The sequence below is a fragment of the Hypanus sabinus genome, chromosome 6 (assembly GCF_030144855.1).
Source record: "Hypanus sabinus isolate sHypSab1 chromosome 6, sHypSab1.hap1, whole genome shotgun sequence".
In the NCBI taxonomy this organism is placed as follows: Eukaryota; Metazoa; Chordata; class Chondrichthyes; order Myliobatiformes; family Dasyatidae; genus Hypanus; species Hypanus sabinus.
This window is the reverse complement of record NC_082711.1, coordinates 97,701,384-97,845,562: the sequence shown is the minus strand read 5'-3', so window position 1 is coordinate 97,845,562 and position 144,179 is coordinate 97,701,384. Positions and strand designations below refer to the sequence as shown.

At 40.3% G+C, this 144,179-nt stretch overlaps 2 protein-coding genes across 2 annotated transcripts; one reads left to right on the top strand and one right to left on the bottom strand.

The window, feature by feature from the left end:
- Positions 1-54,330: 54,330 nt before the first annotated feature.
- LOC132395040 (anterior gradient protein 3-like) lies at positions 54,331-60,424 on the top strand. Its single transcript, XM_059971356.1, has 8 exons — positions 54,331-54,455; positions 54,623-54,790; positions 54,901-54,964; positions 55,575-55,627; positions 55,791-55,867; positions 58,655-58,718; positions 58,813-58,896; positions 60,091-60,424. Exons 2-8 carry the CDS (start codon positions 54,652-54,654, stop codon positions 60,138-60,140), a joined length of 531 nt encoding a protein of 176 aa, XP_059827339.1. The 5' UTR covers positions 54,331-54,455; positions 54,623-54,651; the 3' UTR covers positions 60,141-60,424.
- Positions 60,425-72,161: 11,737 nt separating this feature from the next.
- tspan13a (tetraspanin 13a) lies at positions 72,162-122,185 on the bottom strand. The gene is made up of 6 exons (XM_059972661.1): positions 121,898-122,185; positions 91,981-92,148; positions 82,573-82,653; positions 80,158-80,271; positions 77,488-77,592; positions 72,162-73,534 (listed from the first exon to the last, which is right to left on the bottom strand). Exons 1-6 carry the CDS (start codon positions 121,958-121,960, stop codon positions 73,460-73,462), a joined length of 606 nt encoding a protein of 201 aa, XP_059828644.1. The 5' UTR covers positions 121,961-122,185; the 3' UTR covers positions 72,162-73,459.
- Between the last annotated feature and the right edge of the window lie 21,994 nt (positions 122,186-144,179).

The following is a 144,179-nucleotide window of genomic DNA, read 5'->3' as shown; positions in this document are numbered from 1 at the left end:
CGAAATCCTGTACAACCGGCTTTTGCTATTTAAAAATGGCATCCTGATTAACCCTCGCCTCTTTTCCGGTTAGTTCCCACATGGGGAGCTTGGGTACCCTGGCGAAATAGGCTCTCGCCCGCATCTTTCATAGGAGTTATTTCATCAACACCGTGTCCCAAACTTAGACCATCTTCTGAATTTCCACCCAATTCTTTAATTTTACACAGGTTGCTAGCCCTCTCTTCAGGACCCTTCAGGCTAGTAGTTCTCAGTTTGAACTCTTTGTTCAAGCAGCATTTCAAATTCTGCCTTTTTACACCACACTCTGGAATAACAATAGCACGGGAGGCCCCGTCATCTTCCAACTCAATCTGTAAGCGATCCACAGGCTTTAAATATTCGTCATTCGATTTGGGATCTACATATTTCCCGTTTCCTTCAATAATAATATTTATCTCCCCACTTTTGGTGTCTGCATTAACTTTTAACCCACCATCGAGCACAAACACCTGGGAACTCTCACTTTCCACTATTACCAAGGTTAACCCTTTCTTCTCTGAACCACGTCTATCTGACCCACAAGGATGGCCTCCCCGTTCAAAGAAATCAAATTCCTCAGACTTTTTCTGAGCTCCAGTACTAGGTTCAGTACCACGTGCATCCGCATCTTGGACACACTCAAACGGGACATTTGCCTCTTCCAGGCTTTCAATACCCATACCCGGTCCAAATGCTAAATTCCCCTGATTCTCCCAGCTACTCTCTGGGCAACTCCCTTCCGGAGTAAACTCAACCCTGCGGGCTGAAACAACCTCATCTGACAACCCAGCAGACCTCTTCAAGGTAAGGGCACACTTTTCATCTAGGACTGCCCTCATTTCATTATCGGGAACACCTCTAGCATTTTCAACTTCTTCAAACAGTTCTGCCAACCCAGACAGATCATCCAGGTCCAACCCTGGACCTTTTAACAGCTCTAGCTGTTTCTCATCTTTATCTCCTGCCTCTAGAACTTTTCTCCTCGCTAAGGGCAGGTCTACCTCCTCTCCCTTACCCTTTTTCACTTTACTACTCTTCGTTTTACCACCCTCTAAACCCTCGTGGTACGGGGTCAGTAAAAACATCTTGGTCAAATCGGAACTGGCCGGAATTAAACTGCTCCCTTTCTCGGCTGCCTCTCTCGACAGGCTGCGAGTGATCGCACATGCAGGATAGATCTTGGAATCTAGGGGCAGGGCCGCAACACTCACCAGCCGGCTTGTCAGCGTCATTGCTGCCCAAACCTTACCACCCGCTAAATCGTTACCAAGAAGTATGTCCGCGTCAGTTCTCGGGAATTCTGATCGCACCCCTATTTCAACTGGTCCAGATACCAGCTCACAGTCCATAATGACCTTATGTAAGGGCACCATTTCTGTCCCTTTGCCTATTCCCTTCACAGCTACCATTCTCGTCTTGCGACCAAAATCTAGTACCTTACTGCTGATCAACGACAGCTCAGCCCCCGTGTCTCTCTAGATCCGTACTGGAACTGGTGTGTCTCCCTCCCTCACAGACATGGTTCCATTTGACAGACAAATCTCAGACCCTTCTCGTACTCTGTCTACCCGGGGCTCTCTTGTCGATTTACTGATTACCACGGCACATCTGATAGGGGCTGCTGCTTTCCCTTTTCCTGTCTCTTTCCTCGGAGCAAAGCACCTAGATGCAATATGCCCCCCCTTTACACAATTAAAACAGGTCAAGCCCAGAACTCTCGGGCCATCTGGCCTTTCCCCCTCAACCTTACCACTAGCTCCCGGCGGGACCTCTGCTTCAGCCGGCGGACTTTCTCGATCGTTCCCACGGTCTCTCTGGGAACTTTTATTCAAGGAAAACTTTGTCTTGTGGGTTAGGGCATATTCATCTGCGAACCTAGCATATTCTAAGATGGACTTATTCGGCTTCTCATTCAAATACATCTGGATATCCTCCGAAACACAACCTTTAAATTCCTCAATCAGAATTAACTCCCTGAGATGCCGATAATCCTCCTCCACTATCTCTGCTGTGCACCAACGGTCCAAGAGCACACCCTTCTCATAGGCAAACTCGGTATATGTCTGATTCCCCCCTTTCTTTAAAGTTCTGAACTTTTGTCTATACGCTTCAGGTACTAGCTCATAACTCCGGAGAAAGGCCGCCTTTACTATGTCATAACTCTCCTCCTCTTCCTCCTCCATGGCCAACGCCGTATATGCCCTCTGTGCCTTCCCTTTTAACACACTTTGTAACAGCGCCAACCACTGATCTCTGGGCCACTTCTGATTCACTGCCACCTTTTCAAAAAGCAAGAAATAACTATCAACATCCGTCTCCTCGAACGGAGGTACTAAACTCAACTCTCGACTAACATTGAACCGTTCCTCTCAGTCTGACCCTTGATCGCTTCACCCTTGCCATACCTTCTCCATCTCCAAGTCATATTTCCTTTGTTTCTCTGCCTCCCCATACTCTCTCTCCTTCTCGGCTCTCTCTCTCTCTCTTTCTTAACCGAATTTCATGTTCTCTTTGTTTCTCGGCTCTTTCCCTCTCTTTCTCAGCTGCTTCCAGCTGTTATACCTTAATTGCATGTTCCAACCTTAATTTCTCCAACTCTAACTGAGCCGTCCCACTAGCTGGTACCTTTTCAGGAATATTTTCCAATACCTCAGCTGCAAACACATTCTTCCCAATATAATACTGACTTATTGCTCTTCGCACCTCCCACTTTTTCATTCACAACCTCACCTCTGCGAGGTTTAACCCCCTTCGCCAAATTTATCAAGTCTGATTTGGTGGCCGCCTTTAGCGCCTCCAGAGTCGGGTTTTCTATAAATTTACCCACGACCATCTTTGTTGGTTTCCCTTCTGGCTACCCACGTAACCAGATCCAAATTTGGACTTACAAGCCCGATTCACTGGCCCTCCAATTTGGTATCAAATTCTGAGACGAGAATCCCAAGTTGTTACGAACCCCGTAACTGGGTCACTTACCAGCAAAGATAGAGAGGTCCATTGAAGTCTGATGGTACTATTTTAACGGTATTTATTGATAAAAATACACAAAATAATATCAATGCAAACATACAGATAATTTACGTCGTCAATACTAAATCTAAACTCGCGGGTAAAATAATAATCGATAAGAAATAGCTCTATCGTTGTCTAGGGGATAATGTATTGTCCGATGGAAATATAAAAGTCACTGTTAGTTCATTCAAGCTGCAGCGTTTTGGTTTGAGAGAAAAGGCAGGATTAAAACCTGCCCAGGTCTTTTATGATGTCAATCCTTCGAGTCGTTGGGGGTTGGTTTCCCCGTTGTTAGCTAAAAGCCGTTTTTCCATGGTAAGGGCACCGGTTCCGGGGCAAATGGAACCGAACGCACGTGGCCTCCTCACTGGCTTCCGCTATTACGGGATCGCTAGCGTTTCTTCTGGTGCGTCTGAGGGGCTGTTCCCACAGACCCTCTTTTATCCTGACTCACAGGGTTTCAGATGTCAATCAGGTTGGGGGTGATGCAATCCCTCCCTCAACCAGCCCACTTTGCCTGAGGGCTTCCACGTAGCACAGTATTGTAAATCACAAGTTCGTCTCCAAGAGACAATGGCCGTGTCCCGTAGCTTTATATCGCCGGGGGAACAAGACATTCTGCACGTCTCTCTCTCATTTCCTGGGTCTCCTGACCCAAATCAATAGTGATCTTGCGATTCTCACAAAGGAAGGGGCTGCCCCACACCCTTCGGCCCCTCAGAGCTGTGGTACATTCATAACAGCTCTGATAGGCGACAGCCTCAGGCCAGGTCTTACACACTGTCCTCCAACTACCCATCGAGATGCTTTAATGATCACCTCCATCGCCATGGTGAAGGCTAGCAGGAAAATGGTACAACTGGCCATGATTTCCACTTTCAGATGTTGCACACTATGGTGTAGTCTGCTGTTGTCAAACATAGCTGCACATCCTGGAAGTAGGCCTTAATGAGGCTTGTGAGGGCCACTGGGACCCTGAAGAAGTTGAAAGCAGTCTAGAGGAGGTTATGAGGGACTGAGCCAAAGGTGTTGGCGAGGTCCAGGATCACCACGCAAAGATCTGTTCCCTCCTTGCTGATGACCTGGATCTGTTGCCAGATGGTGCAAGCGTGTTCCAGACAGCCAGAGAAGCCCAAGATCCCTGCTTTCTGGATTGATGTATCGATCATCTGGTTTCTCTGCAGATATCTTGACAGCCTATGAGCCACCACACTAAAGAAGATTTTGCCCTCGACGTTTAGGAGATTGATCTGGTGGAATTGGCCGAATTCTGATGAACCCTTTTCCTTTGGGGTTAGGATTCCTCCGGCTCTCTGCCCGGATGTTGGTATCTCCTGCTTACACCATACCACCTTCATGAGTCTCCAGAGGAACAGCAGGACACCTAGTGCATTTTTTAAAACTTTTTTTATTGTATTTCAAGTAGTTACAAAATAAAAGTAGAGAAAAAAAGTATATTACCCATCCCCCCTCCCCTTAACCCCTCCCCCCCAGCATCCCTATAGAAAAAAAGAGAGAAAGAAAGAAAGAAAAAAAAGAAAGAAAGAGTGCCTGGATATTGGAAGATCCCCACATGCTCCATGGAGTTCATAATAACTTTAGTATATATATTTATTTCTTTCCCCAAATAACCAATTATTTCATCTTCGGAGCATCTGTATATTTAATCCTGTCTTTTGTAAATAAGGGTGCCAAATTTTCAAAAATGTTTCATATTTATCTCTTAAATTATAAGTAATTTTTTCAAGTGGAATACAGCTATAAATTTCTTTCTTCCAACGATCTATACTTAAATATGTATCCAATTTCCAAGTAACTGCAATAGCCTTTTTGGCTACTGCCAATACAATTTTTATAAATTCTTTCTGATATTTATTCAATTTGGGTATCGGTTTTATCCCTTCAATATCACCTAATAAAAATAATATTGGATTATGTGGAAGTTGTATTCCAATAATTTGTTCCAATAAAACTCTTAAATTTGTCCAAAAAGATTGAATTTTAGAACAAGACCAAGCTGAATGTAAAAAAGTACCAATTTCTTGGTTACATCAGAAACATTGATCAGATACTTTTGGGTTTAATTTATTTATTTTTTGTGGTGTAATATATAATTGATGTAAAAAGTTATATTGCACTAATCTTAACCGGACATTTGTTGTATTTGTCATACTCTCAAGACATAGTCTTGACCAATTTTTTTCTTCAATTTTAATATTCAAGTCACTTTCCCATTTTTGTCTTGAATTATGGACTCCTTGTTTAATTGCCTGTTTTTGAATCAAATTATACGTACAAGAAATGAAGTTTTTAATCTTTCCTTTTTGAATTAAAGTTTCTATTTCATTAGATTTCGGCAATAACATTGTTTGACCTAATTTTTCTCTTAAATAAGCCCTTAGTTGAAAGTAACAAGAAAGAGTGTTGTTTGATACTTTATATTTATTCGTTAATTGGCCTGGTGCATTTTTGTGGAGCCTGTATGGCACTCCATTGGTACCTGGGGCTGATGCGGCCCTCGCTCGATGCACAATTTTCCCCACCTCACTCCATCTAGGCGGGCTGATGTCTCGTTGGTGTTCCGGTGGATGGATTGGTGGCATGTCAGGTGGGAGGGTGATCTCTTTGTGGCGTCGGTTGTCTGTGTAGAACTTTTCCAGGTCTTTTCCCAGTTCCACCTTTGACACTGAGAGACTTCCACTCTTCTCCCCTGTGAAGAGACCCTTCACAAACTTGAAGGCATCATTATAGAAGCTTGTTCTTGTCCGCTCCTTCTTCCTGTGCTTCCTTACCAGGAGCTTGTGCCCTGCTGCAGCAGCTGCAGCCTCAGGTATGCTGGTCATCCAACTCATTGTCTGTTCCATTCCTGTGTCAATTGCCAGGTTGTCTGCCGATGAGTCATGTTCCACCTCTGCTCTCGCTGACTCAGGGGTATCTTATTCTTACAAGTTTTCGTAGCCAAGGTGTGCTGTGCCGAACACGTACTTACTTTAGAAATTACCTAGGGTTGCCCATAACCCTCTATTTTTCTAAGCTCCATGAACCTGTCCAGGAGTCTCTTAAAAGACCCAATCGCATCCACCTCCACCACCGCCACCAGCAGCCCATTCCACGCACTCACCACTCTGCGTAAAAAACTTACCCCTGACATCTCCTCTGTACCTACTTCCAAGCACCTTAAAACAGTACCCTCTCATGCTAGTCATTTCAGCCCTGGGAAAAAGCCTCTGACTATCCACACAGTCAATGCCTGTCATCATCTTGTACACCTCTATCAGGTCACCTCTCATCCTCCGCTGCTCCAAGGAGAAAAGGCTGAGTTCATTCAACTTACTCTCATAAGGCTCAATTCAGGCAACATCCTTTTCTATGCTTCCTGTAGTGAGGTGACCTGAACTGAGCACAGTACTCCAGGTGGGGTCTGACCAGGGTCCCATATAGCTGTAACATTACCTCTCGGCTCTTAAACTCAGACCCACAGTTGAAGAAGGCCAATGCACTGTATGCCTTCTTAACTACAGAGTCAACCTGCTCAGAGTCACAGGCACATAATAGCTTATAAACAGCGTTCACAAGGAAATAAACATAAATTATACACAATTTTCAAGGAAAGAACATAGAACAGTTATTTAAGTGCTAAAAGTGATCAAAGTGGTCATAGTATTGTTGTACAGTTAGTGAGTAGGGTTCTGTAAGTTAGTTCAAGAACTGAATGATTGAAGGAAAGGAACTGGTGGTGTGAAACATCATGCTTCTGGATCTCCTGCCTTAAGATGAAAGGAAGAAGATGGCATGGCCTGAATGGTGGGAATCTTTGATGATGGATGTTGCTTTCTTGAAGCATCACCTCTTGTGGATACTACTGATGGTGGTCCTCCTGAATATTTTTCCATGTACCAACTTGCCTCTTCATTATTTGTCATTATTCATTGCAATCACAAAGCCAGTCTCTGGCACCTAAAACTTATTATCCATACCTAACAGCTTGATCTGAAATGGTGTCAGTTTGGTGTAAGGGAGATACCAGGTATTGGTCAATGTAACAGACAGACAGACATACTTTATTGATCCCGAGGGAAATTGGGTTTCATTACAGTCGCACCAACCAAGAATAGTGTGGAAATATAGCAATATAAAACCATAAATAATTAAATAATGATAAGTAAATTACTCCAAGTGGAAATAAGTCCAAGACCAGCCTATTGGCTCAGGGTGTCTGACACTCCGAGGGAGGAGTTGTAAAGTTGATGGCCACAGGCAGGAATGACTTCCTATGATGCTCAGTGCGTTATGGAGTGGATGGGAGACATTGTCCAAGATGGCATGCAACTTGGACAGCATCCTCTTTTCAGACACCACCATCAGAGAGTCCAGTTCCACCCCCACAACATCACTGGCCTTATGAATGAGTTTGTTGATTCTGTTGGTGTCTGCTACCCTCAGCCTGCCGCCCCAGCACACAACAGCAAACGGGATAGCATGATAAAAAAGGATCTGAAGTGGCATTTTTCGTTGTCATGTTTTTGTCTATTGTTATCTTGTTCACTCATCCATATCTGTCGGTCTAAAAATAGATAGGCTGCAATTACGTGGCCATGTTAGTGCCACCAAGGAGTTTGGCAAAATCTATGACCATGGTGTCATAGGACCAGTCAAGTAGTTCCAGTAAGCTGGTAATACCCAAAGATGGTCAATGACTAGGTGACTGCTACTCTGGCACAGACTATCTGATGCTTAAATCTGGGCACTTTTATCCTGTTCATGATGTAGAACCTACATGACTGAGAACGTTGTTCAAAATATTGTGTTCCAGTCAGAATTTTTTTTTAACATTTGATTCTGATGTATTTTTTAATGGATAGAAAATTAGTAATTACATAATGTACCCATTTTTATGCCTTTTAATTGGCTCCAGGGTTCACAGGATTTTTTTAAAAAAGTGTCAAGTACCACTCAAAATCTTCAGCTAGACACTTCTTTGTTTGGGTGGAAGGTGAAGACAGAAATGGGCCTGTGTTGCAGTGATTAACTGCCAAACCCCACTCCCTATAAAGAAACCACATAAGACTGTTGACTTAGAAGGGCTATTAAAGTGAGCCATAAAGAAGGGCAGCACAGTGACACACCTGGAATAGCATCTCCAGTAACCTGGATTCCATCTTGACTTTCAGTGCCGTCTGTGCAAAAACTGTATGTTCTCTTGATTGTTCTGCTTTTCTGCCTCATCCCAGCGATTTAGTTTAATGTGACGCCATAAATTGCCTCTAGAGCAGAGATTGGGAAGAGAATAAGGAATGTTGATGGATATTTGAGATGGAAGATGTTACAAGGAAATAAGTGGACAAATGGGTTTGCACTGAGTGCACCTAGATTTGATGGGCTAAATGGCCTCTTTTTATTATGCAACCAGTAATGAAATAAAATAAGCAGGATTAATACTGCACTCATCCATTTAGGTTTTCACCATTATTCGTAGAAAATTAATAAGCGAAGAATAGCACAAATGGATATTGCATCAAAACACATTCAGATTCAGATAAAAGGACATTTGCAACCTCTCACATTTGTGTGGTAAAGTACCGGGAAGTGCAAACTGAAAATGGCAATTACAATTCCCTTCACTGACTCCGTACCACAACAGTAACCTTTTGCAAAATGTCAAGTTTCTCTCCTCTACTTTATAATTATATAAGATCATTCAGCAACCAGTAATCTGACATTAGCAGAAACATGACTTAAAAGTACTACAACCTATTTTAAATAGTTAATTCAACTTAGCTAGAGTTGATATGAACTTCAACTTTTCCTTCTTTTGACACAGATCTTCACATCCTGGAGCAGAAACTGGAGATTCAGAAGGAAAAACAAAGCAGATCACCCAATCCCGCAAATAAAACCTTACACCAGAAATGTTAATAAAGATAATACCTTGTAGGCTTCAAGGCAAGCATCTGAGGTCAGGTTACAGGATTGCCAAATTCAAACTAGACGGACCTGTTTCTGATTTCCACCTTCATTTTGTATTCAACACCATGTTCATGTATATGTGGATTTTGATATCTATTGATTTCATTTTAGTAAGCAATAACCTTATGAATTATTGAATGAGATGGTTCAATTACCCTTTTTTTCAGTTATCCGATGTTCTGATTTGAAGTGTTTGACAAAAATACAGAGGAAAATCTCTTTGACCATGGTGTAAACTTCTCTGTACACAAGAGCAGAGGAAATAGAATAACTCTCAGCTTTCACATCGGAAGGGGTAGACACTTAAGTTAAAATTTTCAAAGTTCCAAGGATATTTATTACCAAAGTACACGTAAGTCACTGTACACAACCCTGAGATTAATTTTCTTGTGGGCATATTCAAAAAGTCTATAGAATAACAGAAACAATGAAAGACCTCACCAACTTTGGCATTCAACCAATGTGCGAAGGACAACAAACTGTGCAAATATAAAAAGAAATAAATAATAATAATACATAAATAAACAATAAATATTGGGAACATGACATGAAAGTGAGTTCATACGTTGTAGGAATATTTCAATGATGAGACAAGTGAAGTTGAGTGAAGTTACAATTTTGGTTCAAGAGCCTGATGGTTCAGGGTTAATAACTGGTCCTGAGGCTCCTGTATCTTCTTACTGTTGGAAGCAGCAGGCAGACAGTATGTCCTGTGAGGTGGAAGTCCCTGATAATAGATGCAGCTTTGCTACAAAAGCATTTCATGTAGATGTGCAATATGGTTGGGAGGGCTTTACCCATGACGGACTGGGCTGTATCCACTAACTACTTTTTGTGGATTTTCCATTCAAGGGCATTGATGTTTCCATACCAAGCTCTGATGCAGCCAAGTTAATATGCTCCCCACCACACATCTACAGAAGTTTGTCAAAGTTTTAGATGTCATGCTGAATCTCCGCAAACTCCAAAAGAAGTAGGAGCACTGAGTGCTTCCTTTCTTTTTGCACTTACGTGCTGGGCCCAGGACAGGTGGGCAGGTCTTCCAAAATAACGCTTGAGGAATTTAAGACTGCTGATCCTTTCCACTTCTGATCCCCTGATGAGGATTGGGCGATGGAACTCTTGCTTCCTGCTCCTGAAGTAAATGATGAGATCCTTGATCTTGCTAACATTGAGTAAGAGTAAACTGTAAATTCGGTAAACTCTGAATTTACCCTTACCAGCACAAAAGTCACTCTGCTTCTTGTAATTAGCAGTCTAGATCTGGAGACTCCAGTAAAACAATGTGACTTGAGTTCTGAAGAAACTTATCCATAATTACCTATACACCTTAACAAACTGGATTCCTATTTTCTGATGTTAGTTGCAGTCAGTTATCAATTCAAACTGAGCAATCATATTGAAGAATTCCCATGAACAGCAAATTGGGAAACAAAATGCACATCTTTCAATTAAATCTTTGAAAGTTTTCCCATGCATGACATAAAGATTAAAATGTACATAAGCTTATAGCACAAGCAGACATAATAATGAAACATTTTAGAAAATTAAAAGTAATTTTGTAATTTTAAAATAAATATTGATCTAACAGAATTACAATAAACAATGCTAAGAGTGAGATTTCTGACCAGCAGTAATCAAAACCTCACTTATACCTAAAGCAATAACACAAGAACTTTATCAACCTAAAACCATAACTCATTTTCTTGCTTCACTAAATACTGCCTGGCCTACTGATCATTTTCTGTTCTCATTCAAATTTCAAACTTCAAAGTATGTTTATTATCAAAATGAAATCTTTCACCATCCCTAAAGCATAGGGCCCAGAACCTGACATAATACTCCAGATTTGACTAAACCAGTGTTAAATAAAGGTTCATCACAACCCAAACTCTGATGCATTATTATGGCAAATTTCAAATGTGATTAACATCTCATTATTGAATTCAGAATCAGAATCAGAATCCGGTTTATTATCACCGGCACGTGATGTGAAATTTGTTAACGTAGCAGCAGCAGTTCAATGCAATACATAAGCTAGCAGATAAAAAATAAATAAAATAATAATAATAAATAAACAATTACAGTATATATATATGTATTGAATAGATTTTTAAAATGTGCAAAAACAGAAATACTCTACATTAAAAATGTGAGGTATTGTCCAAACAATAGTCTGTCTGTGACACATGCATATACATTTTTTTCTTTTTCCTTTGCTAATGCTTTAGTATATATCATGCATTCCTTAAAATTATGCTTCCTCAAAGTTAAAGGAGGAAGTATGATGGCTTGTTTGCCTTTGAAGTTGAAAGTGGTCCAGCTCTTTATTAAGCTGAGTTATTTATTGCTTTTGCAAATGTTTGCAAGGCGACTACAATCTGTTGGTTGTAGCTTCTATTATCATGGGCCAGCTATTGACTCAATCTCTAGTGCCTTAACAAATCCTGCTCTTCATTATTGTTGGCTATTTTTATGGCAACTCCAATGAGGTGTATGCACACTGAATATCTTTGAACATTTTGAAAACCTTTCACAAGCACGTTAATTCTAGGCATGATAGATTGATGCAAAGTCAAACTCAGGGTGTTACATTCCCAGGGCAAGGGCAAAGGTTAACATAGCTGGCAGGAGCATCAGTGGCATGAGACCCATAGTTAAGAACTTCAGGAAAGGAACAGATGTTGAAATGACCATTGAGATGATTGAAGATTCAGGGGTCTGGTTGGAGGCAAAAGAATCAGGGTTTTCAACTAGAACATCAAAAGTTTGGGGTATTGTGGGGAATTGAGGCTTAACTGTGACCAGGGCTTGAAGTAATCAGAGAATTAGAAGATTTCAGCCAATACTGCTTTGTGTCTATGTAGTCACCTGCCTAAATAGCAGAATCAATGCATCCCTTCAGAACCTACACTGTTTCAAGATGACAACCTTTTTACTTCCTCTAATAATCAGCTTGGTATTCAAATTTTAGATCCACAAAAATTGTAATTTAAAATATTTCTCTATCAGATTTAAAAGAATAATGAGACTTACTTAGTAGGAACATACTTTATCATTTCTTTCCTAATCTATTTTGGAATTCTCCATAAAGTTTACTTCTATGTTTTTCAGTTTGGTGAGGAAAGTGCATTATGCCTCATCAGATCACTGGTTTCCATAGAACCTACCCCACCTAGTTCAAATATTGAAACTGGTTCTGTAGCAGATATGATGAATATGCTGATTGTTTGTTTAGTGCATTGATTACACACTTAGATCATACTCCATCACAGACATAGAACAATAGCTCTATGGCTTTCCTAACACAGTTTTATAGAGGAAATTTTAAATGTCTCCACTCAAAATTGCACAGCCCGCAAGAGTGGAGAGATCGCTTACTTTTCTGTTAAAAAAAGGTTTCCAATGAATTAAGTCTCTGTAAGTGCTTCAGGATAAATCTTTGTAATTTTTGCCATCACTAATTTAGCTTTGAAAGATAAAATGGCCATTTTGCCAATTAAATCGGCAAATTGACATGACATCGTCTAGCTTACTTGTCACTCCAAATTGCTAAATAAAACTCAGTCATCATAGTCACTTAGGACCAATGAGGTGATTTGAGTAAATACAAAAGATTAGTGTTGTTAATCACATGTGGCACCTAACCCATGCACACCATAACAATGGGATAAAGGAAAAGTAAGAAAAGTATACCAGATATGCAAATTAGTTTAATGTATCTCTTGCATTTAAACGCATCTATTTGATAGAAGTTTGGCACATCTATGGATCCATCAAATTAACAATGGAGTCATAGAAGTAATACACAGATCATCAACTTAGCACACAAATCAATAAAATATAGCTATAACTTAATAGCAATCATCTTTAGAATGTCCCACGCCAGAAAAAGATCATTTGACCCATTCCATTTCTGTCTGTTTTTCACAAATTAAGAAACCTAATCCCTTTCTCCTTCTTTCAAATACTGTTCATTAGGTGCTTTTCAAACAACTATCTGAATTCCTAATTACAGTAGTTATTGCCTCTGCTATAAGAAAAGATGAAGAGTGTTCTATTAATCCTTCTGCAGATACATTTAAATGTGTACTTGTTGTACCATCCACTTATTTATTTTAATTTATTCTACTCTGCCTAAAATTGGAATGCTTTACAAAATGCTTAACAAAATAATAGGGTAGAAGTCAATTGTGTGTTTTAAGCAAAAGCTTAGCAAGATCAAAAAGGACATTATTGACCCCAATCACCCTCAGGCTCTTACTCATGTGCATTCATCCCAAACAGATACCAAATAATAAGAATGGTTTTAGAGCTATTAGATTATAAGGGAAATCTTCCAGGAGCTTAGTTTTGACAAACTTATTATGTTATTCCACAAGAAAGCACCGTGGTTCACCTTTGCAAAGAAGAAATAATTTGCAATTATATAGCCATTTACACAGCCTTCATATGTCAGGAAGGGATTGACAACCAGAAAACTGTGACAGGTTTCTATAGGTTTGGCATCCTCTGAGTGAGCAAATTTCTCTTCATTGTCTTCACTGGGCATCCCATCAACCCTCATTCTTGAAACACATCTCAACCCACTGAATCCCATCTGTTTAGTCCTGTAAGAACTATGTTTGTTTTTGAAGGATCCCTTCCCATTCTTTTGAGACAATACTGGCTACATTGAGTTTATAGGTTCTGGGCAAACTAATGAAGCCAATGTAGGAAGTACAGATAGCACAGATCCTTCCATAAATGGAGCAGGTGATGGCTGAAGGGGTGGCAGGTTATGTTGTGGTTTACTTAACCACTGCTTATGCAAAAGCCTTTGTGTGTTCCTGATGCATCCTCCAGTTTGATGCTCATGAGCCAGAGATTCTCAGAAGTCGGTAGAAATACCGTATTTCTTCAAGGAGGTCTGAGGATATCCTCCGTCCTTCTGATAATCTCTCTGCATAGTGGAGCTCACAGTGGAGTTCTTGTTTTGGGAATCTGAGCAGCAGTGGGGAAGTTTCTAAACAGGCAGTCAGGAAATGTGAAATTCCATGACTGTAACTACAAAGTTCGAAGTTCAAAGCAAATTTATTATTATCAAAGGACATGAATATCACCATATATAACCCTGAGATTAACTTCGTTGTGGGTCTGCCAATAAATCCAGAATAGATTAGTAACTATAATTGAGTCAATGAAACACTACACCAACTTGGGCATTCAACCAGTGTGCAAAAGGCATCAAACTGTGCAAATGCAAAAAGAAGAACATAACAACATAAAAATGATCAATAAATATCGAGAACATGAGATGAAGAGTCCTTGAGAGTCCATTTGGTGTGGGAACATTTCAATGACGGGGCAAGTGAAGTTGAGTGAAGTTGTCTCCTTTGATTCAAGAGCCTGATGGTTTGGAGATATTAACTGTGCTGTAGGTCCTGAGGCTACTGTACCTACTTTCTGATGGCAGCAGTGAGAAGAGAACATGTCCTGGGTAGTGGGGTCACTGATGATGGATGCTGCTTTCCTGTGACAAAGTTTCAGTTAGGTGTTCTCACTGGCAGGGAGGGCTTTATCTGTGATGGAATGAGCCGTATCCACTACTTTTTGCAGGATTTCCCTTTCAAGGGCATTGGTGCTTCCATACCAGGCTGTGATGGAGCCAGTCAATATATTCTTCACCACACATCTAGAGAAGTTTGTCAAAGCTTTAGGTGTCAGGCCAAATCTTCGCAAATGCTGAAGAAGTAGAGGTGCGGCCGTGCTTTCTTCATCATTGCACTTACATGCTGGCCTAGGACAGGTGCTCTGAAATAAACTTAAATTTGATGATTCTCTTCACCTCTGATCCTCCAATGAGGACTGGCTCATGGACTTCTGGTTTCCTCCTCCTGAAAACAATTTCTGCAACTGAATGCAAAAAATGTGAGATTTTGTTGTTAAGCACAAGGAAGTGACTAGGAAAACTATTTGGTCATATTACAAATTTGATTCATTATTTTTCTGCGGGGATAAAAGATGATCAGTCCTGATTACCTATTTCTGCTTCTGCACTACAATATTAAACCTTTTTTGCATTATCTATATTTTTTGTAATTTATAATAACTTTATATCTTTACACTGCACCGCTGCCATGAAAAAACAAATTTCATGTCATCTAACTCAGTGAAAATGAACCTGACTCTGATTTCTGAATCAGATTCTTATTCTGCCATCTCTTTTTATAAACCATGCCATGAATAATGTTACACCTGAAACTTTGATGCTACGTGAAGCTATGAAAATCCTGGAGCTTAGCCTGATGTTTTACTCCAACAAGGTATGACTCATTGCCCATCCCTTTTTCCCATCAAGATTTTCAGAATCAGAATCATGCTGTTGGTAGTCAGAATTTCTGCATTATAATTACACTACCACAGGTCACAGAGGTTTGAACAGCTTGCTCCTTTTTCCCTGCTTTCTGCTATTCCATAGTAATTTGAAGGTATTTGTGGATATATTCTTGTGTTATTTAGATAGGAAGAAGACAAATGTACTTTTCTATATCAAATGATGGCTTTAGAATGACTGTAAAAATGGCAGAAAATCAAAAAAACATATCAAATTGTTAAAATATTTTAGAAACAGAGAAGCATACAGCATCGAAATAAGCCCTACAATCTAACAAGTTTGAACCACTATCAAGCACCAAAATAAAGAGTTTAAGGATTCTTTTTCAATTTTGTCCCTGACACTTTTCCATAAAATAGTTCTACAGAACAAAACAGTCCCACCCCGCACTACCTACGCAATGGTTCACTTCAAGAACAAGATATCTTGGAGTTTAGAAGCAAGGGTACTTTTTGTTGTATTGAAATAAAGAATAAAATTTTAAAAGTGCCAATGTACTAACACTTACTTTAATATGTTACAACTGTACTCCTCTATTGAAATCAATAGAGGAATTTTACCTGCACTAGTTCCATGCTGGCAGAAGCTTTTGGGCAAATTCCTACAATGACTTCCCGGGGAATTGGATTAACTTTATACTCCACCACTGGACTCCATAAAGTGCAAGGAAATCTCTAACATGCTGGCATTTTGGTAAGAAAATGTTGTCAGGCATGCGCATAACTCTTGATATTTGCCTGCAATGCTTAGGTCAATATTTGATCGTGATCTTACTTGTGTTAGTAAGAACTAGATGTATGCAAAAAAAAATCAACTGTACTGTATCTACTGTATTATAATAGCAACTGAACTTCGGTGGCTGTAAGGTACTGAATGGAACATGGAAAGGTGCTATATAAATTAACTTCCATTCTTTAAATTTAAAGCATTTGGACATAAATTATTTTCAGTTGAAATAGATAGCAGACAAAACCTAAATACTGTTAGATGATAATCTGGAATTTCTCTTTCCAAGTTCTGTTACCAATTGTTTTAAACATACCAAGAGATGTGTCAGCTATATGTCACAGCAACATTAGATGATGACATAGATAAAATTGTTAAAGATTCCCTGATGTAGTCTACTTTTTCTTTCTTTCTAAAAAGAAAGTTTGTCTTTTCTTTAATATGGACAGTAAGAGGTATAACACCTTCAAACATTTGGATTTTTTTATGATTTCCTTATCAGTTACAGTTTTGCCAAATGGATGAACCGATTTATACTAGAAACAGGCAGCCAGTGGAATAAGCTAAGATTGGAGATGACTGTCTAAGCAGCTGCTAACATGTCATAAGTCTGTTGTGTGGGTCCTCCAGAAACTTCAATACTGATTTAAGAGCAGATAAAGCAAATCCAGAATGGTTAATTTTTGCACTGTCTTTTCCTGGCATTAGCATATATAAAAAGCTTTTATGACATTTATAATCATTTCTCTGCCTCATTTGGATTGTAGCCACGGACGTGCACTGTTGCACAGATAAATATGTTCTGCTCTTGTTGGGAAAAGAAATCATACCCAGAGTTCATTAGACCTTAGAATCTTGGTTTACAATCCCATATCTCACACATGAAAGCCTTCCCTTACGAGTAATCCTGTCTAGGCACACTTTCATTCCTTTCTGCCCCTTTAACATACTGCTGTTCATATTTAAGGAAATCCAACATCTGGTTGTGTACAAGCTCAAGAATTTGATACAAATGTGAACAATGTAGATACATCATTGTTATGAACTGTAACAATTTAGAAACGAACCAGCAGCAATAGTGTTCACACTTGGAGTCTGGTTTTGATGTTAAAACCACTGTCTTTATTAGTATCTACTTATAATATTGTAACTTAACCAAGATAAACAAAAGTTAGCAGTGTTATGTGTAAGTGTGTGTAAATATTACTCCCAAACTATTGAGCCTGGGGGAACAAGGCTGAGTCTTGAGATGATAAAGCATGAATGTTCAGTTCATCCATGGAATAAATGATGGGAGAGAGATATCTGTAATCCAAGGTAAAACATAGAGAGACGGCAATTACGTCGAATTCGACCCATTCCACGATGGTAATTAATAAATATCAGTTATCGAAGATCCTCCATGGAGCCGTTCCAAATCCACACGCGATTTACCACCCACGTGATCCGTCACAGGGATGTCATCTTCAAGGGGTGACCACATAACATACCCAGGCAAGGGTTAACTTCGAGTGGTCCCACAAGACATTCCTAACTCCACTCCTATGGATTATACGGAGTGACAGCCACACATTTGGTGCACGCTGGATCGATAATCAACCCACCCTTGTGGGTATAGAAGAGTTCCAAATTCCTAGCTTCGAAAAGCTGGAGCTGCTACCTTTTACCAGGTTCGTTCCTCTCTCTCTCTTTCTGACTTCTGACTGTGACTGTTCATGTCCTTGTTCTAAAGGTAAACAAGGTGTGTCAGTCAATGAACAACATCATAGTCTTGCCTCACTGAAGTGCTCTTTTAAACTGACAGTCCACAGTAAATGAAACCTGCAGGTTCGTAACACTTCTCCCCAAAAAAGAAAGTTTTGGCCGAGAAAAGCAAAATTTTAACTGCAAACTACAATATATGAACCAATACAGGTGAAATGACTACATAACGTATTGCAAAAACGTATTTAAAAAAAAAGTTTCTACTCCGTACATTGCAAGCTTAACATCTGGAAAGACAATCTGCAATTATATTGTCCTTACCTTTAATGTGAATGATCATAATATCATATTCTTGCAAAATCAGACTCCAGTTTAACAATCTTCTGTTTTTATCCTTCATCTACTCAAAAACACCAATGGATTTTGATCTGCAGAAGCCACAAGTGGTTTCTGAGCTGGGTGAACATAAACATCAAAATGCTGCAAAGCTAAGATACATGACAATAATTATTTCTCCATGGTAGAATAATTCCTTTGATGCTCATTGAATTTCCTTGAAAACTAAACTACAGGATGTTCAACCTCAACACAATCATCCCTTTGTAGTAACACCACTCCTGCAGCTTCATCACTGGCAACCACGGCTATAGCGAAGGGCTTTGTAAAATCAGGTGCTCTGAGCACAGGTTGATGACATAAAATGGCTTTCAATTGATCAAGTGCCTCCTGACGAAGTTCTGTCCAAACAAACTTTTCACCCTTCTTCAGGAGGTTAGTCAAAGGAAGTGCAATATCAGCAAAGTTCTTACAAAACTTACGATAATATCCAACCATTCCCAGAAACCTTCTAAGAGCCTTTTTACCCGTTGGAACGGGAACCTCAGAAACTGCCTGAACTTTTGCCCAAACAGGAGCTAATTCACCTTGACCCACCACATAACCAAGATAGGTCACAGTGGCATGGCTGAATTCACTCTTAGCTAAGTTAACTGTAGGGTTGGCCTTTGAAAATCTTTCAAACAACTTTTCTACTGCAGAGATATGTGCTTCCCAAATGTCACTTCCTGTGACTAAATCATCAGTACAGGCATCTGTATGTTGTAATCCTTGAATTACAGAATTAATCATTCTCTGGATTGTTCCTAGAGCATTTTTCATTCCAAATGGCAAAATATTGTACTCATATAATCCGGAAGGTGTCACAAACACAGAAATTTCTCTACCTCTATCTGCCAAAGGAACACACCAGTATCCTTTTAACAGATCGATCTTCGTAAGAAACTTAGCTTTTCCAGCCTTATCTATGGAATCATCCACTCTAGGAATGGGATAAGCATCTGTTTTTGTTACAGCATTCACCTTCCTATAATTAGTGCAAAATCTAATACTACCATCGGGTTTGGGTACTATAACACAAGGTGAGCTTCAATTTGATGTTGAAGGCCTGATAATATCATTTTTCAGCGTATATTCAATTTCTTGTTCAGCCAATTTACACTTTTCTATGTTCAGGTGATATGGGTGTTGTTTAATCAGTTTGGCTTGACCAAGGAGAGATTAAGAATGTTTCTAAACACAGCTGCCAGTTGTGCCGCGCAGACTCTGAGTACCCGCCCTGGGATGTCGTCCAGTGCAGTACAGTGAGAAAAGTTTTCAAGTAAGTCAGCACTTGCAGGAGCTTCACGATGCCAAAAAGTGAGTGAGTCAGAGGTCTGCGAACCTGCAGAGCCTAAGCAAACATTTATTCAGATTCGGAAGATTCAAAACTATTGTGAGATGTATCAGTCCCCAACATCTCTCCACAGTATGATACAGGAAATAATATGCGTGTGCATCAAACAACCCAAAATGCAACTGCATTGACATTTCATCTAACTTCCCCTCCATTACTCATGATCAGGAACACAAAAATAGAGTTTCACCCTCAAATTTAGAAGAATAGGCAGAATTTTGAAGTCAGAGGTATAAAGGCACTTTGTGCCATTTACCTCAATGGAATTTGCCCACTGAGACCTGGTGACCTCTATAACCCAAACATTGACTGCTGTCAGGAATCAGTTCCAAATCCATCAATTGTGATCTCATTAATGAACACTAAACATTTAATCAGATGAAAGAATTCTTACCGATGGACAGGAAATAAGGATCACAAGTTTTAACTAAAATTTTAAATATTTCACGGAATGTAGTGTAAATTAAAGATTAGAACATGCAAGTAGAATGAAGATAAAAGGGGAAATTTTAGAAATAAACTTTTAATCAAATATAAAGTTATTGAATTCTTGAGAAGTCACCCCATGTAAACAAAATTAATTTTTAAGGGTAGGGAAATTGTCAAGCAGTAACTCTGACTTGGTATGCCATGAAAAGTTTATCCACGTCTCTTGCATCAAAGCACGTTTTCAGGTTTTCTTTAAACTTTGAATAGTGAATTGCTTGCTCAATACTGAAATTCTTGTTATAATCATTGACCTCTCAAGGTTCCACAAGAGAAGGTTGCAAAATATTGCTCCTCGAGAGGAGGATCAATGACAGCAACTCCTGGATTTCTGCAAATAATTTACAGTAGATATTCCAGAAATTGTTTCCAGATCACCCTCATGACACCAGCGAGTGTTGAATCCTACCAATATTTCTCACCAAAATTCCTGAACCAGGGAATTAAAATTGAAATTCTGTTTTCCAAGGTCTTGCTTTACCATAATGCATTGTATCTGCATGCTGCAGGTCTTTCTGAAATGCAAACAAAATCTCTGTGGATACAGAAATAGAATCAATGAAAATTCAGATAAAATACCACATATACCTGCTAGTTGCTTTTCTGCTATAATAGGTTTGATGCAAAACACTATTTTCTCTTGTAGTCCTGTGTCTGACTACATCCTTGTCAGAGTCAAGAATGACCGTTTTTCCCGACGAAGGGTTTTGGCCTAAAACGTCAACTGTACTTCTTCCTATAGATGCTTCCTGGCCTGCTGCATTCCACCAGCATTTTGCGTGTGTTGCTTGAATTTCCAGCATCTGCAAATTTCCTCGTGTTTACCCTTTTCCATTATTGTTCTGCTCGCTTTGGGGTGGTCAATGAAGCCGCTATAGGACTCAGAGACTCTCCTCGCATAGGAAACATCCTCTCAACATCCACTCTATCAAGACCTTTCACCATTCGATAGGTTTCAATGAGGTCACTCCTCATTCTTCTGAATTCTACTGATAACAGACCCAGAGCTATCAGACACTCTTCATATAACAAGCCATTCAATTCAGGAACCATTTTTGTCAACCTCCTTTGACCTTCTCCAGTTTCAGCACATCCTTTCCAAGATAGGGGCCCAAAACTGATCACAATACTCCAGGTGAGACCTCACTAGTGCTTTATTAAGTCTCAACATGGGACCCGCACTTGGAGTTTCACGACTGACTGTTATTCAGCACGCCATGGGCGTGGCCTAAGAGCTTCGCACGCCTTCAGAGGTTCGAGATCTTGTGGCTCTGGAGATGGGGGGGATCGGAAGTCGGTGTCCAGGCAGGAGATCAGTGTGTCATGGGAGATGGAAGATCTACGGCTGTGTGCCCAGACACCTGAGATCTTTGGGCGCAGTGCTCGGTAAAAGTGATGCCACGGACTTTTAACATCATAAACCAGCAAGTTGTTTGTCATGTCTCCCCTCTCACTGTGAAACGGAGACACCTCTTTCTCCTTTATTAGAGAGAGAGAGAGAGAGAGCCTGTGGTATGTCAAATACCGGGTGAACGAGCAGTCTTTGGGGTACTGCAAGTCTGTGTCTTTGCTGTTGCTTTGCTTGAGTGCTCGGTGCCGATGCTTTTTATTTTGCCAGTGGGGGAAGGGGGGATTGCTGCTTGCTGTCATTTACACGTGGGAGGGAGGGGAGCTGAGGGGGGACTTTGGAATTCTGTCATTCATTCTTTGGGGGCACACCAATGTTTATCGTGGACAGTTGCGAAGAAAAAGCATTTCAGGAGATATACTGTATACATTTCTCTGACATTAAATGTACCTTTGAAACGAAACATTAAGTTCTTGTTTTTATATTCTAGTCCTCTTGAAATGAATGCTAACATCACATTTGCCTTCCTCACCAAAGACTCAACCTGTAAATTATCCTTCCTGCACAAGGACCCCAAAGTCCCTTTGAACCTCAGGTTGTTGCATTTTCTCTCATTTCTTCTACCAAAATGCATGACCATACACTACCCGGCACTGTATTCTATCTGCCATTTCCTTACCCATTTTTCTAATTTGTCAAAGTCCTTCTGTAGCTTCTTTACTTCCTTAAAACCACCTGCCCCGCCACCTATCATCAAATCTTCTGCAATCTTTGCAACAAGGTCATCAATTCTTTCATCTAACTCGTCGATAAGTAAACCAAAAAAAAAAGAATCAGTCTCAACACAGTCCCCTGTGGAACACCACTAGTCACTGGCAGCCAGTCAGAAAAGGCTCCTTTTATTTCTCTTTACCTCCTGCCAATGCTTTATATCCATGCTAGAATCTTTCCTGTAATACCATGGGCTCGTAGCTTGTTAAGCCACCTCATGTGCGGCACCTTGTTAAAGACCTTCTTGAAATCCAAATACAGAGCATCAACTGATTTTCCTTTATCCAATTGTGGAAGTTTGTGTCAGTAAGTCATGACCCCATGATAACTTAAGTCTTTTTATGTGTCCTGCATATCTTGCCCAGGTTTCATTTCTTGAGAGGAGAGTTCTGAGGACATATGGGATGGTAGGCTCAGAAATACAAAAAACTGCTTATTCTGACCAAAAGGTAAGTTCCTGGAAAGACTCAATGCGTCAAGCGGCATTTGCAGAGGAGAAAGGGATTTGTTGATTTTTTTCACTCAGACGGTAGGCTCAGAGTTTGCAATTCCCTATCAGATTGGTCCACATCTCTTGCTCAGCTTTGACATTATTTCCACAGCTTTTGTGATGCTTTTCATTTTAGTATCATTGCTGGAGTTCGTGGATTGTAGGAAAGTGACGCCGTCAGAAACCTAGAGCAGGACATTAATAGCGTTAACTATTGGTGATGTGGCAGTGACCTGGGTCTTGATATTCATTATCATTCTTTGTCAATGTTCAATCCAAATTCCTGACAGTCAATCAGCCACTGGAGATCAACACACGCAAAACGCTGGAAGGACTCAGCATGTCCAGCAGCATCAATGGAAATGAATGAACAGTTGACGTTTCAGGCCAAGACCCTTCTGAAAAGGAAGAGGGAAGATGCCAGAATAAAACGGTGGGGTGCAGAGGAAAGAGAGTAGCTAGAAGGAGATAGATGAGGCCATGTGGGCGGAACAGGTAAAGTGGTGGAGAGGAAGGAATCTGATAGGTGAGGAGAGTGGACTGTAGGAGAAAGAGAAGGAGGGAACACAGGGGGAAGTGATGAGCAGGTGCAAAGAGGTCAGAGTGGGGAATGGAAGAAGAGGGGTGAGGGAGGGATGGGTCAAAGGGACTTTTTCTGTGCTATACCTTTCTGTGACAAACCCTTCAGGTCAAAAAATGCTCAGTGAATGTCTATACATTGGTCAGGACGATATGGGCAAATTTGCCCATGACATTCAGCAGAGAAGTACCATGGTAATTCTTAAAGTCACCCTGTCTTAAAGGAGGCAATACTCATTTTTTGTACGCCATACTCTTCATTTATCTGTGATAAATTACGTATTTATAAGTCACAGTTACTGCTGTTTAATATCATTGCAGGGAATCACATATACATTTTAAAAGTGAGTTGTATTTCTTGGATTGAGACTTTTCACACTCTTACCTATACATAGTCAGAGAGTGATAGAAAAGTACAGCACAGAAACAGGCCCTTCTGCCCATCTAGTCCATGCCAAACCATTTCAGCTGCCTACTCCCAGCAATCTGCACCAGGACCATAGCCCTCCATTCCTCTACCATTCATGTACCTATTCAAACTTCTCTTAAGCTTTGAAATTGCCCTTGCATGTACTACTTTCACTGGCAGCTTATTCCACACCCTCATGACTCTCTGAGTGAAGAAGTTTCCCTTCATATTCCCCTTAAAATTTTCACCTTTCACCCAGTAACCTCTAGTTGCACTCCCACCTAACCTTAGTGGAAAAAGTCTGCTTGCATTTACCTTAAATATACCCCTCATAAGTTTATACACCTCTACCAAATCTCCCCTCAATCTTCTACATTCTAAGGAATAAAGTCCTAGCCTATTCAATCTCCTTGAAGTACAGGAGATCCCTGGGGATGTACCTCTTGTAAACCTCTTGGAAGCTGTCAGGACAGAAGATACTGCCAGTCTGAGAGGCGGACAGGTTTGTGAGCCGAAAATTGGTGCAGAAGCAGAGCCGTGGGACCTGATGGTCTGCATCTCAGGGTACTTAAGGAGGAGGCACTAGAAATCGTGGATGCATTGGTAATCATTTCCCAATGTTCTATAGATTCAGGAACAGTTCCTGCTGATTGGAGGGTGGCTAATGAAAGGAGGGAGAGAGAAAACAGGGAATTATAGACCAGTTAGCCTGAAGTCAGTGGTGGGAAAGATGCTGGAGACAATTATAAAAGAGGAAATTACAACACATTTGGATAGCAGTAGAAGGATCAGTCCAAGTCAGCATGGATTTATGAAGGGAAAATCATGCTTGACCAATCTTCTGGAGTTTTTTGAGGATGTAACTATGAAAATGGACAAGGGAGAACCAGGGGATGTAGTGTACCTGGAATTCCAGAAAGCTTTTGATAATGTCCCACATAGGAGATTAGTGGGCAAAATTAGGGCACATGGTATTGGGGACAGAGTACTGACATGGATTGAAAATTGGCTGGCTGACAGGAAACAAAGAGTAGCGATTAATGGGTTCCTTTCAGAATGGCAGGCTGTGACCAGTGGGGTACCGCAAGGTTCGGTGCTGGGACCGCAGCTGTTTACAATATACATTAATGATTTAGATGAAGGAATGAAAAGCAACATTAGCAAATTTGCTGATGACACAAAGCTGAGTGGCAGTGTGAAATGTCAGGAGGATGTTATGAGAATGCAGGGTGACTTGGACAGGTTAGGTGAGTGGGCAAATGTATGGCAGATCCAGTTTAATGTGGATAAATGTGAGGTTATCCACTTCAGTGGCAGGAACAGGAAGGCAGATTACTATCTAAATGGAGTCAAGTTAGGACAAGGGGAAAAACAACGAGATCTAGGTGTTCTTGTACATCAGTCAATGAAAGCAAGCATGCAGATACAGCAGGCAGTGAAGAAAGCTAATGGCATGCTGGCTTTTATAACAAGAGGAATTGAGCATAGGAGTAAAGAGGTCCTTCTGCAGCTGTACAGGGCCCTGGTGAGACCCCACCTGGAGTATTGTGTGCAGTTTTGGTCTCCAAATTTGAGGAAGGACATTCTTGTTATTGAGGGAGTGCAGCATAGGTTCACAAGGTTAATTCCCGGAATAGTGGGACCGTCATATGTTGAAAGATTGGAGCGACTGAGCTTGTATACACTGGAATTTAAAAGAATGAGAGGGGATCTGATTGAAACATATAAGATTATTAAGGAATTGGTCACGCTGGAGGCAGGAAGGTGAGTCCAGAACTAGAGGCCACAGTTTAAGAATAAGGGGTAGGCCATTTAGAACAGGGATGCGGAAAAACTTTTTCACCCAGAGAGTGGTGGATATGTGGAATGCTCTGCCCCAGAAGGCAGTGGAGGCCAAGTCTCTGGATGCATTCAAGAGAGAGTTAGATAGAGCTCTTACAGATGGCGGGGTCAAGGGATATGGGGAGAGGGCAGGAACGGGGTACTGATTGTGTATGATCAGCCATGATCACAGTGAATGGCAGTGCTGGCTAGAAGGGCTAAAGGGCCTACTCCTGCACCTACTGTCTATTGTCTATTGTCCTTATAACTCAGGTCCTCCCGACCTTTCAACATCCTTGTAAATTTCTCTGTACTCTTTCAACCTTATTTACATCTTTCCTGTAGGTCATCTCCCCCATAACAGTATTCAGTTGTTGAGGGGGATGGCCACAGGGGTACTCTGCACAGGTTGTTTAACCCTTTCTTGACTGTCACCCAGCCTGCTATATCCTGTGGCTTGGGTGTAACTAACTCTTTATATCTATCATCCCTTCAGCCTCCCCAGTGATTCAGAATTCATCCGGTTCCAGCTCCGGCTCCTTAATCGGATTGTTAGAAGCTGCAGGTGGGTGAACATCTCACAGGTGAAGTTGCCAGGGATACTGGAGGCCTCTCTGCTCTCCCACATCTCGCAAGACAAGCATTCAACTCTTGTGCCTGGCATCTCTACTGTTCAAACTGTGCAAATATAAAGAAGGAAACAATAAATAAACTGAAAAAGACATCTCCCTTCAGCTTCTTCACCTTCTCTCACACAAGCCTCTCCTTGCTGAAGCCTCAAAAAGCTAAAGCCTCAAATAACACGTAAACAGTTTTTCAACAAGTGAATTTAGCACATCTGCACTTTATTTTGCACACTTAAAATTGTTTCCTGAAACTCTCCAAATTATACTCCAATTTGTAAACTAATTTTTAACTTAATCTCTTTTGAATTTGTGCACTGGTATTTGAGTAATAGAATCATAAAGCACAGAAACAGGATCATCCATGCCAACTACAATACCTAACCAAGGTAGTCCCATTTGCCTGCATTTGCCCTATATTCCTTTAAATGTCTCCTGTCGTATAACTAGTCTACATGTATTTTAAAAGTTGTAATTGCACCCATTTGCACTGCTTCCTTCAGCAGCTTGCAGGCACAATTGGAGAGAGTGAAGGCATAACTGCAAAGCTGATTCAGTGTGCTACGTGCATGATATGGGAGTTCAGGGACACTGATGGTGCCCCCGGCTGCTACAGCTGTGGAAAATGTATCCAGATTCAGCTTCTGAAGGAACATGTTGCAGCACTGAAGAAAGAACTAGATGACCTCAGGTTTATCCACGAAAACAAGGGTTTTCTGGACAGGACCTACAGTGAGGTCATTACATCGAGGATACCGGAAGAGAGAAAGTGGTCGACGATGAGGAAGGAAAGGATGCTTGAAGTACAGGAGACCCAGGGTATGTACCTCTCGTAAACAGGTTCACCCACTTGGAAGCTGTCAGGACAGAAGATACTGCCAGTCTGAGAGGCGGACAGGTCTGCTAGCCGAAAATTGGAGCAGAAGCAGAGCCAAGGAGTCAGACATCAGGAAGAGCCGTGGTAGTAGGGGACTCCATAGTAAGAGATACGGAGAGGGGTTTCTGTGGCAACAGGCAAGATTTAAGGATGATGTGTTGCCTCCCTGGTGCTAGGATCCAGGACATCATGGACCGATTGCAGGGAATCCTCAAGGGTGAGGGTGAACAGCCAGAAGTGGTAGTGCATGTTGGCACAAATGACATCGGGAAGAAGAGGAAGGACATTCTGCAGTGGGACTTCAGAGAACTCAGAAGGAGGCTGAAAAGCAGGACTAACAGGGTGGTTATCTCTGGTTTGCTTCCAGTTCCTCGTGCTGGAGAGGACAGGAACAGGGAAATAATGGATCTGAATGTGTGGCTGAGGAACTGGTGCAGGAAGCAAGGATTTACATTCTTAGACCACTGGGATCTGTTTTGGGGTAGGGATGAATTGTACAAAAGGGATGGGTTGCACCTTAATAGGCGGGGGACAGCATTCTGGCAGACAGGTTTGCCACTACAACACGGATGTGTTTAAACTAAGTAGTGGGGGGGAGGGGATGAACTGGAAATATAAGGATGGAGTTAAAGGGAAAGTGAAAATAAGAAAAGTTAAAAAGGACAACAGAATCAATGGAGTAGAAAGCTCAGGAAGAGATCATACAGTATGGCCAAGTGAAATAGGACTTGATATGAAAGTAGAGGGGAGTACCGAATTAAAAGTATTATATATGAATGCACAAAGTACAAGGAATAAAGTCGATGAGCTTGAGGCTCAGTTGGAAATTGGCAAGTACGATGTTGTGGGAATAACAGAGACATGGCTTCAAGCGGACAGGGCCTGGGAAATGAATATTCAAGGATATACAACTTATTGAAGGGACAGACTGATGGGCAGAGGGGGCTGGGTTGGTGAGGAATGATATTCGGGGGGGACATAGAATCAGGGGATGTAGAGTCAGTATGGATAGAACTGAGAAATTCTAAGGGTAGTGTTACGCCTGCAGCCCCCTCCTTTGTGAGAATTGCAAGATCACTATTGATTTGGGTAAGGAGCCCCAGGAAATGAGAGAGAGACATGCGGAATGTCTCGTTCCCCCGGCGATATAAAGCTACGGGACACGGCCATTGTCTCTTGAAGACGAACTTGTGTATTGCCATACTGTGCTACGTGGAAGCCCTCAGGCAAAGTGGGCTGATTGAGGGAGGGATTGCATCACCCCCAACCTGATTGACATCTGCGACCTTGTGAGTCAGGATAAAAGAGGGTCTGTGGGAACAGCCCCTCAGACGCACCAGAAGAAACGCTAGCGATCCCGTGATAGTGGAAGCCGGTGGGAGGCCACATGCGATCGGTAACATTTTGCCCCAGAAACCAATGCCCGTACCATGGAAAAACGGCTTTTAGCTAACAACGGGGAAACCAACTCCCAAAAGACTCGAAGGATTGGCATCATCCAAGAACAGGGCAAGTTTAACCCGTCTCTCTGTCAAACCCAAAACGCTGCAGCTTGAACGAACTAACAGTGACTTTTATATTTCCATCGGACAATACATTATCCCCTAGACAACGATAGAGCTATTTCTTATTGATTATTATTATACCTGCACTTTTAGATTTAATATTGACGATGTATATTATCTGTATGTTTGCATTGATCTTATTTTGTGCCCCTTTATCAATAAATACTGTTAAAAATAGTACCATCAGACGTCAATGGACCTCTCTATCTTTGCTGGTAAGTGACCCAGTTACGGGGTACGTAACAAAATTGGGGGTCTCAAGATTTGACACCAAATTGGGAGGCCAGTGAATCGGGCTTGTAAGTCCAAAACTTGGATCTGGTTACACAGGTAGCCAGACGGGACACCAGCAAAGATGGACGTGGGTGAATTTATAGAAAACCCGACTCTGGAGGCACTAGAGGCGGCCACAAATCAGACTTGATAAATTTGGGGAAGGGGTTAAACCTCGCAGAGGTGAGGTTGTCAATGAAAAAGTGGGAGGTGCGAAGGGTAATGACTCAGTATTATATTGGGAAGAATGTGTTTGCAGCTGAGGTATTGGAAAATATCCCTGAAAAGGTACTAGCTAGTGGGACAACTCAGTTAGAGCTGGAGAAATTAAAGTTGGAACATACAGTTAAGTTAAAGCAGCTAGAGGCAGCTGAGAAGGAGAATGAAAGAGCCGAGAGAGAGAGGGAGCATGCGCTCCAGCTAAAGGAGTTAGAGGTGAAACTGGAGCAGGAAAGAGCTGAGAAACAAAGAGAGCATGAAATGCAGTTAAAACAGCTGGAAGCAGCTGAGAAAGAGAAAGAAAGAGCTGAGAAGGAGAGGGAGGCAGAGAAACAGAGGAAACATGACTTGGAGATGGAGAAGTTATGGCAAGAGCCACGAGTTCAGGGGTCAGACCGAGAGGAGCGGTTCAATGTTAGTCGAGAGTTGAGGTTAGTACCTCCGTTCGAGGAGACGGATGTTGATAGTTATTTCTTGTTTTTTGAAAAGGTGGCAGTGAATCAGAAGTGGCCCAGAGATCAGTGGTTGGCGCTGTTACAAAGTGTGTTAAAAGGGAAGGCACAGAGGGCATATACGGCGTTGGCCATGGAGGAGGAAGAGGAGGAGAGTTATGACATAGTAAAGGCGGCCATTCTCTGGAGTTATGAGCTAGTACCTGAAGCGTATAGACAAAAGTTCAGAACTTTAAAGAAAGGGTGGAATCAGATGTATACCGAGTTTGCCTATGAGAAGGGTGTGCTCTTGGACCGTTGGTGCACAGCGGAGATAGTGGGGGAGGATTATTGGCGTCTCAGGGAGTTAATTCTGATTGAGGAATTTAAAGGTTGTGTTTCGGAGGATATCCGGATGTATTTGAATGAGAAGCCAAATAAGTCCATCTCAGAATTTGCTAGGTTCACAGATGAATATGCCCTAACCCACAAGACAAAGTCTTCCTGGAATAAAAGTTCCCAGAGAGACCGTGGGAATGATCAAGAAAGTCCGCCGGCTGAAGCAGAGGTCCCGCCGGGAGCTAGTGGTAAGGTTGAGGGGGTAAGGCCAGATGGCCCGAGAGTTCTGGGCTTGACCTGTTTTAATTGTGGAAAGGGGGGGCATATTGCATCTAGGTGCTTTGCTCCGAGGAAAGAGACAGGAAAAGGGAAAGCAGCAGTCCCTATCGGATGTGCCGTGGTAATCAGTAAATCGACAAGAGAGCCCCGGGTAGACAGAGTACGAGAAGGGTCTGAGATTTGTCTGTCAAATGGAACCGTGTCTGTGAGGGAGGGAGACACACCAGTTCCAGTGCGGATCTAGAGAGACACGGGGGCTGAGGTGTCATTGATCAGCAGTAAGGTACTAGATTTTGGTCGCAAGACGAGAATGGTAGCTGTGAAGGGAATAGGCAAAGGGACAGAAATGGTGCCCTTACATAAGGTCATTATGGACTGTGAGCTGGTGTCTGGACCAGTTGAAATAGGGGTGCGATCAGAATTCCCGAGAACTGACGCGGACATCCTTCTCAGTAACGATTTAGCAGGTGGTAAGGTTTGGGCAGCAATGACGCTGACAAGCCGGCTGGTGAGTGTTGCGGCCCTGCCCCTAGATTCCAAGATCTATCCTGCATGCGCGATCACTCGCAGCCTGTCGAGAGAGGCAGCTGAGAAAGGGAGCAGTTTAAATCCGGCCGGTTTCGATTTGGCCGAGACGTTTTTACCGACCCTGTACCACGAGGGTTTAGAGGGTGGTAAAACGAAGTGTAGCAGAGTGAAAGAGGGTAAGGGAGAGGAGGTAGACCTGCCCTTAGCGAGGAGAAAAGTTCTAGAGGCAGGAGATAAAGATGAGAAACAGCTAGAGCTGTTAAAAGGTCCAGGGTTGGACCTGGATGATCTGTCTGGGTTGGCAGAACTGTTTGAAGAAGTTGAAAATGCTAGAGGTGTTCCCGATAATGAAATGAGGGCAGTCCTAGATGAAAAGGGTGCCCTTACCTTGAAGAGGTCTGCTGGGTTGTCAGATGAGGTTGTTTCAGCCCGCAGGGTTGAGTTTACTCCGGAAGGGAGTTGCCCAGAGAGTAGCTGGGAGGATCAGGGGAATTTAGAATTTGGACCGGGTACGGGTGTTGAAAGCCTGAAAGAGGCCAATGTCCCGTTTGAGTGTGTCCAAGATGCGGATGCACGTGGTACTGAAACTTGTAACGGAGCTCAGGAAAAGTCTGAGGTATTTGATTCAGTTGAGAGGGACGGCAGTCCTTGTGGGTCAGATAGACTTGGTTCAGTGAAGAAAGGGTTAACCTTGGTAATAGTGGGAAGTGAGAGTTCCCAGGTGTTTGTGCTCGAAGGTGTGTTAAAAGTTAATGCGGAGCTCAAAATTGGGGGAGATAAATATTATTATTGAAGGAAACAGGAAATATGTAGTTCCCAAATCAAATGAAGAAAATTTAAAACCTGCGGATCGCTTACAGATTAAGTCAGAAGATGACGGGGGCGGGGTTGGGGGGGGGTGACCTGTGCTATTGTTATTCCAGAGTGTGGTGTGAAAAGGCAGAATTTGAAATGCTGCTTGAACAAAGAGTTCGAACTGAAAGCTAATAGCCTGAAGGGTCCCGAAGAGAGGGCTAGCCACCTGTGTAAAATTAAATAATTGGGTGGAAATTCAGAAGATGGTCTAAGTTTGGGACACGGTGTTGGTAAAATAACTCCTATGAAAGAAGCGGGTGAGAGCTTATTTCGCCAGGGTACCCAAGCTCCCCATGTGGGAACTAACCGGAAAAGAGGCGACGGTTATTGGGGATGCCATTTTTAAATAGCAAAAGCCGGTTGTACGGGATTTCGACAAAGCATGTGAATAATAAAGACAACCCCATGGAAGCCTGCCTATTAAGTTTGAAAACAACAGAAAGATTAGAATTTGCATGAACTTTTGTAGATACACGTAAGCTAAGATCACAACTCCTTAGTTTTGTTTGCTGAAGGAAAGGAAAAAAAAGGTGGTAATTAAATTGAAGTCTGATGCTACAAGACTTTAGTAAGGTACAAGATGTTAAGATATTAAAGGAAGTGACACTGTAATCGTTAACTGTTTAGATGCTGAATTGAATGTATAATTGTATTACTCTGCAGTGAAAAGGAAAAGCTTTTGTATTGTGTTGGATTCTACAATCCTGTAAGACTCTGTACTACTTCGTTTTAACCGTTGGTGAAAACGTGTTGAAAAAAGGGGGTGTTACGCCTGTAGCCCCCTCCTTTGTGAGAATCGCAAGATCACTATTGATTTGGGTCTGGAGACCCAGGAAATGAGAGAGAGACGTGTGGAATGTCTCGTTCCCCCGGCGATATAAAGCTACGGGAAACGGCCATTGTCTCTTGGAGACGAACTTGTGTATTGCCATACTGTGCTACATGGAAGCCCTCAGGCAAAGTGGGCTGGTTGAGGGAGGGATTGCATCACCCCCAACCTGATTGTCATCTGTGACCTTGTGAGTCAGGATAAAAGAGGGTCTGTGGGATCAGCCCCCAGACGCACCAGAAGAAACGCTAGCGATCCCGTGATAGTGGAAGCCGGTGGGAGGCCACATGCGATCGGTAACATTTTGCCCCAGAAACCAGTGCCCGTACCATGGAAAAACGGCTTTTAGCTAACAACGGGGAAACCAACTCCCAAAAGACTCGAAGGATTGGCATCATCCAAGAACAGGGCAAGTTTAACCCGTCTCTCTGTCAAACCCAAAACGCTGCAGCTTGAACGAACTAACAGTGACTTTTATATTTCCATCGGACAATACATTATCCCCTAGACAACGATAGAGCTATTTCTTATTGATTATTATTATACCTGCACTTTTAGATTTAATATTGACTATGTATATTATCTGTATGTTTGCATTGATCTTATTTTGTGCCCCTTTATCAATAAATACTGTTAAAAATAGTACCATCAGACGTCAATGGACCTCTCTATCTTTGCTGGTAAGTGACCCAGTTACGGGGTACGTAACAAAATTGGGGGTCTCAAGATTTGACACCAAATTGGGAGGCCAGTGAATCGGGCTTGTAAGTCCAAAACTTGGATCTGGTTACACAGGTAGCCAGACGGGACACCAGCAAAGATGGACGTGGGTGAATTTATAGAAAACCCGACTCTGGAGGCACTAGAGGCGGCCACAAATCAGACTTGATAAATTTGGGGAAGGGGTTAAACCTCGCAGAGGTGAGGTTGTCAATGAAAAAGTGGGAGGTGCGAAGGGTAATGACTCAGTATTATATTGGGAAGAATGTGTTTGCAGCTGAGGTATTGGAAAATATCCCTGAAAAGGTACTAGCTAGTGGGACAACTCAGTTAGAGCTGGAGAAATTAAAGTTGGAACATACAGTTAAGTTAAAGCAGCTAGAGGCAGCTGAGAAGGAGAATGAAAGAGCCGAGAGAGAGAGGGAGCATGCGCTCCAGCTAAAGGAGTTAGAGGTGAAACTGGAGCAGGAAAGAGCTGAGAAACAAAGAGAGCATGAAATGCAGTTAAAACAGCTGGAAGCAGCTGAGAAAGAGAAAGAAAGAGCTGAGAAGGAGAGGGAGGCAGAGAAACAGAGGAAACATGACTTGGAGATGGAGAAGTTATGGCAAGAGCCACGAGTTCAGGGGTCAGACCGAGAGGAGCGGTTCAATGTTAGTCGAGAGTTGAGGTTAGTACCTCCGTTCGAGGAGACGGATGTTGATAGTTATTTCTTGTTTTTTGAAAAGGTGGCAGTGAATCAGAAGTGGCCCAGAGATCAGTGGTTGGCGCTGTTACAAAGTGTGTTAAAAGGGAAGGCACAGAGGGCATATACGGCGTTGGCCATGGAGGAGGAAGAGGAGGAGAGTTATGACATAGTAAAGGCGGCCATTCTCTGGAGTTATGAGCTAGTACCTGAAGCGTATAGACAAAAGTTCAGAACTTTAAAGAAAGGGTGGAATCAGATGTATACCGAGTTTGCCTATGAGAAGGGTGTGCTCTTGGACCGTTGGTGCACAGCGGAGATAGTGGGGGAGGATTATTGGCGTCTCAGGGAGTTAATTCTGATTGAGGAATTTAAAGGTTGTGTTTCGGAGGATATCCGGATGTATTTGAATGAGAAGCCAAATAAGTCCATCTCAGAATTTGCTAGGTTCACAGATGAATATGCCCTAACCCACAAGACAAAGTCTTCCTGGAATAAAAGTTCCCAGAGAGACCGTGGGAATGATCAAGAAGGTCCGCCGGCTGAAGCAGAGGTCCCGCCGGGAGCTAGTGGTAAGGTTGAGGGGGTAAGGCCAGATGGCCCGAGAGTTCTGGGCTTGACCTGTTTTAATTGTGGAAACGGGGGGCATATTGCATCTAGGTGCTTTGCTCCGAGGAAAGAGACAGGAAAAGGGAAAGCAGCAGTCCCTATCGGATGTGCCGTGGTAATCAGTAAATCGACAAGAGAGCCCCGGGTAGACAGAGTACGAGAAGGGTCTGAGATTTGTCTGTCAAATGGAACCGTGTCTGTGAGGGAGGGAGACACACCAGTTCCAGTGCGGATCTAGAGAGACACGGGGGCTGAGGTGTCATTGATCAGCAGTAAGGTACTAGATTTTGGTCGCAAGACGAGAATGGTAGCTGTGAAGGGAATAGGCAAAGGGACAGAAATGGTGCCCTTACATAAGGTCATTATGGACTGTGAGCTGGTGTCTGGACCAGTTGAAATAGGGGTGCGATCAGAATTCCCGAGAACTGACGCGGACATCCTTCTCAGTAACGATTTAGCGGGTGGTAAGGTTTGGGCAGCAATGACGCTGACAAGCCGGCTGGTGAGTGTTGCGGCCCTGCCCCTAGATTCCAAGATCTATCCTGCATGTGCGATCACTCGCAGCCTGTCGAGAGAGGCAGCTGAGAAAGGGAGCAGTTTAAATCCGGCCGGTTTCGATTTGGCCGAGACGTTTTTACCGACCCTGTACCACGAGGGTTTAGAGGGTGGTAAAACGAAGTGTAGCAGAGTGAAAGAGGGTAAGGGAGAGGAGGTAGACCTGCCCTTAGCGAGGAGAAAAGTTCTAGAGGCAGGAGATAAAGATGAGAAACAGCTAGAGCTGTTAAAAGGTCCAGGGTTGGACCTGGATGATCTGTCTGGGTTGACAGAACTGTTTGAAGAAGTTGAAAATGCTAGAGGTGTTCCCGATAATGAAATGAGGGCAGTCCTAGATGAAAAGGGTGCCCTTACCTTGAAGAGGTCTGCTGGGTTGTCAGATGAGGTTGTTTCAGCCCGCGGGGTTGAGTTTACTCCGGAAGGGAGTTGCCCAGAGAGTAGCTGGGAGGATCAGGGGAATTTAGAATTTGGACCGGGTACGGGTGTTGAAAGCCTGAAAGAGGCCAATGTCCCGTTTGAGTGTGTCCAAGATGCGGATGCACGTGGTACTGAAACTTGTAACGGAGCTCAGGAAAAGTCTGAGGTATTTGATTCAGTTGAGAGGGACGGCAGTCCTTGTGGGTCAGATAGACTTGGTTCAGTGAAGAAAGGGTTAACCTTGGTAATAGTGGGAAGTGAGAGTTCCCAGGTGTTTGTGCTCGAAGGTGTGTTAAAAGTTAATGCGGAGCTCAAAATTGGGGGAGATAAATATTATTATTGAAGGAAACAGGAAATATGTAGTTCCCAAATCAAATGAAGAAAATTTAAAACCTGCGGATCGCTTACAGATTAAGTCAGAAGATGACGGGGGCGGGGTGGGGGGGGTGACCTGTGCTATTGTTATTCCAGAGTGTGGTGTGAAAAGGCAGAATTTGAAATGCTGCTTGAACAAAGAGTTCGAACTGAAAGCTAATAGCCTGAAGGGTCCCGAAGAGAGGACTAGCCACCTGTGTAAAATTAAATAATTGGGTGGAAATTCAGAAGATGGTCTAAGTTTGGGACACGGTGTTGGTAAAATAACTCCTATGAAAGAAGCGGGTGAGAGCTTATTTCGCCAGGGTACCCAAGCTCCCCATGTGGGAACTAACCGGAAAAGAGGCGACGGTTATTGGGGATGCCATTTTTAAATAGCAAAAGCCGGTTGTACGGGATTTCGACAAAGCATGTGAATAATAAAGACAACCCCATGGAAGCCTGCCTATTAAGTTTGAAAACAACAGAAAGATTAGAATTTGCATGAACTTTTGTAGATACACGTAAGCTGAGATCACAACTCCTTAGTTTTGTTTGCTGAAGGAAAGAAAAAAAAGGTGGTAATTAAGTTGAAGTCTGATGCTACAAGACTTTAGTAAGGTACAAGATGTTAAGATATTAAAGGAAGTGACACTGTAATCGTTAACTGTTTAGATGCTGAATTGAAAGTATAATTGTATTACTCTGCAGTGAAAAGGAAAAGCTTTTGTATTGTGTTGGATTCTACAATCCTGTAAGACTCTGTACTACTTCGTTTTAACCGTTGGTGAAAACGTGTTGAAAAAAGGGGGTGTTACGCCTGTAGCCCCCTCCTTTGTGAGAATCGCAAGATCACTATTGATTTGGGTCTGGAGACCCAGGAAATGAGAGAGAGACGTGTGGAATGTCTCGTTCCCCCGGCGATATAAAGCTACGGGAAACAGCCATTGTCTCTTGGAGACGAACTTGTGTATTGCCATACTGTGCTACGTGGAAGCCCTCAGGCAAAGTGGGCTGGTTGAGGGAGGGATTGCATCACCCCCAACCTGATTGTCATCTGTGACCTTGTGAGTCAGGATAAAAGAGGGTCTGTGGGATCAGCCCCCAGACGCACCAGAAGAAACGCTAGCGATCCCGTGATAGTGGAAGCCGGTGGGAGGCCACATGCGATCGGTAACATTTTGCCCCAGAAACCAGTGCCCGTACCATGGAAAAACGGCTTTTAGCTAACAACGGGGAAACCAACTCCCAAAAGACTCGAAGGATTGGCATCATCCAAGAACAGGGCAAGTTTAACCCGTCTCTCTGTCAAACCCAAAACGCTGCAGCTTGAACGAACTAACAGTGACTTTTATATTTCCATCGGACAATACATTATCCCCTAGACAATGATAGAGCTATTTCTTATTGATTATTATTATACCTGCACTTTTAGATTTAATATTGACGATGTATATTATCTGTATGTTTGCATTGATCTTATTTTGTGCCCCTTTATCAATAAATACTGTTAAAAATAGTACCATCAGACGTCAATGGACCTCTCTATCTTTGCTGGTAAGTGACCCAGTTACGGGGTACGTAACAAAATTGGGGGTCTCAAGATTTGACACCAAATTAGGAGGCCAGTGAATCGGGCTTGTAAGTCCAAAACTTGGATCTGGTTACACAGGTAGCCAGACGGGACACCAGCAAAGATGGACGTGGGTGAATTTATAGAAAACCCGACTCTGGAGGCACTAGAGGCGGCCACAAATCAGACTTGATAAATTTGGGGAAGGGGTTAAACCTCGCAGAGGTGAGGTTGTCAATGAAAAAGTGGGAGGTGCGAAGGGTAATGACTCAGTATTATATTGGGAAGAATGTGTTTGCAGCTGAGGTATTGGAAAATATCCCTGAAAAGGTACTAGCTAGTGGGACAACTCAGTTAGAGCTGGAGAAATTAAAGTTGGAACATACAGTTAAGTTAAAGCAGCTAGAGGCAGCTGAGAAGGAGAATGAAAGAGCCGAGAGAGAGAGGGAGCATGCGCTCCAGCTAAAGGAGTTAGAGGTGAAACTGGAGCAGGAAAGAGCTGAGAAACAAAGAGAGCATGAAATGCAGTTAAAACAGCTTCAAGCAGCTGAGAAAGAGAAAGAAAGAGCTGAGAAGGAGAGGGAGGCAGAGAAACAGAGGAAACATGACTTGGAGATGGAGAAGTTATGGCAAGAGCCACGAGTTCAGGGGTCAGACCGAGAGGAGCGGTTCAATGTTAGTCGAGAGTTGAGGTTAGTACCTCCGTTCGAGGAGACGGATGTTGATAGTTATTTCTTGTTTTTTGAAAAGGTGGCAGTGAATCAGAAGTGGCCCAGAGATCAGTGGTTGGCGCTGTTACAAAGTGTGTTAAAAGGGAAGGCACAGAGGGCATATACGGCGTTGGCCATGGAGGAGGAAGAGGAGGAGAGTTATGACATAGTAAAGGCAGCCATTCTCTGGAGTTATGAGCTAGTACCTGAAGCGTATAGACAAAAGTTCAGAACTTTAAAGAAAGGGTGGAATCAGATGTATACCGAGTTTGCCTATGAGAAGGGTGTGCTCTTGGACCGTTGGTGCACAGCGGAGATAGTGGGGGAGGATTATTGGCGTCTCAGGGAGTTAATTCTGATTGAGGAATTTAAAGGTTGTGTTTCAGAGGATATCCGGATGTATTTGAATGAGAAGCCAAATAAGTCCATCTCAGAATTTGCTAGGTTCACAGATGAATATGCCCTAACCCACAAGACAAAGTCTTCCTGGAATAAAAGTTCCCAGAGAGACCGTGGGAATGATCAAGAAAGTCCGCCGGCTGAAGCAGAGGTCCCGCCGGGAGCTAGTGGTAAGGTTGAGGGGGTAAGGCCAGATGGCCCGAGAGTTCTGGGCTTGACCTGTTTTAATTGTGGAAAGGGGGGGCATATTGCATCTAGGTGCTTTGCTCCGAGGAAAGAGACAGGAAAAGGGAAAGCAGCAGTCCCTATCGGATGTGCCGTGGTAATCAGTAAATCGACAAGAGAGCCCCGGGTAGACAGAGTACGAGAAGGGTCTGAGATTTGTCTGTCAAATGGAACCGTGTCTGTGAGGGAGGGAGACACACCAGTTCCAGTGCGGATCTAGAGAGACACGGGGGCTGAGGTGTCATTGATCAGCAGTAAGGTACTAGATTTTGGTCGCAAGACGAGAATGGTAGCTGTGAAGGGAATAGGCAAAGGGACAGAAATGGTGCCCTTACATAAGGTCATTATGGACTGTGAGCTGGTGTCTGGACCAGTTGAAATAGGGGTGCGATCAGAATTCCCGAGAACTGACGCGGACATCCTTCTCAGTAACGATTTAGCAGGTGGTAAGGTTTGGGCAGCAATGACGCTGACAAGCCGGCTGGTGAGTGTTGCGGCCCTGCCCCTAGATTCCAAGATCTATCCTGCATGCGCAATCACTCGCAGCCTGTCGAGAGAGGCAGCTGAGAAAGGGAGCAGTTTAAATCCGGCCGGTTTCGATTTGGCCGAGACGTTTTTACCGACCCTGTACCACGAGGGTTTAGAGGGTGGTAAAACGAAGTGTAGCAGAGTGAAAGAGGGTAAGGGAGAGGAGGTAGACCTGCCCTTAGCGAGGAGAAAAGTTCTAGAGGCAGGAGATAAAGATGAGAAACAGCTAGAGCTGTTAAAAGGTCCAGGGTTGGACCTGGATGATCTGTCTGGGTTGGCAGAACTGTTTGAAGAAGTTGAAAATGCTAGAGGTGTTCCCGATAATGAAATGAGGGCAGTCCTAGATGAAAAGGGTGCCCTTACCTTGAAGAGGTCTGCTGGGTTGTCAGATGAGGTTGTTTCAGCCCGCGGGGTTGAGTTTACTCCGGAAGGGAGTTGCCCAGAGAGTAGCTGGGAGGATCAGGGGAATTTAGAATTTGGACCGGGTACGGGTGTTGAAAGCCTGAAAGAGGCCAATGTCCCGTTTGAGTGTGTCCAAGATGCGGATGCACGTGGTACTGAAACTTGTAACGGAGCTCAGGAAAAGTCTGAGGTATTTGATTCAGTTGAGAGGGACGGCAGTCCTTGTGGGTCAGATAGACTTGGTTCAGTGAAGAAAGGGTTAACCTTGGTAATAGTGGGAAGTGAGAGTTCCCAGGTGTTTGTGCTCGAAGGTGTGTTAAAAGTTAATGCGGAGCTCAAAATTGGGGGAGATAAATATTATTATTAAAGGAAACAGGAAATATGTAGTTCCCAAATTGAATGAAGAAAATTTAAAACCTGCAGATCGCTTACAGATTAAGTCAGAAGATGACGGGGGCGGGGTGGGGGGGTGACCTGTGCTATTGTTATTCCAGAGTGTGGTGTGAAAAGGCAGAATTTGAAATGCTGCTTGAACAAAGAGTTCGAACTGAAAGCTAATAGCCTGAAGGGTCCCGAAGAGAGGGCTAGCCACCTGTGTAAAATTAAATAATTGGGTGGAAATTCAGAAGATGGTCTAAGTTTGGGACATGGTGTTGGTAAAATAACTCCTATGAAAGAAGCGGGTGAGAGCCTATTTCGCCAGGGTACCCAAGCTCCCCACGTGGGAACTAACTGGAAAAGAGGCGATGGTTAATGGGGACGCCATTTTTAAATAGCAAAAGCCGGTTGTACGGGATTTCGACAAAGCATGTGAATAATAAAGACAACCCCATGGAAGCCTACCTGTTAAGTTTGAAAACAACAGAGAGATTAGAATTTGCATGAACTTTTGTAGATACACGTAAGCTAAGATCACAACTCCTTAGTTTTGTTTGCTGAAGGAAAGGAAAAAAAAGGTGGTAATTAAATTGAAGTCTGATGCTACAAGACTTTAGTAAGGTACAAGATGTTAAGATATTAAAGGAAGTGACACTGTAATCGTTAACTGTTTAGATGCTGAATTGAATGTATAACTGTATTACTCTGTAGTGAAAAGGAAAAGCTTTTGTATTGTGTTGGATTCTACAATCCTGTAAGACTCTGTACTACTTCGTTTTAACCGTTGGTGAAAACGTGTTGAAAAAAGGAGGTGTTACACCTGCAGCCCCCTCCTTTGTGAGAATCGCAAGATCACTATTGATTTGGGTCTGGAGACCCAGGAAATGAGAGAGAGACGTGTGGAATGTCTCGTTCCCCCGGCGATATAAAGCTACGGGACACGGCCATTGTCTCTTGGAGACGAACTTGTGTATTGCCATACTGTGCTACGTGGAAGCCCTCAGGCAAAGTGGGCTGGTTGAGGGAGGGATTGCATCACCCCCAACCTGATTGGCATCTGCGACCCTGTGAGTCAGGATAAAAGAGGGTCTGTGGGAACAGCCCCTCAGACGCACCAGAAGAAACGTTAGCAATCCCGTGATAGTGGAAGCCGGTGGGAGGCCACATGCGTTCGGTTCCATTTTGCCCCGGAAACCGGTGCCCTTGCCGCGGAAAAACGGCTTTTAGCTAACAACGGGGAAACCAACTCCCGAAAGACTCAAAGGATTGGCATCATCCAAGAACTGGGCAAGTTTAACCCTTCTCTCTGTCAAACCCAAAACGCTGCAGCTTGAACGAACTAACAGTGACTTTTATATTTCCATCGGACAATACATTATCCCCTAGACAACGATAGAGCTATTTCTTATTGATTATTATTTTACCCGCGCGTTTAGATTTAGTATTGACGACGTATATTATCTGTATGTTTGCATTGATATTATTTTGTGTATTTTTATCAATAAATACCATTAAAATAGTACCATCAGACTTCAATGGACCTCTCTATCTTTGCTGGTAAGTGACCCAGTTACAGGGTTTCGTAACAGTAGAAAGACCCTAATGGGAGTTATCTACAGGTCCCCAAACAGCAGTCTGGATGTAGGGTGTAAGTTCAATGAAGAGTTAAAATTGGCATGTCAGCAAGGTAATGATACAGTTGTCATGGGGGATTTCAACATGCAGGTAGACTGGGAGAATCAGAATGGTACTGGACCCCAAGAAAGGGAGTTTGTGGAGTGCCTCCGAGATGGATTCTTAGAACAGCTTGTGCTGGAGCCTACCAGGGAGAAGGCAATTCTAGATTTAGTGTTGTGCAACGAACCGGATTTGATCAGGGACCTCGAGGTAAAGGAACCATTAGAAAGTAGTGACCATAATATGATATGTTTTAACCTACAATTTGAGAAGGAGAAGGGAAAATCGGACGTGTCAGTATTACAGTTGAACAAAGGGAACTATGGACCAATGAGAGAGGAGCTGGCCAAAGTTCAATGGAACAATACCCTGGCAGGGAAGACAGTGGAACAAAAATGGCAGGTATTTCTGGGAATAATGCAGAAGGTGCAGGATCGGTTCATTCCAAAGAGGAAGAAAGATCCTAAGGGAAGTAAAGGGCAGTATAAAAATAAAAGAGAAGAAGTATAACGTAGCAAAGATGAATGGGAAACCGGAGGACTGGGAAGCTTTTAAAGAGCAACAGAAGATAACAAAAGAGGCAATACGCCAAGAAAAAATGAGGTACCAAAGTAAACTAGCCAAGAATATAAAGGAGGATAGTAAAAGCTTCTTTAGGTATGTGAATAGCCAAAAAATAGTTAAGACCAAAATTGGGCCATTGAAGACAGAAACAGATGAATTTATTATGGGGAACAAGGAAATGGCAGATGAGTTGAACAGGTACTTTGGATCTGTCTTCACTAGGGAAGACACAAACAATCTCCCAGATGTAATAGTGGCCAAAGGAACTAGGGTAAAGGATGAACTGAAGGTAATTTATATTAGGCAAGAAACAGTGTTGGATAGACTGTTAGTCTGAAGGCTGATAAGTCCCCGGGACCTGATGGTCTGCAACCCAGGGTACTTAAAGAGGGCTCTAGAAATCATGGATGCATTGGTAATCATTTTCCAATGTTCTATAGATTCAGGAACAGTTCCTGCTGATTGGAGGGTGGCTAATGTTGTCCCACTTTTCAAGAAAGGAGGGAGAGAGAAAACAGGGAATTATAGACCAGTTAGCCTGAAGTCAGTGGTGGGAAAGATGCTGGAGACAATTATAAAAGAGGAAATTTCAACACATTTGGATAGCAGTAGAAGGATCAGTCCAAGTCAGCATGGATTTATGAAGGGAAAATCATGCTTGACTAATCCTCTGGAGTTTTTTGAGGATGTAACTATGAAAATGGACAAGGGAGAACCAGTGGATGTAGTGTACCTGGAATTCCAGAAAGCTTTTGATAATGTCCCACATAGGAGATTAGTGGGCAAAATTAGGGCACATGGTATTGGGGGCAGAGTACTGACATGGATTGAAAATTGGCTGGCTGACAGGAAACAAAGTGTAGCGATTAACGGGTCCCTTTCGGAATGGCAGGCTGTGACCAGTGGGGTACCGCAAGGTTAGGTGCTAGGACCGCAGCTGTTTACAATATACATTAATGATTTAGATGAAGGAATTAAAAGTAACATTAGCAAATTTGCTGATGACACAAAGCTGGGTGGCAGTATGAAGTTTCAGGAGGATGTTATGAGAATGCAGGGTGACTTGGACAGGTTGGGTGAGTGGGCAAATGTATGGCAGATGCAGTTTAATGTGGATAAATGTGAGGTTATCCACTTCAGTGGCAGGAACAGGAAGGCAGATTACTATCTAAATGGAGTCAAGTTAGGAAAAGGGGAAGTACAACGAGATCTAGGTGTTCTAGTACATCAGTCAATGAAAGCAAGTATGCAGGTACAGCAGGCAGTGAAGAAAGCTAATGGCATGCTGGCTTTTATAACAAGAGGAATTGAGTATAGGAGTAAAGAGGTCCTTCTGCAGCTGTACAGGGCCCAGGTGAGACCCCACCTGGAGTATTGTGTGCAGTTTTGGTCTCCAAATTTGAGGAAGGACATTCTTGCTATTGAGGGAGTGCAGCGTAGGTTCACAAGATTAATTCCTGGAATGGCGGGCCTGTCATATGTTGAAAGATTGGAGCGACTGGGTTTGTATACACTGGAATTTAGAAGGCTGAGAGGGGATCTGATTGAAACATATAAGATTATTAAGGGATTGGATGCACTGGAGGCAGGAAGCATGTTCCTGCTGATGGGCGAGTCCAGAACTAGAGGCCACAGTTTAAGAATAAGGGGTAGGCCACTTAGAACAGAGATGTGGAAAAACTTTTTCACACAGAGAGTGGTGGATATGTGGAATGCTCTGTCCCAGAAGGCAGTGGAGGCCAAGTCTCTGGTTGCATTCAAGAGAGACTTAGATAGAGCTCTTATAGATAGCGTGGTCAAGGGATGTGGGGAGAGGGCAGGAACGAGGTACTGATTGTGTATGATCAGCCATGATCACAGTGAATGGCGGTGCTGGCTAGAAGGGCTGAATGGCCTACTCCTGCACCTACTGTCTATTGTCTATTGCTCCATATAACCACCATCCCCTGCATGAAAAAGTTTCCCTTGAGATTCATTTAAAATCTTTCTCCTGTATCTATGTCCTTTTGTTTTAGACTCACCTGCCCTGAGAAAAAGACTGCGGCCTTTCACCTTATCTATAGTACTCGAAAATCATGGAACATGGCTTTGAGCACTTGAATATGGAGTTGTATTTGTGGGCTAGAATTTGTTAAGAGATGCTAGCAATTCTGCACTGAAATTCATAAGGTTAAAAAGAACATCTGTTGCCCACTCCATGAAGTGTCAGCAAGTAGGGGACTGCACTGGTTCTGTATTTGCAGGCTGAGTTCTTTTTTGAGAGCTGTGACTGTGCTCCACTACTGGTATATACAGGTCAAACACAAACCTGTTGAATTCTCCAGCAGTTACATGTGTGGGGGCGGAAGTGGGGTTGTGTGTGGGGAGATTATTTGCTGAACTCCCAAGTTAAGTGTTACACAGGGGTCACGTGCCCATTAATTAGAATGAATAAAAATATCTGGGAGCAATATTCGGTTTATGCCATCCCTTGGATTTGCTTTCTCTTCACTTGGTTGTTCATGTGTCCTATGACTAACAGACAGCTTTACAGCAATACAATGGGAGTGAGTAGGCGGGTGGGTTTTGATGCAAGTGGTACCTCCTTCCATTATCATCGTTTGATACCAACATTCTAGTTTTTTATTACCTTATTGGATCTTTCTTCTTCAATTTGATCAATCGTAGGCCAGAATTCTCATTACTTTGTCAAGGTGTTACATTTTTCAGAAAGGCTTTCAGTACTTCCTGGAAGCTTTTTCTCTGCCCCCGCCAAATAACCCGTATCCTTGAAAAGAGCTCAGAGCAGGATGCCCATTTCCACAATCTTAAACAGAAGTTAACAATAATGACACTAATGAAAGTTTAGAAGAAGAAAAAGAAATATAGTTCAAGGAAATTTTAGGATTTTTCAGTCTGGTTCAGAGGGTTGTGAGAGTGTGGAATGAGCTGCCAGCACAAGCAGTGTATGCAAGTTCAATTTCAACATACTGTATAAGAGAAGTTTGGATAGGTGCATGGAGGGGTCTGAAGGGCTATGGTCATAGTGTAGGTCACTGGGAGAAGGCAGTTTCAATGGGTCGACAGGAACTAGATTGGCTAAAGGGCCTGTTTTCTGCTCTGTGCTTTTCTATGACTCTATGTCTTTAATCCGATGACACCTATGGACTCACTTTCGAGGACTCTTCATCTCACGTTCTTGATATTTATTGTTTACTTATGTATTGTTATAATTTCTTTCTTTTTGTATTTGCACAGATTACTGTCTTTTGCACACTGGCTGAACACCCACGTTGGTGTGGTATTTTATTGATTCTGTTACGGTTATTATTCAATTATGTATTTGCTGAGTATGTCCACAAGAAAATGAATCTCAGGGCTGTATATGGTGACACATACTGTATGTACTTTGATAATAAACCTACATTGAGCTTTGGTGGGTATGTACATTAGATATAATAACATGGAGCTTGATCAGTGTCACATGGGACCATGATCAATGGAATGCAGTTTCCAACCATTTGCAGTTTGCCACAGTCTTATCCCAGGAAGTGCACCCTACCCGTGCAGAGAACATCTGGAATTTCAATTTCCCCTAGGATGAAGGCATGTGATAGTCTATGAAAGAATATTCTAACATTCCAAAACCATCTGAACATGGAGTGAGTGGAAATCTTCCCTACTGAGGAAAATGATCCAGATTCCCTCCAGGTATACTGGTACATCACAGTTTCCAAGATCTTTTCTCTTCACTGAAATCAAAGTGGTTCAATTTTCTCTCTGTGACACCATTGCCTGCATTATCATTCTGAAGCAGAAATGAGCAAGTAATTATGGATATGGCAGGATCCACTGTGGCTGTGATGAAACAATTTAGATTCTATGTGACCTTCTGCTCAAGAGAAAGAGCCAAACAAGCAAGACTACTTTTTCCAAGGCGTACAAAAAAGCTGGATGAACTCAGCAGGTCGGGCAGCGTCCGTTGAAATGAGCAGTTAACGTTTTGGGTCGAGACTCTTCGTCAGGACTGAAGAAGGAGGGGGCAGGGGCCCCATAAAGAAGGTGGGGAGAGGGTGGAAAACCATTCAGAGGAAAGATTAAGAGGTGGGGGAGGGGAAGCAGGGAGCTGACTACTTTTTCCAGCTGCTCCTCCCATTGACAACTGTCTTTGATAACATGAGCTTGTTCATTTGAACAGTCCATGTAGGATATGAAGATTTTAAGGGGCAATTTGTGCCTTTGCCACCTTCCTTAAGGTCTCCAGCCCACCTTGCCTCCAGGTATAGAGTGCTGCCAGGAGGTCATAACTCAGGCCCTCAATGAGTATCTCAACAGCAAACCGATGGATTAAAGTTTCCACCTTTGCTTTGATACACATCATAGCTTTGGACAGGGCTTTGGGCTGCCCAGCTTCAGAGCTCCCTACCTTGTAAAGCGCCATGACTTTACAATCAAATTCAGTATTTTTATCAAGTTCCAATGGTGGTAATAGGTATTGAGCATTAGGTGCATGTCTGATTCTGGAAAGGAACTCAGACACATTGTTATGAATAGCAATTCTCAATGATTCAATTCTGTAGAAAGTGCCACTTCATTTGGAAATGATTGTTAGCATGATCTGCTCCAATTACTTAGCTCACATAGATTGTACTAGTGAGTACTTACACTGATCATTGTCCACTTTAGGCTAATTTTCTCTAATCTTTCAGCTTCTTAGCATTAAAATAGCTGGCAAAATACAAAATTATTTACACTGAGTTTGACTGTAACTTTTAAGAGTTGATGATTGTTGACAGAATTTCAGATGGTGGCAAGGAAGCATACAGATGTGAGGTAGAACAGCTGGTTGACTGGTGTTGCAACAACAACATTGGAGTCTATGTCAGTAAGTACAAGGAATCGATTGTGAACTTCAGGAAGGAGAAGTTGAGGGAGCACACGAGTCCTCATCAAGGGATCAACAGAGGAATAGCTGAGCGGTATCTCCTTCCTGGAGGTCCTGAAGATCTATCCTGGGTCTAACATACGAGGGGTGATTGATAAATTCATGGCCTGGGGTAGAAAGAGTCAATTTTAGAAAACCTAGCACATTTATCTTTCAACTTAGTCCCTTCCTACATTTGCACACTTAATCCAGTGGTTGCGGAGCATACAGATCTTGGACCTCCAGAAAGTGTCCACAGATGGGTGATCTCCTTTTACCTTAGGCCACAAACCTATCAATCACCCCGATGAGTTATTAACTTCAAACTTTCTGCACAATCACTCAGAGTTGAACTGCATGTGCATGTAACGAGAGCTGTATAACTCATCTCCTTCTACCTTAGGCCACAAACTTATCAATCACCCATCTGTGGACACTTTCTGGAGGTCCAAGATCCACATGCTCCACAACCACTGGACTAAATGTGTAAACGTAGGAGGGAACTATGTTGAAAAATAGATGTGCTTGGTTTTCTAAAATTGATGCCTTCTACCTTAGGCCACGAACTTATCAATCACCCCTGGTATTGGTGCAAGTACAAATAAGGCACATTTGCAGCAATATTTCATTAAGAGTTTGGAATGTCACTAAAGACTCTCGCAAATTGCTACAGATGTACTGTGGAGAGCATTTGCATCACTGTCTGGTATGAAGGGGGCAGGGCAATGCACAGGATCAGGAAAAGCTGCAGGAAGTTGTAAACTCACCAGCTCCATTATGGGGATTACCCTCTGCAGCACGGAGGACACCTTCAAAGGGGGATGCCTCAAATAGATAGTATCCATCATTAAGGACACTCATCACCCTGTGTATGTTCTTTTCTCATTGCTACCATCAATGAGGAAGTGCAGGAGCCAGAAGAAACACATCCAATATTTCAAGAGCAGCTTCTTCAAATTTCTGAATTGACAGTACATCACTTTTTTTTACATCTTCGCTCTCTTTTTGCACTACTTAATTAATTTAACTTGCTATATATATTTCTTATTGTAATTTATCTATAGATTTGTTTTATTATTATATATTGCAATGTACCTCTGCTGCAAAACAATACATTTTACAACATATGCCAGCAATACTAAACCTGATTCTGATTCTGCTGTTTGTAAGCAGTCAGTTAATGTAATCTCAGATTATTTAACAAGCAGAAGCGTGAGCCAGATTAGGAAACCTTTTGTCTGAGTATGGTGGCTAAGAAAATATCTTGCGACAGTGGTTCAATGGTTAACCTCAATGATTTCCTATAGATCCTCTTCAATGTTTATCAAAACATAAAATTTGATTAACATGAGATGTTTATCTGCGTGACTATAAAAGTTCATCTATGGATTTAGGCCAGATCAGACAAATTAAATAATCTCTCATAGTCTATTAATTGAAATTCAGACATTATTTTACCACAAGTAATAACTAAATATAATACATAGGCTAATGCTTTTGGTAAAAGCCAGACAAAGAATCATTGCACAGCATAACTTCATGTGTAATGCCTACTCCAAGATGGCACCTATGTTTTATCTAAAAAAGGCTTGAAACTATTGACATATTTTTAAACTTTATAATGCATGGCACAATTGATTTTTGAACAAAGCCTGTATTGTAAGGTGCAGTTAATATACCATGCAAGTATTGTGTGAGTTTTTGCTTATTTTTTCTTTTCATGTAGGGGGAGGATTGATGTCTTTCTTTCAACTGCTTCTATGGTTTTCTGTATTTTATGGCTATCTAGAGAAGACAAATCTCAGAGTTGTCTTTGATAATAAAATAAACCTTTGAACCTTTGTTGAATTAAGGTCTGCACGAGTCCAATTAAATAACGAACACTTAAAATTGGTAAGAATCTTAAAAACGTTTGAAATCTATTTGTTTTTAAATCTCATTGGATATATATACGTACTTAAAAAAGATTGTGTAATCTGAAATAAAGTTTACCAGTGGTGTTTGGGTATTGATACAGTACATTTCACCTAAAGAGAAAATTAAAACAACGAATCACCATTTTGAATAAAATTATATAAAAACATTTTTAACCAATAGCAAAAGGACAAGTTATCCTTCAAAGAAATTGCAAATGTTGTTTAATATGTACACTCCTTTGAAAGTCTGCCAAGATTCCAAATCATTTGACGTCTCTACTTCATACAGGGTGTGGTTAAATCTGTCAATGCTACCAACATTTCTTCTTTTCTCACAAGAACTGGGGTGTGGTATTTTAAGCAATTACCTCATGTAGCCCCATGTATTTGATTGGTTCATAAAATTCATTTTTTATTTCAAGAATAACCCCGTGGTAAAATGTATAACCACCCAAGTGAAAAAGTGTCACTGACTTTTCTTTTCTAACCTTTCTCTAGTCTTCTAGAAAATTCTTCGAGAAAGATCAGTGATTTAAAAACATTAACTGTCTTTCTCTCTTCACATGTCCTGCCTGATCTGTTGAGTACTCCCAGAATTTCCTGTTTTATTTTTATGCAAAATTCTCACATTGATTTGATTCAAATTATAATAAAAAGAAAAGCACGCTCTATTTAATTTTGTGTGTTCATGTTACCATGGAGAGGGAGACTAGGAGAAACAGTAAATGCCACATCTAAAAATCTTGTTTCTCATTATAATTCATTCATGTTAACTGTGTTGGTGAATTAAGTCAATAACTAAAGGCTGACAATGTATGAAGGGAGAACAGCTTGAGTTATACTCAGCAAATTTACCAAGTCTCTTCAAGTCCACTCTAACATCGGAATGGATTTGCTCTAAGGTGAAGAGGCAAGAAGCATGTTTCTGCTGATATGTGCTCTCAGAATTATATATTGTTTGCCCTCTTAATTATACAGAATATTATGTAAAACAAGGGGACATGTTGAAATGACATAGCTTTCTAAAATACCTATTTTTAATTTGCTGATCAAAGTGAGAAACAGATGAAATCACAATGGTTAATTAATAGCATATCTGAAAATATTTTAAAATATTACTGCCAGAATGACACATGCCATTCTCAGATGCTTCTGGCACCAGCTTTATTAATAAGGGTGTAATCATTGCTGATGGAAATGAGATACCTACAGGCTTTGTTCAATACTTCAGGGTTCATTTCTTAAAGTACACGTTGACTAGTGACTCTTCTAGTTTTTACCAGCCGGAGATCTTCAATGTGTATTGTGTATTTGTATTCAACAAATACACAATGATTCATTCACATCACAATTGATTCAAAGAAGAATATCCTTCAGCATGCTTCCACCATAAATTGCCTGTAAAGGTATTACAAAATAATTATAAACTAAACCAAGATCCAAACACAGAAAGAGAAAAAAAAATGCAAGGAATCTGAAATAAAAATGAAAAATGCTGGAAATACTCAGCAGAGAAATATAATTAATATTTCAGACCCATAACCTTCTGTCAAAACTAATGAACCAGGTTTCAAATATACTGAATACATAGTTTGCACTAGGTTTGTGAAGAAACTGAGATTCTGTCCATTTCAAACGTGATGACCATCAAGAGATGGGGATGTAGCACCTTGTGTCAGAGACATTCACTTTAAACACGTGTATCTTCCACCTTGGTACTTATAACCACATCATGGATGTATCTTTCTGAGTAAACAAATCCCATATGATCTGTGATTGGCTGTTATCCAATTAAGGCAAAAATTTAAAAAAATACACCTTCTTGCATTTTTAAATAAAACATTGTTTACTACAGTTTCTTCCCAAGAAACCATATTCCACTCTTATGTCCACCTACAGTACCTATTATTGATAAACTCTCTGAAATCTTCACAATAATGAGGCCATTGATCATTGACTGTCAAATGGTGGAACCTGAATGCTACCAGGATCAACAGTGGATGGTTCTCACTCAATAATTATTTCAAATTGCACCCATCCATGGATTTCAGGATCAGTTTGTGTCATAACTTTAGATGGTGTGAAACATGAGAGACTGCAAAGACTATAATCTGGAGTAAAAAGAATAACTGGAGAAAATTGAATATTTTTGGGTCAGACAGCATCAACGAAGGCAGGGGAGTTTCCAATTTCCAGTTGAGATCTTGCATCAGGGCATAGGGAGCGATATCTGCTACAGTCACCATCTCCTATGAAGATGTTCAGCTGTTCAGCAAATATACACTCAGAACTTGATCCAACATTGTTTTACATCCTTTAGGTAAAGGTGATGTGCATCTACATAAGTTAAGTATATGGGTGCTGGTCCTTCCTAACATTTCTAATTGATGTAAATTACTGTACAAGCATAATATGGATCCTTGGTGCTCATACACATCTCATGAGTTGTCCAGATCTTTCTAAAGTTAATGGACCCAATGTTTTACATCTATCTAATTAAAATATTTAAGACCTTTTATTGTAAGCCTCTTTTTAACCTTTTCCAATATCTTTAAGGCACTCAATATGTTAGGCAAAAAGGACACATTATATTAAATGCGAGTCAGCTAAATTTTATTGCAGGTCAGAATGTGTGCATCATTTAAAATGAGACATTTTAACTATAATATAACTAAAATACATATACTACAGACCTCTTAGGACACTGAGGAATGGATATGCAGGTATATTGTGCTAGTGTATGGGTGACTTTAATAAAGAGTGGGAAATCTTTAATGCAAGAGATTTAGATAGGGTGTAATTTGTTAGGTGCAACCAGGAGAGTTTCTTATTGATTTTACAACAGGACGAGGGGCAATACAGGACCTGATGTTGGGTAGTGAGCCTAGCCAGGTGACTGACATTTAATTGAGAGAACAATTAGAGAATAGCGATCCTTAATTGTTTTAAGATAACAATGGATAAGGATATGTATTGGGTGGCGGGGTGGAGATATGTCTCTACCAAAGGAGGTGTAAGGAGGACCTTCCCTCTCCTCGCCATAGGTCACCCTTGGGCAAAGTGTAACACTTGTTTAGCCCCCCGATCAGGATCACATGAAGCCATTGGAGCAAGTAGTCATGTGAGCAGCTGGAGTACATCACTAGTCCTGGTTAGTATTGATAATGGCTGGGGTCACCAGTCTTGTAAAGTCACTGCCCAGAAAAAAGCAATGGCAAACCACTTCTGAAGAAAAAATTGCCAAGAACAATCATGGCCATGTGACCATGACCGCCTACGTCATAAGACAGGCCAAATAATGATGATGATAATGCATAAGGATAAGTGTGGAACATGCAGGTGATATTAAATTGGAGCAGTACAAATTATGTGAGTATTATTCAAGAACTAGGGAGGGTTGATTTCTGGCAAGTCCACATCTGACATGTGAAAGGTGGTTGAGACCAACTGCAAAGAATCAGGAGAGATATCTTCCAGTAAGATGGAAGGACAAGGATGTCTATGTAACACGACATTGGATGTCTGGAGATAATGAATTCAGTTAAGAAGAAAAGGAAGTGTATGTAAGATTGAGGAAGCTAATATCAAACAGAGGCCTTCAGGATTATAAAGAAGCTAAAAAAGTAACAACTCTCAAAGGCAATTTGGAGAACCAAGAGAGGGTAAGAAAAGTCTTTGGCAACAGAATCCCAAGGCATTCTATACCTACAGTACCTCAACAGCAAGGGGAAAACTAGTGAGGTGGCAACATGCCCAGATGTAGGGAAGTCATGTGTTATTAACTTGATTGAGATTTTTGAGGGGATGATGAATGAATAAATTAATTAATTAATATAGAGCTGCAGATTTTGTATGTATGGATTTTAGTAAGGCAGTCTCTCAGAGGGAATACAATGGCAGGCAAGGAAATAATTGTTCACTGAACACTTGAAAGGTGAAAGAAGCAGCAACCTGAAGAAGAGACTTGGCCTGAAATGTCGACTGTTTACTCTTTTCCATCAATGCTGTCTGGCCTGGTGAGTTCCTTCAAGATTTTGTGCATGTTCATTTGGAAGGTGAAGAATACCTTCAATCACATGCTGATGAGAAAACTAAGAATGTGTCTAATTGATGTATATTTACTGAAAATTGAAACTCAAAAGAGGCCCATCAAATATCCTTTATCTACAGATACTACTGAAGGAGGTTACTGAGGAAGTAGTAGTGGTACAAAAATATTTTTCAAAATTTATCACAAACAGTTCTACTGAAGGACAGGCATGTGTGAAGGTGGGATAGCTCGGATATTCAATTATAAAATATTCATCCCTTGATAAAAGAGATAAAGTAAAAGGATATTTCTTAAAGTGATCACAAAGTTATGAAGGCTACATTTTGTTTAACAAATATAATTAAATGTAACCATGGAGATACCTTTTGGACTTTCAGATCTATTGCTATGGTGTTGCATGAGATATTAATTGGAAAAAGAATAAAACAAATGCAAGTACTGTGTCTGCCATTGCTACCATCAAGAAGGAGGTATGGAAGCCTGAAAGCATGCTCTAAACAATTCAGGAATAGCTTCTTGCCCTCAGCCATCTGATTTCTCAATGAACTTTGAACCCATGAACACTACCTCGCAACTTTTTAACTTTTATTTTTGCACTACTTATTTACCTTAACGTATACCTACTGTAATTCACATTTTCCATTATTATGTATTGCATTGTACTGCTACCACAAAGATAAGTTTCCTGACACATGCCAGTGATATTAAATCTGATTCTCATTCTGAAAAAAAGTACTGAAATCAGATAGGAATTGAAGCAATGATTATTGGAGACCCTGGGAGCATTGCGTGGATTACTTCTGATTTTTGTTTATAAGCACAAAGACAAAGGTGAAGGAATGTAGTTGACTGAAGCAAAAAATGACCAGAAACTTTGTAAAATTGCTAATGCTCCAAGGCACTAAAATCAAGACTGAAGAAAATCTTATTGTTGAACTTATTGGAACCAATAAATGAAAACAGAGATCTCTTTCAAAGTCTTTTGTTTTAAGGATATTGTTGTTTTATATAAATCCATTTTGTGTGTCCAACATAAAACATGCTTTTGCAGATATATTAGAATCATTCGTCCTAACAAAAGGCTTACAAGTTGTGAATCAGCTCTCGATTCAAATTAGAATACAATTAAAACTATTACCAAGTTGTCAGTAAAACTTTCAGCCAATAATAGACAGACCCGTCACCTTTCAGAATTTTCAAGAGACTAATTTGAATTACCCAATCTTTCGGAAAAAGTGTCAAACTTCCTAAATAATCCATCATTTTTGCCCAGACCCCTGCAAAGTCACCTCTAAAATGCAGTACTTTGAGAATTCTGAACTCAAGATTTTCAAAATTTTCATTATGTACAGAAATGATTTATTTTCTCGGGAAAGCCCATTCTTCCTGTATTTTGAAATTGGGGAGGGCGATGAAAGGATGGCGGCCAATGGGATGGCTAACTTCGAGTATATATTTGGAGCCAATACACACCTGGCTTACCGTAAGGTCTAAACAGCTCTCATTTCTGATTCACTGATAACCCACCGCGGTAAGTAGGAGATAAGCCTTAGTTTTTGAAAATCATAGAAGCAAAACACTTGTCTCAATCTCAGCTTTGTTTTAGTCTTCTTGCTTGGGAATTAATTACAGGCGAATGTACTTTTGCAGAACTGTCAGAACACATTACATTGCTGATTTTACGTTCTGTCTCTCCAGGAATCTGCGTGAAATTGAATTCGTCCGCAATGTCTGAATTTTCTTTTTTCCTGCTGGTGCTGCTGGCTGCTGTTACGGGCTCTCTGGCGAGAGGCCCCGTTGGACAAACGAAGAAGCCCGAGAAAGAACCCGCAAAAGAGAAGAAATGTCCTCCCTCTCTATCTAGAGGTAAATAATTTATAACTTCCCTTACTTCTGACCGTATTCCATCGCGACTCTTTTCGCTTTCCTTGTGATAGTGTCTGCAGGGTTACATATGCATATTTTACTTTTCATAGGATGGGCCGATGACGTTAATTGGGTTCAGACCTACAAAGAAGGACTGTACAAAGCCAGAAAAAGGTAACGATCACTTTTTGGCTGAAAGCGCTCTCTGGTGTCTGTTGGAACTCGGTGCGCGGTACCTGTCCTTTCGATCCCCCCTATACATGTACATCAAAGTTAGCAAGTAGATGCTATAATAGTTAAGCAAACACAGAGATGAAACGGCTGACTAAAATATTTGCAGGGATTGACTAAGACTAGGTGAACTTTGAGGGGAAGCGTCTAAAGTTACTAGTTGGAGTATAACCATAGCAACTAGGTAGGAAAAGAACTTTGAGGGAAAACGTCTAAAGTTTTACTAGTCAGAGTGTAACAACAGCAACTAGGTAGGAAAAGTTACAAGATATTGAAGGGAACCACTTGGGAACTTACCACAGATAAAAGAAATTCCATAGGTTTTACAGGGTGAAAGAAGCATTCAAAGTAGCAAGTGGTGAGTTGGAAAAAGTGGAATTAAGAGTTATTTTCCTGGTTTTCAGCCCCAATCGCTCTAAAAATTAAAAAAAAAAGTGGATAGGAGTTAACAAATTTTGTATATTTTAAGTTATTTACAACAGTCTTTATTGATTTGTGGGCTAGCTTATCAGAATTGCGGTTGTTTTACATTGAATATTATTTTGCATTTCAGCAACCGACCTTTAATGGTGATCCATCACTTGGAAGATTGCCAGTTCTCTCAAAGTGAGTGATTTCTTTGGCAAGCATTTCATCCTATGCGTTCACTGATATAGCAGTAGAGTAGCTTTGTGCTAGTATGAAAGACCAGCAGCACTTCATCCAGATTCTAGAAGAACTTGCTGCACTGCACTACTTTTTCATACTTTATTGTGACTTTCTACTTTAGAATTGAAGAAGGCATTTGCTGAGAATAAAGAAGTTCAGAAAATGGCAAAAGAAGACTTTGTTATGCTTAATCTTGTGGTAAGTGAGATGTTACTTTAAAAAGACCCCAAAATATCAGCTGCAGACATGGGACTAAAGTCACATAAATTTACATTGTATGCAGATATTGGTCTAATTTTCTTATCAAACCCTGCTATATCAGTGCACCACCTTGTACAATGCATTAATTCATTTAGTGCCTTATCAGGTTATAAAATCAACTTTACTAAATTAGAAGCTATGCCTCTGGGGAATCTGCAGCAGATACCTGTCACTCAATGTGTTTTCCTCTTTAAATGGTCGCAGAATGGTTTTGTTTACTTAGGCATATTTATCACACCTATGTTTGATCAATTGTTCAAAGCTAACTTTCACAGTTATTTGACAAAATCAAACAGGATCTTGAGTGATGGAGCACTCTTCCCATTTCTTAGCTTGGCTGAATATCCTTGCTCAAAATGAACATTCTTCCTCACCTTCTCTACCAGTCATTTTTACCATCAAAATTTCAGTTTGTAATAGAACTGAAGTATTGCACCTCAAAATTCTGCACAAAACCCAGCTGACTCCAGATCATCTCTAAAATTTAAGACGGGGGTTTTTGCAATGTGTTCTAAATGTAAAGTAAATACTGGAACTTCCACCCACCGTTTTTGGATTTGTCCCAAACTTCAGGCATACTGGAGTGATATTTTGGGTGACATGGAAAAGATTCTGAAGATGGAGCTTGAATTGGACCCAGTGTCTCTTCTCTTAGGCTTACCCAGCAGTCATATTATTAATGCACATCAGAAAAAACTTTTTAACATCCTGACTTTTTGTGTGAGGAAGAACATTTTACTCTGTTGGATATCCGATAAGGCCCCTGATCTTCTTGCTTGGCATAAATTAATCATGGAATACATTCCTTTGGACTTTTTGACATGTGTGGTACACTCAAAAGCAACTAGTTTTCATAAAACATGTCAACCTTTTCTGCAGTATGTAGATGTAAACCTGTCTGCTATGCTAATAAGGGCTTTTGTATAGGATGTTGCAGTGATGTCTATATTTTGATGGAAGTGTTCTGATATTTGTGAGGGGAAGAAATGTAAATGTATCTGGAAATTTCTATTATGCTGAGCAAAAAGTATATAGAATTTTTAAAAAGCAATAAGCAATACCACAACAATAGTGAAAGCCTTCATTAAGTGTAAGTTTTTGCTTTTAAATTCAAAGTTGTCCACTTATTGTAGTCTTGTAATTTATGCGAAGTAACACACCAGATTACCCTTTTTTTTGGAGCTTCTACTTGAATATATCTACAAGACTTGGGCATTTCATCTGGTGATTTACATGGTCTAATGTCTCTCATCAGCCATGTAGTGATGCTAAGAATTAACCTTGAGGCTTCTGTCTGCACTAGTCCCAATCCTCCTTTCTTGACCTACTGTTTTGGAGATGGGTACAATCAGATAGAGTACGTTGACTGCCTGAGCAGAAATAAGGGTATTGTGACTGACAGTGTCACCTGATTTCTGTATTTTAGCTGCTGTGTCCAACATTTCTATTGGAATTCTGCATTGGTTGATTATGTAGTTAGATAGAAGTGTCTTACTTCATCCTGATTTATTTCTGTACCATGAAGTGTGTTGCACACTGAAATTAGGAGCAAAATGTTATGCTTAAATATATAAGTTCCTGTATTAACTTCGCCTTGCAATGTTTAAGCTCATTCTGTAATATCTCTATGCTGCTTCATTTGATAAGCTACTTCCTGTGTTTGCAGAATTTACTTGTTTACATTAAGTCTTAGAACGGAAGTCACTGTAAATGGGAGGAACAAGAGAATAAAATAGTTGGACACTTGGTTCAAGGACACAAGATTTCCATGTTAGCAGCTCTTGCCCACCATTTCCCATTCTGCTGCCAGTGGTTAACTTGGTGAAATATTCCTTAGTAGAAGCCATCTTGTTCTATGTCAGGTCCTGCATTGAATATAAATTGTCAACCTGTAGGAGAGCTACAGCATCCCTTTTATAGAAATGCTGTAACTAACATCATATTGCTTTGCTACAGTGAAATTAAAAAATCAAGTTACTAAATCACAGAGATTTAAACTAATTAAACTCACTTTAATTCAAAAGAATGTAAATTAACTAATTTTAGCTAGGTCCTTCACAGCATTTCCTAAAGTCAAATTTGAAAACTTTGCTAAAGGTAGATTGTAACCATAAATGCTTACTTTATTTGACCACTTCAATGCTTAGTCCAATCAATGTTTTTATCAATATGGGTATTATTACCCAGTATTTTGGAAAGGAATTGCATTGAGTTAACTTTGAGGGTATAGTGAAACTGAAGCCAAATGTTAAATTGGCTCCTTGATTTGAAAAACCATACGATTCCAGTATGTTTAATTATTTCCTTGGTAGAAACTGGATCCATCTATGTCACCACTCCGAATGCACCTTCCATGTCTTATTGGGAAAAGTTAGAAGGATAGGCAGCAATGAAATTGTAATCTGTATTGGAAATGCACTACAATGATCTCTGTACACTAGATTGCAGGTTTCAATGAACTGTTCAATGTCCTTTTGGTATCGATCCCCATTGCTTATGGGCTTCTCTGTTTTGGAAGCTGGGGGGAGGGGAGTGGGAAAACTAATTTGTTTTTCTTTGATGGAGGCCCCATTAAACTAAAAGATCACATTATTCCAATAAATTAGGCACATTGTCTGTACTTTAGTTAATTTGCATTATTGATTCAAAATGCTAGTATTAAAATAATTCAGTTTGCTTACAATTAATGGTGAAATCACTAACAACTAAATATGTTCATTCCAGTTTGAGACAGAAGATGCAAACCTGTGGCCTGATGGTCAGTATGTTCCCAGAATCCTTTTTATAGGTAAGAACTGTAAACCTGTTATGCGAGTGACACGTCAAATATTTGTTAATGCTCAGTCTGTACTTGTAAATACTGATTTTATTTCTTTAAACAGATCCATCTTTAACAGTGAGAGCAGATCTCAGAGGGAGATATGACAATCGAAGATACACCTATGAGGAAGGTGACATAGATATCTGTAAGTGTAAAAATGCTGCTTTTCAAGTGCAAAGTTATTGCCACAATCATTAATGTTTTGTATTTTGTTACCTACTTATATTGTAAAATGTCCTTGCATTGTGAGTACTAGTAATGGCAGTGCATAACTGGAGCAATTCTGAATTCTCTTCAACATTGAAAGGTGCACAATTGATTATTATATTAGCACCTATAGCTTCAGTGTTGCTCAAGAGAGCAGAGGTCTACTGCCCATCGGACCATGTCAAGATGGTACAGAAAATATGTAGGACTGTGAAAACACTGACTTCCTAATGCTTCCAGCAGGCAAGGTTCCAGCTCAAAACATGTTAGGAACATTGGCCTTCTATACATTCTCAATTAATAAATTGTTGCTTCAGATTTGCTTTAATTGTTGTGTGTACCACAAGTACAGCTTTTCCCTTCTGGGATTTCAAAGTTTATAATATCCTAATGAATGTTAATCGCATGCAAAACAACCTCCTAGTCTATAGGCCAATAACTACAAATGAATGATCAAGAGTGAGCTTTTCTTTAATGCAAAAGCTTGCAAAGATGACGATTGTCCTGCTGGATATTGTAGAACAAAACTTTTATTCCATGTTTATTAACTTTATTTGCTATTACCTTAAGAGTTCTTCAAGGCTTTGGCTAAAAGAGCAAAAAAAAGCTGGGGGGATGAGGGGGAAGACTTCAAATTCTGTAGATTTGAAATGAAAGCAAAGGTACTGGAGATGATCATTTCATTGTCTTATCCAAATGATTTTCCTTCTATAATACTCTTTGACAGTTTGTATAATCTAACACAATGCTAATATCCTATTACACTCTGCAAAACTGCCTGATTTGAAGCATATACTCTCATGATATATTTGCATAATAGATTCTCTTGCAACTTGAGTATGAAGTTTTCCCTGACAGTCATGGCCCCTGTGTAACAAAACCATATTAAAATACACTAATACTTGAATGGGCATCCACAATGGGTACCAGCTTGCAATAGCAAATGTGTACTCATAAATATAATCCTACTTCGTACTACAAGGAAAAACTTTCAAATCTGCATTGACTTCGGGGGCATATAGAGCTGTAAAGATGTGTACTCTAGAGCTCGGTGCAATAGGAAGCTGTAATTGATGTAACTTCAAGCTTACATATCCCTTAAGTAACACTGTTTTTTCCCCTCTGTTTTTAGTGATACAAAACATGAAAGCAGCCCAAGTTCTACTGAAGCAGGAATTATAAGAAATCGAAGTCGTCTAACTACCAATTAAGCTTTAACTCTATTATCTGCTCAATACATAAAACCACGATGAGTTCATTGTGCAGAGCTAGTGTGACTGTCCCCAGTAATGTACTAATGTGTGCAGAAGTGGTGTAAATATTGTTATCTCAAAATTAGTTATTTCAGTGTAAGAGATTTTAAATCTTTTTATATCTACTCTCTATATGTGAACAGCTTCTGTAACGTTTTTAAAAAAGAAACGTGAATTCCCCTTGAGTTACAATAAAACTTTTTTTGAAGAGTAGCTACTGTTTGGCATGGCTTAGATGGAAATATTACTCTTTAAGATTAGTAGTAAGTAAAGCCTCATGAAACAATTTACATAATGGAAAATACAACAATTATATGGTCATTACACTTATCTGTTCATCTTACTGCATTACATTGAAATCTTTATTTTCAGAATTGCTGCTGTCAAGTAGCAGGATGCAGTTTCTAATTCCAACAAGTAGAGCTATGGCTAAAGGTGATTGTAAGCACTAACTTTTTTTTAAAAAAAAAGAAAGACTATCAGTTTGTCTGGTTGTTTTGTTTGAGTTGAAGAATGTTAACTCTAAACTGCAGTTTGCTGAAATGCTGCAATGAAGCAAAACAGAATTTCTGGATTTTGTTACTTTTTGGGGGGGGGGGGAAATGATGTTGAGGCAAGGATAGTGAAGATTTGTAGTGCAAAGAATATATACCTGAAAGTTCAACACTTGTAAATGAAATTTCCATCAGCCTGGGTAGAGCTCTGCAGTGATCAGAAAAAAAATCTTGTAGCTTTACACAAGAAAATTGAAAGGACTCCATCTAAAATTAACAAGCCACTGCACTTAGAGGGGGAAATGCTGTACAACTCATTTCAGGGACTTGCTCACAAGGATGCAGTTTCTTTATGCTTAAGGATGAGTGGTTTAAACTAATATGGCTGGGGAATGGGAACTAGTATAAGAGATTACAATGAGCCAGCAGGTTTACAAGTAGGTTATGAAAGGAAGGACAAGCCAACAATCAACTACAACTGCAAACAGACCAAATAAGTAAGTTGTACCACAGAGGTAACTTCTTAAGGACAAAGAATGCAGGACTTAAGGTACAGTGTTTAAACGGACATTGCACTTGGAACACAGTAGAGGAACTCATGGCGCAATTAGAGATTGATTGGCATGATGTTGAGGACATCACTGAGGCTACATCCACACTAGACCGGGTAACTTGAAAACACCGGTTTCACGATAAAAGGATAGGTGTCCACACCATGCGTTTTAAAAAATATCTCTGTCCACATTGAAATGGAGATTTCGGCGAATCTCCTCCCACTGCACATGCGCAGGACACATCTACCGAAAACAAGCGACGTATTTAGTGTCAAATCTCACCGTGAAAGACTTAGTGTGTGTTTGCTCAGTTACAGACTAGAAAAACTTAAACAGCGGACAGCTGCTGGCTCTTGCGCAGTAGGACTTAAAACTAAATAAAGAACAAATACTGGAGTGTATGGAGGCAACCGACAGGGAGTTCACGGACAGTATGACCTGGCTAATGACAAACATTGAAAAATAAACTCTGTTGCATTAATAAAGCACCTTGTTAAATGTATAAAACATCACTGCATTAGTGTTAACTTGTATTTCCATACAATGTTACATTGGGCTGTTACACATCTATTGTCAGAGAAGTACTTGCATAAATATGTAAACCACCTTCATACGAGCAAGGACAGAAAACAGGTCAAAGTGAGTATACTTATTTATTCAGTAAGTTATGGGTCAAAGTATTTGGTGAGTACATTTCTCACTCCTCTGGCTTCAGTCTCATTGCCGTCTGTTCTGAAATTGTTAGGTTGCATTCAAGAAAATAATGCAATGGCGCACTGCTGTCACCATCTGTGGTCCGGCCCGTCATGACAGTGTTTTTAGATTTCTCCGGATACCCCGTCCACATTGCTCCAGCCAATTGGGCATTTTCAAAATTACACACTCTGGAGGGCATTTCTGAAAATCTCTGTTTTCGGGGGACGAAAACGCCGTTTTAGTGTGGATGGAAGGTAAAAAAGAGAAAAAGCTTCAGTTACGGATTTATCTGGTGTAGTGTGGGTGTAGCCTCAGTCGTGACTGTAAGGAAGTCATAGTTGGGAGTTTAACATGGATTTACCTTTGTATCGAAAGGACAGGCAGGAAGGCATAGGTGGTAGTGTGGCTTTATTTGTAAGAGATGAAATTACATCTTTGGAAAGAGTTGACGAAGTCAGAGAATGTTGAATCTTTGTGGCTGGAGTTATGAAACTGCAAAGGTAAAAAAAAACATTATGGGAATCATATAAAGGCCTTCAAATAGTAACCAAGATCTGGGGTTGAGATTACCAAGGGAACTGGGAAGGACACGTAATAAGGGTAATGTCAAATTGTAATTGGGCACTTCAATATGCAAAAGGATTGGGAAAATCAGGTTGGTGGTGGATCACAAAAGAAGGAATCTGTTGAATGCCTACAAGATGGCTTTTTAGAGCAGCTTGTGCTCAAGCCCACTAAGGAAAAGGTGATCTTAGTTTGTGTGTTGTATAATAACCCAGATTTTATTAGTCAGCTTAATGTAAAGGAACCCTTAGGAGGCTGTGATCACAATATGATTGAATTCATACTGCAGCTTGAGAGAGAAAAGCATAAGTCACATGTATCAGTATCGCAAAGGACTAAAGGGAATTACAGAGGCATGAGAGAGGAGCTTGCCCAGGTGGATTAAAGGGAGATACTGGTAGGGATGACAGCAGAACAGAGATGGCTTAAGTTTCCAGGAATAGTTCACAAGGCGTAGGAGAGGTGTGGTCACAGAAGAAGTTATTAAATGGCAGGGCTAGGCCACCATTGCTGACAAGTGAAGTTAAGGACTGCTAAAAGCCAAGGAAAGAACATAAGGTACCAAAAGTGAGTGGGGAGTTGGATGAATCGGAAGCTTTTAAAATCCAACAAAAGGCAACTAAAAAAGCTACAAGAAGGGAAAAAGTGAAATATGAGGGCAAACTAGCCAATAATATGGTTTGTATTCTATAATGGAATGCACTACAGGGGACAGTGGTGGAAGTGGATACAGCAGGGTATTTTAAGAGCCTCTTAAGTACATGGAGCTTAGAAAAATAGAGGGGTATGCACTAGGGAAATTCTAGGCAGTTTCTAGAGTAGGTTACATGGTCAGCACAACATTGTGGGCTGAAGGGCCTGTAATGTGCTGCAAATTTCTATGTTCTAGGTTAATATATATAAAAACTTAAAGGGAGGTGAGAGTTGATATTGGACCACAGGAAAATTATGCTGGTCAGATAGTAATGAGGGACAAAGAAATGGCAGATGAACTTAGTAAGTACTTTGCTTCACTCTTTACTGTGGAAGACACTAGCTATCTGCTAGAGGTCCATGAGTGTCAGGGAGCAGCGTGAGTGCCATTGCTATTACAAAAGAAAAAGTGCTAGGCAAACTGAAAAGTCTTAAGGTGGATGCAGTTCCCATAAAATGTATTCAGCACAATAATTGATTCACCCCTTTTAAAATGACACACCAAATTGTCACAGGCACAGCCAATTGTTTTTAGAAGTTACATAATTAGTTAAATGGATATCACCGTGTGTATTCAGGGTGTTTCAACTGTTGTAGTAAAAATACACCTATCATCTGGAAGGTCCAACTGCTGGTGAGTTAGTATCCTCTAAAACTACACCATGAAGACAAAGGAACAATCAACTCCGCGAAAAGGTTATTAAAAAGCACAAGTACAAGAAACTTTCCAAGTCACTGAATATCCCTTGGAGTACAGTTAAATCAATCATTTAGAATTTAGAAATGGAAAGAATATGGCACAGCTACAAAACTGCCTGGAACAGGTCACCCTCAAACTCCGAGTGACCATGTAAGAAGGGGACTTGTGAGGGAAGCCGCCAAGAGACCTATGAACACTCTGGACGGTAAAATTAATGCAGCAAAATACAGGGAAATCCTGGTGTAGTCTGCAAGAGAACTGTAACCTGGGAGAAGATTTGTTTTCCAGCAAGACAATGACCCCTAGCATAAAGCCAAAGACACACTGGAATGGCTTAAAAACAACAAAGTTACTGTTTAAATCAGAGTCTAGACCTCAATCTAAATGAGAATTTGGGGCTGGTCTTGAAAAGCGCTGTTCACGCATGACCCTCATGCAATCAGACAGAACTTGAGCAGTTTTGTAAAGAAGAATGGGGAAAAATTGCAGTGTCCAGATGTGCAAAGCTGATAGAGTTCTATCCACACAGACTCAAGGCTGTAATTGTAATCTATTAATTTATTTTATATTTGTAATTAATTTAGATCACTTTGTAGAGTTCTCTTTTCACTTTGACATAAAAGAGTCATTTTCTGTTGATCAGTGTCAAAAAAGCCAAATTAAATCCACGCATTGGTCATGATCTTTTAAAAAAAAGTCACTTGATGGTCTTGGAGGACTGGAAAATTGCAAATGTCACTCCACTCTTTAAGAAGGGAGGAAGACAAAAGAAAGGAAATTATAGGCCAGTTAGCCTAAACTCAGTGGTTGGAAAGTGTTGGAGTCTATTATTAAGGATGAAGTTTCAAGGTACTTGGAGATTAATGACAAAATAAATAAAAGTCAGCATGGTTTCTGTGAAGGGAAACCTTGACTGACAAATCTTTGAGGAAGTGAAAAACAGGGTGGACAAAAGAGAGGCAGTGGATGAAATTTACATAGATTTTCAGAAGGCATTTGATAAGGTGTCTAACATGAAGTTGCTTAACAAGATAAAATGACAGGCAGTGAGTGAGAATAAAGGGGCCCTTTTCTAGTTGGTTCCACTGACTAATGGTGTTTCTCAGTGGTCAGTATTAGGACCGTTAATTTTCACATTGTTTATCAATGACTTAGGTAATGGAATTGATGACTTTGTGACAAAATTTGCAAATGTTATGAAAATAGGTAGAGGGATAGGTAGTGCTGAGGAAGCAATGTTATTGTGGCAGGACTTAGACAAATTGGAAGAATGTGAAAGAAATGGCAGATGGAATGCAGTGCTGGGAAATGTATGATAATACATACATTATTGTCACCAAATAATTGATACTAGAGCATACAATCATCACAGTGATATTTGTTTCTGTGCTTCACGCTCCCTGAAGTACAAATTGAAGTAAATTTAATAAAAATTTAAATTATAAGTCATAATTAGAAAATAGAAAAGGGAAAGTAAGGTAGTGCAAGTCAGGTCCAGATACTTGGAAAGTACGGCCCAGATCCAGGTCAGGATCTGTTCAGCAGTCTTATCACAGTTGGAAAGAAGCTGTTCCCAAATCTGGCCGTACAAATCTTCAAGCTCCTGAACCTGCTCCTGGAGGGAAGTGGGACAACGTGTGTTGGCTGGGTGGGTCTTGTCCTTCATTATCCTGGCAGCACTGCTCCGACAGCATGTGGTGTAAAGTGAGTCCAAGGATGGAAGATTGGTTTGTGTGATGTGCCAAGCTATGTACATGATCTTCTGCAGCTTCTTCCGGTCTTGGACAGGACAACTTCCATACCACATTGTGATGCACCCTAGAAGAATGCTTTCTATGGTGCACCTATCAAAATTAGTGAGGGTTTTAGGGGACAGGCCAAATTTCTTCAGCTTTCTCAGGAAGTAAAGGCACTGGTGGGCCTTCTTGGCAGTGGATTCTGCTTGGTTAGACCAAGTCAGGTCATTTGTGATATTCACCCCGAGGAACTTAAAGCTTTTGACTTGTTCCACCTGCACACCACTGATGTAGATGGGGTCGTGCAGTCCGCTACTCCTTCTGAAGTCAACAACCTATTCCTTCTTCTTGCTGACATTGAGGGATAGGTTATTGTCTTCACACCATGCCACCAAGTTCTTAATTTTGTTTCTGTACTCAGACTCATCATTACCCAAGATACGGCCTACAATTGTGGTGTCATCAGCAAACTATATATTGAGTTTGATGGAAACTTGGCTACACAATCATGGGTGTACAGTGAATACAGCAGGAGGCTGAGTACACAGCCTTGTGGGGCACCGGTGCTCAGAGTGATTGTAGAGGAGAGCTTGTCCCCTACTTTTACAGCCTGGGTCCTGTCTGTGAGGAAGTTGAAGATCCAGCTGCAGCTACATTTTGGTAAAAGGAACAATAGTGCAGACTATTATCTAAATGTGGAGAATATTCAAACATCAGAGGTGCAGAGGGACTTAGGAGTCCTCATGTAAGACTCCCAGGAGGATAAAGGCGGCCAATGCAAGCTTGGCATTTCTTTTTTGAGCGGAGTAGAATATAAAAACAAGGAGATAATGATGAAGCTTTATAAGACATCAGTCAGGTTGCACTTTAAGTATTGTCAACAGTTTTGGGCCCCTTATCTCGGAAAGGATATACTGTCATTGGAAACAGTCCAGAGGAGGTTCATGGGGATGAAGGAGCATTTGGCAGCTTTGGGCCTGTACTCACTGGAATTTAGCAGAATGTGCGGGGATCTCATTGAAGCCAACCAAATGTTGAAAGGACTAGTTAAGGTGGATGTGGAGATGTTTCCCCCGGTGGGGGCATCCAGAACTAGAAGGCACAGTCTCAAAATAGAGGGGTGATCTTTTTGAACAGAGGTAAGGTGGGGTTTTTTTGCCAAAGGTTGGTGAATCTGGGGACTGTAGTTGAGGCTAAATCTGTGGGTATATTCAAAGCAGAATTTGATAGATTCCTGATTGGTCGGGGTACCTAGGGATATGGTGAGAAGACAGGTGTATGGAGTTGAATGGGATCCAGGGTCAACCATGATGGAATACCAGATCAGACTCGATGGGCTCTATGGCCTAATTCTACTCCTAGGTCTTATAGATGTGGAATATACATCTGCTTATATGCAAGCTGAGGCACATTTAAATTTTTTCCTGAGTATTCTCTGGGAAGATGAAAGTAATGAGGAAACCTTTTCTGAAGACAACAGAACTCTCAATAGATTAGTACTGAGAATTAACGTTCCCTCTCAAATAGGAGGCTTATGTCTTGCTGAAACAGCTGTAAGAAAATTCACTGCTTCTATTGAACACACCATCTTCTTAGAATTTCATCTGATAATGGGTGGCATTGTTTAAATGATGCAGATATCCAAACAAGTTCAGGGTATCTTGGCAAAGCATCCACATGTTTGACAGTGAGCTAAGTTGCACTGTGAGCTGTCTTGATTTATATCTTACAATAAACCAATAGCATTGTGATTAAGTTCCTACTCGATTCCTTTGTCCACTCGTTCCCCCCCCATCCCTTCCCACCGATCTCCCTCCTGGCACTTATCCTTGTAAACGGAACAAGTGCTACACCTGCCCTTACACTTCCTCCCTCACCACCATTCAGGGCCCCAGACAGTCCTTCCAGGTGAGGCAACACTTCACCTGTGAGTCAGCTGGTGTGGTATACTGCATCCGCTGCTCTCAGTGTGGCCTTTTATATATTGGTGAGACCTGACGCAGACTGGGAGACCGTTTCGCTGAACACCTACGCTCAGTCCGCCAGAAAAAGCAGGATCTCCCAGTGGCCACACATTTTAATTCCACGTCCCATTCCCATTCTGATACGTCTATCCATGGCCTCCTCTATTGTCAAAATGAATCCAGACTCAGGTTGGAGGAACAACACCTTATATACCAGCTGGGTAGCCTCCAACCTGATGGCATGAACATTGACTTCTCTAACTTCCGTTAATGCCCCTCTTCCCCTTCCTACCTCATCCCTGACATATTTACGGTAGTTGTTTGCCTGTTCTCCATCTCCCTCTGGTGCTCCCCCCACCCTTTCTTTCTCCTGAGGCCTCCTATCCCATGATCCTTTCCCTTCTCCAGCTCTGTATCACTTTCGCCAATCACCTTTCCAGCTCTTAGCTTCATCTCACCACCTCCGGTCTTCTCTTATCATTTCGCATTTCCCCCTCCCCCCACTACTTCCAAATCTCATACTATCTTTCCTTTCTGTTAGTCCTGACGAAGGGTCTTGGCCCGAAACATCGACAGCGCTTCTCCCTATAGATGCTGCCTGGCCTGCTGCGTTCCACCAGCATTTTGTGTGTTGTTGTTGCAGATGATTGGACTGTTAACCTGCAGACAAATTCAAATCCCACTATATCATTTGGAGATTTTGCATTAAAGTGATTCAATACATCTGGGGTAAAAAGCTTGAATCTGTAACAGTGGCTATAAAACTATTATACTGACATGAATACTTTCAGGGAATAAACCCATCGAACTTAAGTAATCTATATATACCTGTAGCTAACTGCCCACAAAAAGGGCTTAGGGAACAATTAGGTACAGGAGATTCAGGAATGGGCAAAAATGCTATATTTGCCTGTGACCCCCACTTCTCTTGAATTAATAAAATTCTTCTTATATGGAAACTATCCTCTGTGTTGAGCTAACTTCAATATATCTAAACACAAAGTAATGGTAAATGATGAAGAAAATCTTTTATTACAGTGGTATAAAACAGAACATGTCACTGTTCTTGAATGAGAAGCTATCTGGTCCATTACTGTAGTTCTCCCTGTTCAACTCTAGTTAATAGACACCAAATTTAGTACACCAATTCACGGCTTACCTACCTATTAGGCCTAGTTATTTTCATCTATTTATTGAGAAAGAGCACAAAATAGACCCTTCAAATCACACCATCCAGCAAACTCCTGATATAATCCTAACCTAGTCATAGGACAATTTACAATGACCAATTAACCTACCAACTGGTGCGTCTTTGGATTGTTGGAGGAAACCCACACGGTTGTGGGGAGAACATATAGGGGGCAGCAGGATTTGAACCTGGGCCGCCCATGAAAAGTTTACATGCTTTTGTGAATCAAAGTCTTGACAGATCAACTTGAGATGTCTTTCAGGCTGGATGTGTTACCCAGTTACACGTGTTACAACTATGTTACAAATGAAGTTCTACCTCTGTGGACTTTACTACAAAATTACCTAACTATAATAAATAGATTCTATATGGTAAATACCACAAGAAACTAGTACTATGCTACATTTATGTAATGTTCTATTAGTTTGCTTAATGCATACACATACCGTCAACCTTATGCCATCAGTACAATTTCATTCTCAATCGTCTTTTGTCAATGATCTTGCCTTTGATTATGAAAAGGGATCATCCAGATAATTGTAGGCCAGTGAGCTTGAAATCAGAAGGTAGAAAAGCTATTAGAGAAGATAATGCGGGATAGGATTCATTCACATTTGGAAAGACATGGCCTACTTAAGGACAGTCAGTATAGCTTTGTATGGGACAGATTATACCTTACAAACTTGACTGAGTATTTTTTTTTGGGGGGGGGGGGTCTTGGTGATGATGGTAAGCTAGTGGACATTGCCCTCCTTGGCCTTTAGTAAGGCGTTTGATAAGGTTCCCCATGGTAGGCTGATTCAGAAGATAAAGTTGCATGGGATCCAGTGTGAATTGTAATTTTGGATTTAGAACTGGCTTACCTGTAGGAGAGGCTGGGGGTGGAAGACTGTTCATCTTGCAGGCAGAATGTGATCATTTGTGTTCCACAAGGATCACTTCTGGGACCTCTGCTGTTTGTCGTAATGTGTGTGGATGAAAATGCAGATAGGTGGATTAGCAACTTTGCTGGTGACACCAAGACTGGAGTTGTGGACAGTGTATAAAAGAATACAACAGGATATCAATCAGTTACAGATAAAGGCATAGAAATGGTATATGGATTTTAATCCAGGCAAGTGCGGGATGTTGCACTTGGGGAGGTCTAATGCAAGGAGAAAGTGATGGTCCAGCGGTCTACCAGTTTATACAATAAATGGTATAGCAGAGTGGGACCCTGGGCTCTAGGTCTGTAATCACTGAAAATGGCTACACCAGTGAGCAATGTGGTAAAGACAGCATATGGAATGCTTGCCTTAATTGGCGCTGAGTATAATTATGTAAAAGTCGTGCTGCAGCTACATCGCTTTACTCAGAACACACAGAGTATTATGAGTTCTCTTTGCCTCATCATAGAAGGAAGTAGAAACTGTTGAAAGGTCACAGCAGAGTTTTGCCTGGATACTGCCTAGAGTGACAGCTATAAGGATGCTCAAACTTGGATTGTTCTCTCTAGAGCATTGGAGGCTGAAGGGGACACTTGGAAGGCATTTTAAATTATGAGAGGCATAGTTAGAGTAGACAATCAGACTCTTTTCTCCAGGTAGAAATGACATATTCCAGAGGGCATGTTTTTAATGCAGGGGGAATGGGGGGAAAAAAGAGGAGTTTAAACACAACATGGGGGCAAGTGTTTGTTTGGAAATGCAGAGAATTGCAGATGCCTAGAATGGGTTAGTAGGGGTGGTAGTGGAAGCAGGTAATTTGGTGGAGTTTAAAAGACTTTTAGAGACATGAATATGAGGGGATGGAGAGAAATGGATGATGCACAAGAGGAGGATATTTAGTATAGACAGGCATCACATTTGGCACAAATGTCCTGTCCAGTTCTGTATTGTTCTACATTCTATGTTCATTTTGACACCACCGTATTAATCATTCGTACAGAGCATTTTATTAACGAGGTTAATAATGCCCATATTGTGGTCATTATATTGAGACTGTGTGTTAAGAAATAATACACAATATTATTTGATCCAATGAACACAAAGCAAATCATAACATACCCAAGTCTGTCCATCTGAATAACTTCAATTCTAATCACTGCAATTGAGATCCACCCAGTTATTATTGTAGCTGATACAAGACTTTAGAGCAGAGGTGATATTCTGAATTAATCATTGTGACATACAGACAGGTTCCACAAAAACAAATGCTGATATTGAAGAATTACTGTGAATGACTGGCTAGATTTAGTAAAGGAATGAATTACAAGGGACGAATTTCATCCTGGCAGTGTCAATAGGTTTAAGTGATGTAGCTAAACTTCTTAAGGTGTTTCAGAAGTGTTAGCAAACAAACCTTAGTGTAACACAAGCAGATATATTTTGGCAGTTACCCGGAAAGTGGTCAAACAGGCAACGCACATTTTAACAGCAGAGAGAGATCAGGTTTAAGAAGAGAATTCCAGAACCTGGGCATTTGTCTGCTCACCATTGGCAAAGCAACAATATCCCGAATTAACACTAGACACAGATGAACAGCAAGATGGAGATAAGGCAGAGTTATGTAAAAAAATAAAAAAAGAGGAAAGGATATAACTACTGAGATAATTAAGCAGGAGCCAGATTGGGTCAGAAAGTCTAGGGATGATAGGTGGAAATGACATGAGAGAAAGAATTCTTCGCAGACCTCAAATCAAACAACCAAACTACAAGCAAGAGAAAATATGCAGATGCTGGAAATCCGAGCAACACAGAAAGTGCTGAAGGAACACACACAAAATGCTGGCAGCATCTATAGGAAGTAGTACAGTCAATGTTTCAGGTCAAGACCCTTCATCAGGACTAACGGAAAAAAGAGATAGTAAGAGATTTGAAAGGGGGAGGGGGAGACCCGAAACGATAGGAGAAGACAGGAGGGGGAGGGATGAAGCTAAGAGCTGGAAAGTTGATTGGCAAAAGGGATACAAGGCTGGAAAAGGGGGAGTATCATAGGATGGACTTTGGAAGAAAGAAAGGGGGAGGGGAGCACCAGAGGAAGATGGAGAACAGGCAAGAAGTTATTGTGAGACGGAAAGAGAGGGAAAAGAAGGGAAAAAAAATAAAAGTAAAATAAATAAATAAACAAACGGGGATGGGGTAAGAAGGGGAGGAGGGACATTAACGGAAGTTAAAGAAATCATGTTCATGCCATCAGTTTGGAGGCTACCCAGATGGAATATAAGGCATTGTTCTTCCAACCTGACACTTCATCTTCATCTCGACAGTAGAGGAGGACATATGGAAGAAAGTGCAATTGACATTTTGGGCCGAAACCCTTCGGAAACTGCAAGAATACACAGTGGTTAAATGCAAAGAACACAGATTCAATTCACTCATCCACATGTGATATTTTAATGGTTAGCATCCACAATTTATCCATTGCCTCCAAAACTTTACTCATCCCATTAATGTCACATTCTCCACATTACGATATTTTAAATCAGTTCCATTCCAGTGTTACAAACGACCAATGATTTGACTTGTACACTTGCTGAAATACCAAGCTACCAAATTTACTCAATTTTAAAAGGCTATTGTATACAATTGGACAATATTTTAAATAACTGAATAAACAATTCCTCAATCACATGCAGGGAAAAAAATTGCTACACAAACACGTTAAGTAATGCTTCCAATTCAGCTACATTTCCAATTAGTTTTACTATGCACTGAAAGCAAAAACAAGTTTTTTTTAATTTCCAAGAACATGCACTAAATTCAGTGTAAATAGACTAAGATATTAACAACCTGAGCCATAAGCTAAATTATACTAAATTTATCAATGAACAGATCACATCAGAACTTCACATTCATTACACTGGCAGGTGGAAAGGCAAGTAAAAGCAGTTTCAAAGCTACAGAAACAGCATGATCAAAACAACTCTCCCACCATCCCGCTCCCCTGCAAGTATTTCTACATCTCAAAGGTTCTACAGCAGAAAAATCATTTCCTCAGTTGACTATTGCTAAGAGCGAATCAAAAGATGAATGACCACAGAATTCTTTAAATGTATTAATCTCTTTTGTTCTGGACAGAAGACAAATCTGTATCCACCTTCTGAAAATCCACAAGGTGCAGTTATGTAATTACAAACTGCATTAATATTTGTATTTATTTATATTTTCACTTGTTTAACATTTGCAGCAGTAGTCAGCCAATCAAAAAGGAACTTAAATTTCGGCCAAAATAATTTGCAGAAAATGGAAAAGTCAAAGGTAAGCACATCGTTTTACACTGCAATACTCTGAGGGAGGTCTTGATGTTTAATAATAATAATAATGCATATTACCTTTTTTTTTCCTTTAAAAATCATATCTAATGCCAAAGCAGATTTTTTTTAAAAGATTGCATAAGAAAGTAATTTTGAAAGACAACTTTTTAAGAAATTCTCCTGTGCTGAAACTGGGATTAGGCTGCAGACTAGTAGAGTTGCTCCAATTCTGAAAGATCAAATGTTCCATTCTCAGATTTATTACAACAGGAGGGAGTAACAAAGAAAACTCGTATCCCACTTCAAAAAAAAACACATCTTGCAAGCATCATGGGATTTGAGTTGTAGGAAGTCTGAATAACAAATTCACAGGATGCATCAGAATTCACAGGATCCAGCAGAGTGGCATTTCAAAAAACTCCTCCTACAGGAATGCACTTGGATTTGCTCGTGGGTCTTTCTGGTTTCTGTATCTGTGTGTTAACCAAACTCCCAGAATCTGAAATAAACATACTTGCAAGTTTTACTATTGGTAGTGTAGTGAAACAAAATGAATACTATTTCACGTTAAGCAATTTGAATACAATGACACAATTACACTTGAGTAATTTTAGCATTTTCACATCCATTGCCATTAGATAACTGCCTATCTTGCATCTCAAAGTGGGAGAACAATATGAACAGTTATGCTTCAAGGAGATCCAATGTACTCAATGGTTTTGTGTTCAAAAATAGTAGTATCCAGACCCAGTTTAGATTAATTTTACTCTACATAGGTTACAAACAACGAGCTTGCATTTAAAAAAAATTGTTTTCTCATTTTGTGCCTTTAGATCAAATTGATATTACAGATTCCGACATTACAAAGCCCAGTTAAGATCAGTATTGAACAAACAAGTGCCCATTACTTTGAAATATACTTTTTCAAGGCTCTGTATTCATCCCCCCACAACTATTTACAGTTTACTATCTTAATTGCTAAATATAGTGTCGCGCTCAGGGCGGGAGGCAGTATTGGGGGAAGATATGGTTGACAGCCCGCCCCAGCATTTCTAGTGGCCAGCACTATTGATCTTGTTTTAAAATGCTTTTGTGGGATTATGGTGGGAAGTCCCAGTTCATTTATTATTACATTTTATCTTGGGTTATACATGTATTCGCTTGTGTGTGACCCTGAGTGTAACCGGGGTGTGTAATAATCACATCCACCATGTGTATGTGACTGAGTGGGTTTTCTCCCCGGGTCATAGCACCCAGTCTGTTTGTGTGTTTAATCACAGTAAAAATGGCTATTGAGTTGCATGAGCTTTTCTTGTCTGTCATCATGGACCAAATGCTCACTACAACATTGTAGTATTTTTGACATAATCTACAGAACAGTGTGCATCATGTCAAATCAAATGAAAAACTCCAAAACCAATCAATTTACTAAAAATTTAAAACCAAAATAAGGTTGCAAAAGTATTCATACCCTTTGCAATTACTAGGCTAACATTCCTCAAGCACAATACTATATACTACGTTACCAACTCACCTAATTTGTTGATATAGAAAATTGGAGGATCACTTGTATTCAATGAATTCTTAAGTATAAATACCCCCCCCCCCCCCGTAAGGTCCAACAGTTATGGTAGGATTTCAACAAACCAAAATGAGGACAAATGAGCATTCAAAACTGGTCAGAGAAATGATAATAAAGAGAAGCACAAATCTGCAGAAGGGGACAAGACCATCTCAAGGGCCCTAAACAGACCACAGAGCTCAGGGCCCATCATAAAAAAGTGGAAAAAACGTGAGACCTTAGCCACACTGACTAGGTCAGGCCACCCCTCTGAACCTAGTCACTGGAGAAGAACGACACTTGCTGTAGTGACACCAACAGTCAACCTCTGAGCTGCAGAAGTCAATGGCTGCAACCAGAGATGAAATTCATGGTTCCACAATCTCCAAGACCTTAAACAATAAAAGTATTTATGGAAGGGTGGCAAGGAAGAAGCCCTGGCTGGAAAAAAAGTATATACTTGTCCATAATTACTTTGCAAAGTATTACTTAGAAAGCACCGTAAAAATGTGGAAGATGGTCTTGTGATCTGATCAGACCAAAGTAGAAATTTTTGGCCTAGCATTAAGCGGCATAAATCTAATGCTGCACATCAGCCAGGCAACACCATCCCTACTGTAAAGTATGGTGGAGGTAACATCCTGGTACGGTAATGATTTTCAGCAGTAGGGACTGAAAATTGGTCAGGATTGATGGAAAGATCAATCTTCCCAATATCAAAGAAAGATGGAGGGTTATGGGGTAGTGTGGGTTTAGTACTTTTTTTTAAGGATTCTATGGGTCGGCACAACATGGAGGGCTGAAGGGCCTGTACTGTGCTGTAGTGTTCTATGGTCCTAAGATGAATGCTGCCTAAGTAAGAGAAATCCTGGGTAAAAAAACTTGCTAGCTTGCCTCTGCCAGAAATCTTAAGTTGGGGAGGCAGTTATCTTTCTACAGGACAATGACCCAAAGCACACTGCCAGAGGAACCATGGAGTGGCTTCAAATGAAGAAAATTGATGTCTTTGAGTGGCCCAGCCAGAATCCTGAATTTAACCCAATCAAACATCTCTGGCAAGACCTCAACACGCCTGTCCACTGCCACTCCACAACTACCCTGACACAGCTTAAGCAATTTTGCAAGCAGGAATGGGCAAATCTTGCTCCATCCTAGTATGCAAATCTAACAGAGACTTACCCAAAGAGAATACTGGCTGAAATAACTGAGAGGTGACTCAACAAAGTACTGAGCAAAGGGAGATGAATTTTTTTTGAAGGGGTGACATTGCAGTTTTAGAATTTTTAGTTTTTCATGCTTTACAACTTTCCCTGTTTTCAGGACTCTACTGTGAAAAATGCGCACGTGATTCACAAATAAAAATTCTCAGTGAAATTGATCAAAATCCCTGGTTGTAATACTCAGTTATGTGAACAAAGAGAGGGGCTGAATACTTTTACAAGGCATACTGCATGGGCAACAGATTTAGTAATAATTACCCAAGTCACTGCATGTGGTATACATATGCTCTCCCTTTTCTGTATTTTAAATACAAAATAATTACTGCATGGGCAACAGATTTAGTAATAATTACCCAAGTCACTGCATGTGGTATACATATGCTCTCCCTTTTCTGTATTTTAAATACAAAATAATTTTTTCCAGAAACATTAATTTAATGTAGCAATTATATCAACAGTGGCTGGCTGGTGGTGTAGCGGCATCAGCACTGGACTTCAAGGCAGATGGTCCTGAGTTCAAACCAAGCTGAGTCCCAACCTGGGCAGCAGCAGTGTCTGCATGGAAAGCAGGCCTGGCAATCTGCTTCTGTATCTTGCCATGAGGACCCCATGGACCCTATGGTCCATGAAGTCACAAAGAGTCAGACTCAACTAAACAACTGAACAACGTAACAGGCTCAGGGACCATAAGAGTTCTGGCAGGGGTGGATACGATAGGGTCTTTTAAGAGACTCCTGGACAGATAAATAGAGCTCAGAAAAAACAGAGGGCTATGGGTAACCCTAAGTAATTTCCCAGGTAAGGACATGTTTGGCAGAGCTTTGTGGGCCAAAGGGCCTGTATGTTTCTGTAGGTTTTCTATGTTTCTATGTTCTATGTTTCTAGTGCACTAAAATGCTCTAATCATTCTGTGTGACAAATTAATGTTGGCATGTTTTAGTAATTAGGAAATGTATAAAAGAATTTCAAGCTTTCATTGTATTTGAAGAAATAAAACACTGTTTATTACAGTGAAATTACATATTGACAGAGAAGTTACCAGATTAGAGGGCGGATAAAGATCTTGGTTCACTTGAAGCAATAGCTAAAATGACTTCTACCTCACACTAATTGGAGTTAAATTTTCCACAGACTGACTTCTAATGTTCAAAGACAAAGTATTAAAAGAGTAAATTATTAAATTAAAACAATGAATACATTGTTTAAAACTAATTTTCTCTAATGGAATTTGTCACTGTGAACAACACGGCATTGTTCTTTTTGTTTATTTTATAGTTTAAATTTTTATCTTTGAACTGTTCTACTGCTGCAGAAAAAACAAACATTTACCCTTATACAATTCAGAGATAATAAATCAGATTCTGATCTCTGAATGTGATAATGGTACAACAATAAATCTGGTAGAGAATCAGTGGGCAAATTTTCCAATATAATTGTCAAAGGTACAAAGAAGTTCAAAATAATTTGAGAAATGTATTTTAATTGATTATTACTTGAAGTTTAACTTCGAATTTTGTTTTCACTTTCCTATGCAGATACACTAAAATTGCTCTGGGACGCTTGAAATAAAAACACAATTTTAGGTAAGAATGAATTGGAACTGCTTCAAGTTTTAAAAAAGATTGAGCTGTTTCTTTAAATTAAGTTCCTTCAAAAGAAACTTTTACTGACCTCAGTGAAGCTGAAGAAGAGACCTATACCACCGACAAATCTCAGTACTTCGCCAGCATAGGTTCTTAGGATTGGTCCACATGGTTTACAGTTATTGGCACAATGCTGGAAAAACAAAGAAGCAGAGATCATATTTAAAATATATTCATATTTAAAAGCTTTCATTCGTGAAAAATGCACCTCTGAAAATAATTCTCTATCAATCTTTTTGGAAAGATTTTCCTCCTTTGCGGTGGGAATGTCTCACCATTTGATGAACACTGGTTGGAAGGGCAGCATTTATTCCCCACCCGGATGTCCTTGAGAATGTTGTGCCCTGCTCCCCTGAAATGTTGCAACCCATGTGGTGGAAATGCCTTTAAAATGATGCTCATTGAGGACTGGCAAATACTTAGACTCAGCAACAGTGAAGAGCAAAATTATTTGAAAGGCAGAATAGTGTGCAATTTGGAAGGGAATTTGCAAACTTCAGAGTTCAGGTGCGCTTTGCCTTTGTCTACAGGCAATAGGAGGCTATGGGAAGGTACCTCTGAAGCAACCTAGGTGATTATTTTGTAATACAACTTGCTGAAAATACACATCATAGTCACAGTGGAAAAGGAGTGATATTTCCAGTTAATTTCAAACAAGACCTCTACTTTGTCCTTAATGGTACCAAGCTTGAGTATTACTAGCGGGCAATTCACATAAAATAACTTGGCTTCTGATTTTTGAAGGACCTTAACTGTCTGCTAAGTATATCAAACTGTACTTAAAGGTTAAGACCCTTTGAAGAATCAGAAACCAAGTTATTTGCTGTAATTAACAGTGAAAAATTTATCTCGTATTTCTTAAAACCTCAAGAGACGATAGTTAACTTTGGAATCAGGCAAGATCTCTTAAGAACATAAGAAATTAATACATGTTCACATAACATTGGAATCAGTAAAACTGCAAAACACTGGAGGACACATTCAGACCAGTTTGTTGTTTCTATGCATGCTCTTAAATTAAACATAACCAGCCCATTAACACCACCCCCACCACATGAAAACATATTGGCACAGAAATAAAGGCCTTTATGCACAATTGTCTTCAATTTGCAGTGAGCACTGACCATTTAGAAGTCTCCATCACATTTCCTTTCACTTGGTGCTTGTTTACAAAACCTCAACATAAACATTTAGACATCTAGCTTAAAGTAGATATCAAGGTTTGGTCATTTTTATCAGCTAGGTGAAGCTTCATTGGATCAAGGCCCTTTCCCATTTCCTGTGAGTGATTGCTATTTAGCCATTACGAGGGAAATAACAGCTTTGTCTCTTAGTTATTTGATCAACAGAGTCTTGCCTTCAACCTGAGTGAAATGGTACCTACAAGATGTGGGAACCCAGAGGGTCATTTCCATGTTGTATGGCTTTATGACTAAGATACTGCATTGCAACTGTATTCCATACCTGTTGTTACAGTAAATACAAATCCAGGCAAATATTATTTGAGAATGTCCATTCTAACTATAACTCGCCTCAGGGCCAGCTGGAGGCTTGAAACTGACCTCTGGTGAAGATGCAAGGGCCTCTGGTTTTATTGACTAAGACACTTGCTTGGAAAACTTATTGGGGTAAACAAAACAAAGCCTCAGAGAAACAGAAAACCTACAGCACAAGACAGGCCCTTTGGCCCACAAAGTTGTGCCGAATCTGTCCCTACCTCAGAAATTACTAGGCTTACCTATAGCCCTCCATTTTTCTAAGCATGTACCTATCCAAAAGTTTCTTAAAAGACCCTATCGTATCCACCTCCACCACCGTTGCCAGCAGCCCACTCCATTCACTCACCACTCTCTGAGTAAAAAACTCACCCCTGACATCTCCTCTGTACCTACTCCCCAGCACCTTAAACCTGTGTCCTCTTGTGGCAACCATTTCAGCCCTGGGAAAAAGCCTCTGGCTATCCACATGATCAATGCTTCTCATCATCTTATACACTCATCCTCTGTCGCTCCAAGGAGAAAAAGCCAAATTCACTCAACCTATTCTCATAAGGCATGCTCCCCAATCCAGGCAACATCCTTGTAAATCTCCTCTGCACCCTTAATATGTCTTCCACATCTTTCCTGTAGTGATCCATGTTTCAGAAATTTTTAATAAGCTGTTCAACCACAGAATTAAATGATGTATTTGCAGTCATCAACATTTCACAGGCACCACTGTCTAGTTTCCTATTCAGAGAGTTCAGAATGACAAAAAAACAAATTGAAATTTGGTCTTTACCTGTACTTTAAATTTCAGCTGTTTATCTTAATACTATTCCTGTTGAGTATGAAACTAGGCTGTGTGCCATGGCAAATTGTAAGTATTATATACCCCGAGAGAAACAAATTGCAGGAGTTTAGTAGGACAGCTTCTCACTGAGTTTAACTACATTTACAACCATAGTGAAGGTGGCAAGGAGGAATCTTGGAACGGCGTCCCAAGAAGGTGGTTTATTAGTTTAGGATATTGAGAGACCTGTTTCTGATTTCTGCCATTACAATCATTGTGCTGCCCAGCTATATAGAGCAAAACTGAGTTCTATGCTGAATTGATCTAGATTAAAAAAACCAAAGATTAATTTGATGGATTTAAATTAATTTTTTGATAGTACATATGAAGGGAGTGGTATTTTACTTCCAGCATTTTATACACTTACAGCTTTGCAGGTTTCATTTTTGTTCACTTCATTAAATCCACAGCAATTTAGATAGCCCTCCACATCTCCTCTGGTTTCTACCGATTTGTTCCATCCCACTTCCAGAAAATGATTCTGAAAGCAAAAAAAAGTTACTTTGCTGTCAAATCATTGGGATAGAAGCCAGTGTTTGTAAGATGCATCACTCACAACATCACTAAAAATTAACAACATTTTAAAACAGACGTAATGTTTCAACTTAATTGTCACATCCAAAAGACAATACCCATGTTAGTTTGTTTTGATCTTAACCTGATGTATCTAAGCAAACTAAAAAGGGCTAACATTATATGAAAGAGACTGATGATCAAAAAATAGATTCAGCTTGTAGATGACATGAAGTCATGTTAGGGTTATCAATAGGCCAGGTTTGAAAATCAAGGGACATCTGTTGGAAATCTAATAACAGGCTTAGATAAGAAATGAAACCTGTTTAGCATCACAGGAACTACTCTGGAAATAGCCCAATAAAAATTGGCAGAGGTCCGTAACAGCTCTAGAATTCAGTGTGCAGCACTGTTCTCTCAGAACAGCAGTGAAGACTAATGAAACACAAACCACTGAAGAGCATTAAAATCTAAAGCAGCAATCAGAGAAGGGTGAAAGCTAAACTTTTGGGATCGATATAGGAGAGTTAGATGATCCAAAGAATTACGGACAGGATTCTTAGGTACATACTAGATCCTGATTGTTATGATCGTGAGTGTGGGTGTTGAAAGCAAAGAGAGCATTTATTACTCATTCCTAGTGCCTCCTCTTGAACTGCTTCCATAGGAACATACAAATTAAGCACAGAATTCAGCCACTTGCCCCTCAAGCCTGCTTCACCATTCAGTATGATCATGGTTGATCTGATCGTAATCCCAATGTATTTTTACTAACTCAGTGACTTCTTGCCCTTCTGTTTAACAACGTCTTTAAAATATGCAAAGGCATGCTTTGAGGAAAAGATTGCCAAAGACTCACCATCCTCAGAAATAAAGTCTTAAATAAACTATTTTTTTATTTAAAAACAACAATAACCTTGACTCTCTCAAGGGAGAACTTCCTATCCATATTCACCCTTTTATGATTGCTGAAAACTTACACAAGTCAATTAATTGGACTCTCACATTTACAAAGTCCAGAGATGAGACATCCTGGCCCCTAGCAGAAAGGGTGCAGAGGGGGGTTATGTGAGAAACCACTGATAACACACTGCTGACACCTAGTTAATGCATTGATAAGTAAATTGTTAAACATTGATAAAGGTGTATAACCTTGGTTTAATACATGATAAGTACATTGTTGCATTATGGAGGGATTGTGTACATAGAAGACCTTCAACATAGTTCTTGTAATTATCTTAACCCTGGACAAAATTCATCTTCCCCCTCCCCACCCCCATTGTGTGTTAAGTTAGTATGTTGTATAGCTTACTTGAGGACAAGAGCAAATTTCATTCTCTATCTCAAATTTTTGGTAGCAATTTGTTACTGGTTATATACAAAAATAAGTGACGTTGTGATGCTACCACATGATATATGTCACTTTAAAGAATTAAAAACAACAAACTTTACTTGCATCTCTTGGTTCTGTAATTTTCTTTTGAATTAGTTTAATGTTTTGGACTGTGGGATAAAGGGAAGGAGGAGGGGCACCTGGAGGATGTGACAGGCAGATGAGGAGACAAGCTAAAAGAGGGGGCTAGAGTGGGGAGTGGAAAAGAAAAAATACCAGTTTTCACTTAACTACAGTGAAACTCCATTAATCTATCTGACACCATATATAGCGGCAATGAAGTAGCAGATTTTAAGGACCACTGGATGTTACTCTAAGAAATATAGCATTCTATTTTTTTAATCTCACCACGCTGGAAAACGTACTGCAGGGATGTATATATTTTTGTGAATCTAGTGAATTTAAAAAGAGTAGGAAACTGTGTGATGAGCATAAAGGATCAAAACAAGCCCCCCCCCCCCCCAAGTCTGGACCCTGCTACAAACACAGCCTACACTCCAGGTCCCAGCTCCATACCCTGTTCAGACTCTGGACCCAGAGTTGTCGATTTGGATTTAAAGGAGCCAGATGTTGAACTATCAGAATTTCCAAACAGTCAAAAACCTTTAGGAGTCTGAATTTAAATTCCCCAGCTCACACGGCAAGATTTCAATCCCCAACTCGGATCAATAATCCAAACACTTGCATTCCCAACATGGTGCAGGCCTCCACCTTTCGGGATCTAAGGAAAATTAGCACTTAACACCACCATAAAACATGTTATTAAATCCAATGCATAGATACATAAAAAGGTTAGATTAAAACAATATAAAAGAGAACTTAAAGATCTTTTCTGAACTTGTGAAATGAAGAAAAAAGATCAATGAATTTCCTCACCTGTTGATTCTCATTGAGTGCGAGGCTTGCACAGGAGATAGAGAACTGAACTACAAACACCAAGAACAGAATGATCATATACTAATAGGCAGCAGTCAAGGAAAAAAATGTTATGCTCACCTTCTGATATTCATAGTGCAGTAATATACATACTTTATCAAACTACCATTCCAATTCTTTCCACTACTCTTTCTGCTCCAAGATTAAAAATATAGTATCCAACCTTCTTTGGGCAACTTTGTTTTTAAATAAAGAGAACAAAGCAGTCAAACTCTTGTTACTGCATCAGGCAAATAAGTAAAACTGAAATCTTAACCTTTGCATCTTTTAAGGCTATTGGATCATTTAATCGAAGTGTGATGATAGCATGAGGGAGTGTGAAATAGCAAATAGTTACAAAATATGCATTCGGAAAAGAAAAACAATCAAGGATATACATTATAAATGGGATGTTACAGAGATTTGTACAGAATGCACACACAGAGGAGTCAAACAGTAGGATGATTATGAAGACATTTTGGACTCTAGCCTTTTTTAGTTGAAGCTTGGAATACAAGGAATAGGGAGGCCATACTAGAACCATATGAAATACAGGCAGTCCCCGGGTTACGACAAGATTGGTTCCTAAGTCTGTCCTTAAGTCGGAACAGATACATCCAGTCTTATTTAGCATCAGTTAGTCAAATGTTTTGTCTTAGTATATAATATATATTCTACCTTTCTATGAATATAAAACACTTAAGAAACACTTCCAAATATACTAAAACATGTTAAACATAGTAATACAGTACATAATAATACAGTAATAATATAAGTAACTACGAGCTTGTGTCGATTAATATCGACTTGTTTCTGGGCTTTGTAGTTTGGGTGGGATTTTTTATCTTCTCCCCCCCCCCCCATTGTGGAAACCCAGAGCATACGCCAATTATTTTTGTTGTTGTTCATCTCCGCCATTTTCAACTACCCTATCCTGACGTGCGTCTAACTATTATTTTTAGATACAAAGTTCCATGATGATATCTAAACAGCTAAATGTTTTAACTTGGAATGTTCGCGGTTGGAATCATCCTATTAAGCATAAGAAAATATTTAAAGTTATTAACCGATTCCAGCCCGATATAATCTTTGCTCAAGAGACGCATATCAGGTTATGCGATAAAAATCGATTTTTTTAATTTTGGAAGGGTCCTCAGTTTCACACAAATTCCCAGAGTAAAACTAGAGGTGTTTCTATTTTTATTGATTCCAATATTCCTTTTAATCAGGAGGATATTATAGCTGATATTAATGGTAGATTTTTGATTGTTAAGGGAATGATTTGTAATAGGAAAACGGCTTTGGTTAATATTTATGGACCAAATGTTGATGATCCTTCATTTTTTAAAACTGTTTTTGCTCTATTACCCGATTTAAATAAATATATGTTATTAATGGGTGGTGATCTTAATACTTGTCTAAATCCTTTAATGGATAAGACATCATCCAAATATCAACTTCCTAATCGTTCTGCATCACATTAATTCCTTTTTAATTGATTATGGTTTAATTGAGGTCTGGAGGCATATGCACCCTGGTGATAGAGAATACTCCTTTTTTCACATGTTCATAATAAATATTCAAGAATCAACTATTTTATAGTTGACCCTCGACTTTTATTCAATGTTCAGAAATGTGAGTATGATGCAATTGCTATTTCTGATCATGCTCCTTTAAACTTAATATTTGAACTGGAAGATGTTGTTTCTACCAGATCATTTTGGCGTTTTCCAGAACATTACAAAGTTCGGAATTTGCTGAGTTTATCAAAGCTCAGATAAAAGAGTTTTTTTTCTCTTTAGTAATATGGGAAACGTCTCTAAGTTAGTAATTTGGCATACATTAAAAGCTTAGCTACGCGGTCAAATTATTTCGTATATAGCTAAACTGAACAAATAAACAAGATTGGAATTAGATAAAATCTCTAAACAAATTAAAGAATTAGATAACATCAATGCAATATCTTCAAATGTTGTTTCATTTAAAAGAAGAGTAGAATTACAATCACAGTATAATTTATTACTAACATATCCTATTGAAGGATATTATTGGGCTGTGAATATTAGACAATTATGTTTTTGGTTATATTGGCTCAATAAGAACCAAAAACCATTATGAGTTGATTTGGAATTAAAAGCTGTTAAACAATTTCATTTAACTTCAATTTTAGGAGCTCCATTACCTTTACAGCTCTCTAAAATTCCAAATTTAAATCTCTATCTGGTTATTAAGCAATCCCTATGGGTTTGGGTTCAGTTTCGTAATTTTTAAAATTTTAAACAATTTAAGTTATCTAGTTTTTTTTTATATCGAAACTTTTCATTTAAACCTTCAACAACTGACCCCATTTTTCTTCTATGGAAAAATAAAGGAATTCATTCTTTTACAGATTTATTTTGTGATGGTCGATTGATGACTTTTGAGGAGATAATTAACAAATATTCTCTTGTTCATACACATTTTTGCAATATTTTTAGGTTAGACATTTTTTACAACAATATTTACCTAAGTTTCCATATTTACAAGAATCTGATTTGTTGGATACCATTTTGAAACTGAATCCCTTAGTGAAAGGTTCCATTAGTAGAATTTATCATTTATTTTTGCTACAAAAAGAGAACCTATCACTAAAGATTAAACAAGATTGGGAGAGAGAACTTAATATGACCTTTGTTAATGAAGATTGGCTTCGAGTTTTGAAAAAAGTAAATTCTTCTTCTGTATGTGCCAACCATTCTTTAATTCAATTTAAAATCGTACACCAATATTACTTAACAAAGGAGAGACTATCTAAAATATTTCCTAGTATAGATAACTATTGTGACAGATGTAAAACTGAAGTAGCTACTTTGTCACATATGTTCTGGTCATGTTCTGCATTAAAATCGTACTGGAAATCTTTATTTTCTACAATCTCCAAAGCTTTGAAAATTAATTTACAACCTAATAGATTGACTATTCTATTTGGAATAGTTCCACATCATATTCAGGGTATCTCATTTTCAGATCAACATGTAATCGCATTTGTTACACTACTGGCAAGAAGGGCTATCTTATTAAAATGGAAAGATATTTCTTTTCCTACATTAATTGAATGGTTTTCTCAAGTGATGGTATGTCTTAGCTTGGAAAAAATTAGTAGAACTTCTGATCCTCGATTTGATTTTGAGAAAGGATGGGTTTCTTTTGCCAAATATCATCATTTAATTTGAATTAAGTTATATGGCATCCTTCCAATTTTATTTTATTTTATAAATATGAAATAGCGGTTGATGACTTTTCTATATATATATTTAGATGATGGTCAAACGTATTGCTCTGAAGGTTGATTCTTAATGGGTTTTTTTTTTCTAGTTAGATGGGGTTCTTTTTTTTTCCTTCTTTTTCCCTATATATATTTTTTTTCCATTTTTATATTTTAAGATAAGTTTTTTCTTCAGCTTTATTAATTGTATACATATTAATCTGTTGAAGTTTTGTATCATTTTATAGCTGTTGAAGTTTATATATCAATAAAAAGATTCTAAAAATGAAAATAATATAAGTAACTACATACGCTTCCATCGATATCTTGCATACCAGAAAGGGGATTCGTGAGGTACCATTATGATGGACCTGATGCTGGAGAGTCAGGGTTTGATTCTGCTGCTGGACAGGGTGGGGCTTACTACCAGAGTCAATTTCTTGAAGTAGGCATCAAGGGAGGCTTGTGCAGAGCTTTTCTTTTTATCGTCATAAATGCCTCATAGCAGCTGAGATCCCTGGTAACTGCACGGTAAACTTTGGGGAACCTCTCTGTATTAGGATCTTGCTCTTCTAACTTTGCCATCCCTGCTTCAATGAGACAAAAGGCTTCAGCTAACTCTTTCATCACAAACTTTTTTGGTTCCAGATTTCCTAGGTCCCAGTCTTCTTCTTCCTCAAATGCTATCATCTGCTGCTCTAATTCCATAAGGTCCTCCTTCATCCCTCAGCATTCTCCTTCCTCGAGCCGATGAACCGCTGAAGCCTCACAATGTTTTCATGAGCGTCACAATATAGTGTGTGCGTTCGTTATTACAAACTGTTGTACTTAACTCAAATTTTCCATGTAATAGGCTTTATGGCAGTCCGTATGTAAGTATGAGTTGTACATAAGTCAGACATTTGTAACCCGGGGACTGCCTGTACTAAACAGACATTGTTACAGCACAACATGCAATTTAGCACAGTAAAGGGCAATATGCCAGCACAACATAGGGTGCAAAGATGACTCATAATAATTTTGCCAGGGTGCAATAATAATTGATGACAAGTCGAAGCAGATGATGCTTTATTCCCTTTAGGAAGAAAGGAGACTGAACAGTTTTAATAAATACAAGAAAAATTGTTAAGAGGCCCAGTCACAATGAGCAGAAAGGATTTACTTTCTGAAGAAAATGAAACAGCACTTTGGTGATACAAGGATTGGAGGGTTTAGAAGTAGTGTTTAAAAATCAAAACATAATGAATGATAAAGTATGCCATTAAGGACAAATGGCTTGCATTTCTCCTGCTTCTATGCCAATGCATGTGACACCCTAAGTGGGGGGGTGACCCCACTGCTGCTGACTGCACTGTAAACCTCCCTCCCAACTCATCTTTGAGTTCTTCCTTCAATCCGGCACCCTCCTCTCCCTATCCATCACCCTCCCCTCCGTCATTCTCCCTTTGATAATACCAACCTGAAACTTCCGTCTCATTACCATCTTCTGCTCCAGTTGTTTCTTACCCATCCTCTCTGACCTCAGCATGGGCCTTGCATTCACATCCCTGTGAAGAATTCAGGACCTACCATGACGGTGAGAACCTCTCCCATTGTTTCCATGCTTATTTCCTTGGCAGGGAGTCCTTTAAACCATTTCCCCCCCCCCCATCCTGCAAAACAAAAAGATTACCTTTTCTCTTGTTTCTGACACCCCACTTCCTCCTGGATATCTCTCGTCTGGATTATTACCCTCTCAGCCAGTCCTATCCTTGATCATGACGCCATCAACAACCATCAGACAACTTCTTTCACATCACTATAGATCTCTTAATTTCAGGAGATCTCCTCCCCCAACCCCCCATAGCTACCAGCTTGATATAAATGAACAGTATGGGCTGGGGAATTATCTCCCATCCAAGATGCAAGAAGAAACAGAACTGACCTGGCAGGCCCTGTACTTCTGCATGCTCTTGCCCTACTGAACTCATCTCGTCATATGTCAACAATAAAGATAAAGAGAGATTTTGGAACATTGGCCTTCATAATCAAACCATGAGTACAGGAGTTGGGATGTTTTGTTGAAGTTGTGCAAGATGTTGATGACACCCAATTTGGAGTACCATGTGCAGTTCTGATCACCTACCTACAGGAAAGATATCAATACGATTGAAAGAATGTAGAAAAAATTTACTATGTTGCCAGGTCTTGAGGGCCTGAGTTATAGGGCAAGGTTGAATAGGTTTGGACTTTATTCTCTAGAACTTAGAAGAATGAGGGGAGATTTGATAGAGGTATATAAAATTATGAAGGATATAGATAGGGCAAATGCAAATTAGCATTTTCCACCAAGGCTGGGTGAAACTACAACTAGGGGACATGGGTTAAGGGTGAAAAATGAAATGTTTAAGGAGAACATGAAGGGGAATTTCTTAACTCAGAAGGTGGCGAGAGTGCAGAATGAGCTGCCAACAGAAGTGGTGGATGTGGGTTCAATTTCAAAATTTAACAGAAATTTGGATAAATACATTGATGGGAGGGGTTATGGAGATCAAGGAGACTAAGCAGATTAATGGTATAACATGATCTAGATGGGGTGAAGAACCTGTTTTTGTGCCACAGTGTCCTATCTTGTCCCTCTTCAACTAGTCTCATCCCACATATGCCCTGGATACCTTGCATGATTGCTTCCGTTTTCATGATTTCCAATTCTGTGGCCCCCACACCCTCATGTTCACCAGAGACGTTCAATCCCTTTGCAGTTCTACTCCCCATTAGGAAGGGCTTGGGCTCTTTACACTTCTCTATAATTTAAATCCAAACTATTCCCCTTTGCTAATGCTATGGGCTGCCTTGCAGAACAATTACTTACTTTGGAATACTTCTCTTTTGATTCAACTCACCTTCTTAAAACAAAATCAAAAGATGTTGTCTTACACAGTCATATACTGTTGGCCCTACTTACGCCTACATTTCATTGGAGATGTGGAGCTATCTTTGTTCCAATCCTAGTCTAAGACCATAAGACATAGGAGCAGAATTAAGCCATTTGGCTAATTGGATCATCTCCACCATTCTATCATGGTTGACTTATAATCCATCACAACACCATTCTCCTGCCTTCTTCCTACAACCTTTGATGCCCTAATTAATCCAAGAACCTATCACCCTCCATTTTAAAGATACCCAATTATTTGGTCTCCACAGCCACCTGTGGCGAGGATTCCAACAAATTCACCACACCTTGGCTAGAGAGATTCATCCTCATCTCTGTTCTAGAGGATGTTCTTCTATTTTAAGGCTGTGCTTTCTGGTCCAAGACTCCCCAGCTACAGGAATCATCCCCACAACCACTCTATCTAGGCCTTTCAATGTTTAACAGATCTCAATGAGATCCCCTCATTCTTCTAAACTCCAGCGATTACAGGCCCAGAGCCACTAAATGCTCTTCATAGATAACCTTTTCATTCTCCAGATTATTCTCATGTACCTCTGTATCCTCCCCAATGCCATCCTATCCTTTCTTAGATAACTGGTCCAAAACTGCTCACAATACTCCAAGAGCACTCTGACCAATGCCTTATAAAGCCTCAGCGTTACATCCTTGGTTTTCTATTATAGTCCTCTTGAAATGAATGCTAACATTGCATTTACCTTCCTTGCCACTGACTCAACCTGCAAGTTAATCTTTAGGAATATTGCACAAGGGCTCCTAAATCCCTTTGCACCTCGGATTTCTGAATTTTCTACCCATTTAGAAAATAATCTTATGCGTTTATTCCTTCTACCAAACCACATGACCATACACTTCCCCCCACCATATTCCATCTGCCACCTCTTTGCCCATTCTCCTAATTTGTCCTTCTATAGACTCCCTGCTTCTTCAGTACTACTTGCCCCTTTGTATTGTCTGCAAACTTTGCCACAAAGCCATCAATTCCATCATCCAGATCACTGACATATAACATGAAAAGAAGTGGTCCCAACACAGACCCCTGCAGAAAACCACCAGTCAACAGCAGCCAAATTTATTCCCAATCTTTGCCTCTTGCTGGTCAGCCAATCTTCTATACATGATAGTATCTTTCCTGTAATACCATGGGCTCTTACCATGTTCAGCAGCGTTGTGTGGCACTTTGTCAAAGGCCTTTTGAAAATCTAAGAGGAAAAAGAACTCTGACTCTCCTTTATTTTCCCAATTGTTATTTCCTCAAAGAATTCCAACAGACTTCTCCACAAGATTTCTCCTTAAAGAAACCATGCTGTCCCTGGCCTATTTTTAATCATGTGCTTTCAAGTACCCCAAAACCTCATACTTAATAGATTCCAACATTTTCCCAACCACTGAAGACAGGCTTATAATTTCCTTTCTTGTGCCTCCCTCCTTTCTTAAAGAGTGGAATGACATTTGCAAATTTCCAGTCCAATAGAGCCCCTTCAGAATTTAATGATGCTTGAAAGATCACTCCAATGCCCCCACAAGCTCTTTCAGAATGGGGTGTAGGCCATCTGGTCCAGGTGACTTATCTAACTTCAGACCTTTCAGCTTTCCAAGCACCTTCTTATTAATAGTAACTACAATCACTTCTGCCCCCAACACACTCGAATTTCTGCTAGTGTCTTTCACAGTGTTCTTCTGTCATTTCTTTGTTCTCCCCCCCATCTCCCATTACTACCTCTCCATCATCATTTTCCAGCAGTCCAATATCTATCCTCTCCTCTATTTTACACTTTATATTTCTGAAATATACCTTTGGTATCTTCTTTTATATAATTGACTTACAGTACTTTCATATTTAATCTTTTCTCTCCTTTTGGCTGTTTAGTTGCCTTCTGTTGCTTTTGAAAGACTTGCCAAACTTCTAACTTCTCACTAATTTTTGCCCTATTATATGCCGTCTTTTGCTTTTATACCGCCTTTGACTTCCCTTGTCAGCCATGGTTGCCTCATCCTCCCTTTAGAATACCCCTTCATCTTAGCGACGTATTTGTCATGCACCCCCCGAATTGCTCTAGAAACTCCAGCCACTGCTGATCTCCTATCATTCCTGCTAGTGTCCCCTTCCAATCAATTTTAACCAGCTTATCTCTCATGCCTCAATCATTTCATTTACTCTATTGTAATACTGATACATCTGACTTTAGCTCAAACTGCAAAGCAAATTCTATTATATTGCAATCACTGCCTCCCAAGGGCTCCTTCAACTGAAGCTCCACAAGGTTTACCTTAAGCTTTACACCAGGTTCTAGTATCTGCAGTCTTTTAGTGTATGTCTTCAACTATTTCCCATATTGGAAATATTTTTGATACAGACAATTGAACATTAGGAACACGGGGGGTGGGGGGGGGGGAGCTGCAAATGCCAACATATGCTCAGGGCAAGAAATATGCCTTTATCAAAGGAGCATCTATTAAGTCTTTTTTGTCATTTCCACAGCATTATGATGGATAATGACAGGAATTTGATTGTAACCATACAAACACCAAGTGTTTATGTTGTTGTTTTCTAAAACACCAAGATTATCACATCAATCTTAGCTGGAGACATGAATTCATGTTCCAAAGAAATCAATTCTTGACCTGCTCCAGGCCTTAGCACCTTCCAGTGCCTCCCTGGCTTATAGACATTAGACATTTGAAAGACTAGAGGGATGGATGGACAGACTTGGAAGGGAATGGATCTATTGGCTGCTGACAAGCTGCAGGCATCTCTGCTAGCTGTAAACATTTCACTTCCACAGGCCTGCTTTCTTCACACGTCACCTCCATGGAGCCCTCCACCCCACCTCCCACAGACTGCCAATAGTCACAACAACCAGAGACTGGGAGCACCCTGTAGACTCACCGAGTCAGCAAGGCTGCCTCTTCTTGCTTCCTCTAATACCGTTTGCTCTGTAATCCCCTCCCACACAATGTTTCTGTTTATTTCCAGTTTATTTTTCAGATTGCAATCAGTTCTCAAGAATGGAACACAAAGACTGTATGCTACCCAGTAAATTTTTTCCCTCCTCCCCTCATTTTTGCTTAAATATATTTTGTACGCAGGCATAAATGTTAGCAGATTACTAGCGGAAGATAAATAAAAAGGCACAGCATACTCACAAATTAAAATATTTAGTTAATATTATTCTGTTTAAAAGGATACAAAAAACAGCAACACTTGGTGGTGTTTAATTGCTCCCAGCAGTCCAATCAAAGCAATAAGAAAGAGAAAGATTCCCACGCCAATCACTCCAGCAACGACAGAGAAGCTCGTAACGAGTCCAAAGGTTTTACCCCATGCTGCAATTCCAATCAGCAGCAGACTGACCAGCTGTGAAAAGAGGTATAAATTTACAGTTACAGGCACTCATCTTATGGTTATACAATACACTAAAAAAATGTTACCACTTAGAACCAGGTGTTAATAAAAGCTGCCTTAACCCCTTTGTTTCTGAACTCACAATTATCTTGCCTTGAAGTATTTATCCAACTTTTTCCCCCCAAGGGAATGCCAAGCAATTTTTTTTATATCAAAAAAATTTTAATTGACAAGACCTCCAAAATAGAGTCTTCAAAATTAATTTAACAATTTCAAGGATCTCTACCGAATTTCAACACTAAACGGCAGCAAATGTTACACTGAAACCCTATCCTATCACTCTCCATTGATCAGATTTCTAAATGTAAAATGAACCCACGAATATTTCCTCAGTATTCTCCCCTTCATTTTGTGCTAATTGTTTATTATACTTCTCATTGTCTTTTATAGTTTTATTATTATGTATTGCAAAGTACTGCTGCCACAAAGCAACAAATTTCATGACATATGCTGGCAATACTAAACCAGGTTCTGATTGAATGTTACTAGTCATCCAGAAGGTTTTATTCTGCATTCACTAATTCATCATAAATTTTATATTTGCATCTTCTGTCTTCAGTTCAAGAATATACACAATTTAACTCAATTACATTCAGTGACCACTTTCTGTTTATTTCTGCATTCTAGTAATCTCAAACTTTCCACTTTTTGTCATCAAATTGAGGTTATGCGTAATTACTTATAGCTAAAGGGAGATGCACATCAAAAGGTACTGCTCAAGCAGCACAATTCATCCCAAAATAAGGTTCTCATCTTCCATCTATAGGACCCTTTTATTTTTCAGATAACTGAGACAAAGTGAACCTTTTCAGATCACAAAATACATAAGCACAGATAATTTACTATGTGGTCTTTAATGAAACCGAAACAAGCTTATGAATGATCAGTCTTAGATCTGTGTTGGGTGTCCTTGATTAATCCATTTCCAAACCATTACAAACTAAGGACTTGTGTTGTTAAGTCACAGCAAACTGAGTGACAAGAGCAAAGTTCAAGTCAATGACACCACCCAGTTACTTTTCCTTTTACAAAGACTTCCTATGTGCATCAATGGTGAAGTGCAACTTTGTGGTTTCTAAAGCAATTTAAAAGGTGAAAGGTATTTGCTAGCAAATCCTCCCTCAAGATTTCAAAAGGGAGTAATTGAAAACTGGCTCCAGATTAGTATTGTCTAAAAGAAACAATTTTTTTGCTTGTTGGTCTTCCAGTAGTTATTCAAACGCATTTTATAAATATAATATGAATGAAGCAGAAGTCAAAATGTTAAAAGAAAAATAAACTTAATTTTAGAATAACCACATTCTTTTCTTGAACACCATTTGTAGCAGCTACGCTCTGGCATTGCCAAGTGAGGTCATTGTTATTTTGTTTGCTACAAGAGATGAAGTACAAAAGGTACCACGCAACACGATTGTTTATTCATCCAAAAACAGAGCTCAGAAAACAATGGGATGCAGAGTACTATTCTGTAACTTGCCAAGCTTTATCACGCACTATTACTCATGCCCTTAGTTTTGGCATACATCATTTACTTAGAAATGTCATCCAGGCAGTTTATTACTGTAGAAATCTAATAAAGCATCATCTGAAATTATTGTTGATATACTGCATGTAAACTATTCTATTTTGCAATTGCCTTTTCAAACAAAGTATGGGTTAAGCTGTCATTACATCATTTTCTACAATCAGGTAGAGGAAGGAAATGACAGGGAAAAGGGCAAATAAAGCATTGTGTGCAGACTTATGACTGGAGGAGATAGAGTGGGCACATTATAAACAAGAGATTCTGCAGATGCTGGAAACCCAGAGTTCACACACATGATCAGGCAGCATCCAAGGAAGAGAATGCGCAGATGATACTTCATACTGAGACCCTTCCTCAGGGCAGTATTAGCATTCATTTGTATGAAATTTGTTGCCTTAACTATATTCACAAAGCGGGAGATAAAGAGCTTTTAACAGGAACCTCAACAAATAAAAAATGCCATTAACCATTCACTATGGGGATTGGGCACTGCTAACAAGGCCCATCGTTACTACCCATTCCCAAGTGTCTTCAAGAAAGTGGTTGTGAGACTTGTTCATAAACTGCTGCAGTCATTTTGATTAAGGTAATCTGCTGTGGAGGGAGTTCCAGATTTCTCACCAATTAAAGGAATGGTGAATTATTTCCAAGTCAGGATAGTGCAAAGCTTGTAGGCCTTGGAGTTCCTGTACTTCTGCTGCCCCTACCCTTATTGGTGCTTGAGGTATGGGTTTGAAAACTACCGAGATGAAAGACAGTGAGTTACTGCAGTTAATTTTGTAAACTATAAAATGCAGCTACAGTACACTGCTTGAGGTATGGGTTTAAAAACTACGGAGATGGAAGACAGTGAGTTACTGCAGTGGATTTTGTAGACTAAAATGCAGCCGCAGTACACTGTGGAATAAAAAAAGTTCACGTTAGCCAAGTAGATTATTTTATACTGGATGTTATTGACCTACTTGAGTTGTTATAGTTGCACTCACTCAAATAAATTGAGTGTATTCTAATCATACTCCTGATTTATGCCCAGCAGATGCTGAAAAGGCCATGGAGTCTCTCACCACCATATGATACTCTGCTCTGACCTCTTTTAATAATCATAGTACTTATGCAGTTAGTCCAGTTGATTTCTTGCAGGATATTGATGGTCAAAGACTATTAAGTGCTCATGATAAGTTTATTTCAAGTTGGAAATAGTCCTTGCTCGTCACTTTTCATATTTGACAATGCCTGCTTGCTGTTTAGGCCTAGCTACAGGTAGTCAGGGACCAGTTCATTCATTGAAAGGTTGCAGTGGAATTAACATTGTGTTATTATTATTAAACATACCCTCCTCTAATATATATTTCAATAGCATTGATAAATCAGCGAAGGTGGATACACTGCAGAGCGTGAAAAGGAGATTTACCAGACTGAGATAGAGCAATTCAAGTCCGAGGAAAGGCCCATTGGCTGGGTTTGCATTCTTTGAAAAAGAAATCAGAAGGAGAACTTAACTAAGCATAACAACATTATGAGATACACAGACAGGGTAAATAGAAACAATTTTCTTTTCTTAATAGAGATCCCTATGACCAGAGGGGCATATGTTTAAATTAAGGTAGGGGATTTAATATTTCTTTTAATTCTTTCTAGTGTGTGAATGAAATTTGGAATCCATTGTCTGAGGAAGTGGAGGAGCTATGTACTCCAAGCACTTTCAAATGTTGTGTGATGAACACTTGAAACACCAACGTTTAGTTAAGTGCCATGGTGCAATGGTTGGGTTCAGGGCTCCTGCAACCATCTCCCTTGTGTGAGTTAGGACTCCAGTCATTGGAGACATTTCCCCTGATGCCCAATAACTTAAATTTTACTGATAACACTAATCAATGGGGACGTTTGCCTGAATTTGCTGAATTGGATTGGCCTTCTCTTTGAAATGGAAATGTTAGAACTGTACAATCTTCCCAATGTTGTCACCATTTGAAATAGGGAAGTGCCTGAAAGCACACACGTTTCAGTATAGCAGATAAAGGAGCCTGGCAAGTGAATTCTGCATCATGCAAATTAAGGCAGAAGACTTTGCTGCTGATGGAAAGAGAAGGGGACATAATAAGGGTGGAGTTTGAAGCGGCAAGACTATAAAGTGGAAGAAAAGTCACAAAGTTAAAACTGAGCATCAAGTGAAATCAACAAATTTTCCTACTACATATTAATTTTTTTCTGTACTAGTTCAAAGTGCCAGTGCAAAAACATTACAGAATGTCAAGGAGTAAACTGAAGGAACTGATGACAGCCATTTTAAGTTTAAAAAGAGGCATGACTAGAAGTGTGTGGGATGTCTACGTGTGAGAAATACAATTTTCCTCCATACCACTCAACATGACAGCCACATGATGAGAACTGGATACTAGAGCAACAGACCTAACAGGAAATAGCACTAATAAGTGACTTCAAGCTGTGCCAAGCCACAGAGGTCACACTTGCTGGCACTTACATTCATTAAAATTAGGGCTCTCTAAACAATGCTGCGCAAAAATATTTGCAGAATGAAACAAAGTGAAAACTTCCTAGATTGAGCTCTGTTAGAAGACTATGTTAATTATATGACTTCTCACTTTTGTTTCTACTCATAGATAATTTTTTTTAAATGTGAAAGTAACTTGAAAAATTAATAAAATAGTTCAAATACAAAAAATACTGGAAACACTCAGCAAGACGAGCATTATCTGCAGAATGAGAAACTGGCTTCAAATTGCACACTCTGGACCCTTCAACAAATGTACTGTTGCTTCTAGAACAGGCATGGGCAAACTACGGCCCGGGGGCCATATGCGGCCCGTTAAGCTTTTTAATCCGGCCCGCAGAACTTGATGAAATTATATTAATAAACCTTGTTAACATTTTTTCCCCGCAATTCTGGCGTTTTCCCAATAGATGACGCACTCTACATACATTGACCTTTGTTGAGGTGCAGCGTATTACTCCACATTTGCACTTTACTCTTTGTTCAGCTCGACCTATTTGTGTGAACAGGCGTTCAGCGTCATGAACATCAACAAAGCCAGCCACAGATCCAAGTTAACTGACCAACACCTCAGATCCATCCTGAGAATCGCCACAACAAAACTAAATCCAGACTTTGATGCGCTGGCTAAAAAGGGAGACCAACAACACTGTTCCCACTGAAATTAAAAATAAGTTTCTTCGTTGTGTTATGTAAAAAATGCATTTGAAAATATTTTTTTCAATAAGCCTTACATGTTACATGTCATTTCTGTTAAGTGATGGACATGAGTAATGCGCAGGTGCACGTACGTTCTCAAAAAAAAATGCGCTCCAGATCAAATAACGCACTCCGCATACTGGCACTGGTCACTGTTCTGTCCTTGTGCTGGTCGTTGTTGAGTTTTGGCACAGGGGACAATTGAATAAGAAGGAGCAGGACAAGTAGACCTGCATCTCCTACCGTTTTTGAAATAAAGACAGTCAGGAGGAGAGTGATGATGATAATATCTTGAAGGATAACAGAATTTTCAGTGCTTTAAAATAATAACTGTTACTATTAAAAAAGCTGTATTTTATTCATTTAATTTTCAGTGTTTTAAAAGTCATTTCAATAAATAGCTAAATACCATGGGACTTCAAAGACAGATATTTTGTTGTAATGCATTTGTTCATTTTCAATTGAAATTAAAGCACGTTTTCTACATATCCCATGATATTTTATTTTCTCTTATGAGGTGTATTACCAAAACACTCCATCCATCTGCTCCTGGTCCAGCCCCCTGTCAAATTTTAGAACCCTTTGTGGCCCACATGTCAAAAAGTTTGCCCATCCCTGTTCTAGAACATTCTGCTTTTGTTCCAGACTTCCAACAGTGCATTTTCATCTACTAGTCACCACTTAATTTGCTAAGCAAAATGTTGCAAGTAATATTTCTCCAAAATATGTGAAGAGTGGAATTTTCTGCCCAATGAAGCAGTGGAGGCCATCTCAGTAAATACATTTATGACAAGGTTGGATAGATTTTGCATTGTATGGGAATTAAGAATTATGGGGGGGAAAGCAAGTAGGTGGAAATGAGTCCATGGCCAGATCAACCATCATCTTACTGAATGGCGGAGCAGACTCGACAGGCCAAATGGCCTACTCCAGCTCCTATTTCTCATATTTTTACATTCTTATGTAAAATGTACCAGTTTAGACACGTCAAAAATGTGATGCCACAAAGGTAGAAATGTGTTGTGTTCAAATAAAAATTCAATTGTTAGAATGAAGGCCTATCACAGTCTTACTAGTTTATTTCCAAAACATCAGCTGATATTATTAGATCTTCTTTGAAAGAACCTGTTCTTTTCTGCTTTTTTGTAAAAGACACCTGGCATTTTCATTATTGTCTGCATCATGGAAACTAAAGGAGAGAAAGAATAATATTTCTGTTTAGAAACGTCATTAAATCTATTAACAGAAAGGTATCAAGATGTGATTTCATCCTACAAGCTCATTACTTATTGCAGACATTGACAGAAAGAAAAAAAAAATCAATCACAGGAGGGAGTTAATTGGTTAAAGCAACCAGGTGTTTAATGGAAGGTGGATGTTAACAAAATTCCATGATAGAAATAAACACAAATGCAAAATTCAATAAGATTATAAATAGAGGAAAACTACAATGGAAATAGAACAGACAGCACTGCAAACTGAAATGAGAGCTAGTTCTGCCTGTTAAAAGACGGCGCTCTGAACTACAGACAGCTAACTCTCCTCATCAACAGAACTGTGTTTCAAATGATAACCAACCATTGTATCTGTAGATGAATGCAATCAGCATGGATTTGGGAGCATCTCTTTGGCCACTGGAGGTGCGGGATATGAAGGACTTGATGATAACTTTCCCTCTGGCAATCAATAGGGAGATTCCTCTGCAGATACTACACTGTCATGAGTATATCATCTGACAGGTCCTCTAGCACCTTCCCCACTCTCCAGAGGTGAATGATGACATTTGCAAATTTGCAACTGAAGCTCTATGTTATGGAGTTTGAGGATTTAAATGTAGATATTGCCTGTTCAAGGCCTCCTTATTTATGAGATTCGATGCAGTCATGACTTCCTGTTAGTCAGGAAATGGCAGCCAGACTGGATGTCGAATGGAGTCAAGAATCCTGACGTTAGAACAGTTGTTTTGGTGATGTCTTCAAGTCTTCCTTCCAACGGCATTGACAGTCATACCCTCCCTGGTGAGTTTGCCCACTTTTGGCTTCCATGTGCATTCTATGTTCTCTCTATTCACCATCTATTTCTTCAGGCCACTAGGTTTTCTGCATGACTATCTGCTCTGCATGGCTTTCATTCACCTCACTAAAACCTTTCACTCTTTCCTCACATTTGGCTGTCCACTCAGATTTACTTTCACCTTGCATTTGCTCCAATACAGCTTGAAAGCCATGATCCAACTAATCTCATAAAGCCTAATGTGACACCAGGCTACATCACTTCCCTGACACTTGTAAATTAGACTTGCTATAATGTTGTGCCTCATCTCCACCAAACCTCTGGTGCTGGTGGAACTAATGAGGAACTATTCAGCCTGTGCCAACTACAGTCCAGAATCAAGGTTACCGGAACTTCAGTGGCAAGGTGTGTATTGTGCACAGTATGTGTAGTGAGGGTACGTGCACATGTGTGCGTGCATACACTGGGAGGGCAACTTCTACTACTGTCAACTGTTAACTAAAGCAAAACCAAGGGAGGATCTTACACTCAACATCTACAAGACCAAAATTCCTCTCCCAGCTCATGTCCACTTCCCATGGACAATAATGCTCATGGAAAACCATAAAATGCATGTACCAAGTCCTATATTTAGGCAGCCACCACTCCCTAGATGGGAAACATTGATGAAAGTACATCAGTCTTCAATGCAGCAGGCCTAACTGTTAGTCATTTGAGAGAAAAAAAAAGAACAGATGGAAGTTAAGACATTGGACCAGATACAAAACTCAACTTATTAAGTAGCAGTCATGTCTGATTGAGGTCTGAGCTACTTACAGCACATTTCTCCAGGAAATGGAAAATACCACAAATGCCATATCCTCATCCTGACAAATTACCAAAATCAGCATCAGTGACCTCTCTCAGCCCGACACTTCTTAACAGGTCTTAAAGCCCAATTACTCTCAGTCAGCTACACTGAAGTCAGACACACAAATGACATGACCTGAGCAGACTATCAAAACGGGCACTATGCTAAATTAAAAGATGGAAGGAGACTTCGAGGTGTACAAAGCTAGATTTGGGGCTGTACTCAGCAGATGGCATGAAACATCCCACTGAATCCTAAGAATTACTGGCCCATAATCACTCAAAGTAGCAAGATAGAATTTGGTACTGAAAATTTAATGCCATGCTCTGACAGTACACATAAACCCTGACTAAAGGAGGAGAAGCAACCCAACTCACAAACTATCCACTCTTCCCATCTGTGAAGAAGACTCAAGTTCTCACATTACCCAACTCAAAACCCACAAAACTAGATGACCTTAATCCTGAGGAATTGCCCTGGAAGAACCACCCATTATTATCTCTTTCCTCAGTAACAAATCCCATCAGTAAAAATGCTCTTTTGTAATGAAGGCTAAAAGTGTGAAGTTGCTAACATTACATTTAGAAGGTTGAATATTTCTGCACACTTTGCTCACACATGACTGTATGCTAAACACCTGAGTTACCACATTGCCAAGTTTGATGATAACACAACACTGGTGGGACCCCTCAGATGGTCTATGGAGAGGTGGAAGAGCTCAAGGCCTGGTGCGAGGCAAATAACCTCTTCCTTAATGTCTGCAAGACAAAGGAGATGGTTATCGACATTAGGAGAACTCACACCCTTCATTACATTGGTGGCATAACAGCAAAAACTGCTGACAGCTTCAAACTCCTGAGACTGCATACCTTACACAACCTCTCATGGTCCTAGAAAACATCCTACATAGTCAGGAAAGGTCACCCAAGCCTTTACTTTGAAGCTGCAGAGAGCTGGACTATGCACATCCATACTTAAGTCATTCTACAGATGTACATTAAAGAGCACCCTAAAATGTAGAAAAGTATGGAAACTGCACTGTGGCAGACAGGAAGGCTCTACAATGGGTAGTTAAAACATCCCTATGCAACACTGGCACCAGCCTACCTGCCATCAAGGATCTATATACAAAAAGGTGCCAAGAAACATCATGAAGGATCCCATCCACCCTGCTCATGGAATGTTTGTCCCACTCCTATCAGAGAGGAGGCTATGTAGCATCCACGCCAGGACCACCAGATTCAGAAACAGTCACTTGCCCCAAGCAGCAAGGGCTGAATAATACCTCTACACCACTCATCCACCCCACCACACCCCCCCCCACCCCATCACCACTACTTTATCATTTCTTGCCAGTCACCTTACGTACAGACAGTTCTATGCCGAGTGTTAGTTAATGGACATTCAATCAATATATGTATTTATATTTATTGTGTTCTTTATATCGTGTTAATTTTGTGCTGCATAAGATCCGGAACAACAATTCTGTTCTTCATTTCCCCCGTGTACAGGAAAAGACATTATGGAGTACAATATGTGACATTTCTATTTTCAGAGTCCCATGAGGTTTAAATTGATGAGCAGAGTCAAAGTAGGAGGGACAATTAAAGTGAGAGTCTTGACCTAAAATATCACTGTACGCTTCTGTCGGTAGTTCCTCCAGACTTAGTACGTTGCTCCACATTACTGCACTCGCAGGCAACAGTGTGAACAAATTGATGTGGCACCAAGTCTCACTGACACGATTCACCAATATTAGCTGTTTTCTTTCCATGCAGATTTTGTCTACAACCCCGATTACTATCAAAATTACTGCAGTGGATTTAATGAAGGTTTCCATAAGCAAATTGTTTTCCATTAATATGGCTTTCTGTGATGCACCTATTCCTTTCTTCCACCCACTTGGCTCAAATATTTGGATGCTGACTCAGTTCCTTTATCCTCTTAAAATTTACTTAGTCTAGAACTCAGCAGACGAATCTTACTCAAGCAAAGGACTGCTCAATTAATACCTCTGCCCTTGTTGACATATTCTTAACCTAGTGAGAGGCTCAAACAGTTAAATCACTTCAGCTTCCACACCATGATTCATAAGAACATAAGTAATAGGAGCCATCTGACCTGTTCTGCCATTCAATAAGATAGAGCCATGGACTCATCTCCACCTACCTGTCTTTTCTCCATGATTCCCCTACTATGCAAAAATCTATCCAACCTTGTTTTAAATATATTTACTGAGGTAGCCTCCACTGCTTCATTGGCCAGAGAATTCCACAGATTCACCACTCTCTGGGAAAAGCAGTTGCTCCTCATCTCCATCCTAAGTTTACTCCCCAGAATCTTGAGGCAATGTCCCCTAGTTCTAGTCTCACCTACCTGTGGAAAAAACTTTCCTGCCTCTATCTTATCTATCCCTTTCATAATTTCATATGTATCTATAAGGTCTCCTCTTATTCTTCTGAATTCCAGCAACTACAGTCCCAGGCAACTCAATCTCTCCTCATAGTCTAACCCCCTCATCTCTGGACTCAACCTGGTGAACTTCCCTCTGCACTGCCTCCAAAGCCAATATATACCTTCCTCAAGTAAGGAGACCAGCACTGCACACAGTTCTCCAGGTGTGGCCTCACCAGTACTCTGTAGTGTCAGCACTTTTCAGTTCACAAGCAATGTCCCCTCCCTTTCAATTATCAATTTCTTGTTATTGCCACTCTGCTACACTACCAATGCTCATGTCTTTTAAAACCCAAGTCCTGCATTAATGAGTTTGCTTTCTGGTCCACTTCACTTTCTTCACAGACTTGTTGCAGCTCACAACTTTTGACCATGCTGCTACTACTTTCTACTGGTTCCAACTTTGCTTTGATAACCAAATGTTTTAGTGCCTCAAATATTTAAGAACATTCCTCTACGCAAAATATGTAATACAGATGCACAAGATATAGACAAAATGCTGGCGGAACACAGCAGGCCAGGCAGCATCTATAGGAAGAAGCGCTGTCGACGTTTCAGGCCGAGACCCTTCATCAGTACTAACTGAAAGGAAAGATACTAAGGGATTTGAAAGTAGGAAGGGGAGCGGGAAATGCGAAATGATAGGAGAAGACTGGAGGTGGGGGGATGAAGCCAAGAGCTGTAAAGGTGATTGGCAAAAGGGATACAGAGCTGGAGAAAGGAAAGGATCATGGGACTGGAGGCCTAGGGAGAAAGAAAGGGGGAGGGGAGCACCAGAGGGAGATGGAGAATAGGCAAAGTGATGAGCAGAGAGAGAAAAAAAACAAACAACTAAATATGTCAGGGATGGGGTAAGAAGGGGAGGAGGGGCATTAATGGAAGTTAGAGAAGTCAATGTTCATGCCATCAGGTTGGAGGCTACCCAGCCAGTATATAAGGTGTTGTTCCTCCAACCTGAGTTTGGATTCATTTTGACAGTAGAGGAGGCCATGGATAGACATATCAGAATGGGAATGGGACATGGAATTAAAATGTGTGGCCACTGGGAGATCCTGCTTTTTCTGGCGGACCGAGCGTAGGTGTTCAGCGAAACGGTTTCCCAGTCTGCGTCAGGCCTCACCAATATATAAAAGGCCATACCGGGAGCACCGGACGCAGTATACCACACCAGCTCAGTCACAGGTGAAGTGTTGCCTCACTTGGAAGGACTGTCTGGGGCCCTGACTGGTGGTGAGGGAGGATGTGTAAGGGCAGGTGTAGCACTTGTTCCGTTTACAAGGATAATTGCCAGGAGGGAGATCGGTGGGAAGGGATGGGGGGGACGAGTGGACAAGGGAGTCGCGTAGGGAGCGATCCCTGCAAAAAGCAGAAAGGGGGGGGCAGGGAAAAATGTCCAACTGGATCCCACTACCAAAAGACTTCATTAACTTTGCCTCCAACTTTCACCCTGCCCTCAAATTTACCTGGTCCATTTCCGACACCTCCCTCCCCTTTCTTGATCTTTCTGTCTCCATCTCTGGAGACGGCCTATCTACTGATATCTACTATAAGCCTACAGACTCTCACAGCTACCTGGACTATTCTTCTTCCCACCCTGTCTTTTGCAAAAATGCCATCCCCTTCTTGCAATTCCTCCGTCTCCGCCGCATCTGCTCTCAGGATGAGGCTTTTCATTCCAGGATGAAGGAGATGTCTTCCTTTTTTAAACAAAGGTCCTTCCCTTCGTCCACCATCAACTCTGCTCTCAAACGCATCTCTCCCATTTCCCGCACATCTGCCCTCACCCCATCCACCTGCCACCCCACTCGGGATAGGGTTCCCCTTATCCTTACCTACCACCCCACCAGCCTCCAGGTCCAACTTCCGCCACCTCCAACGGGATCCCACTACCAAACACATTTTTCCCTCCCCCCATCTTTCTGCTTTTCACAGGGATCGCTCCCTACATGACTCCTTTGTCCACTCGTCCCCCCCATCCCTTCCCACCGATCTCCCTCCTGGCACTTATCCTTGTAAACGGAACAAGTGCTACACCTGTCCTTACACTTCCTCCCTCACCACCATTCAGGGCCCCAGACAGTCCTTCCAGGTGAGGCAACACTTCACCTGTGAGTTGGCTGGTGTGGTATACTGCGTCCGGTGCTCCCGGTGTGGCCTTTTATATATTGGTGAGACCTGACGCAAACTGGGAGACCGTTTCGCTGAACACCTATGCTCGGTCCGCAAGAAAAAGCAGGATCTCCCAGTGGCCACACATTTTAATTCCACGTCCCATTCCCATTCTAATATGTCTATCCATGGCCTCCTCTATTGTCAAGATGAAGTCACACTCAGGTCAGAGGAACAACACCTTGTATACCAGCTGGGTAGCCTCCAACCTGATGGCATGAACATTGACTTCTCTAACTTCCGTTAATGCCCCTCCTCCCCTTCTTACCCCATCCCTGACATATTTAGTTGTTTGCCTGTTCTCCATCTCCCTCTGGTGCTCCCCCCCCCCCCTTTCTTTCTCCTGAGGCCTCCTGTCCCATGATCCTTCCCCTTCTCCAGCTCTGTATCACTTTCGCCAATCACCTTTCTAGCTCTTAGCTTCATCCCACCCCCTCCGGTCTTCTCCTATCATTTCGCATTTCCCCCTCCCCCTCCTACTTTCAAATCTCTTAGTATCTTTCCTTTCCGTTAGTCCTGACGAAGGGTCTCGGCCCAAAATGTCAACAGCGCTTCTTCCTATAGATGCTGCCTGGCCTGCTGTGTTCCACCAGCACTTTTTGTGTGTTGTTTGAATTTCCAGCATCTGCAGATTTCCTTGTGTTTGCACAAGATATAGCTTGTGTGTATAATATGCCAATCATGTACACATTTCTCAACAAGCTCTTACTGAAAGATTTGTCTTCTTTGGAACCTTTATCCACCTTCACACTATTGTTTATTGCATACAGACGTACACTTTGCTTTGACTCTTGACCCCTCTCTTCAGTATGCAAATAAATTTCCTCCAAAATTTTAAGATACCTTTTCTCCATTTTCTACAAGGGGAACGAGAGGAGAGGGGGGCTAAAATTTCAATTTTCATTTCAGTTCTAATAATGATAAAGGTCTGAGGCATAGATTGGGATAGAGTTGCATTGTAGTCTATTTTAAATTGGCAACTTCTTTGTCCAAATGATTTGTGCCAAACTTATCCCAAGCAATAAAAGCTCTAATACAACATTCAACATAACTTTGAATTTTTAATCTTGCAGCTGCACCATGGCAAATCCATCTGAAACCCAGGACACAATATCTGCAGTGGAAACAAAACAATGGCCTTGTGGACATGCTTGTGATCAATTCCAAAGTAAGGCTATTTTGAAACTACAAGTCATCTACAGCTTGTCCAAACGAGCTCAACAACATTAGTGGTTAATACCAGTATGTGGTTTCGAAAGAAATCATTATGCACCTTAATCGTTGGTTAAAATGCAGTTTTTTTAATTAATTACAGCATGTGAAGTTTCAACGCAACATAATAAGTACTTTATTAATCCCAAGTGGGAAATTCTTTCATTACAGCAGCAACATTCAAAAACATACTTAGCAGTGTGCAGACTTAACTAATAAAGTGCAGAATAATAATATACACAATAATAATTTACCAATGTGCAAAAATGTATGAAATAATGAAACAGACTGTTGTACTATGATGTGTGTGCACCTGGTGCATAGAGCAGAGGGAAGATTTTCTGTAACTATCATCGTGACCGCGAAGCTGAATTGAGTCTGTTTGAAAGGATTCTCCGCAGCTTATTCAGTAGGTCATGCAGAGAATGTGCCAGATTGTCCATAAAGAATTACAGTTTGCTTAGTCATCCCCTCTCTCTCCACCACTAACTCAAAAGAGTCCGGGTTGTCGCCAAGGGTGGATCCAACCTTTTTGATGAGTTTACTTAAGTCTTTTTGCATCAACAGCACCAATGCTGCTCCCCCAACATAATGCTGCAAAAGAAGACTGCACTCGTTACAGACTGGTAAAAGGTCTCCAGCATCCTGCTGCACATATTGAAGGATCTCGGCTTCCTTAGAAAATAGAGTCTGCTCATCCCCTTCTTGTAAAAAACCTTTGTGTTGGCTTTCCAGTCAAGTTTGTTGTTGAGGTGAACACCCAACTATTTGTACTCCTCCACCACCACAACAACTACTCCTAGAACGTATATAGGACTCTTCACAGTCTGTTTGCTCCAAAAATCAGACTCCATCTCCCTGATTTTGGCCAATTCAGGAGCAGGTGATTCCTCCCACACCACTCCACAAACTTTTCCACCAATCCTCTGTACTCTGACTCCTGCCCAACCACTGCAGAGTCGTCAGAGAACTTCTGAAAGTGACAAGACTCAGACTTGTACTGAAAGTCTGAAGTGTACAGTGTGAACAGAAACAGGACTGTCCCTTGGGGAGCTCCAGTGCCACTCACTACCACCTCAGACAGAACTGCCCAGCTGTAGAAACTGGGGTCTATCAGTCAGGTAGTCAGCAATCCAGGAGATAGTTGATTAATCTACATCCATCGTTTGCAGCTTCATGTTCAGAAGAAGTGGCTGGATTGTATTGAAGGCAGTAGAGAAATCTAAACATGCAGTGAACATTCAAATTTCAATTCCATGCCAAGTGAAGTTTGATTGCTATTATTAGACGTGTTTAAACACAGCTTAATTTTGTTCTGAAATAAAGATATCTAAACAATATTCCTAGGACATAGAAAAAAAAATAAATCCAGGAGTATCCAGAATTACAACCAAACAGTAATTGGAAAGGAAACCAGTTTCTGAGAAATACTAACTGCAAGCATGTAGTTGGACAACAGAGGAAGAGTGTTGAAAACAGCAGAGCTTTCTGGGAAGAGAGGACAATGCATTTCAATAATAAATGTTAAGAATACTTTCATAATTTTGGTTTTCAAAAAATAACTAACTGTAATAATTCAATATGAGCAAGGATCTGGGAAGTAATAAAAGGCTCATTAATGAGATGGAGTTTGAAAATGCAAGAGATATGGAGGCTGCTTTACAAAGAGACAAGACTTCAGACCTTAGAGATCAAAGGAGCAAAACAATTACCTCCAAGATGGTAAGAGAGCTTTTTACACTCATTAGAGAGAGTGACGACAAAGGGGAAAAAAGTCTTGATGGGATAGTGAGACTGTAGTTATTTTTGCTCAATCAGGTAACCTCGGAACAAGAATGAGAAGAGTAGAGTTTGAGCTGATTAAGCCAAGGATAGCTATCAATAAACAAAATTACAATCCCTTTTGCAGCCCTTGGATTTAACAGTCTGAAGATGGCAAGCAGGCAAAGTAAAGATGATTTTCTTGAGAAATGCATCATAGAAAGAGGCAAAACAGCTGCAAAGACATTACAAAATAGGCAAAATATTGGTTTTCCAGAATTACTGGCCACAACTAACATTAGGAACAAGTGTTCCTTTTTAGATAATCCAACTAAAATGGAACTAAAAAGTGACTGAGTGGATGAGAGGTAGCTTTATCAAATCTGAGAAACGGGCAAAGCCTTTTGCAATAGTAGGGAGAATTTACATTGATTGAAATATTTAATTAACAGGAACATTTATTGAGAGGAGAAAGTAAGTGGATCTAATAACTTTCTTGAATGAACAGTCTTTCAGCACAGAAGTTGGGAATAGGGATCTCAAAGTCTTGGAATCTGACTCCATACAGCAATAATAAATGCCAGAAATCTAAACAAAAATAATTTGGGAGCTTGCTGGTTGGCATGAATTGGATGGATGAAATGGTATGCTTCAAAGCTGCTTTTTCATGACCAAACATTATCTCTAGCATGCTTTTTTTAAAACCTTAAAAGAATTCTCATTGATTTAAGAAAACATATGCAGAGTAATAAAACTGCAGTTAACACGAAAATTGGTAGTCTTGTTGATAGTGAATGCATCATCTTTGAGGAATGTTACTGATAAGGCTAATTGGGCAGTGACCTGGTAAATGGAATTTAATCTCAACTAGTGAAAGGGTGAAGCATTTTGGGAGGAATCATTAGGGTAGGACATACACCATGAATTTCAGGGCCTGGGATACTGAAGAACAGAAGATCCTTGGTATACAAGTTCATGAACCCTTAAAGGCAGCAGCATAGATGGAAGAAGTGGCATACAGGATGCTGGCCTTCACAGGCTTGGACATAAAATTTGTGGTTGTTCTCCTTCCCACCCTCTACTACTAGGGTGACTGCAATCTGATGCTCTCTCCTGAGAAGGCAGTGGAGGCAGCTATTCTTATAACGCTTAAAATATTAAAATGAACATTTGTATTGCCAAGGCATAGAAGGCTACAAAGCAGATGCCAGAAAATGGGAATGGTATGGATATGTAACTGATGGTCAGCCTGGACATGATATGAAAAGGATCTGTACACCAGTCTGAACAATTCAGCATGCAAATCCTGTTATTGGTTTTAATTGCAGAAGTAGGTGAATGTGCTAGGATAGGGTAGGAAGAATTTTCCATATCGATAAATTTGAAATGCCAAGCCTACAGCAAAATACTATCTCTTCACTTTTGAGAATCACAAGGTTAAAAAGGTCATCATCAAAATGGTGAAAGTAAAGAAATCAGATTCAAGGAATAACACGTTAGAAGAAATTTACTGTAACCAACTGCTTTTAAATTCTTTGTATATACTTCAGTAAAGCATCCTCCTTATGAATTACTTCACTGATTAAGTTGTATCAAATCTCTTGTGCATTATTCATACAATGATTATATACCTCTCCCTAATGTTGAACAAGGACTGCTGTTGAAAGACCCAGACAGACTACTTGCATTAAATATTACACAATAGGTCTATTCTCAACTTGACTGATACAAGCAGTAATAATTACTACATTATAATAGTTTAAAAACTTCTTCATTCTTAGTCCCAACACTCTTACTTATATTGTTACTGTCTTTTGCAGCATTATACATTAAAGCAACTCAATCATAAAGACTTAAAAATAAATCAGTATCATTTGAATTTGAATGAAATGAAAAGATGGGGGCTTAAAGAAGAAACGGACATTCAAATATGTTGAGCCATTCTTACACTGACTTGCAAATCAATCTCAGGAGCATAGCAAGAAATTGCTTCAATTTGTCCCAGAATTGATAAACTATATTCAGGGTATTCAAAAGCTCCTTACAGCAACGATACTTTGAAATTCAAGAAACATTTCAGTCAATTGCATGCAACACCTTCCCAGAAACAAATAATTTTATTTAAAACTATAATTATGAGAAATGAATAAACATGAGTAACACCCGTAGATAAGCAATTCCATTCCACATCTAAAAGGAGATACAGGGTCGTTTTCTACCACTTAAGGCAGTGGAAAATTGCAAGAGGCCCAAATCATGTGGTCATGTTCAAGATTCAAAACAAAAGAGAGTGCATTGAAAAAAAAACCTCAAAAGGGAATATATCTTTTTATATATTAAAAAAACAGAGCAGTATATGTCTGGAATGAGCAGCCAGGATAGCAGATAAAATAGCACTGTTTGACAGGTTTTTAGATAGACACATGACTATGCAGGGAATAGAGAGATGCAAATCATGGGTAGGAAGAAAAGATTTAGTTTAATTTGACATAGTCGTCGTGGATTAAAAGGGCTTTCCTTGTACTATTCTGACTCTATGACATAACACTATTCCTTTCCCAAAAACAGGCATTGTTATTCAACCATCACATTAAGAACAGTGGCTGTGGAAAACCTAATCTACATACAGTACAATGCAAAGTCATATTACATTACACATATACAAACATACAGGCACACTGCTAGGGTGCACTGCACTGATGCCTCTCCAGCAAAAACATTTCACGACATATGCGAGTGATGATGAACCTGATTCTGATATGGGTCGCTATTGTGGACTGAGAGTGGGAAGGGGGCACCTCATCCCCCCCCCACACCCTCACCACTCCACACCTCCCACACCAACCCCCTTCCCCTTTCCTTGCCTCCCTCGCTCCCTTCTCCCTCTCCTCAATCTCTCTACCACCTCCCTTACCCTAATACCCTGTCCCCCACCCTTACCCTAATACCCTGTCCCCCTCCCTTTCCCCACCCCTCTACTACCCCCTCCACTACCACACACCCTACCTCCTCCCCCTCACTCTCCATTCCCCTCTCCCTCCCCACTTCCCCCTCCCTGCCTCCCCTTCACTGCCCACTCCCTCACCCCAACCACCTGCCCACTCTTCCACCCCTCCCCATCTACCCCATTCTCTCCCTCCCTTTCCCCCTCCCTTCTTCACTACCCCTTCCTTCCCCCAACCTCCCTGTGCCCCCACCTTAACTCCCTACCTCCCCACATCCATTCCCTGAACCCACCCACTCTCTCCCTCCCCACTCCCACTACCCCCTCCCTACTTTGCTTCTCCCTACCCTCCCCTAACCCCCTCCCCCTTCCCCACCACCCCTCCCTCCCCTAACCCCCTCCCCTTCCCCACCACCCCTCCCTCCCCAGCTCCCCCTCCTTGACTCCCTTCCCCACCCCCCTCTATCCTCCTCTAACCTACCCCTCCATACATTCCCCTACCTTTTCCTTTCCCTACTCTTCCCACCTCCCTCTACCCACCACCCCTTCCTCCCCACCCCTCCCTTGCCACCTATCCCTCCCGCCCACTGCCTAACCCCTTCAACCCCACTACCCCTCACTTCCCCTCCCTGCATGCCCTCCCTACATTGAATCATGGTGGATGTAATTTGGCTTTTTTGACATTGATCGACAGAAAAAGACTCCAGTGTCAAAGCGAAAGCAGATCTCTACAAAGTTACCTAGATTATTTCAATATTAAACAGAAAATAATCGATTGCACAAGTATCCACCCCCTTTTAATACAACATACCAAATCATCAATTGGTATAGTCAATTGGTTTTGGAAGTCACATCATTATTTAAGTGCAGGCTACACTGAATCTGGAAGGTCCAATTGCTAGTGAGTCAGTATCCTAGCAAAACCCTACACCATGAAGACAAAAGATCACGCCAAACAACTCTGAGAAAAGGTTATTGGAAAGCACAAGTCAGGAGATAGATACAAGAAACTTCCCAAATCAGTGATTATCCCTTGGAGTACAGTTAAGTCAATCATCAGGACATGAAAGAATATGGCACAGCTGTAAATCTGCCTTCAGCAGGCAGTTCTCAAAAACTGAGTAACCATGCAAAGGGACTAGTGAGGGAGGCTACCAAGAGACCCATGACAACTCTGGAGGAGTTACAAGCTTCAGTGGCTGAAATGAGAGTGACTGTGCATACAACAACTGTTGCCCAGGTGCTTCATCGGTCACAGCTTTATGGGAGAGTGGCAAAGAGAAAGCCACTATTGAAAAAAACTCACATGAAATCTCACTAAAGTTTGCCAGAAGGCATGTGGGAGACTCTGAAGTCAGCTGATAGAAGGTTCTATGGTATGATGAAACCAAAATCGAGTTTTTTGGCCAGACTAAATGCCATGTTTAGCAAGCCAAACACAGCACATGACCAAAAATCACACCATCCCCACCATGAAGCATGGTGGTGGTGCCTCATGCAGTAGGGATGCTTCACTACAGCAGGCCCTGGAAGGCTTCTGAAGGTAGAGTGTAAATGAATGCAGTAAAATACAAGGAAACCTGATGCAGTCTGCAAGAGAACTGAGGCTTGAGAGAAGATTTATTTTCCAGCAAGACAATCACCCTATGCATAACACCGAAGCTACACAGGATTAGTTTACAAGCAAAGTTAGTGGTCTGGAGTGGTCAAGTCAAGTCCAGATCTCAATCCAATTAAGAATTTGCAGCTGAACTTGAAAAGGGCTGTTCACTCACAATCCCCATGCATTCTGACAGAGCTTGAGCAGTTTTGTAAAAAATGGGGAAAATTTTCAGTGTCCAGAGGTGCAAAGCTGATGAAGACCTATCCATGCAGACTCAAGGCTGTAATTGCTGCTGAAGTTGCATCTACTAAATACAGACTTAAGGGGGAGGGGCATTAGTAATTATGCTAAATACACTGTGATTCAATATTGTAAAACATTAAAAACATGAAAACAGGGGTAGAAGTTGGAGGTGGTGAACACTTTTTATAGGCACTGTATGTGTATCCAGATATAGAGCTAGGGTGTCCAAGGCTTTTGCACAGTACCGCAGTATCCCATCTTAGCCCAACAAAAGTCATCCATCAGGTAAAATTGTATTACTTATTACACAGATTTTTGGCAAGTATTTAATTTTGCTTCTGTAATAATTATTGTTTTGACTAAACTGTTACACTTTAGTTTACAGATCAAAATCTGTGTTCAAGTACAAAATCAATGTCCAAACAATACTGCAGGCACTAACAACTTCAGAAGCAAACAGCTATCAGTTTGAACAACACCACCCCTTACAAAAAGTGTTTATTATACAACTACTCTTCTGATTTCCTGAAAGGTCTTCCAACTCCATTACTTTTTTTAAAATCCAGAATAACTCAAAAGTGCTACTGTATTAGATTTCATAGTTAAGATGCAGAGTATTTTTAAAGCCATTTTTAAAGCAATGCAGCACATCTGAAGAGTTGTGCAAGAACTCATGACTTACATCATATGAGCATCAGCTGCTTTGCAGGAGAATGACATCAGCAAAGATTTCTGTTTGAAGTTCTACTCAGTGACCTGTGCTACAAATCACTGCAAAGAATCAGATATTCTTCACAATAAGATAGCCCACAAATTTACTTTTTTTGGGGATTTATTTTATTCTAATGTTCAGAAACACACACAAACACATATTTTAAAAATTGCAATTACATCTTTTTGAGAAGACAACCCTCCCAACCCCTCCAACGTATTCCACCAGATATACAATCACTCCAGATGTTATAGAGCAACCCCTTCAATTTAAATGCATTCCTGTTTGAAGTTAACTCTTAAAATTATGCCATCATCTTTTAACATTTGTTACTTCTGACTTACTGTTCACAATCAACATAGCTGCGTGATCACCTCCACATGCCGCACTTTGTTTTGTTTCTGGGGGTGAAGGGGTTATACAAATACCATACAAAGATGTGCATTGCCTGTGAGATGTCCTTGAGAGTGGATGAAGTAATCACTTTTTATGTTTATCAACTTCTAACTTGCTTGGAGTTCCCTACTTGATATTAGATTGAATTCTCTCATTAAATGATTTTCCTGTTTACACATACTGTTATCTACTCAGAAAAAAATTGCTCTCCTTATGCTGAAAACAAACAAGAGTCAGATTCAACACCATTTCTGCAGTAAACATTTCTTTTTAAAAGTAATTCATTTTGTAACTTTCAATATTGTGCACAACCTACTTTACCTCTCGCCTTCCCTACACATCCATATCAATCCCAGTTTAGCATTCTTCTAAACCTGGGGTGGGCAAACTTTTTGACTTGTGGGCCACAAAGGGTTCTAAAATTTGACAGGGGGGCCGGACCAGGAGCAGATGGATGGAGTGTTTTGGTAATACACCTCATAAGAGAAAATAAAATATCATGGGATATGTAGAAAACATGTGCTTTAATTTCAATTGAAAATGAACAAATGCATTACAACAAAATATCTGTCTTTGAAGTCCCATGGTATTTAGCTATTTATTGAAATGACTTTTAAAACACTGAAAATTAAATGAATAAAATACAGCTTTTTTTATAGTAACAGTTATTATTTTAAAGCACTGAAAATTCTGTTATCCTTCAAGATATTATCATCATCACTCTCCTCCTGACTGTCTTTATTTCAAAAACGGTAGGAGATGCAGGTCTACTTGTCCTGCTCCTTCTTATTCAATTGTCCCCGTGCCAAAACTCAACAATGACCAGCACAAGGACAGAACAGTGACCAGTATGCGGAGTGCGTTATTTGATCTGGAGCGCATTTTTTATTTTGAGAACGTACGTGCACCTGCGCACTACTCATGTCCATCACTTAACAGAAATGACATGTAACATGTAAGGCTTATTGAAAAAAATATTTTCAAATGCATTTTTTACATAACACAACGAAGAAACTTATTTTTAATTTCAGTGGGAACAGTGTTGTTGGTCTCCCTTTTTAGCCAGCATATCAAAGTCTGGATTTAGTTTTATTGTGGCGATTCTCAGGATGGATCTGAGGTGTTGGTCAGTTAACTTGGATCTGTGGCTGGCTTTGTTGATGTTCATGACGCTGAACGCCTGTTCACACAAATAGGTCGAGCCAAACAAAGAGTAAAGCGCAAATGTGGAGTAATACGCTGCACCTCAACAAAGGTCAATGTGTAACGGTGTGCTACATGCAGCGCTAAAATTACGACACAGAGTTGGTAACTGCAGTCAAAGAAAAAAAAAAACTTTATTCAAAATCCCCAGCCTCACTTTTAAGCCTCCCTCAACCTGCCCCCCGTGGCGCAGAGGCTCCAAAGCTCTGTGCTCGCAAATCCCCGCAGGCTATCTCCCTTAGCTGGAACGCTGGCTAATTGTGAGCCGGTTCGGATGTGCCAGGAAATGGGTCGCCACAAATGTATATAGAGTGCATCATCTATTGGGAAAACGCCAGAATTGCGGGGAAAAAACTTTAACAAGGTTTATTAATATAATTTCATCAAGTTCTGCGGGCTGGATTAAAAAGCTTAAAGGGCCGCATATGGCCCCCGGGCCGTAGTTTGCCCATGCCTGTTCTATACCAAGGATTTTATATTTTCTTGAATCAAATTCTTTCCCAATATCTGGACTTAAGTCATATTTTTTGAGGTATTGGCCACATCCCAATTTACTTGAGATACAAGAGATGCAAATGCTGGAATTTGGAGCCATGCACAAAATGCTGCCAGAAATTGGTAGGTCAGGATAAAAAGTATGCAAAATCTGTGCCACCCCTCCCCTCTACCTTTTTATACTGGCTGCCTCCCCTCTACCTTTCAGTCCAGATAAAGGGTCAAAACTTGAAACAATGATTGACCATTTCTCTCCATAGATGCTGCCTAACCTGCTCAGTTTCTTCAGCTTTTTGTGTCTTACTTCTAATTTTCTGTCGCTGCCAGTTCTGATATCTGATTTCTAGTGTTCTTAGTGATTACAGACATACAAAACTAGAATTCTTCCTCCTCAAGCATTCACCAATATTTAAACTGCTCCTGGTATCTAACACATTTGTGTAGCATAGAGTATATATTTATTCCCTTCATTATCCCTTCTAAGCTCTTCCTTGAAGTAAATTCCTCTATTTGCTGGCGAGTAATTAATCTGCATATTGGCGCAACAATGCACATGGTCATTCACTTTCCAAAGCATGTCTGACCTGCAAACTATTTGTCTAGACCCGGTGTTTCCAACATCCAAGAGATTTTGGAACTTAAAATTAGGTTTTTTAAGACCTTCGGAAATAACCTTTCATAATAATGACTACTTAGTATTTGTTGACAATGTAGTCAGTAACTAAACAGTGCTTGCTTTCATACTGTTACTGCTTCTTCTACCAATTTTATTCCACTCAATGTCCTAAGTATCTAGTTATCTGCAACACAACTCATAACGAAACTGCTTCTTATTATACTGGTGTCTTGCTTTAATGCCCATTTTGAGCCTACCTATAACACTGATCAAAAATGCCTCACTTACATGTGTAAAAGAGGCTAGAGTGGATGTTGGACCACTAGAAAACAATGCTAGAGAGGTGAGAGGTAGTAATGGGGGGGGGGGGGGAGATGCGGAGAGACAACAAAATAGCAGACGAACCAAATAAGATTTTGCACCAGTCTTCACTGTGGAATACACTAGCAGTATAGTAGAAGTTCCAGGTGTCAGGGGTCATGAAGTGTTTGAAATTACCATAAATAGAGAGGAAGCTCTTGGGAAGCTGAAAGGTGTGAAGGTAGATAAATCATCTGGACCAGATGGTGTTCTGAAAGAGGTGGCTGAAGAAATCGTGGAGGCATTAGTAATGGTCGAGAATCACTAAATTCTGGAACAATTCTAGAAGACTGGAAAATTGCAAATGTCACTCATTCTTCAAGAAGTGAAAGAAGCAGAAGAAAGGAAACTAGAGTCCAGTTAGTCTAACCTCAGTGCTTGGGAAGATGTTGGAGTCAGTCATTAAGGATGAGGTTTTGGAGGCCATGGTCAGCATGGTTTCCACAAGGGAACATCTTACCTAAAAAATCTGTTGGAATTCTTTGAAGTAGTAAAAAGGAGGATAAACAAATGAATTGATGGTGCGTGCTTAGATTTTCAGAAAGCCTTTGACAAGGTGCCAAACATGAGGCTGCTTACAAGCTACGAGTCCATTGTGTTAAGGGAAAGATTCAAGCATGGATAAAGCAGTGGCTGATTTGCAGGAGGCAACGAGTAGGAATAAAGGGAGCCTTTTTTGACTGGCTGCCAGTGACTAGTGGTGTACCACAGGGGTCTGTGTTGGGACCAATTCTTTTTACGTTACATGTCAATGATTTGGAGGATGGTATTGATGCCATTGTTGCAAAGTTTGCAGACAATATGAAGATAGGTGGAGAGGCAGATAGTCTTGAGGAAGTAAAGAAGCTACAGAAGGACTCAAATTAGGAAAATAGTCAAAGAAATGGCAGATGGAATACAGTGTTGGTAAGTGTATGGTCATGAATTTTGGTAGTAGAAATGAAAGGATTGACTATTTTCTAAATGGAGAGAAAACAGAAAAAACTGAGGTGCAAAGGGACTTGTGAGTCCTTCTGCAGGATTCCCAAAGGTTAATTTTCAGGTCATGAATGTGGTGAGGAAGGCAAATACAATGTTAACACTCATTTCAAGAGGACTAGAATATAAAAGCAAGGAAGTAATTTCAAAAATTTATAAAGCACTGGTCTCACTTGGAGTATTGTGAACAGATTTGGGCCCCTTATCTTAAAAAGGACGTGCTGAAACTGGACAGGGTTCAAAGAAGATTCATGAGAATGATTCCAAGATTGAATGGCTTGTCATGTGAAGAGTGCCTGATGGCTCTGGGCCTGTATTCACTAAAATTCAGAAGATTGAGAGGTGACCTCATTGAATCATAGAGTGAATGTGGAGAACATGTTTCCTAAGGGGGGGGGGGGAGGGGGAGAGTCTAAGACCAGAGGTCACAGCCTTATAATAGAGGGGTGTCCTTTTAGAATGGAGATGAGGAGGAATTTCTCTCATCAGAGGGTGGTGAATCTGTGGAATTCTTTGCTATAGACAGCTATGGAGGGCAAGTCTTTACGTATATTTAAGGTGGAGGTCGATAGATTCTTGATTGGTCAGGGTATGAGGGATGCAGGCAGAAAGCAGGAAACTGGGCAGAGAAGAAATTTGGATCAACCATGGTGAAATGGCAGAGCAGACTCAATGGACTAAATGGCCTAATTCTGCTCCTATATCATAAGGTCTTATTGAATCTAATAAAAATACTCAGCATGAAATTCCCTCTTCTATCATCGACCTGTCAGCCTAACATCAATAGTGGGGAAGATGCTAGAGCCCATTATTAAAGATGAAATAGTGGCATATCTAGATAGCAGTGATAGGATTGGGCCAAGCCAGCATGGATTTACCAAGGGTAAATCATGCTTGACTAGTCTATTGGAGTTTTTCGAGGAAGTAACCAGGAAGTTAGACAAGGGAGATCCAGTGGATGTAGTGTACCTCGATTTTCAGAAGGTATTTGATAAGGTCCCACATAGGAGATTGGTGGGTAAAATCAAAGCTCATGGCATTGGGGGAAGACATTGACATGGATAGAAAACTGGTTGGCAGATAGAAAGCAAAGGGTAGCGGTGAATGGGTGTTTCTCGGAATGGCAGGTGGGGTGCCACAGTGCTCGGTATTGGGACCACAGCTGTTTACGATTTACGTCAACGATTTAGATGAAGGCATTGAGAATAACATCAGCAAGTTTGCTGATGATACTAAGCTGGGTGGCAGTGTGACATGTGATGAGGATGTTAGGAGAATTCAGGGTGACTTGGATAGGCTGGGTGAGTGGGCAGATACTTGGCAGATGACGTTTAATGTGAATAAGTGTGAGATTATCCACTTTGGGAGTATGAACAGGAAGGCAGATTATTATCTGAACAGTGTAAAGTTAGGTAAGGGAGAAATACAAAGAGATCTCGGAGTCCTTGTTCATCAGTCACTGAAGGTGAATGAGCAAGTGCAGCAGGCAGTGAAGGCGGCTAATGGAATGTTGGCCTTTATTACAAAGGGAATTGAGTACAAGAGCGAGGAAATCCTCTTGCATTTGTACAGGGCTCTGGTGACACCACACCTGGAGTATTGTGTACAGTTTTGGTCTCCAGGGTTAAGCAAGGACATCCTGGCTGTAGAGGAAGTGCAGCGTAGATTCACGAGGTTAATTCCTGAGATGTCCGGACTGTCTTACACAGAGAGGTTAGAGAGACTGGGCTTGTACACGCTGGAATTAAGGAGATTGAGAGGGGATCTGATTGCAACATACAAATTTATTAAGGGATTGAACAAGATGGAGGCAGGAAATGTGTTCCAGATGCTGGGAGAGTCCAGTAACAGAGGGTATGGTTTGAAAATATGGGGTAGGTCATTTTGGACAGAGTTAAGGAAAAACTTCTTCCCCCAGAGAGTTGTGGGGGGTCTGGAATGCACTGCCTCAGAAGGCAGTGGAGGCCAATTCTCTGGATGTTTTCAAGAAGGAGCTAGATAGGTATCTTATTGATAGGGGAATCAAGGGATATGGGGACAAGGCAGGAACCGGGTATTGATAGTAGATGATCAGCCATGATCTCAAAATAGCAGTGCAAGCTTGAAAGGCCGAATGGTCTACTCCTGCACCTATTGCCTGTTACCTTCGAAAGTCCCAATCTATCGAAGATCATATTTTAGATTTTATAAAAGATAAATTTCTCAAGAACAACTGCAATTTCTATACCTTTACTGTGCTCTACTATATGGATATCAGCTGTGCTATTCACAAAACAAATTTAATGTCAGTTGCCAAAATGAAAATATAATTAACTATTTAACAATAGATATTGATTCAAAAGTTGGCGGCATGCACACTTGGAGAACTGTCAATAAGTAATAAGACACACAGGTCTTTAAACAACTGCACATATTACAAAACACTTCAATGGATATCCTGCCCATCTTCAGAATAGCATCAGTGGAACTCCTGCAGGAAATATTCAATTTAATTGGCAGACTTCTCTCTCCTTGAACAATGTCATTTTATCAATACAAACCAAAGACCTGTCTCCATGTGTAATAAATCATACAGATTTTATTTTGTCATGTTACATTTACTTCAGCAACACATAATAAATTGGAATTATTTTTTAAATAATAAGGTATTTTGTTGATCAATTTGGAGCCCAAGTTCAACCTAATTAATAATCAACAATAACCACACATCTACAGCAACTGTTAGGAATTTTAACAATAATGAAAATAATCAAAAAAAGCAAAACTGAAAATGCTGCACATCTGAAATGAAAACAAGTGGCAGCAAATAGTCTGCAGAAAAGATTCTGCAGATGTTGGAAATCTTCAACAACACACACAAAACGCTCAAGGAACTCAGCAGATCAGGCAGCATTGCCCTCCATAAATACTCAAAGTAGTTCCAAAGTAAAAATTGTTATCAGAGTACATGTGTGTCATCACATACAACTCAGAGATTCCTTTTTTTTCTGCAAGCATACTCAGCAAATTTATAGAATAGTAACTACAACTAGGATCAATAAAAGAGCAAGAGCACAGAAGACAACAAACTGTGCAAATGCAAATATAAATATATAGCAATAAATAATGACAGCATGAAATAACAAGGAAAAGAGTACTGTAACTGAGATCATTGCTTGTGGGAATACCAGAAATAGAATGAGTGTAGTTAACCTCTTTTGTTCAAAACCTTGATGGTTGAGGGGTAGTAACTGTCCTTGATCCTGGTGGTGTGAGTCCTGAGGCACTTGTATCTTCTACCTGATGGCAGCAGTGAAGAAAAGAGCATGGCCTGGGCGGTGTTGATCTTTGATGATGGATGCTGCTTTTCTATGACATTTCATGTAGATGTGCTCAATGATTGGGAGGATTTTACTGGTGATGTACTGAGCCAGATCCACTAGCTTTTGGAGAATTTTCCACTCAAAAGGCATTGGTGCTCCCATACCAGGCCGTAATGTAGCCAGTCAATACACTTTCTGCCCACCACACATCTGTAGAAGTTTGTTACGGCTTTTGGTAATGTGCCAAATCTCCGCAGACTGAAGAAGTAGAGGACCTGTCGTACTTTCTTTGCAATTGTATTTACATGGTGGGTCCAGGACAGGTCCTCTGAGATAGTGACATCCAGGAATTTAACATTACTGACCCCCTCCACCTCTGATCCTCCAATGATTACTGGCTCATGGACCCTCTCCTGAAGTCTACTGTCAGTTCCTTGGTCTTGACCACCAGTGAGAGTTTGTTACTGTGACATCACTCAGCCACAATTTTCAATCTCCCTCCTGTGCTTGCTGAGCTCCTCCAGCATTTTGCATGTGTTAACAAGTCAAGCAGCCCACGTAGTGAGAAACATTAGCTACCGAAATGACAACAACTTATTGCTCTCCACCGATGCTCTGGCTTGTTGAGTATTTCCAAAACAGGTTGATTTCTTTCAAATATGAAAATAATCCAGTCTTATATGAATGTCACTTACTGAAATCATGTGCAAGCACTGTTATTGTAATTAAAAACAACAGAAATTCTTTGTGCACAAAAACTTATTCAGTCCTGTATGTCAGTTTCTAAGGAGCAATTTCCAGACCTAAATAAACCAACCAGTGGTTTCCGCACAAGGCTGTGCCCCGAGTTTATGACGTGTATTTGAACTCTGGTCAATTTATTCCAATTATAAATACAGGCTATTCGAATCGAAGGTGAGAGATTAAACACCTTCACCCATAACGTACTACCAAAATCACAATACAATTTCTCATCTGTGTTAATTATTCATTGAATTGTCTGTACTGGGAAATGGCACATATCTACACCTCCACCCTTCGAACGTCCTAACAGCCAGACAATGAACTACGTCCTTAAGTCTATTCGCATTTAGTGCGAAACAAGAAAAAGAATGATTGCTCGTAAGATTAAACTTGACGTAATGCAAAAGCATTGCTAAAAAGCCAAACGCCCAAAAGTTTCCTGAATCACCATGTAAATTAACCTCTACATTGTGTCTTGTCTTGTCCATATGACAATACTTATCTACGATGATGAGTTTAAAAAAAGACTTCTCTAGGATGACTAGTAAAGGAAAACGATCTTGCGATGTAGTTGGAAATTATTTGCAAAGCGAAATTATATAAGAGGACCCTGTCGCCGCAAATCTTTCCTGGGATTAGCAGGCAATACAAGAAGGATTTCCACGCATATAATCAAATAACCTCTTTGGAAACAATAACCTGGAACAAACGCAGCAGGGAACAGTTAAAAAATAATAATTATAAAAACAAAATACTTGTAATAGTATTTTGTGGGTACTGCGAAAATGGTTTTTTCTGTTCTTTCGAGCACCTGCTGCCAATGGGGGGGGGGGGTGGAGCTCACATCCATCTAACCTTTCGTCTGTTCGCCCCTCTTTCATACACACGCTCACTTCATTGTTCTACTCACGATGTACAGCAGGTTAAGGACACACAGTGAGTTTTTCGAACAGGTGAACCCGCCGCAAACCATGGTCACGATCGAAACGAGAGCCCCGGGCACTCGACACAGCTGTTGGCGAGCTCCGGACACCGGCGCTTTACTCCCTCCTCCCTTCGCAATGTCTCCGAAGCCTTAAGTGAGGAGGGGGTTGGGGAAGACACACAAAAAAAGAGAAGCTGCAAATCCGCCCGTGGCCCCCAACCCCCGCTGTTTCCTCCGCCAAAATGTAGGATCGCAGAATGGGAGTGAAGGGGAAAGAAAATGAGGAACTGCGGTAAGTGCGCAGGCGCTGCTGCCTGGCTCGGCTGACGTTCGCTTCACCTCATCGCCAACCTGCTGTAGGAATAGGCGACCGAATGCGCACTGTGAAACCCTGCTGGGTGCTGGAGGCAGCAGTGGCCTTGAAATATCCGGCAAGCTAGGCAAATGTTGCAAATCGGTCACTTATTCTCGTGATTGGCACGATTTAAGAGATTAAAACTCGTTTCATGATGCAAGAAAAGGGGGAGGGGAGTGAAGTGCTGACGGGAAAGGCTGTTAGCCAGAGGAAATTGCTAATTATCAGTACTGTCCCTAGTCTTTTCCTATCCAGAAATGCCGGAGACGTAGCAACAAATTCTGTTGATGGCAGCGAAATTTGTGCCGTCACGAAATCATGGTGTGTCAGCAGAGAATGGAATGATTTCATTACATTCTGCCGCACGGCGAGTCAATGTCATCAGTCCGTGCAACCTTATGCAAAGTGGATGCCTAACGACAGGTTTTCAAAAGAAACAGAAAATCCTGGAACAACTGAACAGGTTAGGTAGCATCTGTGGAAAGAAGTGCCTTCCATCTGTGGATTTTCTGGTTTTATTTCAAATTTCCCACATCTCCATTTCTTTAGAAAAGTCATCTAACTCTTCGATTTAATTAAAATTTGCTTTCAAATTTTCCATTAAAAGAGCATTACTTATTAGTCCTGATAGCAGTCTTGGAAGCCGCTTTCTTGAGTCAGGCGGTCTTTTTTTGGAAAGTACCGAGTATTCCCTGGAGGGACTGAGTTCGTTGAAGGTCTGTCGCTGACACCTAAATGGCGCAAAGGACGAGTTTACCTGGAGCAGGCGGACGCCCTGACCCACTTCTGCCTGTTAGAACGGGAGTAACATTGGTATGATGAATCTCAGAATCTGTAGAACAGTGCATCAGCTCTCAAGGACGCTGATTTTGTCTTTGCTGCTGTGAAAGTCACTAACTTGTCAAGTACTGTACAAAAACAGATACAAATAAAACATAAGACACAGGAAAGCTGACATAAAAGCAGGAAAAATGGGGAAAAATTAGTCTATGAAGAGTCATAGACGTTAGTTAGTGATTGTTTTTCCTTCTGCAGATGTTGTCTGGCCTGCTGACTTTTTCCAGAATTTTCGTAGTTTTATTTATCACTAAACAAGGCATGTGTAATGTGTATTGTAATATAATATGAAATGTACATGTCTTGCATTTGCAGTCTCTTCTGTCTATAAGATGCGATGTCTGTAAGGTATTCCATTAAGGCTTTCATTTTGATACTTGCTCAGCGGTTGTTAAATTCATTGAAAATGTTATCTTCTCATAGTAGGCAGACATGTGTAGAATGGCTAAATGGTGCCAATCAACTGATTAGCAGGCCTCCTTGAATGACTTAGTGGAATTGGTATTACTGACGAATGGAAGGCAGAAGAGATGATGTAATGGAAAAATGACATTGCAACACAAATAAGTTTCTCTTCCGTTGTTCTGTGGCTGTCTGTGGGAACACGAATCAGCATTGTATACTACATACATACTTTGGTAATAAATGTACTTTGAATCTTTGAATAATTGAACAAATATAAAGATAGTAAATATCAAGAGTATATAATAATAATTTTATTTTTAAATTGTTGAAGTCATTGTTGACATTGGAAGTGTGAGATATTCCTAATGGAATGTGAGATAGTCGTTCATCAGACTTACAACGAGTTTCATGAGAGTTGTGTGGAAGGCCAGTGACGGAACAATGAAAATATGAGTGGACTGTAGAGAAGTAAGAAGAAGAGGAATAAGGCTGACAAGGTTATTCTATTGAGAGCTAGCCTCAGTCAACACAGGCACATCTCAACGATGCAATCATAGGTCACTACTGTAGTCTCCCTACACTCATGACTGTATGGCTCGGCACAGCTAAATACCATCTGTACCTTCACCAATAATTACACAGTTGTTGGCAGAATCTCAGGTGGCATTGAGGAAGAACGTAGGAGTGAGGTAGGTCGGCTGGTTGAGTGGTGTTGTAGCAAAGAATTCACACTCAGCGAAAGCAAGACCAAGGAATTGGTTGTGAATTTCAGGAAGGCAAAATTAGGGAATAGATGCTGGTCCTCACTGAGAGTCAGCCCTGAGCTGCTTCAAGTTTCTGGATGTTAACATCTCAGAGGATCTATCCTGGCCCTAACATATCAATGCATTCATGAAATAGGTACTTCAGCGGAGCGATTTGGTATTTAAAGAAATTCCTGCTCGGGATCAATAAAGTATTTACTATTATTACGTTACCAAAGACTTGCAAAGAGATGTGCAGTGGAATGCACTCTGACTAGTTGCATCACCGCCTGATGTCGATCGATGTGCATGATCAAAAGAGGCTGCAGACAATTATAGATTCAGCCAGTTCAATCATGGGTGCAACTTTCACTATCTTTGAGAACATCTTCAAGAGGTGGTGCTTCAAGAAGATGACATTTATCTTTAATGATCCTCGCCATCTGGGACATGCCCACTTTGCATTACTACCATTGGGGAGGAGGTACAGGAACACCCTTACCCAATGTTTTAAGAACAGCTTTTTCCACTCTACCATCAGATCTCTGAATAGTCTATGAACCCTTGATCAATACTTTGTTGTTCATCTTTTGCACTGTTTATTTATTTCATAACTTATAGTAATTTTTATGTCTTGTACTGTACTGTTGTCACAAAACAACACATTTCACAACATACTATAAATCAGTGATAATAAACCTAATTCTGATTCATAGATTCAATGGGTTCCTTCTGCATCATAATAAGAAAGTTAACATTATACCTGAAGAATAATCAGACATATTTCATAGGTAATTACTACCTTGTTAACCTGCCTTTTTATTGGAAATATTAACCTGTCATATTAATCAGATGTGACCTTCACTAAATATATCTGTGCTGGCTGACTTTGATTAATCTGTACTCTTCAATGTAAAGGTTTATACTTTCCCAAAGAATTCATTCCAAAACTACTTGTAATAACGCAGCTTATTCCTTCTTCCTCTTTAGACAATTGTACAATGTTAGCAGTTCCCCATTGTCCAGCATCACTCCTGTGGCCACGGAGAATGAGAAATGATGGTCACAAAGCCTTGGCAATTTCCTCCCTCATTTCCTTTTTACAGCAAAGGATATATTTTACTGCAGTCTGACATTTTTTTCCACTTTTAAAGATGCCAAACTTCTTAGTTCCTTCCTTTCTATTTTAATACTATAGAGTAATTAATACCATAGAGTAAGTAACGGGACAAGGCAAGGTAGGAAGTATGTGTCTGAAGCCAGTTTTCTGTGCTCAGTGTCAGATGTAGAAGGGGGGAGGGGGTCCTGGAGTCTTCCAGCCTCCTGGACGGCCATAAGCTGCAGCTCCTGAGGGACTGAGTTAGGGAACGGGAGATGCACCTCTCTGACCTTCACCTAGTCAGGGAGAGCGAGGAGATGATAGAGAGGAGTTACTGGCAGGTGGTCACACCAGGACCATGGGAGACAGGGAAGGGGAAGAGTCAGGTACTAGAGAGTACCCCTGTGGCCGTATCCCTTGACAATAAATACTCCTCTTTGAGTAGTGTTGGGGGGGGGGGGGGACAGCCTAACTGGGGGAAGCGGCAGTGGCCATGCCTCTGGTACAGAATCTGCCCTGTGGCTCAGAAGGGTAGGGAGGGGAAGAGGAAGACAGTAGTAATAGGGGACTGTACAGTTAGCGAGTCAGACAGGTGATTCTGTGGTTGGTAGTCAGACAGGTGATAAACTCGGTTGGTAGTTTGCCTCCCAGGTGCCAGAGTCCAGGATGTTTCAGATCGCGTCCAAGATATCCTGCAGTGGGATGGAGAACAGCCAGAGGTCATGGTACATATTGGTACCAATGACAGAGGTAGGAAAAGGGAAGAGGTCCTGATAAAAGACTACAGGGAGTTAGGAAGGAAGTCGAGAAGCAGGACTGCAAAGGTGATAATCTCAGGATTACTGCCTGTGCCACGCAATAGTGAGAATAGGAATAGCATGAGGTGGTGGATAAATGCGTGGCTGAGGGATTGGAACAGGGGGCAGAGTTTCAGATTTCTGGATCACTGGAACCTCTTTTGGGGCAGGTGTGACCTGTACAAAAAGGACAGGTTGCACTTGAATCCCAGGGGGACCAATATCCTGGTGGGAGGTTTGCTAAGGTTACTGGGGTGAGTTTAAACTAGAATTGTTGGGGGGGGGGTGGTGGGAACCAAACTGAAGAGACTGGGGAAGAGGAGGTTAGCTCACAAATAGAGAAAGCTTGAAGACAATGTGAGAGGGAGGAGAGGCAGGTGATAGAGAAGGGATGTGCTCAGACTGAAGGCTTGAGATGTGTCTATTTTAATGCAAGGAGTGTTGTGAATAAAGCGGATGAGCTTAGAGGGTGGATCAGTACTTGGAGATATGATGTAGTGGCCATTACAGAGACTTAAATGGCTCAGGGACAGGAATGGTTACTTCAACTGCTGTGTTTTAGATGTTTCAGAAAAGACAGGGAGGGAGGCAAAAGAGGTGGAGATGTGGCGCTGTTGATCAGAGATAGTGTCACAGCTGCAGAAAAGGTGGACACCATGGAGGGATTGTCTATGGAGTTTCTGTGGGTGGAAGTTAGGAACAGGAAGGGGTCAATAACTTTACTGGGTGCTTTTTATAGGCTTCCTAATAGTAACAGGGAAATTGAGGAGCAGATAGGGAAACAGATCCTGGAAAGGTATAATAATAACAGAGTTGTCGTGATGGGAGATTTTAATTTCCCAAATATCAATTGGCATCTCCCTAGAGTGAGAGGTTTAGATGGGGTGGAATTTATTAGGTGTGTTCAGGAAGGTTTCTTGACACAGTATGTAGATAAGCCTACAAGAGGAGAGGCTGTACTTGATTTGGTATTGGGAAATGAACCTGGTCGGGTGTCAGATCTCTCAGTGGGAGAGCATTTTGGAGATAGTGATCATAATTCTATCTCCTTTACAATAGCATTGGAGAGAGGTAGGAACAGACAATTTAGAAAAGTGTTTAATTGGAGTAAGGGGAATTATGAGGTTATCAGGCAGGAAATTGGAGGTTTAAATTGGAAACAGGTGTTCTCAGGGAAAAGTACGCAAGAAATGTGGCAAATAGTCTGGGATGTTTGTATGGAGTTCTGCACAGGTACGTGCCAATGAGACAGGGAGGTTACGGTAGGGTACAGGAACCGTGGTGTACAAAGGCTGTAATAAATCTAGTCAAGAAGAAAAGAAAAGCTCACAAAGGTTCGGAGAGCTAGGTAATGTTAGAGATCTAGAAGATAATAAGGCTACTAGGAAGGAGCTTAAAAAAGAAACTAGGAGAGCCAGAAGGGGCCATGAGAAGGCCTTGGCAGGCAGAATTAAGGAAAACGTTCTACAAGTATGTGAAGAGCAAGAGGATAAGATGTGAAAGAATAGGACCTATCAAGTGTGACAGTCGGTAATTGCGTATGGAACCGGAGGAATTAGCAGAGGTACTTTACTTCAGTATTCACTATGGAAAAGGATCTTAATGACTGTAATGATGACTTGCAGCACACTGAAAAGCTTGAGCATGTAGATATTAAGAAAGAGGATGTGCAGGAGCTTTTGGAAAGCATCAAGTAGGATAAGATGCCGGGACCGGATGAGATATCCCCAGGCTACTGTGGGAGGGAGGGAGGAGATTGCTGAGTCTCTGGCGATGTTCTTTGCGTCATCAATGAGGACGGGAGAGGTTCTAGAGGATTAGAGGGTTGCAGATGTTGTTCCTTTATTCAAGAAAGGGAGTTTACCTCAGTGGTTAGTAAGTTGATGGATAAGATCCTGAGAGGCAGGATTTATGAACATTTGGAGTGGTATAATATGATTAGGAGTAGTCAACCTGGCTTTGTCAAGGGCAGGTTGTGCCGAACGAGCCTGATTGGATTTTTTGAGGATGTGACTTAACACATTGATGAAGGAAGAGCAGTAGATGTAGTGTATATGGATATCAGCAAGGCATTTGATAAGGTACCCCATGCAAGGCTTACTGAGAAAGTAAGGAGGCATGGGATCCAAGGGGACATTGCTTTGTGGATCCAGAGCTGGCATGCCCACAGAAGGCAAAGAGTGGTTATAGACCTGTATTGGCCTTCATGAATCATGGAATTGAATTTAGGAGCCGAGAAGTAATGTTGCAGCTATATAGGACCCTGGTCAGACCCCACTTGGAGTACTGGGCTCGGTTCTGGTCGCCTCACTACAGGAAGAATGTGGAACCATAGAAAGGGTGCAGAGATTTACAAGGATGTTGCCTGGATTGGGGAGCATGCCTTATGAGAATAGGTTGCGTGAACTCAGCCTTTTCTCCTTGGAGCGAAGGAGGATGAGAGGGTCTTGATAGAGGTGTATAAGATGATGAGAGGCATTCATCATGTGGATAGTCAGAGGCTTTTCCCAGGGCTGAAATGGTTGCCACAAGAGTACACAGGTTTAAGGTGCTGGGGAGTAGGAACAGAGGAGATGTCAGGAGTAAGTTTTTTACTCAGAGAGTGGTGAGTGCATGGAATGGGCTGCCGGCAATGGAGGTGGAGGTGAATACGATAGGGTCTTTTAAGAGGCTTTTAGATAGGTACATGGAGCTTAGTAAAATAGAGGGTTATAGGTAAGACTAGTATTTTCTAAAGTAGGGACATGTTCAGCACAACTTTTCAGGATAAGGGTCTGTACCGTGCTGTAGTTTTTCTATGTTTTAATACCTTGATTCCTTAATTACAAGATCTGCATCAGCCCTCTATTTTCTGTAAAAACCTTCAAATTATTGAGACTTATTTCCCCCATGTACACAGGTGGGTAGGCTGTTTGGTTTCTTACAGGCCCTACTTTTTATGCTCTTTAGTCTTAAAACATTTTTTTTTAATTTTCATGTAATTTGTTTCTGAAATTTCTGAATTTCCATTTCAGTTTCAAACCTGTGTTTTCTGGCTTTCAGATTGTTTCAGATTCAAATTTATTTATCACATGTACATCGAAACATACAGTGAAATGCATGATTTTCCTTAACAACCAAGACACTCAAGATTTGCCGGAGTAGCCCGCCAAGTGCTGCCACACATTCTGGCACACTATGAGGCTTGCTGTGTCAAATATTGTTTTTCTTCTTTCACTTTACCTTACTGTCTAGGCATCCTTCTACAGGGGCATTGGCTTTGTCAGCCCCACGCTTTCTCTTTGTGGGAACATGTTTGCCTTGGACCTTTGATATTCTTTCTGAGCATCTCCTATTACTCGTAGACAGATTTATCTTAAAGTAGTTGTATCCAGTCCAGACTTGCTAAATTTAGGCTTGTAAAATAGGCCACCTGACAAGATAGAACATTGACTCCTATTTTAATTCTGTTCTTTCTTACAACCATGTTAGATTTATCTGAATTATCTTGTATTTGAAACCCTTTCAGCTACTAAAACTAAAAGCAGAATTACCCTTTCAGTCTGTGAGGGAAGGAGGTGCTCAGGTCAGCAAAATGGAAGACATATATCTAACCTGGAAGCTGGCAACATCATAACTGTGAATCAGTGTGAAGCATTAGAAACAGCCAGATCAGAGCAATGGGTGGGTTTACATTTGTAATCAGAAAGAAATGGAAGTGAGCTGCAAATTCATTTAAAATGCATTGAATTTTATGTTATTTTCATGTGATTGGTTCTTTAGAAAATATGCATTATTTGCATAGCATCTATATATATAATTTTTTATTTATGTTTAAATCTTGTACATGGGTCACATTTGCAGTCAGGTATTTTCACAGCCTTTACTATGTTATTCATTGTCTCTGAGCTCACAATTCTTTCTTGTACTACATGAATGTTCCGTGAAATAGACTGACCTTTTACACGTCATTATTGTGCAGATTCGAAGGGTTCAAAATATATTTATTATCGAAGTATGTACGCAGTATACTACCCCGAGATTCGTCCTTCCCACAGAGAGCCATGGAACAAAGCAGAACACATTCAAAGAAAAACATCAAATTGTCCCTTCCCCATGCACAGTATTGTGCAAGTGGCAAGAAAAAAAATGAGCAAAAACACAGAATATAAAAGCACAAAGTCAGAAGGCATATTTCAGTTCAGCTTGGTGTTTATTATCAGCAGGCCATCTGATTTAAAGTTCCGTCGAAAATAGCAGCAAAAGAAAAGGAGTGACCGGAACTAGAACACATCATAAAGTGAAATATAAAGTCCAGTGCACAACCCACATCAATTAAACCTCATAGACATATTTAAAATTATGAGAGGCATAGACAACGTGGATGGTAACAGTCTATCCTGGGCTAGATGAGTCCAAAACTAAGGGGCATACATTTAGGTTGAGAGGGAAAGGTTTTAAAGGGACCAAAATGGCAACCTTTTTCATGCAGAAGGTGGTGAGTACATGGAACAAACTGCCAGATGTATTGATTGAAGCAGCTACCATAGTATTATTTAAGAAGCTCTTCGATAGAGAGAGTACAAATTAAATAGGGTACAGAGAAGATTTACTAGAATGTTTCCTGGGTTTCAGCACCTAAGTTACAGGGGAAGATTGAACAAGTTAGGTCTTTATTCTTTGGAGCGTAGAAGGTTGAGGGGGGACTTGATAGAGGTATTTAAAATTAAGAGGGGGATAGATAGAGTTGACGTGGATAGACTTTTTCCATTGAGAATAGGGGAGATTCAAACAAGAGGACATGAGTTGAGAGTTAGGGGGCAAAAGTTTAAGAGTAACACGAGGGGGAATTTCTTTACTCAGAGAGTGGTAGCTGTGTGGAACGAGCTTCCAGTAGAAGTGGTAGAGGCAGGTTCGGTATTGTCATTTGAAGTAAAATTGGATAGGTATATGGACAGGAAAGGAATGGAGGGTTATAGGCTGAGTGCGGGTCAGTGGGACTAGGTGAGAGTAAGTGTTTGGCATGGACTAAAAGGGCCGAGATGGCCTGTTTCTATGCTGTAATTGTTATATGGTTATATGGACAGTTATTCAACTAACACAATCACATATATGTTCCAGCAGATAATGCAAAGAAGTGACAAAATGAGAACTTCTTCACCATCCATTCTGTATAATAACAGGTGACAAGGAGATGGCAGATGAACTAAATGAGTATTTTGCATCAGTCTTCACTGTGGAAGACAGTAACAGTGTGCCAGATGTTGAAGGATGTGAGGGAAGAGAAGTGAGTGCATTTACTATTACAAGCGAGAAGGTGTTCAAAAATCTGTAAGACCTAAGGGTACATAAGTCACCCAGGCCAGATTTCTAGGGTTCTGAAAGCGGTAATGGTAGGGTTCTAAAAGAGGCATTAGTAATGATCTTTCAAAAATCATTGGACACTGGCATGGTGCCAGAGGACTGAAAAATTTCTTCTTTGAGAAAGGAGGAAGACAGAAGAAAGGAAATTATAGACCAGTTACCCTGACCTCAGTGGTTGGGAAGATGTTGGAGTCAATTGTAAAGGATGAGGTTATGGAGTATTTGGTAGCGCAGGACAAGATAGGACAAAGTCAGTATGGTGTCCCTAAGAGAAAATCTTGCCTGACAAATCTGTTGGAATTCTTTGAGGAGATTACATGTAGGATAGATAAAGGGGATGTAGTGGATGTTGTATATTTGGACTTTCAGAATGCCTTTGACAAGGTGCCACACATGAGGCTGCTAACGAAGTTAAGAGCCCATGGTATTACAGGAAAGTTACTAACATGGTTAGAGAATTAGGTGATTGGTAGGAGACAGTGAGGAGAATAACAAGATCCTTTTCTGGTTGGCTGCCAGTGACAAGTGGTGTTCCGTAGGAGTTGGTGTTGGGACTGCTTCTTTTTATGCTGTATGTTAATGATTTAGATGATAGAATAGATAGCTTTGTTGCCAAGTTTGCAGATGATACTAAGAATGGTGGAAGAGCAGGTAGTGTTAACGGAACAAGTAGGCTGCTGAAAGACATAGATTAGGAGAATGGCCAAGAAAGTGGCAAATGAAATACCAATGTTGGAAAATACATATTCATGCACTTTGGTAGAGGAAATAAAAGTACAGACAATTTTCTAAACAGAGAGAAAATCCAAAAATCTGAGATGCAAAGGGGTTTGGGAGTCCTTGTGCAGAACAACCTGGTTAACCTGCAGGTATAGTTGGTGGTGAGGAAGGCAAATGCACTGTCAATATTCATTTCAGTGTATAAGATGATGAGAGGCATTGATCATGTGGCTGGTCGGAGGCTTTTTCCCAGGGCTGAAATGACTAACATGAGAGGGCACAATTTTAAGGTGCTTGGAAGTAGGTACAGAGGAGCTGTCAGGGGTAGGTTTTTTACTCAGAGAGTGGTGAGTGCGTGGAATGGGCTGCTGGTAACAGTGGTGGAGGCGGATTCAACAGGGTCTTTTAAGAGACTCGTGAATAGGTACATGGAGCTTAGAAAAATAGAGGGCTATGTGTAACTTTAGGTAATTTCTGAGGTAGAGACATGTTCGGCACAGCATTGTGGGCCAAAGGGCCTTTATCGTGTTGTAGGTTTTCTATGTTTCTATTTCAAGATGTTTGGGATACAGAAGCAGGGATATGATGTTGAGGCTTCATAAAGCACCGGTGAGGCCTCACATTGAGTATTGTGAATAGCATTGGGCTCCGCATCAAGAAAAGATGTGGTGGAATTGGAGAGGGTTCAGAGGAGGTTCACAAAATGATTCCGGGAATGAAAGGGTTATCTTACAAGGAACACTTAATAGCTCTGTGTCTGTACTCACTGGAATTTAGAAGGATCAGGGGGGATCCTATTGAAACCTTTCAAATGTTGAAAGGCCAAGACAGAGTAGATGTGGAAAGAATGTTTCCCATGCAGAGGGAGTCTAGGTCAAGAGGGCACAGCCTCAGTATAGAGGGGCATTTTTTTAAAACAAAGATGCAGAGGAAATTCTTTAGCCAGAGGATGTGAATTTATGGAGTTTATTACCACAGGCAGCTGTGGAGGCCAGGTCTTTGGGCATATTTAAGGCAGAGCTTGATCGGTTCTTGATTGGACAATGGTCTTATGGTGTTATCAAAATGGTGCATAATTATGAAGTAGAATTGTCATCATTTAGCAATCCTTCGTCTAGTTCTTTGTGGTCTTAGGCACAGCGGCTTGTTTTAATGAGGAAGCACATATTTTCCCATAGGATTTCAGTTTTGGAATAGGTTGTCTGATTTTTATGTAGTTACTAAGAAATACCTGGAACTGAAACAGGTTACCAACTATTCAGCATTTAAAATAGAAGATGTTATCTTCTACATTTTCTTATTCGATTGCACTTGCTTTTGATCTACAGGGAACTTGATCAAGCCACTTTGGGCTCTAACATGGGAGACACTTACTTTATCAGTTTGGTTGCATTGACAATTCTTGATGAGAACCCACGATGTGGTGCCAATCTGTTGTCACTGAGTTTTGTTTTGGCAAACTGTGCTCAGAAAAGCAATAACTTCTTAAACTTTAAAAGTTAATTTTTGGGTTAACTTTTATGGAGTCAAATCAATAAAATTGCAGATTTTTTAAAATGTGTTTATCATTGCTAGCCTACAGTGAATGTATTTCCAAATGGAAAGTTGTAAGATGATTTATGAACGGAAATTTCAAAGCAAACTCAAATTTCCTGCCTTCTTCCTTGATTCTAGGTCCCACAGGAACAGCAGGCCATTCAGCTCTTCAAAATCCTTTACCCACTTTGTTTACATGTATGTTACTTGATGTCCCCTGCTGGCCAGCAAAAGAACAATCTCTGATTTAAAATCATTATTATTAAACTGGTATGCATGGCATTTCTTGGGAGAAAATTCCACACTTTATCACTTATTACATGAAGGAATGCTTCCTGATTTTAAGGACTCTCCCATGTTCAAGACTCTCTGTCAATTCAACAATGTTTCTACTTAACATATCAGTTTTTTTTCAATCCCCCAAATAGGTACATAAAGACTTTGGTATTTTCAAGCTTTTCACAGTGCAAGCATATTTGAGTTTTTTATTTTTTTGTTTTGATGGGATTTTTCCAACCATTCAAACCATTAATATCTCTTCTTATTTCATGTACTATGTTACTGGATAAACAATAACTTCTCTCCAACACAGCTATCGCTCATGTCCCTCTTATCTATTCTTGGCCCTCTTCACTTCACAACCACATTCTAGATTTTGCGTGTATCAACAGGTGCCAGAGATGCTTCAACACCACCTCTCTCTCAGTTCTGCCAACTAAATAACAGAAGTCCAAAGCTATTCCCTTTTTAAGCAGTTAAACAGCATCTAGGACAAATCAGTAGAGGTTGAAATGTGCCCCTGTAAGCATTCATTTGGCCCTCCACTGGTCTCACAGTGGCTGCAGTATGTACGGCCTATAAAGTTCACTGAAGTTGTTCAACACAACTTCATGAGGAAGTCATCGGACCCTCTGACTCTTTCTGCCATTTAGTATGATAATGGCTGACCAATGTTGGGCACAACTTCTCTTCTGTACCATTTATCCACTCTCATCTTTTCCACAATTTATCAAATACTTATTCTCTTCCACATTAAACACATCTAAGGATATATCATTCAGAGCAAAGAATTTCAAAGTTTCTCCACCCTCTGCAAGAAGAAATGGATATGTACTTCATTTCTAAATGACCAGCCTTTTATTTTATTCTTCCCTTGTTCAAGACTCTCCCGTTAATGAAAACTGAACTCTGGCACTCTGATGGAGCTTATAATTAATTAATTAATTAATTAATTAGAGATGGAGTGCAGAACCAGCCCAACAAGCCACACCACCCAACAACCCACCTACTTCACACCAGCCTAATGAAGGGATAATTTACAATGAACAATTAATTGACTAACCAGTATGTATTTGGACTGCGGGACAAAATGGGGCAGCCTGAAGAAACCCTCATGTGCACTTTCTTACAGAGGACACTGGAATTGAACTCCAAACACCGATGCACCAAGCTGTATAAGCATCATACCAATCACTACGCCACCCTACCTTCTGCAAGCTTTACCACTAAGAAGGGCAAGAACACATGGGACCGTATCATTTCCATGTTCTCCTCCATATCAAACATTACTCTTCAGTGGAAACCACAGTCTTTCATTCTTGTCATGTCTGAATTCCAGAACGACCTCCTTCCTGGCACTGTGGGAGCACTGTCACCAGAAGAATCACAGTCGTTCAGGAAAATGGTGATCCTGTCAACAATACCCAAATTCCAAAAAGTGAATCTGTTATCTGCTGATTTACTATGCAGAGGTCCACATACTCATGAAGTCAGCCCCAGGCCGGATCATGAACAATTATGTCCACATCAATATACATTTTGAAGAACCAATCATTTGCTGCATGAATACAGGGATCAGTTTATGGGTCAGTTATGTTAAGTGCTTCACGCACTGTGCTGTTCTAATAGAAATGAGTCTTTGTTATAAAACGCAAACACGAGGAAATCTGCAGATACTGGAATTCAAGCAATGCACACAAAATGCTGGTGGTATGCAGCAGGCCAGGCAGTATCTATAGGAAGAAGTACGGTCAATGTTTCAGGCCGAGACCTGTCCTGACCTGGCAAAGGGTCTCAGCCCGAAACATCGACTGTACTTCTTCCTATAGATGCTGCCTGGACTGCTGCCTTCCAGCAACATTTTGTGTGTGTTATTTTGTTATAAAACTTTTCATTGTGACTTCAAAATCTATCTCTGCTTGTGAATTTCAATACATTCATTGGAAACAGTTAGTTACAGTTTTAGAATCATACAGCATAGGAATAGGCCCTTCGGTCCAACTTGTTCATGCTGATCAAGTTGCCTACCTGAACAACTGTCAGCAATTCACCCATATCCCTCTAAGCCAGGGGTTCCCAATCTGGGGTCCATGGACCCCTTGCTTAATGGCATAAATACTCTAAACCTTCATTGTCCCGGCTAATATTATTTCCCTTTTGGTAGTTAAATTTTTTTAACATAATTTATTAATGTGTTAATGTTCTTAGAATATACTTTATTAGTGGAGTATATTGAATACAGAAGAGAGGACCTTAATTATATATACAGTATTCATTATCTGCAGGCAGTCTGTGTTGCTGTTCCTACTAAATAAAATGTGTAAATAAAAACTTCCTGATTATATTTAAACTTAATTTCTATGAATTTGCTGTCTTTGATTAACTTACTATTAGAATATATTGATAGATTGTGAAGTCTATCAGTTATTTACCCAGTGCCATACACTTGGAAATTATTCCCTCATATGCATGACTTTCTCATGAGTAAGTGGTTTATGAACTTACGAATAATCAAAAAAAATCTGGTATTATTAACCAGGCAGTTCGGATAAGGATGACTGCACCAATACCTGGAAAAGGAGTGTTGCTTATTGGAAAAATTAATCAGGTTTAACTTGTATCAGCTGGAGTTCCCTGTTGTGAGAGAATTTAGAATATGTGACAGTAAAAGTAAAGGATAGCGCAGAGATAGAATGAAAATTTCTCTTTGCAATAGAACTCCTATGACCATGCCATAGAAGGAGAAACTGAAACTCTTCTGTATGGTTTTGTTGGATTCAGAATCAGAATCAGGGTTATTATCACCGACATGTGTCGTGACATTTGTTAACTTTGCAGCAGCCGTACATGCAATGCATTACATGATAATGTAGAAAGAAAAATAAATAAATAAGTAAATCAATTATAGTAAATATATATATTAAATAGATTGAAATTAGCACAAACCAAAAATAATATTAATAAGTGAGGTAGTGGTCATGGGTTCAAAGTCCATTTAGGAATAGCAGAGAGGAAGAAGCTGAACCTGAATTATTGAGTGTGTGCCTTTTGGCTTCTGTACCTCCTTACTGATGGTAACAGTAAGAAAAGGGCATGTCCTGGGTGATGGGGTTTGTTAATAATGGAAGCCGCCTTTCTAAGGTACTGCTCCTTGAAGATGTCTTGGATGTTACAGAAGCTAGTACCAAAGATGGAGATGGCTAATTTTACCAACTTTCTGTATCTTCTTTTGGTCCTGTGTAGTAGCCACCACGCCCGCCCCATATCAGACAGCAATGCAGCCTGTCAAAATGCTTTTTCACGGTACACCTACATCTATAGAGGTTTTCAAGTGTTTCAGTCTTTGAATATTTTTAAGGAAGAGTTAGATAGATTTGCAATAAGTGGGGTGGTGAACAATTATAAATGGTTAGGTTGAAAAATTGAATTTACTAAGATCAGCCATTATTTTATTAAATAGCAGAGCTGGATCAAGCTTTCAAATAGCATGAGGTTGCTCATAATCTGTATTTATCAGTAAATATGTATGTTCAACAACCAGAAATGGTTCCAAATTCTGTGGATGGAACAAGAAAGCAGGTGAATCAGGGGAACAGAGACTTTGCTTATTTCTTGCTCATCTGCAATGTCACATGATGGTATGTTTATTCAACTGAAGTGATTACTTCCAATTCCTGTTGACACCTCATTAAGACCAAGAGTTAGCAGAGAAATATTTAACTGCTCATTAGCCTAAATTGCTATCATTTCTGATTATTTTTGTTTGTATTCCAAATTAAGGGGCACTGGAAGCATATAAAGACCCCCAGTGGGAGTTATATACAGACCTTTGAATAGTAACCAGAATTTGGGGTGAAAGTTACAATGGGAGATAGAAAAGGCATGTAAAAAGGATTCTGAAAGAAGTGGCTGAAGAGATTGTGGAGGCATTAGTAATGATCTTTCAAGAATCACCAGATCCTGGATTGGTTCTGGGGGACTGGAAAATTGCAAATAACAGGAAGTTACAGGCCAGTTAGCCTGATTACTGTAAGATGTTAAAGTACATTATTAAGGATGAGGTTTCTAGGTACTTGGAGGCACATGATTCAATAGGCTGAAGTCAGCAATGTTCTGTGAATCTGTGGAATTCATTGCCACGGATTGTTGTGAAGGCCAAGTCATCGAGTATGCTTAAAGCTGAGGTTGATAGGTTCTTAATTTGTAATGACATCAAAGGACACAGGGAGAAAGCAGGAGAATGGATTTGAGAGGAAAAATAAATCAGCCATGATTGAACTGTGAAGTAGAATTGATTGGTCAAATGTCCTAATTCTGCTCCTATGTTTTATGACCTTATGGTTTTAATAAAGACACATAGGAATTTCTATGGAGACACAGTGTTTGAAAGACTTTGTTGTAGTATTTATGGTCCTTTTACAGTATTTTTGTCATATTTTTAGTAACTTTGTTAATATATCTAATTCTCCCATTTGTCCTATATCATAGTTAGGGCATTGCAACAGAGGTTATACTAGGGAAGTCAGCAGGCCTGAAAATGATCTCCAGCACAACGTAAGTACGCAGAAGCCCATTGTTTGTTAAAAGAAGAGATAAAGGAAAGCTGCTTCTTTGAATGAGAAACTAAAGGTAAAATTAATTTTAATTAAATGCCATTTCTGTAAGACCAATGGTCTGGGTGTTCATTTACACCCATGGTAGGTTGTTCCATCCACAGAACTGTATATTTTCTTTTGTTTCTGAAGTACAGTGTTTAAGACATTTTTGAAGCATCTGAAAATTCCTAGCAATGATAGGATAGATTGTTCTTTAAATAAGCCTCTAATAGTCTATCAAAGGCAAAAGTAATACGTGTGTTGCAAAAGTATCAAAGTCTGCTTCGTGAATACAATTCAAAGATATAGACTGCATGAGTCATTATTATATTCAAGCAGTAGTTTTGCCAAACAAATCTAAGAGCTCAGGTATGCTGCTTCCTACTTTCAGGTGGAATATTAATGTGGGGAGGGATTCATACATACAGACTTGGCTGCAATGTTGTTTCGAATCTGAGCAGATTCTTTGTATTCACCCCTCCCCACCACCACCACCAATTCTCTGACTATAGTGAAGAAGTTTTTTATTGCAGCAGAGTATCCAGAAGCCTCTTCCTTCAGAATACTGGACTGTGCATTTCCTGTAGCAGTGCACCCTGAAACAGGTTCCATTTATCTTTCAACAGGTGCCGATTACTTAAGTAAAAGCAGAAATTATATCAAGAATGATCTGAACACTTTCAAACTTTGCAAAAATAGTTAAATCATGCTGAAAGCAGTGAACTGTATCGGATGAAGTGACCCTCCTTGGGATTACCTTTTACAGAAAGGAAAGTATCCCTATCATTTTAATAAAAGAAATCAAGGCCTGAATACTCAGATCAGCTTGATCTCTGAGTCTGATGCTGCTGTTGTGCACTAAATGAAGTTTTACACCCTAACATGGAGTACAATTAAGCTACTCCATCTGTCAAAAGGATTCTCCCCAGAGATCCAACCAACCCTCCATTCCTCTAGTTCTCATCATTTTCTATTCTCCCCCATCTTAATGACAACCACGTCCTGTGGACCAGTGTGTGACTAAAATAGCTGTGTGCCTGATAAACATTCATCATTTGTGCAGATTGGCTTTGTTACTCTTAAAGATGAGCAAACCACAATAACAATAATGCAAAGATGTTCAAATTTCATGATTGTTTTGGCTGTCAGTTTGGCATTCACACCACATGCAGCGCTCATTTACTGCACTAAAATGCCTAAAGGCCTACAATATTCTACTGAGTGAAATATCAAAACAAACAAGAAAAAGGAGTCTAAAGCAATTCCACTGATCCAGAGGATTATTTGATAAATGGCAATATAGACTTAGGTGAATGCAAGTTCAGGTTTTCTGGCCTCAAATGCATAGCAACAGAATAGTAATAAAATAGTGAATTTGTATTGTCAGGATAAGGAGAAAAAGGCAACCGAGCCTTTGGTTATTAATATTTTAGCAGTCCTGTTGTGTGTAGATTTTGGATGGGGATATAACCTAGCAAAGATACTTTGAGCCCTTCAAACTATATCCTGGTATTAATCACAATCAATGGAAAAGGACAGGCAATTTTGTTTAATAAATTGCTTATTTTTACTAGCAGACAAAAATTTGACACGAAACCAGTAAATGGAAAAGCTGAGCAAATTCACAAGCAATTTTAAATGAGGGTACTTCATCTGAACTAAGAAGGTTTATAGTCATTGTAATAACCAGGAGTTTCCTAAGACTTCCTCTGAATTCTCTCTCAAGGGTCGTAAATTTGCAGAACTGTGTGAATGCTATTGATAGGGGAATAAGATTTCAACATTTTTTAATGTAAATCAGGACCAGTAAATCAGAAATTCATTCTCTGATCTTCTTCACCTTTACAAAGAGTTTATGTATCCTCTTATACCAGGAAATTTATGTGACTGTGAGATTTTCTTTTAAGTTTTATGATCAGTGACATATGTAAGTTGCATAATATGATATAGCATCCTGCAATTGCGTTTAATTGATCAATTACTTGGAAGTATGCCTTTTTTCTTTTCTTAGTAGTGTTTCTTTGTTATCTGAAACTGGAGTGGAACTTACAATAATTCGATTGCAGACTACAATGAAAAAACTTCACTGTTACAATAATGAGATTAACTGAAAAAATCGAGTAGTTTATTGGATTTAACATAAATCTTTGCCAAGCAGTTGTAGATTTTCGTCAATGGAATTTAGAAAGACAATACAGGCAATGTAATATATGCATCTAATTTTTTTAATTATAATGTTAATCACTTGATTATAAAAAAGTTTTTAATTTCATTTCTGAAAATTGGTTTATTGCAATTTTGAAATAAGATGCTTCTGATTATTTGCAGTTGATCTTATCTCATGACTTTGTTGTTTCAGTCCTGAATCATTTAAAAAGGTAATTAATAATTGATTTGCTTTCCTGGATATTGAGTGACAAATTAATTTTACCCAAGCAGGTGACGTTACAGAAATAGATCATTGTCTGTACAAAATGATTAGTTTCATGCTCAGGTCAGCAAGCCATTTGGCTCAAGTGTAACCTGAAAGTAGTTAGGCCAAGTAAACCACAACATTTCCCATGAACTTCCCTCCCTCCCTTCCTCCAATATTTTTATTAAATTTCATATTCACAAATACAGAATTCATAAGGATACTTATTATAAATCAAAATAAGATAGCACAAAATGCACTATATATAAATCACAGTGATCCAATCACAGTATCCCATATTCATGGTGAATCAAATAAAATAAATTGAATTATGAAATACAATAATAATATGCTTAATTATATTATTTTTAAAAATCTACACCCAGTACCAAGACGAAGCTGGTTGGTACAAAAAAAAATGAGGAAAAAAAGTACTTTACCATACAGTGTTTTCTAATAATAGCCCAGATCTATATTTTAATAACAATAACAATTCAAAGATTTTTAAAATAGTTCAGAAAGGGTCCAATGAACTTCCCTTTGCAGCATTCCAGGGAAACCCTTTCCTCCATGACTCTCTGGTTCATTGTCCAGTCTCCAGTAAACATTTCCCTTCTTTTAACACTTTTCCATTTAACATCTGCCCTTTACTTCTTGCTTTCCTACTGTCCAGGGGCTTAAAGAATCCTTTCAAGTGAAGCAGCATTTCTGCCAGGTAAGTCTAGAACAGTTTAGTATTCATGGTGGGTCTCCACTACATTACAACAACTAAGTTCCGATCGGGTGAAACATCTGTGATCTTCACAGCCACCTGTCACGCAAATTCTCTGTCCCACTCCCGCTCTGAATTCTCGTTAAACACCTATCTTGTTCCAAAAATACGCAGCATATGCACATCTTTTGATGAGAAATATACCTCAGGACATAGTAGTGCATTTAACAATTCCAGACCAGTCCCTTTATTCACAGATGTAGCTGTATCTTGTAGTTTCAGTTGTTATCTTCAATTTGTTGCTATGACATTTTTATTCCATTTCCTATTTTCAAAAGTAATTATTACTTTGAATCATTAGTCTGCATCCTAGTAATGACATCCCCCTCTGTTCCCTCTACCTCTACCATCTCTACAGTTTACAATATCCTTTTCCTCTGACTTTTTCTCTTATGATGAAAGCCACATGCCTCAAACATCGATGATGTTCCTCCGTACTTACACTGCCTCATCTGCTGAGCAGTTCCAGTATTCGCTGATTCTGTTTTGGATTTCCTGTTATTTGTTCCAGCAATGTTTGTGGAGCTGGTGTCATTTTTAACTGAGTAAACAAGGTACAGCCTATGAGGAAGTAGGGTGGTTCAAACGGTCAATGCTTTTGGATGAGGTGTAGAATAAACCAAATGTCCCTGTGACCAGTGTGGATGAAGATAGGAGAGTCACCCATGATCTCATTGTATGGTGGAACAAGCTTGGGGAGCTGAAGTTCTAGCTTCAGTGGACTCAACAAAATCTTGTTGCAGGTCATCTCTGTTCTTGCTTCAAAGGCCATGATAAGCTAAGATTTTGAATTCCTTACATGTCTCACTTACATGTTTGCTTTCAGTGACTAATGCTCAAAAACATCCAAGTCACTTCTACACCTCCCAATCTAACACCTTTTAAAATGTATGCTGCTATTCGGGTTTTCCTACTATCTGCAATAACTTCATACTTATCCACAGTATACAGCACCTACTAGAATTTTGTTCATTTACTCAATGTTGAAGCCTCTCTGCAGTCTCTTCACAATTTACCTTCTCAGTCAATTTAGTGACATTGGCACACTTTGAAATATTACATCCTGCTCCCTTATCCAAGTCATTGATATATATTGGAATGGGCTGGCACCCAAGCACAGATCACGTTGTTTATGACCAGCCATCTCAACAAAACCCTAGTTTAAAAAAAAGGATCTAGTACTTCCCCAGTGTATATGCTGAATAAACTTATTGAGCTTCCAACCAGGTACAGGTACTGATTATAACAAACGTTTCGATGACAAGCTCTGCCATCTTCTTCAGGGATGAAGATGGTAGAGTTTGTCATCAAAACGTCAAAGGCCGAGTATTTCATATTTTTTGTCTTAAGGTTAACAATCAATTTTCAGTGTATTACATCCCATGCTATTTAATTTTTCACATTAGCCTTTTATGTGAAACTTTATCAAAGGCTTTCTGAAAATCCAATATATATCATTTCCTGATTTGCCCTTACCTGTTCTCTAGGACTTTCAACATTTCACCAGAGTGTTACAACTTCTTGCAAACTGCTCTCAGCAGATCCATTTGTTATATTTATTATAATCATTCAGGCCTTTCAACTCTCAGTTCTAAAATTGAAGGCAACACACACAAAATGCTGGGGAAGCTCAGCAGGCCAGGCAGCATCTATGGAAAAGAGTACAGTCAAAGTTTTGGGTCAAGATCCTTCAGCAGAACTGAAGAAAAAAAGATGAGGAGTCAGAGTTAGATGGGAGGGGAAGAAGAAACTCCGACTCCTCATCTTTTGTTCTCCGGTCTGCAGAAGGGTCTCAGCCCGAAATGTCAACTGTACTCTTTTCCATAGATGCTGCCTGGCCTGCTGAATCCCTCCAGCATTTTGTGTGTGTTGCTTGGATTCCCAGGATCTGCAGATTTTCTCTCCTTTCTAAAATTTCAGGAATTACTGCATTATATTCTGCATTCCGTTTTGCTGTTCCCTACCTTTTGGTACTTGCATATGGACGGGTCTGTCTGCATGGCATGCAAACGAAAGCATTAAGCTATCTCAGTACAAATGATGATAATAAACCAATCACAACTCCAATTCTACCAGTTAATCCATCAAAAGATGCCAGAGGCTTTGTCAACCATGCTTTCCCTTTCAGAAATACATATTGACTTTGTCTAAGCCTGTTGATATTTTCCAAGCATTTTGTTATCTCAAAATTTAATGACAGCCTCTAGCATTTTCCCACTAATGGCACTTAGACCAACTAGTCTGTAACTGTCTGTTCTCATTCTCCATTCATTTTAAATATACAGGTTCAGCACACCTTATCTAAAAATTCAAAATCCAAACACTTCTGAAATCTGAAAATTTCTTAAGTGCTGACATGACATCTGAAATGGG

Excerpts from the sequence above, each read along its gene's own strand:
- LOC132395040 (XM_059971356.1), top strand. The coding sequence starts at position 54,652 with ATGTCTGAATTTTCTTTTTTCCTGCTGGTGCTGCTGGCTGCTGTTACG. Across the intron at positions 54,965-55,574 it reads CTGTACAAAGCCAGAAAAAG|CAACCGACCTTTAATGGTGA; the intron begins GTAACGATCACT and ends TTTGCATTTCAG. Across the intron at positions 58,897-60,090 it reads GGAAGGTGACATAGATATCT|TGATACAAAACATGAAAGCA; the intron begins GTAAGTGTAAAA and ends CTCTGTTTTTAG.
- tspan13a (XM_059972661.1), bottom strand. The coding sequence starts at position 121,960 with ATGGTTTGCGGCGGGTTCACCTGTTCGAAAAACTCACTGTGTGTCCTT. Across the intron at positions 92,149-121,897 it reads TCCTTAACCTGCTGTACATC|CTGGTCAGTCTGCTGCTGAT; the intron begins GTGAGTAGAACA and ends CTCTTTTCACAG. Across the intron at positions 77,593-80,157 it reads AAAATGAAACCTGCAAAGCT|CATTGTGCCAATAACTGTAA; the intron begins GTAAGTGTATAA and ends TTGTTTTTCCAG.